This window comes from Centrocercus urophasianus, unplaced genomic scaffold (genome assembly GCF_019232065.1).
Source record: "Centrocercus urophasianus isolate 14NV4802_14NV808 unplaced genomic scaffold, USGS_Curo_1.0 seq_17, whole genome shotgun sequence".
Classification (NCBI taxonomy): domain Eukaryota; kingdom Metazoa; phylum Chordata; class Aves; order Galliformes; family Phasianidae; genus Centrocercus; species Centrocercus urophasianus.
In genome coordinates this window covers 18,507,565-18,617,209 of record NW_024884722.1, presented here as the reverse complement: position 1 = coordinate 18,617,209, position 109,645 = coordinate 18,507,565, and the positions used below count along the sequence as shown (strand labels likewise).

Sequence of the window (109,645 nt, the reverse complement as noted above, 5' to 3'; positions counted from 1 at the left end):
TCTGGCCTGTGCCACAGACAGCCCCTTTGTTGAGAGGGGAGCTGCTGAGCAAGTGATTGGATCCTGGGAACTTCCCAATGGCTGGTGGGCGGTACAGGGTGCTTCAGCTGCTGCTGCTGCAGGGCAGGAGGAAAGGAGAGTGCATTTGCAGAGAGTAGAATGCCTCTTTGCTTGCTGCCGTGATAGCTTTTGCAGTCTCTCTGCAGCGGGTATCTGACCACCTGTTTTTTGGCTGAGGAACTTGAGCTAAAAGCTGCCAGCTATGAGACACTACCTCTGTTGCCAGAATCATGCAGCTTCTTGTTCCACTTTTGAGGAACGTATGTGGCCACTTACTGCAATTACAGCTTAACCTTCCAGCTCTGAACTCTGCCTATCATCAGGTAAATAACAGCTGGAGCAAATATCTTTACCCTCGACTGACAGAGTTGGGAGATAAGTGCAGTCTCAGCCTCAGATACTCTGATTCTTGACCATACAGTACTTGGGTAGCTTTTTCTGCAGGCCAAGAAGGATGGGGTGGTCATCCCCAGAGCATCCCTGCCAACACGGGGCCATGCTCTCAGGAGGGAGGTGATGGTGTCAGGCTATCTGTGAGGGTGGAGATAGGGCCAACCTCATGGCTGGTTTAGGCTGGCCAGGGATGGTTCTTGTTGCACATTTAGGTCTGAAGCACTTTGCTCCTTTAGCCAAAGCGCAGCAGATGAAGCTGTAGCTGTGACAGCCAATGAACACGGCTTGGCCCTTCTCCTCTCTTCCACTGCTTTCCTACACGTACAGCGTTAAGGTTTGGGGGTAGGCTGGTGGGTGCCCTGACCAGTCCAATATCTGATACACCAGCCTCCACGCTGACCTGCCAACGCTTTAAAACTGTAAGCTACCTGCAGGGGACCACAGGGAGCGGAGGGCGCAGCGAGGCAAGGCGGGAGGCGGAGGCCCGCACTACCCCGGGCACGACGCGGAGGGAGGCCCGGCCCACAATGCCCTGCGCGGGCAGCCCCGCCTCCCGGCTTCCCGTCAACCGCCCTTGCTGCTCCTAATAGGTTTGGACACGCCCCTCAGCGGCACGGCTCCCTCGCGATTGGCCAGCGGCCCTGCTAGTTTTACCTTCTCTGCCACCATTGGTTCTCTTTGGCTTGTCACTGGATATCCCGCCTCCGCCAGCATCAACCCGTGATTCTATTGGGCAGCCCAACCATCCGGCCGCTACGCCGCGCGGGGGTTGGCTCCGCCGGCTGTCCGTCGGCGCAGTAACCAGGCAGCGGGTTGGGGTGCGCCCGTTTCCACGTCAGTGCGAGCGGAGCCGAGCCGGTTCCGTTTCCCTACGGCCGCGAGGACCCCGTGCGCGGTCGCCTCGCCCGTCGCCGCCGGGAGGAAGGGGCGGGCGGACGGTGGCAGGGCCGGGCCGAGCCCCCGCTCGCCCGACCGATGTGTGAAGCGGCCGCCGCCGCGGGGAGCAGGCGCCGCCATTTTGGATGCGGGGGTCAGTGCCGGGCGGCGAGCGCCTGTCGCGATAGCGTTTGCGACGCGAGGGCCGGGCCGGGAGGGAGGCCGCGGCGGGGGGCGCTGGCGGAGCCGGGAACCGCCGAGACGGGCGAGCAGGCCTCGCCGCCCGCGTCTGCGGGAGCGGCCCAGGGGGACCCGCGGCCCAGACTCGGGCGCCCCGCTGCAGCGCAGCCCCGCTCCCTGCTCTCGGTCACGCGGCGGAGCCGCGGCCGCACCTCGCGGCGGCCGTGCGGGAGGGAGGGCTGCAACGGCGTGGGGTGCGAGGCCCGAGCTCACCGGCACCGCGCTTCGTCGCTTCGGGCGCAGGAAGCGGCCCAAGGGAGAGCCTCTGCTTCGCGCTTCCAGGTCGGCTCCCCAGGTTTGGCAGCCGGGCGGGAGGTTTCTCCTCCTGGCGCTCGCAGCTAAAGACGCAGGCCTGCAGAAGCCGGCGCCGCCTTTGTCAGTTGTCGCCGCTGCCCTGCCGTTGCTGGCCGTGTTTCAGACCGCGCGTCTAACTGCCCAGACCTGCCTTTGCAGGAATACCTCCAGCTCTCCGACTTTCTCAGCCTGTGATGTTCGTTGCACAGCAGCTGTTGTGAAAAACAAACAAACAAAAACACATCGGGTTTAACTTCCTGGTGAGAGATTCATGTAACTGGACGGGCACTTTGAAGGGAGGAAAAGGCTTTACTGTCACCTGGCTCCTGGTAACTGAGCAAGCTTGCAGCTGGGTGAGAAGCACTTGTGATTTGTTGTTTGGGAAGTGCTGTGTATCCTGTTGTGGTAGCAGAATGTTGTGTCAGGGCACGATGCAGAGGCTAGGTCGGAGGCTGTACTTCTGCATTATGATAAACAGTGCAGATTTTGCTCAGCAGAAGCTTGTTACTAAGTACTACCTTTCTGTATGCATAGTACTGTCACTTCTCGTTACTGCTACATACTGTAGTGATTTCACTAGATTTGAGTCAGTTAGCATAGTTGAAGGCTAAAGTTTGTGACAGGGAGAAGTGATGTGATGGAGATCTGCCAGACTGTGTCATTTTTAATGCTGACTTGCTTGATTTTCAGGAGAGTTGCAGACATTTCTCTGCAGGGGAAGAAGAGTTTCTTAGAAGTGTACCTGTGACTTCTTCTGGCAATAGAAAAAACTGGGGCAGTATGTTTCGGGGCTGAGCAATGGAGCATGTAGTGCACATATGAGATAACATCAGCAGATGTGAATCTTGTCGCTGTTTTTATGTGGAAGTTTAACACCTGATCCCATTTCAGGAGTCTCAGAATATTGGCCATCACTGTCCATAGAGGGTTGCTGAAGTGACACACATGTGAAGGTTAGACTTTGGCGTTCAATGAAATTTCTAGATGTCTGCCTTGTTCCAGTCTTTGAGTTCATAACCATCTTAGAGGGGGACTGTGAGTGATGACAGCTTCCTTGTTTCTCTGAGTGGGCTGGTCAGCTGTGTTGGTTTTGAGCTGCCTGGTGAAGTACTGAGTGGGAGCAAAATCACAGGATGGGTCTGTAGGTTTCAGCAGACGTATGAATCCATTGGGAGAGAGAAATAGGTTTTTGTGTTAATTCAATTCAAGCATTAATTTCAATCTTAAAACTTCTTTTAGTATAGAACATCTATTCTAGGCTCTGTGAGCGGTTATTGCTTGAATCCTGAAAGATGTCAGACAGTTTAAAAAGGATATGCTTCAGGAAGAGCAGAGTCTACAGAAACAATTTCCATTCCTTGAATTAAACTTCTAAGCCTGTGCTGAGTGGTTGATGTGTTCAGAAGTTTGAGCTTACAAAATGCATCTCTCTGAAAATAGTGTTCTGACTTTTTTTTTTTTTTCCTCTGCAACTGTTTTCTTGTTCATTCTCCAGCATGCAGCTGCAAAGATCCTTGCCATGGATGAGGACAGTTGCCTGTGGTTTGCTTTGGAACGTGTTTGTATGTTGTTTGGTTAATGGAGAGCTTAAATACGAAGCAGAAGTTTCTCCCACCTTTACCCAGTGTTTGTGGTGCAGTGTGCTGTATTTTTTGATAACCACAGCTTCAAGTGTGAATTTGGGTTTTCCACCGTGACTGGTGGTTTCAGTTGTGTTGGACCAGTAAGTGTGCATTTGTGTGTGCAGGTTTTGAATCAAGTTACATTTAACGGAATCTGTGGTGAGGGGAAAAAAAAAATAAGAGTGCATTCTGATCAAGTCTTCTCAAATAGTTAGCAATGGAAGAATAGCTTTGGAGGAAAAAGAAAGTATTGCAGGATTGTAGTATGTTAGGAAGGCCATATCAAGCAACATGGCTTGTTTGAGTATGTTGTATACCCTTGTTTGAAAGGATTAGCATGTTTCATTTCACTGTAAGTGTAAAGGAAAAGGTGTGTGCTGGAAACTTGTCTGTCCTCTTCCTGTTTTGCTGACTGGAGGTAGCACCAGGTTTGTGGAAAGCTGAGCGTTATGAACTTCGTACATTTAGGGAGGACTGAGTTTAGCCAGCTTGTTGTTCTTTATCCTTTGGGATTAAAGGTAGAAGAAGAGAAATAAGGGTACTACAGGCAAATTCCCTAGAATGCAGCATAGCATTTAAGCTTTGGCATTGATTTAAATGTGCAGAACTGCTGAGCATCTGTGTGTGTGCAAGGCATATGATAAGTGTTTGGTATATCTTTACATGCTTTTCCAAATCAGGTGAGGGGAGCCTTTGCTTCTAGAAGTCACTGCTGAATGCCTGAGTTGGCACTTCAGGCTTTATGTGCTCAGTGTTATCTTTAACGGTGAAGACACAACTTGGCTTCTGGCAGATTTGTGTGTAGTTTATGTTTCCTCAAAAGTACTTTCATGGACTAGAATATTGATCTCTGAAATATTCTATATAGTTGTATCGAAAAAGATGTCGTCGAGTGAGGAATTCACCAGGGGAGACAAAATCTCCCATTTTGATGGGAGATGATAAGCTGAAGTAGAAAAAAAATATTGCATAAAAGATGCATGAAGGAAGGCAGCTGTCAAGGATGGGAACATCTCAAGCATTGAAGAGCTCACAGGAAAATATCTGTGGTTGTGTTAGATGCAGGTGTGGAAGGAGGTTATAAACCACTGTTTTTCTGGGCACAGGCAAACTGTGGCACACACACTTGCTTTTCTGAATAATCTGGTAGCGCTGATCCGGACTGTTAGGGCAGCTCCTGTGCTATATAGTATTTTTGTCTTTGCCCCTAACTTACAGTGTAGGAGTGCTTACACTTAGGAGTGCTGTTATTTTAAATATTGAAATAAAGACAGACGTGGTGTTGCTGTAGGATTATTCATCCTGTTGGAAAGGTAAAATAATGGAAACAACAAATCTGATGCTCTCCTTTGATAAGGCATCTTTTTTACAGTATTTTTCTTTCTTGTTTACAGAGTCCTCTAGCAAATTATTCTGTTTCGCTCTGAGAAAATTTGTATGTTTGAAGAGTTGTTGATAACTCAAACACGTTAATTAATGGGAATTCATATCCAGTACACGTGCTCTGAAATTGTTGCTGTGGTGCTCCTGAAGCTTGGAGTAATTACAGAAATTCTGTCCTTTCCTGCTTTGCTTTTTCTATGTGGGCAACAATCTTTGTTGTCCTTTGTTTCCCCCACCCCAGTGGAGTCCTTTAAGTGTGCTTGTCGGATCTGGAAGTGCACCTGTCTAATTTGAAGTGTTGTGATTAATGTTTCAGCTGCTTTCCTACGGACATCCTATTGGAATTTCAAACTGGATTCCTCATTTTCTTATCTTCTGAAGAAGTCTCATGATTAGATACAGTTCCACTAAATACTTCTTATATTCTTGTACTTTAGACACGGTCTCATCTGACTCTGGTCTCTTTATCAGTCCTGTTTATTCTTTGTAAACAGTCATGTCTGTTCATTCCTCTTCATTTTTAATTGTTTATGCTTCTCTTTGTCTGGGCTTTAGAATAGAGAGAACAACCCTGGTGTAAACTGCACTTTCTTTTTCTCAGGTCCTTAAAAGCGTTTCTCTTTTGCTTGTATGCTTTTGCTTTTCTGGGTTTCTTTCCACATACACCAGATGTAAGACTTGTTCTGTAAGTCCTCAGTCTGTACGAGTGTGAATGTCTGCCTTCCGCTTTCTCACTTTTTCTCCCCATGTCCTATCCAGTTTTTTTCTCATTTCCTCATAGGGTTTTACCCTTGCTTTTTGTCCTTGTTCTCTTTCTTGAAACCTTTCTAATGAAGCAGGTGTGAAAATCAGTGCATTTTATACATGATGTTATTTTGTCAAAGTCCTGAAGAGTTTCCCTCTAGCTGCCTTATTTATGCCACTGATGCTTATGTAGCAGTACAAGGTTAGTGTTGTGTTCTGTGTAGGTCTGCAGGACTTTGCATAAGTGCAGGAGTGAGTGTGGTGTTGCACTGTCGTGGAAGTGCATCTCAGTACCCTTACACTGCCTTCCTCTGCACCCAAGTGTACCAGGGAAAAATGAGGGGTGGGCCTTGGTGAAGTTATGCTGCTGTTCTAACTAATGATCTGCTCTGATGTTCTTGAAAATGCGTTCTGTGGAAAAGTGCTCTTCTTTTGTCGTCTCATTGACAAAAACTGTGCATGTCTTCATTTAGAAAACCAAGTTGTAGAAGTGTTCTGCATCTCTGGAGGCCTCCTGCTTGGCTAGATCCATCTCGATGTTTTGTCTGAGGAGGGGAATGATTCAGAGAACTGGAGATTGATTTGAATTATCTTTATTTTCAGGATTGTCAAGATGGTGGATAAAAACATTTACATTGTACAAGGTGAAATCAATGCGGTGGTGGGAGCCATCAAGCGTAATGCCCGATGGAGCACTCACACACACCTGGTAAGTTGCCTTGGGTTGTTGCTACCCATTTGTGCTGTGGCAGAAACTGCTTGGTTTAGAGAATTCTTTTTTTGTTTATTTTCTTTTTTTTTTTTAATGGTTGCTTATAGTTTCATGGCTAGTTTTTGGCTTCCGCAGTGAAGACGTGTGCCCATGTTGTACTGCATCTGTGGTGCACTTCAGAATGCCAACTGATTAGCAGATGGCTGTCATCCAGCAAAGTGATTTCAGTTAGTCAGAGGGCAGGGCCACTGTTCCTTCTAACGCATTTCTTCACTAGTGCTCACTGCCACCCAGTAGCAGGTGTGGCTGCAGACGTACATGGCTCGGAGAAACTTACTTTAATAACATAAAGATAAAATAAAGCTAAAGGATGCAGTTATTCATACTTTCTTCAGGTTTATTCATTCTTTTTTCAGGTTATTTTAATGGCACCAAATGTCATTGTATTTCTGTTCCCATTACTATCTGCATAGATTAACATTATAGCAAATCCAGATGAGCCATTTAAATATGGTATGAGATGGATCTGCTCTGAAATTTATTGAACAGTGGAGGACTAATCAGAAATACTTCAAAGGACAATAAACCCACAGTGGATTTCACTGTTTTGAGCCTATTCTTTGACATTTGAGCTGTATAACATAAGGTAGTGCTAGAAGGAAAACAAAAATACTTCCCCCATCTTGATGGAGTAAATAGTCTGACAGTGATAAGCTCAACCCATAATACTCCCCTGAGTATGAAGGTGAGGTCTTTACATACCCGTTATTAAGATGCATCTTCAGAAGTATGTTTGCTTCATTAATGTCTTTCTTTGTATGTATAACCTATAGGATGAAGAAAGGGATCCCTTGCTGCATAGCTTTAGTGTCTTAAAAGAAGTGCTGAATAATATAACAGGTAAGCTTATGCAGAAATCAGCAGGTATGTATACTTGCTTTGGTACATGCAAATAAATTTTTTCTTTCAGTCTGTGTGCAGGTGTACTATTTTGTCTTATTTACTATCCAGATATATCAAATAATGAGAAAAGGGCAAATACCTATATGTTTTTCTAGAGAAATAGTACCACTAACTACTATCTGGACATATGCATATAAATGTGTTTGTGTGTATTGTTTGTGTTTATGTGTATATTTGTGTGTCTAAGTGCATGTTTTTTTCTTCATACTGAAGTTTATAGTAATATAATAATATTATAATAGGAAATATAATAATAATAGGAAATCTGGCATATTACTATGCATAATCCTGTGTTTTGTTTATGCTTTCCAATCTTTGAGCAACAAGAAAATCTGTTTGGCAAGGTGCCTCCAGTTATCTGTTTTTTCTTTGCAATCTTTGATTTGTTGGGTTTCATCATTCATTACCAGTAGCAAGTGAAGAATAGAGAGCACTTTCCACTTGGATCTCTTGAATCTCAAAGTGGATGGCTTACTTTGTGACCAGTTGCACCAAAAAGTCCTGGGACTCTGTACTGATTGCAGTAGTGGAGTATGTGGCTGCGATGTTGGTTCTGACCGGGTTTTCACTTCCAGTTCATTTTTCCATTTCCACCTAGATTTCCTCTGTTAATAGTTTCAGGAGCATTTGTTTAACCTTGTGTATATTTTGAGCTGGGAGGTGAGCTAATGCTGTGCTGCTGGTTCTTTCCAGAGTTTCTTATTTGCAGTATTTGAAAGTAAGCTTTATTTCTGATCCCATTATCAGAATGGGTGTTTAGAACTACATTCAGCCTAAGTTTGAGTGGGCTTTTTTCATTTCTGATTGTAGAGTGTGCCAGTTCCTATGTCAGTGCTAAGCCTGGAATCCCTTAAGAAGAATATTTACTAGAACAGGAGTGCTGGGGACCCGCGCCAGCATTTAAGTCTTTATTCCTTCCTCTTCTGTGGCTGCCTACAAGTGTAGCTTCTTTTTTATTTTTTTTTTCCTCCTCTTTAGCCAACAGAAATGCTTCAGGCAATAGGCAAGACTCAGGTCGTGACATCATAGACAGCTCTTGCACAGTGTGTATTTCTGGATAGTATCTTTGTTGTTCTGGCTGCTCCACCTTTCCACAGGCTAAATGACATACTGGATTTATGTGTCTTTGTAGGCTCAGTCATATTCTGTAGGGTATGCATGCAGTCTCTGAAGTTGTCTTGGGAGGATGTTTTCCTGGCACTAATCTCTTCCTTCTATGAGATGAAATTCTCTTGAAGATGAAACTCTTGAAATTCTTTGCCCCACAAATACGACTTTGCGTTAAGAAGATGAGGTTGCTTGATTAAATGCAATATGAATAAATATCAAGGATTGGCTGTTTAACTGTAGAACCTGGCTGCAATATGTTGTTGACTTGATGGGAGAGAATGCAAGCCAAATATCTGCTTGTGTTAGAGAAAGCGAAGTTTAATGTACTGAGAGACTTAGAGACTCTGAGTTCAGTCATCTCATAAGTGAGGTTTACACTGAGCTAGTAGTTGCTTATATATGATAATGATTGTAGCATGGTGGTTTGATTACGTGGGATTCTCTTAAACAGGTAATTTCAGCTTCACTGACTGCTATTTTCAGACCAGTGGCTTGACATCATTGGTGTGCTTTTTTTTCTTCACTTTTACACATGTGCTGTTTTTCAAGCAATACTTTGATATAGAGCCTCCTACCTCATCTTTCAGGCAGTGAAAAGTCCAAACTTAGTTTTTTCTTTTCTTTTTTTTTTTCCTAGACCTTCCTTTCATGTCTCTTTCATTAGCTCATGAAAACGCATTGCTTTTATATTTAAATTTATTCAAGCTGTAATCTTTGACATTTGAGTTAGCTTTTAGTACAATTTTGCATTTATAGTAATATATATTATGTATTTTCTCAATCCCTCAAGAACCCATTTTAATCTGTTCCGGATGCAAATTTCAGGCTGCCTTGTCCCATCTCCCCTCTTTGCTCTCGCCCCCCCCTTCCCCTCCCCCATGGAGCATGTTTGATCAGGTGTGGCAGGAATATCCACTGTCAAGCTGCGCCCTTTATATTAGTCAATATTATCCTTCCTTCCCTCCCACTCCCTTCATTCTCCTCTGGGCTTTACCAGTTGATTTATAATTTTGGAATTCTCATCGGAGTCTGTAATACAGTTTGTTCATTATTTAACCAAAACCTGTTTAATGAGCAAAGAGAGGCAATGTAAATGTTAGGCATGTTGCAGTGGAGTACCTTTTGTTCTCCTCTGAGCTGGTGGGTATTAACTCTGTCATGACTGTGGTGCTGAAATACCCCGCTCGAGGGTATATGGATGCACTGTATACCTCCTGCAATAAAAAAAAGATTCCCATTTCAAAGTGTTGCTCCACAAGAATAACTAAATTACAAATGTTTTATTTGATCAACTAAAACCGCTTAGTCCTTGCCTGCAACCACCTAGTGGTATCCCATCCCACTGTAATATCTAAATGGGCACTTGAAGGAAACATCTAGAGGTGCTCTTGATCAGCACAAACAATCCCATGGTTATGGTAAGAATAACTTCACTTCTGCCATTCAGTGTACCTAGTGCAAGGCCTTGGATTTATGGGGAATAATGCTGCTTTTTAAAATTCTTACAGAGAAAGTTAATTTCTGTTGCAACTTGGTGTAGATTTGTAAAAGAAAATGAACATGTCTGTTCTGATCCGCTCCCATTTTTTTAATATTATTTTTATATGTACATGCTGTATGTATATCTCAATTATTACTTATAGCAGCTGCATGGAAAACAGAAAAACAGATGTACTCTCATCTTGAATGTTGTATGCATGACTTCAAAATAAATTTAATAGTTGCATGGTTGTACTAGGGTGAGCACTGCATAGCCCTGTCTGTAATGGTATCTTATATTTCCAGAGCTTACTTAAACTATGGATCAGTGTCCTCAGTTCTGACTGTGTGCAAGCAATGAGTGTCAAGCTTTGTTCATGCTTGCAAAATTCGAATAAAACTAGGTTTAAAAATTATTTTAAATGTAATGTAGGCCATAGAATTGATACAAGTTTGGATCTAGGGTTTTTGCCACCGCAACTTTAATTTCACTACTTTTTTAAAGTATATTTAGTAATCTAGAAGATATGTCTGGATCTTGAAGTCTTTTTGTGCTGTCAGTTTTGTTATGGTTTCAGGTCAACAAAAGGAAGCTGCTTCTTGACATCCAGTGGTAATAAAGCATCTTCTCTTTCCTGAGTGTTTCAGTGTTAGAATGTGAGCTCAGCAGAGAGAGGTTTTGTAACCAATGATGCCTAGAAGTACAAATTCATCATAAGCCTCTTTTTTTAATGATCTGTTAAGGATTGAGTTTGCTTAAATCTTGCTGTGGCTGTTGAAATCTTCAGACCATTCCAATATGATGCACAGGTGAAAGCAGGTACATCTGTAGCGGTTTGCCCTGATTGGGAGGATGAGTCAGTAAGCAGGGTTATCATGACTGAATTACTGCTTGCTGGTGTGTAGGATGGCTTTGGAACAGCAGATGACTGAATGCAACAGCCTTGTACAAGTCAGCAGTGGGAGAAGCAGGTGTTTGTGGAAAGTGTGTGCATCAAGAGTCTATTTAAATAAGGTTTAAACTAGGTAAACACACCTGTGAAGAGGTACTTGTGTATATTTTAGGGCCATGAGTGCCAGGCTGGAAGGTTTGAGTCCTTTTATCCTCTGGTGGTTCAGAGTTAGTGCATTTAAACAGAAGCTGTGAAGTAAGCTGTTAGAAGCACTCTGATTTCATGCACATTCATGACATTTTAAATGAATGCTTGTATAGTGGGTTCAGAAGAATCTTTTCATGGCTTATTTCAGACAAGAAGCTGCTGCAAATCTCCATCTTTAGAGGGCTGGCTGGGGCATTAAGAGCTGGCTAAAGGTCAAATGACTGTAACCATAGGAGAACCTTTGCCCAGTGTACTGATTTAATATACTTGTTACTGTTGCCATCAGTTTTCTGGAATGTAGATTTGATTGCAAGCTCATTTTCTCTGTCTGATCACCGGAAATGGTTTTTAGAGAAAATCTGACATTCAGATGGAAAAAATACAGAAATTTTATCCTGATTTGGGATTAATGTCTGAACTTTAAGATCTCATCTTACGAAGTAGTATTCTCAGTGCAGTTAAATAGACTGTGAGACGTGTATTGCAATCTATTTAAGTGAAGAAATTTGGAAAAATTAATGTTTTTTAAAGAAGAATAGGAAATAAATGATATCATCATAGGGCTGTAATGCTTGTAGCTTTGCAGTTGGCAGTTAAGGGCACTACCATATTTTTGCAAAAAGTGACTGGACATACTAGCATATAGCAAATACTGATTGACTGTACCTGGGAAACTTCTCCACTTGTTTGCATTGAAGGATTGCAATGTTATCTGGAGCAAAAATTAAAAAAAAAAAAAAAAAAAAGCTTTAATGACATCTTCATAAGAAAAGATCTAGAAGACTATCCACACTCCTAGATTATTTCTGTTCCTATGACTACTTTTTAAAAAGAAAAATTATCTTCATTAGTTTAGTATCAGCTATTTCTACATGTTAACTTTGTACTTTGGAAGACCAAGCAACTCTGGCTAACGGTTTGCTTTTGTCGCATTGTTCACAATTTTATTAAGAATCACAATATCCTGATTTGGAAGAGGCTCACAGGGATCATTGAGTCCAATGGAAGTGTGCAAGAATGGTTTAAAAAAAAAAAATTGATGAAGTAAGGTTTTTTGCATAATTTCAATTCAGTTGTACTTATTAATGGATGGTAGTGCAATTTTAATCATGTCACATAATCTAACATGGTGTACAGAAGTGGTAATGTAGTTCTTTGGATATTTTCTCTCATCTTCTTTCTATAAAAAATAGGAAGATGATAGTGACACTCTTAATCTGATGCTTTGTTTGCGGGCTGAATCCAGACTACTTGATTCTTGTGTACTGTATTTACAGTAAACAATTGCTTACTAATAGTTTGCAGTTATAATTATATAATAATTGTTTGCATTAAAAATTGTCATTCTAAAAGCAAGTTCCTAATCTTTGTGAAAGCAGGCATCCTTCCAAGTGCAGAGAGAATTTAAACCAATGTAGTATTTTTGCTTTGAAGCTGCAGGTAGTTCCAGGTACCCTCTCTGAGAGAGGTGCATCTTGCTTCTAGTCTCTTTGCAGCATCAGATGCATCAAAGGGCTAAGGTCTTTGACTTTCCCACAGATATTTCTATTGATATTTTTGGCATAGATTTTCCTAGTTACTAGTGTAGTCATAAGCCAGTCTCTTTCTGAGTGATTGCTAATTCTGTTCTTTACCTTCTAAGATGGTTTTCCAAGAGCGATGCTCATGTGCCCTAGGAATGGGAGCTGCACTAGAAGACGTGTGAGATGGAAACTTCTCAAACCCAGAACTAACACCAACATTGTCTTTTCACTTAAGATTTAGTTTATTTTTGGTATAAAGGAAGAAAGAAGAGCAATATGCTTGATGAAAAATAACTAATACATGCACTAGAGTAAGCATAGTAGCCTTTTCCAAAGTTTTTCTGTTGTTTTTGTGGGGCAGCATTTGTGCAGAGTGTGTTTGGAGCCGTACTTTTTGTGTCATTGAGTTGTTCACTGAAGCCTTTATCATCAGTTTGTGAGTGAGGTGGGACTCCTGGGAAGGGGAAGCTTTTAGCAGAGTAGATAATTAAGACTGAATAGGGCAGAAAGGGCTTGATAGTTTGTGTGGCAGCCTTAGTTTGAGAACTTTGTAGCCTTTTATTTTGTGCTTTGGAGTAATCCAAACAAATGGAGCGACTCTGGGAATATCTTTGGGGGGGACAGGGGGAATGGGACATACCCACAACTAAAATGGTATGATGGTGTTCAGATAAGGTATTTCTGCATTTCTCTTCAAGCCAGGACATCTGGGCTGTCCCTTCTTCTGTCCTGTACCACCATCTTGCAATACCAGTTTAGCCTCCTTTTAGTACAGTTCTTTGTGTGTGATTTAATATGAGAGGCTGGACCTTGTCTACTGTCTGTGCCCGGCTAATGAATGGCAGGTACAGGCAGGAGGTGGTGCTGTTGGAAGGAATTGTTTCCTGACCCCTAATCCTTAAGGACCCCAGGATTGAGATGGACAAGCGCTCCTGGCTGTTGCTTGGCAGAGTTCCCGCAGTGTGCTTGTTCTGTAACACCAGCCTTCTGTTACCTCTGAAGAGCTGCCACATGTGCACGGTGTGCAACTGACTCTCTCTTGTTCCACGCTTGTTGAGCAATTATTTTCCCACTTGTTGGGCACTCCATTATTTCCTTCAGTTACTGCTTCTGTGTGAAGTGGAGCCATAAAGGAAATGGCCTAATGTACATACATTAGTGGGCAATAAATTGCAGTTTGATTTGGTAGAAAGGCAATGCCAGATGCTCAGTTGAAGTTAAGGTTCCTCTTAAGTCATTCATGGACATTTTGTTCTGGGTGTTTTTGATGTGCTGTTTTTGTGGATTGTACTGGCTTTGTGGTCACTTGAGACCAGTTAAAAGTGGTTGTGGCCAATTAAGAGACAGTAACGCTACTTGCAGGGTAGTAAAAGCCCTCTGGAAGCAGAAATATATGTGAAATTGTTGAATTCTAGTAGGACTTTATTAAATATATAGCTCTTCTCCTGATCTGGAAGCTTTCCTTCTGTTTTCTTTCCCCTTTCTTCCCTAAACTGCCATCATCTGACCTGTTAAGAGTGGCTTGCAGGTTATTAGCTTCAGAGAACCAAAACTTGCATCAGAAAGTGTGGGTGCATATTTATGTAGTTAGGTAATCTGTGGTTGGACTTCCAAGTCTTGATCATACACACGCAGTGTACATACTAAAACATTCCTCGCCTCAGAAAGTTTGTGGCTTTAGAAGGTGGAAGCAGAGAGAAGTCATTAAGTATACAAAGGTTTTAAGCTCTCAAAGATTTTTCTTAGAGACTACCTCAATTTCTCCTTCAAACAAACCATTGTTGGCTGACCTCTAGTAAGGCATATAGCAAGATGGGAATTTGAAGAGGTTTGAGATTTGAAAGAATAAGACATCAGGCAAAGTGTTCTGTTCTTGGGGATAGTGCAGGGATATGTGATACGGTGCTTTTCTCAGTAACTGTTGTGTAAGACAAAAGACAGCAAAAGGGCCTGAATTGGAGGGATTCAGAGGTAAGTGTGAAAACAAAGTATAAAAGGATAAAATCGGTCATAAAGTACTAAATTAATGGATTAGGGGATGTTAATAGTAAAGCAGTGCAGTTTGAGGCTTACCTGTTTGTTGGTAAACTTGCTGATTTTCTTTCTAAGGTAAACATACCTTGTTTGTCTGCTCTCTGAGTGTTGTGCAGTAGATTCTCACAGAAGAGTTTTTACATTCACGAAAAAGTGTTTTCTCATTTAGACCTCCTAATTCTAAGTTGTAGAAATAACTATTAACATCTCCAGCTGCATCCAGTCCTTCAGTAACTCCTGGAATCTTTTAGATAACATAGATGACTTGCCTTACAGCACCTCTAAATGTTGCAAAGAACAGGAAGTTTGTCATATGTTGTCTGTGAAGTAGTAGCTTAAAGGTAGGGTCTTAGGTATCGTTACGTGATGGATTCTGAGGTGAAGAGATTGCATGTCATGGATGAATTTGAAATGTATTCATTCCAGTGTTCATAGAATCATAGAGTGTCTTGAGTTGGAAAGGACCTCAGAGACCATCTAGCTCCAGCTTTGGGCTGGGTTGCCAACCACTCAGTCAGCTGTTGGTGTTGCCAGCACATGCTTTCTGGGGGAATATAGATTATTAGAATATAAATGCTCATGTGACTTGGAAATGCCATTCTAAGTGTTAGAGCAACCTGCTCTTTCTTTAAACTCCTAATTAGATGTGTGCATTTCTTGGTTAGCTTAAGGGCATGGATGGACAGACTGCATCAGTTGAACTTCCTGAAAAGAATGTGCCTGAGCTTGTTGCATGAAGTTCTTCGTTTCTAACTACTTCTGTATGCAACATGTTGTGGAAAGGGAGAGATGTATAGCTCTATGAAAGCTGATGAACAGTACAACACTGATTAAAAAAAAAAACCAACAACAATCGGAATTGTGCAGAATTGCAAAAGGAGAGCATATTAGATGAGCATTTGGACATAAGCACAGTGGAACTGAAGTTGATAGTGATGTTGGCTTTAGCTATCCTGTTAAAATCTGTATTTTAGTAAGTTTCATTTAGATAAACTACTTCCATGATAGCTTATGCTAGTATGTTTTGTACTGTACTCATAATTACACAACTGTAATGCTCAAGGGATGCGCTCGATTAACGCCAGTTAGCAGAATAGGATAAATTGTTCAGTGTTGGTGGTACTTTGATGTGATCATCTGTCTGTATCCTATTATAAGCACTGCAGAAGTTCTAATTTCCAGTCCTGTCCTTGGCCTACTACCGCACTGTTTCAGTACGGCTAGCAGTAAGTTATAAACAGAGCAGGCTTCTTCTGAATGTGCATGCCTTCTTTTCTTAGTGCAGGAGCTTGATTTCTTGCATGACTGTAAGTAGTTCTTGATGTGTGTGTTGTGGTATTGTTATTTAAATGAGATGAGAGACATCAGAGCAATGGTGCTAACTTTTAATTGGATTTAACTTAATTCGGGGGAAGTTTGTTGTTAAACTCCTGTTGCTTTTCAGTAAATTATCATTTTTCTTGAAGAAATCTGCCAAGTGGCTGTTGTATTAACTTCCATTTATCTCTTTATTAACTGCTTAAGTAATTATGTGGCAAACTGTAAATATAAGAGGCATTGATGATGTAAATCAAGATGTGGTTGTCATCTTGATCATGGTGTACTGAAAGAGAAAGAGACTGTGAGCTCTGAGGATAGAGTTTGGCAGTGGTAGAATATGATTGCTTATGTAAGCATCTTTGCTAACTGCACTTAGGAACTTGGATGTTCTTCAAAGCAAGGTTAGTTTATAGTGGCCTGTAATGGCTCTGTAATAACTAAGATGGCTGTCACAGAAGCTTGGGAGGAGACATCATGAACTGGCTTTCACTTTAGTCTGAGGTTTCCCCATTGCTTAGAAATACTTTGTTTGGATTTTTGTATATATGAGACTGTTGAAACATTCGGATTTTTACAGACTGAAATGTGAATGTATTTAGTCAGCCTTAAGATCTAACAAGCACTATACTTTTTACATCTGTGGTTTTCCTCTCTTAGATGCGTCACGCCTCCGTCTGACACTGATACGTGCAGGTGGGCGCATGAGCTGGGAATATTCACCTTTGTGATGAACACAAAGGTGTAGGAAGTATGTTTGCCCAAATATTTACTGGGCTGTTGTGGTCAACAGGAAAAGGCTTTTTCAGTTGGAACAAGAGTGGTGTGATATTGTGGGGAAATTAGCTTTTGGTTTGGTGAAGAGATACAGCAGTGCAGGTGAAATAATATTAAGCCGGGGGCTGTTTTTCCACAGTTGAATATGTTCCAATTGATTTCATCAATGTGAATGGAAGAAACTTATGCTACTTACCTCAGTCAGCACTGTTAGCATTCAGTTCTGAACAATAGGAGAACTTCTCTGCTTGATGCAGGAGTGCGAATGCTTGCATCATGAAGGCTTCTGCCTCGTTGAGAGCGTAAAAGAAGAAATATCTATTCAGTACAAAAAGAAGGTAATGTTTTCTTTGGGAAAGTATTTAATTAATTTTACTTTCTCAAAGTGTTGGAAACAGGAGAGGAAGAAATAAAAAGATCTGGACGTTTTAGAAAGCAGCAAAGCAGCTCTAACAGAGTAGTTTAATAATTGAAAAAAAGAGCATTGTCTTTAAAGAAAAAGAAATTGCTCGAGAAATGTAGAATGACGTGATGGAGGGAGTCCATCATAGCATCCTGGAATGCTTGCTTTCATGCTTGTTCGGTAATTTTGTTTGTGTTAGAGGCAGCATCAACCTACATTTTGCAAGCTGTTTATTCCCTTTCACTGTTCCTGTCAATCCATTCAGAATCTCAAAGCGAAGTTCATTTTCTATCAGCTGCCTTTAAATTGTAGTTTCATTTTGGGTGGTGGTTCTTAATGCTATTGGGTTTCGCAGTCCATGCTGGTGCTTGTTCACGTGCAGCAGACCCATGTGCTGCAGAGGAAGGTCACACACTGGCTTTCACTCTGCAGGAGCAGCAGGTGATGGTACCAGCTGTTCACATCCCTGTATTAGATGCCTGAATTTGAGCAGCTGTATGAGGCTGCTAATAAACTCTAAAATGTAATGCAGTTCATATTTTGCCCACATTTCACTTGATCCTTCTCGGCACCAGCCAGTATTTCTTAACATCTTTCAATACCACCTCATTTTCTTTCTTGTCATGCTGGTCTCTGCTCCTCTTGTATGAGGTGCCAGTCAGATGTTTGAAAGTTATTCAAGCGTTGCAGATTTGGAAAGCAAAGGGAGCCACAGTACAGTAATGTATAGAATTTAAGGAAGCAGAAATAATGTCTCTAGAAAAAAAAGAAAAAAACATTTAAAATTTGTCATAGTTTAATGCTCTAGCAAATAATTTAGACTGTTCTGAAGGATGTACTTATCTTTAAGCAATAGGAGTGTTAGATACAAACTGAGGTGTTTTTCCATGTGTTTGTTTTAGATGAATGTGTCAAAACTGCTATCTTTCTGAGGAACCTTTATGTGTATCTGGTTAGCTGAAGAGATCCTGTATGAATCTGCTGTTAAAGAAAAGCTGCAATGATTTTTAATTCTACTTTAGGTAATAAAATCGGCCTTGCCACAAGTTTTGATATATCCACTGTGTATTTCAACTTGTGCTTTTTATTTAAAAAGCTTATTTGTGACCTGTTAGGACCCTCTGTTAAGCCAGTTAAATAAACCCCGAAAAGGTTGAAACTGCCTGTCTGTGCTTTCCAGAAAAGGGGAGGAGGGAACCAAAGGAAAGATATTTACTGTTCTAAACCCTTTCAGCTCCTCAGTTCACCTTTCCTCCTGCATCACTGATTTAGCTCCCATGTTCTCAGGAAGAATTGTAGTGCCTAGAGCTGAGAAATACCATGTCCCCACTGGCTGACATCAACGTGATAACTGAGTTCTCCTTCTAGTCCTTAGAGGTGACTTGGTGGGTTGTTTTTGTTTGATTGTTTTCCCTTGCTGTAATCTCAGAAAATGTGCTTTGGAATTAAGGCCATATTGAAGGGGGCAGAAGCTGTGAGGGGCATCTTTTAAAAGCACAGATGCGAAGAAGACTTTGATAGTGCCTTTGTTCAAAAGAATTTCAGGGAACTTAATTACCTTGGCTCATGCTGAATTGCTGTAAGAAGTGTTCTGTGAAACTGGAAACATACGAACTTAGCTGTGCGATTAGAGCTCAGAAGTATGTGGTAGAATATAGGAAGAATGTAATGTTTAAAATAGCAAAGGGGCTTAGCTCAGAAAAAACAAAGCTAGCTTTTAATTAGAATCTCTTTTTATTTCTTCACAACTCACCTTGCTTTAACTTATCAGCATTTTTAAATTGAGCTGTCTGAACTAGAACTGATTTTCCTCGCTTGATCTGTGTTGCTTTCCTCCAACAAAGACAGCACCATTTTTTTTCTCCCTGCATGAGGAGCTGATTCTCCCATAGCAGATTAGAGCTGTAAGCTCCTTGTTTAGTGTCCGGCCTTTTTTCGGACAGCCTTACAATGCTTTCTGGACAACCAGTATTAATTGGTTGAAACAACCAGTTATTTTTAACTGCATGCTTCAGATTTTTTTCTACTATTCAGGTGTCTCTATCAGCCATAAAGAAAGCAGTTGAAGTAAATAGCTGTATCAAATGAAGCACCTCTTGTCCTCGCAACTGCTTCCAAAATAAACTGAGAATAATGCTTTACACATTTTTTTCTCCTTTAACTCAAAAGGCAAGCAACAGAGGAAGCGTGGATTAACATGTAGTGATTTCTAGGAGCTGTGCTCTGCCTGGATTCCTCTGTGCTTGGGCTGACTGACAGCGACATGTGGCTCAAGTGCATCTGGAAATATATCACCAGCAAAATTTGCTTGAGTAAATATAGCAGGAACGGGTTGTCAGGGCAGGAGACAGATTGTTCTGGGAAAGGAAGCGTTGTCTGCCTTTCGTCTGAATAACTATTTCCTATATTTCTGAGACTTATCTTTTTCTTTCAGTGTGGCTAACGTATGAGCAGGGTCTGAGATATTAGCTGTGCTCTGTTGTTGTGTGTCCATTGGGTGGGAATATTTCCAGACATGAAATTATCAATAGCAGTTATAGAGAACTGATGCAGTGGTGTTTAAGTAATGGTGGCACACAAGTTTGTTCTGCTGTAAACTCTTATTGAAAGTAGGGCAGAGGAGAACTCCCTGCATGGACATCAAATATGGAAGAAAAGCTTCACAAATTGTGGTACATGTTAATACAGAAAAATCCCGACTTGCTTAGAAACGTGACTGTTTTTATCCCACATGGTTCCGGGGGGGGAGGAAAAAAAGGCTGTAAGCCCATTCTGAAATTCTTTTCTTTTGTGGGCAGTTGCTATTTAGAAGATGGATAGGAGTAGAAAATGCCAATTACAAGGTTTTCTACAGTAAAAGCTGATTGGCAAAGGGATAAAGCTTCTCAAACTAGTGTGATAATGATGCAGCTCTCAAGGCAAATTGCAATGCTGACAAAAACAAACAAACAAACAAAAAAAACCGAAAAACAACCAACCAACCAAACAAAAAAACAGCCTGAGAGAAACAACAGTATTTAAAAAAAAAAAAAAAAAAAAAACACAACGAAAAGCACCCACAAACACAAACTCCATCTCTACCGTTTGAAGCGTATTTTTTGTAGTGTGTTCTGTTTTTGCTGTCTGCCTGCTGAAGAACCTAGGAAAGCTGGAACCCCTGCCAGGTCTGCACAGTGTCGCTGCCTGTGGGCTGCTGCCCTGCAGCTCTGCTCTGCGGCCCTGAGATGTGGCTGGGGCTGGGTGGGGTCAGCAGCCAACAGGTGCACCACATACCACATGAATGTGGAGGCAGGGAATTTGTGTCCAAGGACACTGGGGGTAAATAACTGGGCTTAGAAAGAGTGTTACATCAATGCTGAAGTTTTCACAGCGCGGATAAGTCTGTTTAAAAACCTTTTTTGACAAAATTCCAAACTCCAATAAGCTTCAGTTTTATCCTTAGAAGAGCTGATACGATGTTGGAATCATTGAAATGATCGATTTGCTGGAGGGTGCAGCTGACTTGGTCTAGAGGCTGTCCAAAAACTATCTGTACTTCAAAGCAGTAGGGTAAAATACGCCATTCTATGCTTCAGAGTTCTGAATAAAACCCGTGTAGCTGAACAAGTAACAGTTCTGTCCATGTATGCTGTTCTCCAAAAATACTTGCGAGCCATCAGCTTTATTTTGTTATTTCTCCTGTAAACCTCAGGTGGAGGAATGGTGGATCTGAGCAGTGCTTAAAAAACAAACAAAAAAACCCCACAAAACAAAACCAAAGCCACCTTAATGCTTACCTTACTATTGTCCTAATGACCTGCTCCTTATCCTTGCTCCTTACCCTACGTGTTCCAGTGTTGAACACTTGAGATTTGGTCTGCCCCTGTGATGTCTCTGTTCCTCTTCAGACTGACCAGGTGCTGACCTTCCAAGCCTTTTCAATATAGTGTTTGCTCGTGTGTTTTTTGCCTGGCTCACTCTGGAATGAAGCTGAGAGGCTTGAACTTCATGCGATTGCAGGTGAAATATTGTGTCAAATGATACCCATGTCATCTGCTCATCTGGTACTGGGAAATAGTTGTTTGCTTTTCTGTGCATCAACTGTCAGTAGTATGTACTATGATTAACTACTTTCTAATCATGTATTTAGCACAACAAAAAACCAAGTCAAACATATATATGCAAAAGATTATCTTTGCTCACGTGTCCATTAGCATTTAATAAAAGAACGTTGTTCCTTACCCTGACATTTATATTTTCTTTTAAAATGACAGAGTTCTGCCGTGGACTAAGGCAAAAAGCTGTGATTGTCCACACCACATTAAATAAATCACATGGTGATATTAAAAAAAGATTTGCAGCTGCTGAGGTTTGAATGAAATCTAAAAGGACCAAAGCAAAAGGGGATGAATTGCTATGAGCTTTGAAATTATAAATTATCATACAATGAAATGGGGAGAAGTGCTGGGAGGTGTACAAGAAGAATGTCAATTTGAAAATGAGCATGAGGGATGTTTCTGTACATAAAGAGGTGTGAAGAGAAAACCAAAGCATTTGAAGTCTGTGGAAAGTAGTCCATTTTGTTTGCCTTGTTAGTCAGCAGCTGACTGAATGTCTTTGAAGCAGGGGAAAAGGTACAAGTGTCCTTTTGCTTACTTTTAGTTCTTACCTATCTCTTGCATGGAACGCTCTGCGATGTGTAGTGAACGAGGTGTGAGTCAGAAATTGTGGATGGAAGAACAACAGTAGTTAATTTGTGGTAGATAAAATTGGAAGAAAAGAGAGACACATATTCAGTAACAAGTGAAAAACGGAAGAGTGCTCAGTCTACAGTTCTGGAGAGACAGGAGGCTGTGGAGCTGCTGCAGTGAGGAAAGTGACTGGAACAGTTAAAATTCTTCTAGAGGAACTTTTTTTCCTGCATGGATTTATTCCACAATAAAAATTGCTTTGCTCTGAATATGTCCACACGATGATTTATTCGGTGTGACTATAGAATTGCTTGTAACTCTAATCTAGCTGTGTTGATGGGTGTTGTCATGTAAATAGGAAGCATTTAATCTCTGTAAGTATAACTTCTACATTCTACAACAGTCTGTTGCAACTGTCTAGATGATACTGAAAGCTTATATAGTACTTGCGCCTTATTTTCTGGCAGTAAATGATCATATGTCAGTTGTTTAATTTGATGGAAAATACAGCAGTTTCATGCTGAATCTTTAGATTTTACAAGAATTCAGACAAGAAGGTGATGAATGGAACAAAGAGGGACGTATACATACATAAAAAGAATCTTATTGGGAACATACTTTCTTCTTAACCTTTTTCTTCCTCCTGAACCCCAAAAAGGTGGTATGGAGATGATCATTGCCTTTGTGAGGTACCTTAGTGTCTGCTGTTTTCTGAGCTGAAATTCCACTTTATAAAAATCACCTGAGATATTAGCTTAGCTTAATCTTTGTGCTTGCAAACTTAGATTGCATATAACTTTATTAGCTGCAAGAGTGGTGTAAAATATTTATGCTGCAGCTGCCTTATTGCTTTTGAGAAAATAATTACTTTTGTTTAGCCATAGAAAAGGCAGTGAAAGTAAGACAAAACTTGTGATAAGGTCAGTGACTTCTGAAGCATAATTTGTGCATGTGTAGCCAAGGTCCTATACTGCAAATCTGTCTGAATTTCTCATGGTGTAGAAGCAGTACCTAGGGCTGAATGCCACACAAGCTGCTCTGAAAAAAGAGTACGCTTTTCTAAATTTTTGTCAGCTTGTTTTCATGTTCTTATCATTACTTTCTGTAATGTATTTTTGTTATCTGTACCCATGTAAGCCCATTAAGACCATAATCCTTCTGTGTCAAATTTTACAACTAATGTGACTCTTCAGTTGGAAACCCCTGTGTTTGTCAGACACAGTTCTTCTCACTTCCCATTCTTTATGTCCCTTTGCACAGTCAGCACTGATTTTTTTGTTGGGCTTAATATAAAGGGGCTTAGAAAGGCAGGTGCTTCTGGATTTGAATTTATGAGACTTCCAGACAGGAAGTGTCATGTGTGCTTTTTTTCTCCTTCTTCTCTGTTCTCTTCTGTAATGCTCTGCAGTCTGTGATAGGTTGAGTTGTAACATTCATTAAACCATTCCTCACATTCCCTGCTTTGAAAGCTTATCAGGGCTGCTTTTGATTTAGTTATCTGGAAAAAAAAAAAAAAAAAAAAAAAAAAGCCGTTTATGAAAGTTGGAATGGAGCTTTGGAGCAATAATATATCAGAGATCAGATTCAGGTCCCAGTTGTATTATTCCTAGGGATTTATTTGCCTGTGTACACACAGGGGCAGAGTGGTGCGTATGGAAGTCTTGCAGGAATGCAAATTGGGCACATTTTGTTGGGACCTGTAGGGGATTTTTCACTGCTTCATAATTTTTCAAAGGTTTGTTATACATGAGGCAGCCACTGCCTCTTCTTTAAACCTTTTAATCCCCTCTCTTTTTCCTGTTCTAAAGGTCAGATTTTTTGACAACTGTGTGCAGGAACAAGATTTGTTAAATCCCTTCATTTTTATTCATACAAATATCGGCGTTTAGTGAGCAAGAGTCACCCCAGGATTCAGAGGCACATAAAGCTCAGTACAAACCTTTTGAACTACATTCAGTTCAGCGATGCATCTCTTGAAAAGACTAAACCTGCCATCTGGATATTAACCCTTGGCTATACTGGGGGGGCAACCCTGCCCAGTGCTGCACATTGGATGCATGTTGCATCTTTCTGCGTCACTGACCAGGCTGCCTGCAATGGTGCAACTGCAGAGCTGCCTTGAGCCTTGGCTGCTCCCTTGCTGTGGGGCTCAGGCTGAAGAGCTGTCATGTCTGGGCATACTGCAGCTGCCCACGTGGCACTAGTCCTTTACGGTGAGACAGCAAAATACGTCATTTTGAGCTCCTCCTGTTTTGATCCTGCCATTGAAGTGGTGGAATCCCCACTGTTAAATCCTTGAGAAGCTAATGTAGATTTTTTTTTTTTTTTTTTTTTTTTTGTATGGTTATATGCAGCTCAGCTTTGAAAAAGCAATGTGATGTGCTGCTATCTTTGGGAGGGGAATAGACACGTGCCTGAGATAGGTAGCCCCTCTCTTCAGGGAGGACTGGCAGTGATTTGCTCCCCTGACAACCAAGAGTTAGTCCCAGGCATCGTTCAGTACTGAGCTAGCTGCGAAGTCCCTGCCCTTTCAGTTTAGATGAAGGGAAAATGTTTAGGAGAAGAAAGTTTTTTTCTTTGCTCAGAGTACCTTCTGTTGACTGAGGCAGTTGAGAGATGAGACCTGGCCAGTCACACTGTGGTCTTTATATAATAGTGTAAACCATTCTGTTGAGCAAAGCACTGTGCTGGCAGGGTAAAGTTTTTGTTGTGTAACTATCTATAACAATAGCGTATGTCTACATAGGAGTAATGTTGTGCCTCCTTATAATCTGCTGTGCTTCATGCTGGAGTGCCTTTGGAGTGGCTATGTTTCTTTTAAATCTGCTATAGGAGCTGATAATTTTGGAGAAAGTTGGAGCTGACAGCTGCAGGGGCTGGGCCAGGCTGGAATGGAGTGCTCCTTTCATCACAGCAGTTTCTCCAGAGATAGTCTTTTTGCTGCTCAAGCTTGCCTACACTGGTAATGTCTGTCAGCTCGCTTGTGCTAGTTGTGAATAAGAAGTCTGTTCCCTAGCCGCTGTCACTGCATTTAGATACATTTCTGATACAGATTGCTAGATGGCTAGAAGTCATTCTCCTTATGTGGTGTATTTTGAGTAGAGTTCTATGTACAAAGCAGTTCTGTGAACTTCTGCCATGCTAGATTCTGCCTCTCTATTCAGCACAGATAGTGCAGTACAGTCAGGACCTGGATTGTACAGTTCCCTTCTATTGCGTCTGGCAGTACAGTGCAGATGTACATTAGCTGAGGAGGTAGAGGCTAAGCTCCTTGCTCTCTGCAGAGCTCCTAGCCTCAGTGTGAGAGGAGCAGGCAGTTGTTAGGAGCCCTAGGGTCTGATGTCTGAGGCTCTGCTTGCTCGCTGCTGTTGAAAGGTCTTGAGTCTTGCTGGCCTTAAGGCCAGAATACAATTAAATTCTTGAATATAGTATTCTTAAGCTGAAAGGTGATGGTCCAACGTTGAAGTCAGCTTCAGTATGCTGTCTGCTAGCGAAGTAAGGTCCTCTTAAAAGCTAGTGAAAAACTACTGTGGCAACCACTTGCATTAATGTGATATTTATCACTTCTGTGCAAGCAGCTTTTTGCTATTAAATTGAAAAAACATGGTGGGCAAAGATGAATCAAGCTTGACAGCAGCAAAAGGAAGCTTGCTTGTCACTGTGTTTAGTAGCCATCCTGCTTTGTTCATACTCCTCATTCTTGGGGTGAGTAAAGTCTGCGTTGGGCTCCGTATTGTCCAGGATGAGGAGGGGTGGGTATGGGGGCTGAAGAAAAGGACATAGTCTGCTTTCTCAAAATAACAAGACAGCTAACACCACCTTGGAAAAAGACCTGCACTGTGGAGGAAGAGCGTGTTCAAACAGCATTGCTAGAATAGCTGAATGGACTGTAATGGAATCTGCTGAAGATTAACCTTGGAGCTTTATAGAGGAGCCAGGCCTTCAAAAGGGTTTGACCCGAGTAGCAAATTTAAACATAAGGTCGCAGTTAATCAGTCAGAATGAGAGGGAAAGGAAGCAAACTGCATGAAGCTAGTCCTTCTTGGTGATTGCACTAAGAGACTTCAGTATCTCAGGCTTTTTTTTTCTTCTTTTCTTTCCAATGATGAATTTAAGTATGTTCCACCTAAACTTGTGGAGCCTCAGAAAACTGATGGGGAAGGGCATTCAGCAAGCACTGAGGTAACAGCTAACTGAAAAGGCATGAATAAAATTGAAACAAAATGAGAGGTAATTGCCTTTTGTATGGATAACCTGGCCTGCGGAGTCCTGATTGTGCTGATAATAAAGGCCAGATGTGACTTGAAATAAGCTGAGAGAAATGGTTGATGAGCTGTCTGGAAACGTAAAGGATTAATTTGTTAATTTGTTACAAAGTAGGATGTGATTTATTTTTATGAGATACATACATTTATCTCTTTCAAGTAACTTTTGTTCGTTGTCTTTCTTGGAAAATGCTTGGAATGACACCAGCAGCCATCACCCTTGGATGTGCGCAGGAGCTGTTTCCTTGGTTTTTGAGTAGGAGGGGAGGCCAATGGCAGCTGCCTGAGCTGACAGCTCCAGCTTCATCCCAGTCACTTTTCTTACCTGTTCAGCAATGACTTATCTATGAAAGGCACTTGAAGGACATCCTGTGATTTTCTCTTCCTTTTTGAAATTTCGATTAATTTGATACGGCTCTTCTATTGTTAATAATACATGTCTGTAAAGAAGAATGTATAGTGCAGTCACTGTGTAAATTGCCACTTAAAGGATGATGTTCCAGAATTCGCAGATTGGTGGATGACCAGATGGAGAAAGAATAGTTGTGAATTTTCTTTGAAGCCACCCACATAACTCTGAAGGTCCCATTTTTAAAGTTGTGTGTTTGTGGGGTTTTTTTGTGTGTGTTTCAATGTTGTTGAGGGTTGGGGTTTTTTTGGGTTGTTTTTTTTTTTCAGTTTAGGTTTTCTAATGTGTGAAAACTTTATTTCTGTACATAAATCAGATGGTTAGATAGTTCCTGCTGCTGCTCGTGTTACCAGAAGCAGGGACAGACAAATGTGTGATTCTGGTGCCTGCATGGGCTGGGAAACAAGTTGTGGCTGCAAGCAGAGAGGTGGTCTTTTGGGATGCAGTGTTGTTATCTGTGCAGCCCAGACTAGAAGGAGCAAGAGTCTGCAAGTTTCCAGAAGTCTTTACAATGAGCAGCTAGTTGGAAGCTGTAAATCTGGCCAGTTAATGGTGCTTTAAACAGAGAGTGACAGGTTTGGCTTATACCTAGTTTGAAGGAGGGTGCAACTGTTGTCCTGCTTTAGCAGCTTTCAGCAATATGTTGGATGCATGGAGGGTCCCAAACAGATGTCATTCATCAGGCTGGGGGCTCAAGAGTGTTGACAGAAGTATTGTGTGAGGTACAAAACTGGCTTTTGAGCTGCAGCCATTGTGTCGCTGCGTTAACTTTGACCACTGGGGTTTGCAAGCAGTTGTTTGTCGGTTGTTCTGCTGTGTGGGTTTTTGGTGGTCATATAGCTCATTGTGGATGTAATCCTGATCCCTGTTGAAACAGTGTAGTGAAACAGGGTCTTTATTCTTCTCCTTCAACACCAAATAATTACAGCATTTCACCCTTATCTGAGCAAATACTAGCTCTGGTTCCTTACTTAAGGACAGATTTTAAACAAGACCTTAGGGTTTATCTAGTTTCTTGTGTGACAAGAAAATCAGCATGTCCTGTGTGAACATGTAAGATCTCAAATACAAAATGGATCTCTTGGAATATATCAATAAGCTTCTTTACACTGAAAATGGAGATGCAGGGGTTTTATCCCAAGCTGAGTGGGTTTTAATGGAAGATGAGTTTTGTTTTGTTTTGTTTTTTTTTTTTTAACTTGGGACTAGACAATCTACGTAGCCCAGGCACAAATGGCAAAAGTAGGTTCTAATAAAGAAGTTGTCCTTTATAAGTGGCCAGAAACTTGAGGTGAGCACTGCTACAACACTGGAGGTAGCCATCTCTTCTCTTATACAGCCAACTTCCATGGAGAAGTTTCAGGTTGCTCTTTGGGACCTTGGGTATGTCCAGCACCAGGGTAGTTAGATGAATTGACCTCGCTCTCCCTACTAGTTCTTGTTTGTTTGTATTTCTACTCCAGAATGCTTCTTCGTGCATCCTTGTCAGAAATGAACACGGTAGAGTTGTTTTGTCCCTGTCCTCATTCGTCATCAGGTCAGCTTAGCGCATGATTTTGTATTGTTATTATGGGATTGCTGTATGTGATGCAAAGAAGTGGCAGAAACATGCATTGCAGAATTGCACTGCTCCTTCAGTGGCAGCCTGCTGGTGAACTGGATTAGGTATAATGTCAAGTCATGTCCTCAGCATTCAGATAAAGGAAAAAATAAGAAATACTTTCTTAATAATTCTAGATTCTTTCTTTTTAAGCACTCAAAACAGTGATAGCTTTGGTCTTCCATGTGCTATTCATTAGTTCCATACCTTAATCATTATTATGTTTGTGCTTGTGAATTTAGGTTTAAAGAAGATTCTAAAAGAAAAAGCAATCATGTAACATTTTCCTGTGATGCTGAAGACAAAGTTACAGTTACAGAAATCTTTAAGATGCTTTTTTTTGGTCCTTCTGCTTATGGTACTTTCTGTGGGATGCAGATTAGGCTTACTGCGTCTCTGCATATTGTTAGTGTTTGAGAAAGAAGTTGGAGCAATACTATGAAATTCTGTTTCACTTAGTGAAAGGTTTCATTCAGGGTTTTGGTAGTCAAGGTTAAAATAAATGCTCATACTGGAGCAAACCCTGCTCTAACAGAAGACACATCGATTTTATTTTTAAAGTCAGCTTTTACACAGATGAACAATAGATGTTCATTTGTAGTGTATCTTAAATTTCATATATGGAAAAATTAGGCAAAAGACACCAGTGTTTGCAATGCATTGGGAGATACAGATCTGCAAAATACAATAATGTTGTGTAACTGGTTCGATCTCATGCTTAGTTCTGAGATTTCTGTGAACAGTAAAAATTTCATAATATTGCAATATAGCAAATTGTTCTGCTCTCAGCTCTGCCTCTAATTAACCTTTTCGAACCCAGGAAACTATAATAGTATAGAAAAGTAGATTAAACTAACCTTTGGGAACTGCCAGTAGCGCAGTCATGTGATATGGTGAATGGAATGTGGCAAATAGCTGATGGGTCGCTGTGAGGGGCATTGCATGTGGGCCCCGTGCCTCCAAAAATTAGACAGCCCTATTAAAACAGTCATGCGTTAAATAACACATCACCAGGTCCCTTTGTGTTTCTTTATTCTCATCAGGTGTCGGAAACCATTAGGATCAAAGTTTTCCTTTTCAGTTAGATAATAGGCATTATGAAGTGGAGGAGAGGCTGAGGGCAGCAGTCCTTGTTCCTGATTAAGGGTGCCTTTCTAATTTCATTTTTTTGCTAGGCAGAGCTTGGTGATTTGCCGATGCACAGCCTGTGGGCATTAGTATGAAGTTTTTGTTCTAGTTTTGGAAATGTCAATAGGTTGCTTCTTAGCACTGAACGTGTATTGGTAGGCAGAATAAGTAAGTGAGACGTAAAGTGTGAGACGAAAGACAATATGGAAAAGTTGAGTATGTACTTTTGTCCCCAGATTAGAATTCTACAGGTGCTGTTTTTTCTGTTCTTGAGTTTTTAAAGATTATTGGTAAATTAGATGTACGTATGCAAGTCATTCAAAGGGTACTACATAATGTGTTTATTTATGCATGGAAATACCCAGTTTTCTGTTATCTTTGCACTGTTGTTGTACTGCATGCAAGTAACCCCCCCAACCCAGGCCCCTTCTGTAAGCAATTGCTTTATTCACGGGTAAAAATTTATCTGTACTTTAAATGTTAATTTGTTTTAAAGGAGGAGGTGAATTTAAAGCATGGCAGCTTTTCTGCATAACACGAAGTACAGATTATCTTTCTTCTGTTTATCATGGTCTGTTTTGAAAGTTAGTATTGAATAATAATGTGTAAACAAATGCCTAATGAATGTCTCATTCTTATTCATTAAGCTGTTTCCTGTTCTCTCCCTTAGATTGGAGACAAGGGAGTAAGTTTTGGGGGTAATCAGATTTGTACGCTCATGCTTGCTTCTCACATCCATTTGTTGGTGAAGAGAACTCATTGCTTTCTTCCTGAGTGCGTGAAGAATTTAACTGGCATTGGGAAGTGGATAATCTTTCCCCTACATTCATGCAGTGTTGCTTCTGAATCCTTACCTCAGATCAGATTGATTAGAACTGGTTATTGCTCACACGATGGCTCCTCTGCAGATTTTCCTCGTTTGGTGAGAGCAGAGTAGTTGGAAAGCAGTGTAGTTGGGTCTGTTCTCAGACTGTTGTTTACAGTACTGGGGTCTGCAAAGCTACAGTTACTGGTTTGCTGTGTCTGCAGACCTATGTCCAACAGTGATTTCAATGAAAAGAATTTCCAGGAATCTGGTGACTAATTAAACTTAATTGATTAAGTTAAACTGATCTACTTGTGTAGTGTATTTATCTTAATAATACCCTTTATATTTCAGTAGTTCTCGGAGACTCCAACTATAGGTAGGCCAGTTGTTTTTAAGTCTTGGGCATGCATAAATGTTTCAGTTAAAAGTGAAAGAGAGAGGAAGTGCTGCTGCTCCTTACCGAATGGGGAGGCGCAGCTGAAACCTCCGGGTTCCTTAAGAATTCTGTTGCACAAACACGTAAGAAGGGTGTCTTGGTTTCTTGCAGGTCTAATTTGATGTTTGACTGCAACGTCTGCTTTCTGTGTGTGGCACGTTGAAATAAATGGAAATGAGAAGGGATTTCTTCACTGGCAGTTTTGTCTTTTCAGTTCTATCATATGCTTTAACTTTGCAAAGAGAGCTAATAGGAGGTGAAAACAAAATTCAGATGGATGTGCTTCTGCACTGTTTTTTCACTGAGGTTATGATTTTTCTTGTTGAGAAGAAAGCTGAAAGGTGATTGTGGGCCGTGGATTTTTTTTGGGGGGGCGGGAGATGTATGTGGGGGATTATTGGCTGGAAAGCCTTTGATAATCTTGCTCTTAGTGGCATTGAGTCTTTATGGTGGTGGGGATTTGCAGGCAGTTATTTTTATCCAAAAATATTTCTGCCGGAAAAAAACAATTATTATTGAATGCTGTGATGGACTGCGCTGATTTTTTTCTCTTGGCTTTTTGGACTGTTGAGCATGGTTTGTTGGTGCAGCTCTGTGAATGCGCCGGGCTAGAGAAGCAAGTGCCAAAGGCATTGAGCTCCAAATCAGACAGATAGAGGAGTCAGGGTTTTTTACTTAGACTTCCTCTGTCTTTGAAGTGGAGATGGGAATGGTGGAAATTTCTTGCTGTTAGCTGGTTTGGGGCATCATCCTTTTTTAGTGGTTAGTTTTGTGCATGTTGATCAAAAAGGAGATGAAGTAGCTGTCAGGGCTGGAAGATGCAGGCTGGACTCGGCAACAGCTGTGGCTTCTGGAGTCATTTCCTGCTGCCAGGCTCATGCTCTGTATTAGAAGATGACAGCAATGGGCAAACTTGACTCATGAGCTAAAAAAAATCTAAGGTCATCCTGGCATAGGCTTTTTGCACTTGTGGTGGGAAGAAAAGTTTTGTGGAGCTTTGACATTATTACTGATAAACTTAGTACTGGCTGGACCTGTTTTATTGAGGCCATGTTGCTTGTTTTGAAGTGATTGGTGTGAGCTAGAAATAGCATGGTGTCATACTTCCTAGCCTGCATTTGCTCAGTGCTGCCGTGGGACTAAGGACTTGCCAAGGAAACAGTGTCTTGACGAGATGTCTGCGTCCTCTTCGCTATAGATGAGCATGCTAGACGTCTTGTATGGAGCTCTGTCTGACAGGGACACAAGACTGGCAGCATCTAGAGTTCTAAGTGTAAATTTGAAGTGACTTTTTTCATTAAATTCATCTGCAGGTCAGGAAAGAGGTAGCCTAAAAAATGTTGCACGTGGAAGGCTCTCAGCTACTGAGTAGCTTCTGTAAGGTGAATTAAAAGATTTTGTTTCTGTAGTATTTTTCAATTGATACATTGCACTTTGTGAAATTGAATTATGTTTGGAGAAAGACCAGTTTTACTCCTGAAATGACTCCTTTCTTTACCACCGTATTTAGACATTGTAGTGGGAATTCAAACTCAGGATGCTTGCTGTGTCTCCTTGGGCTTTTTATTTATTTATTTATTTTCCTCCATGATTATTGAGAGGACTTCTGATCCTTGGATTGGGTTTTAAACAGTTTCAACCTTAAATCGCTTAAACACAGAAAAGGAGGAGGAAAGTGTTTTGTTACAGCTGTTGTTGTTCTTACGGCCTATTCTTATCATGCGTTTGCCAAAATGATAGCAGCTTTGTCAAAAACAGTTAAGCAGCCTTCTGCTAAAGTCAGCATGCATTTTTTAGACATCAGAAACTGATGTATAGCTTGTACTCTAATCCAATTTGGTTGTCAAGAGAAGGCTCTATCTGATTTCTGCGCCTGATCAGTCACTGACTGATATGACAGTCCATGTGTCCAGAGCGCTGAGCAGCAGGTAAGTGCTGACACTTTGATTGGACAGGCCACAGTTTGGGGATTGACAGTAATGTCTGCAATGACGTTGGAAGAGTAGCCAAGAATTTACTTTCAGTGGACAAATGGAATGAGTTACTATGTTTAGCTGACATTAAGCTATAAATTATCTGAAAGGTGGAAAGAGATTCCGCTCTGAGTTCATGTAGAATTTCCATTTACTATTCTGGTTGCACTGGATCTAAATGTTTACATAGATCTTCCGTACCATGTTGTGTATATTTTGGTGGATGTTCTTAGCACTTAATTTGTTATGCCATTCAATGAACCCAGTTAGTAATGAGGCCTGGTCTTTCCAGGTATTGTGTAAAGCTACAAATTCAAGCCCTGAAGAGCTTAAGTTATACCAAAGCTAAGTATTTTCTTAAAACTAGGCTAAACACTTACATTGAAGGTAGTGGAATTTCCTAGGTGAGCTGTAGGAGAAGGACTTCAGTGTGCTGCTCTACAGGATAAGCTGGCTGGCTGTTTTCATTGCAAAAGTTTTGTGGCTAAAGAAAAAAAACCTACAGTAGCCACAGCCTTAGAGGTGCCAGCTGCTTTTGCATATGTGGTGTTTCTGAGGCATGGGCTGGACTGCTAATTTTCTCATTTTTTGTTGCAACTTTATGTCACTTTTTCTGCTGTTTGTTAGACAGGTGTAATTTTGTATGTACACATGATTAATGATGCCCTTTGGTTTGAATAAAGATCCTTGAGGAGGCCTCGTGCAACTGACTAGCAGAGAAAGGAGAAGAGGCTGTTTGTGGTTACAGGTGGCACTTGGGCAACACTGCGTAACAATAATTGTTTATGCAAATGCTGTCCTTTCATGCATGACTGTTGTAAAGGATTCTGAAATTTAGACAATTGCAGATGTGAGGTATGTAGTTTCACTGAATCATCATTTCTTTGCTGACATTTTTCACTTAGTCTCGTGGATATCGGCTCAAGGAGGAGGCGTGGCTTAAAATCTAAGTGGTAAGTTAATATTCCCTTTTGTTTCTGTCCTTAGGGATCACTTGATTTTCGTTTATTTATTTATTTTAAAGTGAATGAAGGCTTACTGTGCACTTCCACTTTTACCCGCTACCTTGCACTGGCAGTAAATAGCCTGCAAAAAAATGTCATTTGCTGGGGTATTGTTTTTCTGTTTATTGGAGGTGACATGAGCAGTGGGGCAGTGGCAAAGAGGCCGTGTTGCCATTGCTAAATATACATCCCTGACAGTCTGATAATAGGTTCCAGGAAGTTCAGTGGAAAATTAAAACAAAGCAACATTTATAGCTGATTGAACTTGAAAAGCAGTTTTCATGTTGAATGGCAAATATGTGGACTTCAGCATTCCAGGAGACTGATGCAGCTCCACTGGATGGGCCTGACCTTCTGTGCAGAATGGACTGTGGACACAGCAGCAGGCAGAATGGTTTCATCTATAGAGGGCTTCATGGGGAGGAAAAATTTGCTATCGTGCACAGAAATAGTTCTCACATATGCCTATATTTGTACAGTGTCCACAGGTCTGAATAGCATCTTTCGTGTGAGGGTTTTTGCAGCCTGTTAGCACTGCAAGAATGTCTGGTACTGGGACTGTCTTTGTCCTTGCCAAAGTGCTAAAAATACCCTGCCACCTACCCCTCTTATGAAGCTGTGAGCACAGTTCGCTTTTATTGTTTTTGTGAAATAAGGTGAAAGTTATGGGTAGTTTTACTCAGCAGTGCTAAGGGGTTTGAGTTCAGATTTGCATGTTTTGCTTCCCTCATTTAAACAAACTGCTTCTCCCCAAGCCATGACACCCTAGAAAGCAAACAGCCTAGGAGGTGTTTAATGTATAAAAGTATTTTATCATTCTTGGTTCTGAAGACCAAAGGCCTCTAGAAATCAAATTTGTTATGTAGAAATCTTGCTTACACTGTTGTGTCAGCATAGTTAGTGGAGTTAGAGCTCTTGCTGCTCAAAAGGCTACAAGCTGGATGGCTCTCTCGTGGAGACGTGTGTTAGAAGTACATTTGACAAAGCCCGGCACATTTAAGAGAACCCAGAATTTTTTAAGTGAGCTAATGCAGTCTTGGGGTTTTTATGTGTGTATTTCAAATAGGGTGAGAGCAAATGTGGAAAGAAAATTAATGACTTGTGACTCCCATACAGTCTCAATAATGTAGGGCATACTAGTTTGTTTCTTTTGGCTGGCTCTGTGTGTGTGTACCACAGTGCATGCTGAAGACAGGTGAATGGCTCCAGCTTCTTGCAGCACTAGAAGTTTGGGATTTGTTTCTTTTGCTGTTGGACTAAATTTGATGATATTTAAGAATATGCACCTAGAACCTTCGAACATGGGTATTTCCTATCCTATTCCTCAGAGGTTGTGTTCTATAACCATTTTGTATCATGAGATTTTTACTCAAAACCTCACAGAAGTTAAATTTCAAACTCAGTAGTTGTCAGTTTTTAAGTTAGCTACTCTGGAGTTAAAAACTGTTAAACATTTGTAAGGATGCGTTGGCTATCTGGTTACCTGAGCTGAGAAATTCATTTGAGAGTCTACCGTTATCTCAGTGTCCCTTTGGGATGTATGTTCCATTCATTCCAAAGTAGCATGGCCCACTAAACAAAATCCTTCCTCAAGCATATGAAATGGTGTCAGCTGCACAGCCTTTGCACACCTTTTAAAAGGTACACTGGGACTTGAGTTCTTTCATTCTTCAGGGCTGGTGGAGAGTATAAAATCTGTGTGCATTGCATCTTAATGGAATATTGGAATCCTGATTTCCCCCCCCCCCGTTGTGCTTTACTTAAAGAAAAAATAAAACAGGTGTAAGACTGAGGTATGTGCTTTCATGCTGCCAGAGATTTCTCATGTGAAAGTCAAAGGCAAATACTAGAAATGTCAGCTCCATCTCTGCTCCATTCTGCCTTGGAACGGTCAGTGGTGCAGCGAATGGATCCCTTCCTACCTGCACATCTGCATGGGATGCAGCCCCACTTGGTTCATAAACTTGGATGCCCCAGTCCCTTATATTGCTTATGCAGTGGTGCAATAGGTTCCAGATATTTTTTGCCATGTACAGCTCGTGGCCTGTTCTTGTCCTACTTGATGTGAGCACTGTGCTCAGCTCTGTGCTGGACCCAGGCGCAGCTTTGGAGGCTGCTGTTGTGCTGGCGGCCCTGCTGAGCTGTTAATAGTTTGTGACAGGCTTGTGCTCCACTTTAACCTGATCTCTGCCTATTTTTTTAGGGTCTAGAGCTTTTCAATGAAGGCAGGGAATATTGCTGACTCAACTCCTCCTTTTGCCTCTTCATTTTTTTTCCCAACTGGTCTCCAGGATGCAGCTGTTTGACTTCTGTTGCTTCCATAGCATTTTGAATTAACTGAGCTATAAAAGGTCTATCCTTTTTCATCACTCGGCTATGTCTAAATCTGCAGTAGACCAAGATTTACTTCTGGAATTTTTGTGCTAATGGTTATGGTTGATATTCTTTTGTGTCAATGAAAGTGAGGCCAAGACCCTTACTTTGTCTGGGAGCTTTGCTGGGGGTATGATGAAATGTAGCACGCTGTCACAGAAACAGCTTTAGCTGTAGAAATCCATTTTTATGTATGAATTTAATACTAGCTCCACAGAATGGGCTTTCTCTCAGTTCTTAAGAACTCTTCTGGCTTGTAATGCTTGTTCTTGCCAGGAGTAAAGCGAGTCAAATCCACTGGTGGCTGACATCCTTTTTAACCTCAGTGCTGTGAGCTGCCCTCTTGGATTCCCCTGCCGCAGTGTGGAACTCAGGCAGCTCGCTTTAGCTGCTAATTCTGCAAACTCATTTAAAAAGCGTAATTCATTATGAGTAATGAGGTGTGTGCTTTTATGTGAAAGAAAACAAATCAGCTGCTGTGCAAGCCTTTCAAATTCCTGAGTGTGCTCGGGGTGTGGGTTACAGGGGACGCAGATAGGGAGTGAAAACAAGTCTACGCTGGGCTCAGCTGCTCCAAGTATTTGTGGTGTTGTGTGTTTATTTATGAGCCTGTCTTTGCTGGGGATTCGCTGCCCCGGATCCTGGTATAGAAGACTCCCAGGCAGAATGAGGAAGCCCTCATTAATCTCCGTGCTCTTGTTTAGAATTTCTTGCGCTGCCTGCTGCGGCTCCTGTTGGAGCAGGGACTGGCCTCTCGCGGCGAATTGAAATGGCTAAGATTAATATTAATCCCTTTAATACTGCAGCTCATGATATAGTCATTAGGTGACTTGGAACTAATCCTGCCCACCTAACTAGTGTGATTTATTAAATACACATGGAGGATTTAGTGTGAATACAGCCTGGTGGAATAGGCATCAAATAAATACCGCTGTGTATCTGTGTTAATGCTGGTAGATTGGGACACAATTGCAGGACAAGCTGGGAAGAAACAGGGAGTGCAAGGGATACTGGTCATACGGTTCAATGGACTTTACCTTTTTTGAATTACTAGTTATGGTTTTTCTAGCTGGACACAGCGTGTGCTAAGAAGTATTCTCAACCTAAATGAGGCTTAAAAATAGAATTAAGGGATTGGGTGAAGCATGGATACATTTATGCACTGCACTTAATGGTGCTCAGGCTCCTTGCAGTTCTGCAAGGAGAAAGTAGGTCCTTTTAGTCATTTGTTCTGATCCTCCCAGTGTGGTGTGCTAGTTATTATCCCTTCTGCAAACATCCAAGCTTTAGAGGAGGAAGACTGTTAATTAGTACTAAGCTAATGAGCATTAATCTGCCATTCCAAATAACTGAGACTCCAGTTCTAATGCTGTGGAAAAATAGCTGTTCTCTCACATGCACATTATGGATGTCTCTGGATGTCTCTTTGGTTTGTTATTTGCTGGCTTAGATTAAGAAATGATTAAAGGAACAGAGCAGAAAACAGTGGTCTGGGCAAATATCTGTGTTTGTAGCCCCAAAGAGATAACTTTCCCACCTCAGCACTGGTGATATTGGTTTTGACATGGTTGGAACAATGCATCAAAAGTAATACACAGCAGCTGTCAGCTGGGGACCTGGGCAGTGATGGGAGGTGGGGTAATGACCTACCTGACCAGCACCTGTTAGAGGTGATGGGCTGCAAGTGCTGCTCTGTGAGCAGTGCGGGTTTCCACACTCATCCTAAAAGCTACCTTAGCATGAACTGAGGAGGCCGTGCAAAGCTGGCAAGTAAAGACTAAGGTTTAAATATAGAGATTTTAAGCCCATGATGCCTACCATTTGCTTACTGTACTTTCAGTCTTTTTAGTTAAAAATGTGAAATATAAAACTTTCCTTCAGACTGAAAGAATCTTGAGAGAAGGTTATTAACCCACGTGTCAGAGAAAGGGTGGAAATACAGACCCAGCAAAGCTGAGCCACTAATGTGTAACAGGGTGGAAAGTGAACTGGGTTGTGGCCAGATTAATCCTTCCTGAGTGTGGTGCAAAGGGGCAAATTTGTTAAGCAGGGCTGTGGGCTGGAAAGGCAAAGCCTTGTGAGGAGTAGTGTACTGAGCTGCATTTCTTGTAAATTCAGAAGCAATTTCTCACTACGATTTTTTTTTCCATGTTTCCACAGGAGAAAAAAAAAAAAAAAAAAAAAAGGAATCCTCTATCTAGAGAGTACCTGGATGAATAGGGATGATCTTTGTGGGAGTCAGACTTGCTGTTTGCCTTCCTGACTTTGTTAGTGTTCATACAAATGGCAAATTGCACTGCAAGTTGATATGCTCACCTGGGCAGAGTACTGGAAGATACCTGTTGGTATCATGCTAGTGTGTAAAGACAAGTGGGGAAAAATTAAACATAATTAAAAATTATTGACCACCTTCTAACTCTGTGCCAGTCTGTTACTAACAGTATCAGCTTTTTTGATATGTTAACTGTAAGTTCTTCCAACAAGATGTTTTCCTTCCTTGTGCTCCTGAGCTTTCTAACTTGTTATTTATTCTCTGCTATTCTGCTTCCACAACTCCTATCTCTTCTTCCTTTTTTTTTTTTCTTTTTCTAATTTCTGGACCTGAGCTTTCTTCATAAATTCGTAATCTTCTGGTTTTGTGGTGTATGAAACCTCAGGTGCTGTTGTTACCTCTTGTCACTTGGGATCATGGTACAAAATTGTGTGGCACTTTGGGTTTGTTGTGAACCATGTAACAGAAACCCAAAAATGCTTAATTGCGATGGCAGCAAATCATTTTTCAGTGTGAGTTAAAATGTCTGGCCTGGTTTGAAGAGGGGATGGGACTCTGCTTGCCTGCTCAGTTGTCTTTATCAGTCAATGTGGGAATGCAGCTGTGGCTTCTCATAAAGGATGCAAGGTCATGCACTAGTTCTTCAGAGACCATATACAATTTCTGATAGAATAAATCTGGTTGTAGACGAGGAAATGCAAAATAAGCTAACCACAAAGATTGTTGAAGTGTATGTTTTGGTCTTATGTATTTGGTCTTTTTTTTCCTGTATTTGCATTGGTCCTGAAAGAGGATTGCGCTATGCACTATTGTAAGATTATTAATTGCTGCCATGCACTATTGTAAGATTGTTAATTGCTGCCAATTTAATGATTTATCCAACTATTTTCATGTTGTTTTGATTTATCTAGATTTGAGATTTTAACGATAGATCCCAGCACTTCTGTTTCTTCCACTGTGAGTTATCATCTCCCCAGCATCACCCAGTGCTGTCTCAGTTCCTCAGTGCCTACCAGTACATTGCCAAAGAGGAGTTTGGAAGAGAGATGCTCCAGTTTATATGGGAGGCTTGTCATATCCTCTGAAGTGTCCTGTGTCCTGGATTGTTGAATTGATCGTTACTCTGAAAACATACTAGGAAGCAAAGGCATCACTAGGACATATTCCATCAAGAAAGTTGATTTTTTTCCTGCAGAACAGCATAAGATGCTTAACTGTGACATGTAAGAAGAATATGCTGGAGTCAAAAAGGTCTGTTTGTTAGGTTACCAGTGGCTGTTCAGTCATTAGTCAAATCATTTCTCAGATTATTGCTTAACTCAGAAGAATTGATTTTAAATAGGCAGTAATCATTATTTATTAGTCTTTGAAACTTCTTAATTTTTTCCTAGTTGCTTGCCATCCAAATATTACACATTTGTATATACTGAGTTTTGTTCGGAGGTTGCAGGAATTATTTAGGATACAGCTCAGCAAAAACTTCTATGTATAGAATGCAGCATTAGCTATGCAGTGGGTAACAGCATAGCTTAGTGACTGATGTTCACCCATTAGTTCAGTTAGAGCTGATGGAACTCTTGGCTGAATTCTGTTTTTAATGCCATCATACGTTAATTTGTGTAGTTCTAAGTAAAGGGAGGATTGGATATTTTTAAAATGCTCCTTTCCAAAACATTCCTGGTGTAAACAAAATACCTATGAATTCATGTTGGCAAACAATGGATAGCATTTTGAACAAACAGATACAGAATTATGGAAGGTCTAAAACAATTTTTTAATTGATTTAATAAATTCTGAAGAGCATGGTCTTTTTCTAAGCAAGGCAGGTGCTTACAGTGTCAAGGAGAACTGGAAAACACAGGAGACTGCTTCCCACAAGATAATAGTTATCAAAAAAGTTAAGGTGGTACAAAAGTTAATTTCAAAGTTAAGATAACTTCCATATTTTCCTTTCTAAGAGTTACCTCTAGTGCCTGAAATCCCAGAAATTAAAAAGAACCACACCTCAAATCAAACATACTTTTAGAGCTTTCCCAGCTGACATAGCTAATAACAAATATTGACGTCTTGAATTATAGGTTGGTTCTTAATCTCATATCTGTCTTGCCAGGCAGCCACACTGCTCTGATCATCATGTGTGCATGTAAGTGCAGGAATAAAGACTGCAGAGTCTGATATGCTGTGGAGTAATTTGCCCCTCCTCTCCTTGCTCACCACAGTATGAGGTACCTAAAAAGAGCAGCTGAGTAAGTTCTCCAGCTCTCTTTCTGTTTCTGATGGCCTCGAGCTGCGTAAGCCACGAGTAAAACCTTCCAGTCTTATACTGGGCAGCCCAGAACCACGCTGGCAGTAAGTGGAAGAGAAGGATCACCTCTCTCAAGCTGCCAGCATCGCTGTGCTGAACGCAGCCCACCGTACTGTGAGCCTTTGTGGTGCCTGGGTTTGCACCTCCCTGGGTTCCAGACTCAGCGCTTTCCCTCACTGAACTCAGTCTGTACCCTGTTGTTTGAGGCATGCCTGGCACTTACCCTGATTTTTGAGCTGAGCCAGCATAACTTAGAACATCCAATAGAGAACAGTGTAATACTGCAGGCAGCCTTTCTCCCTGTTATAGAATGGGATTAGGTCTGTAACTGGTCAGTACTGCAGTCTCTGAAATTTAGAGGTTAATTTGAGTACATATTGCTTGTGTGAGTACTGTGCTAGACAGCTGGGGCAGGAAGTACAAGTCACTGCCAGGATGTGTAAAAGGATATAAATGAGCGCCTGATTGCAGTTTAGCTAAGAAAATAAACTTTAGAAGTACATTTATTTTCACATGATGTGACTTAGGGATGAATCTTTTCTGTTTTGCTTGGAGCCTTGCTTAGCTTTATAGGAAGTGGAGAGTAGAGAAGGATGAAAGATTTTATTATTTTTTTTTATTAGAAGAAATGAGTTGTGTGCCCATTAGTGAAAAGAATTTGGAGTCTGGGTACTTAATTACAGCAGAAAAGTCTGTTATGTAACCTCGGTGAAAGCAAGAGATGTATTTCTTGCTTTGAGGGTTTCTTGCAAACTTTAAAGTGAGGAGATGGATCACTGGAACAGTGACTGACTCTAATCAGACCACTCTGCAAATACCAGCTCCTGTCAAAGAGGTGTGACTAGAAAATGGTCCGTATGTATCTGAACAGAATTGCATTCAGGAATAAGGGCAAAAAGAAACAATGGTGCAGTTCATTAAGCAACACTTCTTTTCCTTATGAAATGTGAGTGCATATGGAGACATCTCAGAGGGGCTAAAGAGACCCACAGTCATTATTTTTTTTAGCAGAAATTTCAGTTGGGCTTAGGGTGAATTCTTCCTACAGACACATTCACTTTGTGTGATTCCCCTTTATGTTCTTGCCTAAAATTGATGTGTTGTAAATCTCAGTTCAGGTGACTCTGTGTTGACTTACGTAGTCTTAGGTGGTGAAATCTGCCTGCACAGAGACCATAGCTTGGCTTTTCAGTATGTTAAAAAAAAATATAGCAGCAAGGAAGGAAAGAACGACTTCCTTCAATTTAATAACTTTTTCCCCTCTTTGGCCTCATCTCTACATGAAATGTGAAGTGCATCTGAAGGATTCTGCTGTTCCCCAGAGCATGTCATTATCAATTTGAAGGAACCTAGCAGGTGAAGCTAATATATAAGGAGCATTTCTTTTTCTCTGACTCTCTGAAATGCGCACAGTTGTGGATGTTTGTTCTCAACAGAACCAGTGTGAAATTTAGTCACAGCCACAGCATGTGTTCCAATTTTCCAGGGAAACTTTCTCCCAGCTGTGGATTAACCCTTTCTCCACTCTGCTTTCTGGCTCTCCAACATTTTGTGAAATTTCAGTAAGCTGTTTCTGTGGCCAAGGAAGCCTTAAGAGCGGGAAGAAGAATTAGGTCTCAATCGATGGTTGTATCGGTATAAGATTAAGTAAGGTTAGGGGTGGATGGGTCGTGTGGAGGAGGTGTTTTGGTTTCTTTAAAACAGTTGCAGACTTGTTATATATCCCCATAAGCCTTTCTGCGAGTGGAAAATATCAACTGAATTTAAACTGTTAACTGCTAAGTTAAAATCCGTACATTACTGAGGTCAATAACCCTAGTCTGTAACTATTACTATTACTCCAGTAATAAGGTGATACCAAAGCACACAATGATGTGCGGTCATATCTTAAACCATTCTTGGAAAGGATGTCACAAAAATGAAAATAGTACATAATCAACATTGCCCATAGCCTTTAGCTTTAGGCAGAGGCTGAGTGAGATCCTTGCTTGTAAGGGAGATGTGGTACTTTGCAGCACAGTGTCTTCAGCTTATTTTTTTCTGTGTCCATATTAAATTAAGTAACAGCATCCTTTGTTGATGGTTTTTTCACTTATTTCTGTATTTGGATTCTTCTTGTACTGCAATTCAGTCCTTCACAGAGCAGGAGAATGCCACCTTCAGACTGCCTGACGCTGGACTGCAGCAGTTTCAGTTGGATACTTAAAAGCTGAAGCAGGTGGTGGAAACTCTATTCTCCTTTTAGTCTGATTCATTGAGTGCCTGCCTTCAGCTGAGGAATGGGGAGGGGAGGAGAGCTGGGCTTCATGTCTGCAATCATGGACTGATTGATATTTTCAGTGCTTCAAACGGTAATGGAATGTCCCCATAAATTGACTCTGAACTTAATGGAAGCTGAAATGGTTGCAGTGTGACTAAGGGAAGTCTTCTAGTCTGAAGTTGTGATCTTGGATAGTTCTAGTTGGATAGTTCTAGAACAAGCTCCTGTTTTGTGTTTAATTAATGCCTGTACTAACCAGTAGAAGATCTGGGAAGGGAACCTTTTAGGTTGGTGGATGTTGCAGCGGCTGCATTTGTAATGCAAAATATCCGAAAGCTTTGTTTGTTTGTTTTTGCTTTCTTTCACAGTGAGCAGAAGTTGGAATTGGAATAATATAGGTAAGAAGAGACCTCTGAAGGACATCTGCTCCAGTCCTCTGCTCAAAGCAGGACCAGTCTGGAAGTCAGACTGTGTTCAGGGTTGCAGCCAGCTGAATTCTGGACATCCCTAGGGATGGAGCTCCCACAGCCTCTCTGGGCAAACTGCTGTGGTGTTCAACCACATGTTTTTAGGAAATATCTTTCATATTTTCTAATTACCATTTCCCTTGTTACAACTTGTGTCCACCACATCTCATACTTAACTGTGTTCTTCCATTGCTTTATTACTACTATAAAGAGCTCTTTTCCTAAACGTATAAGGTAATAAGAGGCTGAATAGATGTTCTGATGTGTCTGGAAACTTTTTCTTGTGCTAGTTATTTGAAAACATGAAGACTTCCATTGTGAGGTTTTTCAAGGGCTAGTGTTGACTCCAGTGTATTTTTATTAAGCTATGGGATTTCTTGACTTGCAGCATATATCAACAACAGTTCCTGTCTAACAGCAAGCGCTGAATCTTGAACAAGGCTATCAGTTGAATTTGAAGGTTTACTGCTAAACCTTGACCTAGAAATGGCAGTAGTCTTGAGTACAGGGCACTTCTCTGGTTTATCACTCATCATCAAGAGATGGAAGCACTCCTGGGAGGAGAGAAATCCACAGCTGATTAAGGGTTGTCTGGGAAATGATTTTGGTAATGCTGAATGAAAGTAAGAAGGCATGAGAAAGGAAAGTACTTTAATAGATTTATCTTTAGATGGTGCTTAGTTAATAGCATTAACTTTGTGGAAACCTGATACATCACAGACTCAAACTTCTTTTAGAGGCCTTTGTATACTAATGTCTCTGTAGTCTAATCTAGGACTTATATGTAGGTGTTTTCAGAGTAGAGTAAATATATCTGTGTGCATTGTTTCCACATGTTACTGGAGAGCAATGAAAGAGTTAAAGTGAAGTATCTTGGAATTTTCTCCCTTAGCCACCCTTAATAGGAATAACTTTTGCTTCTGCTCATCACCGATCCTTTGTCTGATGCTTTTTTTTTTTTTTTTTGTTAAAAACATTCTTTTTAATTCAGTGTGATAAAACATCCGTTATTTGTAAGTTGATTGAGCATAAAGTATTTCATTATAAAACGGTCATCCATCACAGGAGGCTGAGGGCTGCAAAAAACATTAACTGTGCGCTTTTGGCTGGAATGCAGCTTCTCCAGAATAATGCAGCTTCTGTGTAAAGTATGCAGCGTAAAAAAATTGACTGTTCAGGAAAACAGGTGCTTGCCTTGCTCTCCCAGAGCCTTGGGATTTCATCCCAAGTTTTTGGAAGAGCTCTCGAAGTCCTTCTGTTACCTAAAGTCAGTTTCTGTTTAAGCACGGGCCTCAAAGCTGAACAAGATACTGTTCTGTATCAAGTGGTTTCATTCGGATGAGGCCACGAAATTCACTAGCTGTTTAATTGCTGCTGTGGAAAAAAATAAGTTGGTTTCCTCCTCTTTCATCAGCTCCCCTAAAATTTGAAGCTTTATGCTAGAGTTCTTACATACTACCTCATCAAAAACGAGTGTCCCAGCACTGCCACATTGTTACCAGTCCTGACTCCGGTATGTGCCTCTTCATTTCCTTGATGTGTTGTCGCAAACTGAGCTCTGAAGCTACTGGTTCTCTGTATGGTAAATTTATTTCTGTCTTCACTGATGTACGGTGCTCGCCATATTTTCCTAACTTATATTTGAACTTGAAACTAACTTCTTTCATCAAGGGTCTTAGTTAACTTTTAAGCTGGGAAAAAATTGGGGTGATAGGATAGGAAGCCTTTATTGCATCACTCTTAGTGTGAGTTGCTTTGTTGAGATTATTCCCAGGTAACCTGATGGCACAGCGCTTACAAAGGCCAAATATTTTCTCTTTCCCATGAGGAGCTCTAGCAGAAGTTGAGTTGCCCAAAAATGAGAAACTGATATGAGTAGCAGAGGCTGAGAGTAAAGCTGCTGTATCTACCTGTGACCGAGAAGCTTGCCACCAGTCTGATGCTCAGTGCATCTGTGACATGTATGTGCTTATATCCTGTTAGAGCAAATTCTATGGTGTTTTCAGAAATTTAAACAAAATTATTCTGTCTCTGGCTTTTTACCAGGTCTTGGGAACAAACACTCAGGAACTATAATAATTCCATCCCAAAGGTCATGGCATTAGAAATTTTAGGGATAAGAGGTTAAAGCAGGGTAGTGTCCACTGACCATTGGGTATTTCACTTAGGAGAGCCAGGCAGCTTTGTGCCTTAAGGGAGGGAGAAAGGGATTGAAGAGGCCTGTGTAAGTGTATAAGTTGGATGTTGGCTTGAACATGCAGTCATATTTAGCTGTATGAATAAAAGTTTTGTGGTGTGCTATCATTTTTAGGTTGTGTGCTAGACAACATGCAGTCAGTGAAAGCCTTTATTGAGGCCAGGACAGGGTCACTCAGTTGAGCTTCTGAAGCACTCTAATGCTTTCTTCTGGCACTGGCATATAGTATACAAAAATTATTGGTAATAGGCTGAAAGAGACTTATTGGGCAACTTTGTAGAGAGTAGAACCAGTGTGGTTTTTTTTTTTGAAAGATGTAGTGCTAGCATATGCCAAAGTTACCCAGTCTAGCACGGAGTAGTGTGGATAAATTCTTTCCCCCATCCATCCTCAAGAACACAATATTCACTTGTTTTCATCACTGTAGGAATTAAGCTGTGCTTCAAAGACAGCAATCTGGTTTTTTTTACTTTTGTTTGTATGTGTTCACTGCTTGCTTCAGTGCTGTGGTATGAAAAATGAAAAGTCACTTAATGTATTTGTTGTTCTGATGTCTTAAGGCAGTAATGGTATTGACTGCCAACAGGCCAGTCTTCTCTTCCTTTTGCTTCTATTTTCTGTCACTATAGGTTTGAAACTAATATTCCAAAGTCTTGAACCCTGTTCTCATGAGATTCCCATTTTGCATCAGTGGCAGCTTGGGGTATTGATACTTGAATTCTGGGCAATTGTGTTTTGCTATTAGTACTTAGAAATTTTACTTTCTGGTAATAGCAAGATGAAGCATAGTATCTCCTAGATTGGTTCAGATTGGACGGAAGTACTTGTGTAAATCATAACAGAAGGGTATGTTAAACCTTGGAGAGATTTTTTTCGTTAAAAGATTTTCTTCACTCTTGGGCCCTCAGACTTCTTTCATTTCACTCTTTGGATTTTGTCTGTCTCACTGATGCTTTTTAGATTCTCTGGCAACATGAGAAATTTATTGGCTTGCTTGGGATTTGTTGTTCTTCGATTTCCTTTTAATTTTTCCCTTTGGCACTCATTGGCTTCCCTTGAGGAAGGGTTGAGCAGGGCGAGGTAATGTTCAGACAGCTAATTGGTGATAAAAATGTAATTCTTTTTTTTCCATCCTCTTAGAAATAGAGAAGCTTTCCCTTACACAGTACAATGAATTTGCAATGAGAAAGCTGTTCATAGCATGATAGACACACAAGGCTGTGGAGAATTTCTGAGCTTTAAAATACCAGGGAAGAAAGTTTTAATTTCTCTTGGGCTTTTAAATTGCCTACTTAGTTTGGACCTGGTACTGTGCAAGACGTGTATAAAATACCATGGCAAAGCAAGTACGGTGACTGAATGGAGTTCTGTAAAGTATCACAACCTAATTGCTCTTCCTTCGACATGTGCCAATTTCTCTTAGAGAGGAAAAAGAGTGCTTAAACATGACACACATCAAACTTCCGCTGTCAGTAAGATGGACGGATCAGTCCATCCTCAGGACTTGGCTGTGCAATGCAATTCCCCGCAGGTTTCATTTAGCCTAGTCGGCCTTGTTAGTGTGGCCATTCTCTCTTTCTTGTATTAGGAGAGAACCTTGGGAAACCTGCCTCTAATTCACAACAGCAGCAAGATCAATAACTATCAGTGTTTGGTCAAGGGCAGATGAATTTGTCACGGGATGACTGCTTTTTGCTTTGGTTTAGTTTGATTTAGTAATTTCATTTAAAGTCATATGTCTCTACATTTGAGGACTGCCCCTGGGTTTTGAAGCTCAGAGGTTGTGCAGGTTTATCGCGAGAGCTGGTGTGTGTCCTGTGTGTTGATTTTTCTGTAAGAAATCTTCTGGAATAATTTCATCTGGCTCTCAACAGAGATAAAAGGTGAAGCCTACCAGCATTTCAGGGATGTGCTTTCATTAAGCTATAAAGGTTTTTCTTGCAGATTTTGTAAGTTAAATACTTTTTCTTTGCAATTCAGTAATGGGTGCTGCTTATTAGTGTGGTGAATACTGACTGTGTTCTTTGCAGTAAGGAGGAGGAAGTTCTTTGTCTTGAGATCTGTGTAAACAGCTAACAGGTAACTACTATGGAGTAGGCTCAGTAACTTGGATTCTAGAAGCAGTAGTAAAGATGGTTGTTTCCTATACTGGAAGATGGTGTTTCTTATGCAGTGCATTGACCTCTGTCAGAATGCTTGACTTTGTCAGAATCCTTGACTTTTATTTAGCAATAGAATAATGATTTGTTTATTTTTGTGCTTAAAAAGGTGAACAGTGATGGAGTCTTAAACCTTAAATTCGGTTCTTCATGATATATTTGATTCAAAAAATTCAGCTAGGTGCAAGTCCAGAAACATGATTGCTTCCATGTCAGCAGTGTGTAAGGACACCAGATGTTGGCAACAAATTAAGTGAATTATAAATAAATGGATGATGCTGCTTTATTGCATCTTTGCTGATCCTACTGAATTGTGAAATAACGCTTGCATCTCATCCACACACGTACTGTCACGGTTCTTTTAACTGCAGGATAATCTGCTTGTAAAAATAGCTTTTCAAACCTCCTGCCAGGACGGTGAAGTACACAGGTCCATGAGTGAAGCTGGAGCAGTGTGTGTTGGTCATCTCCAGCTGTGGTTCTGTTCTTCCACATGGCTCAGGGATAGAAGACGCCGTGCAGCTGACACTTTCTTCAGTTACCAGCTGAAGAGCTTTGCTATTTACCAGCAGCTATTGCTATGCTGAGCCTATTAGAAGAAATGAGGATCTTTGTGTAGGGATTAGCATATTTTCCAGATTCCAAAAACTGCTGTGAGCACTGTGGTGTTCCTTTACAGACATCTGGCAAGTTACTGGTGCTTCAGTACTGTCTTTTACCAAAAATGTTATACCGAAAACTCTTGCAGTGAGTGTAAGTCTTCTTAAAAACTATAGTTTATTATTTTTTTTTTCTTGGCCTTTCATTCTACTGCTATGGCATATTTTTTCTATTAAAAAAAGTTGCACTTTCAGTTACCTGTGAAATTAACTGAGATGTAGTTTACTGAAGGACCTTTTGCTTATAGGCATATGTGAAGGATGACTTTTCTCATATGGAAGTTGTTCAGAGCTTTGTCTTGAGTAACTTGTACCCTTGGGGAAGGCCCATCAGAAAGGCATAGGAACTCAAGTCAGTTTTTGTTGAATTTGCATGTGGCTTTCCAAACCATGGATCTTGATCTAATCTTTCTCTGCAGTGTGCTCATGTAATCAGGTGTTGGCGTGGTGCCTATCTTCCAGTATGAGGTAAGAGGAAAAGTTTCTAGAAAACAAGCCTGGATTAGCATTGAAATTACTCTAAGAGGTAGGTGGGTGTTACTGTTGACAGTGGCTCTAAGCACCCTTGTGGAAGACCAATATGGAAACAATAGGTTTTTACTGTGTAGGATAAGATAATTGATTTATTACCTTTCATCAGAACAGTTGGGGTTCTTCTTGAGCTATTCAGGTCACAGGGCGAGAGGAAACATTCTGGGATTCATAGCAAGGCCTTCTACTAGTGACCTTCAACCTCTGTGCCAAATTACTATGCAGTTCGTACATTGAATATGTGTCAACTGCAATTCAGGAAAAAAAAATCAACAGTTTGGCCAATTTCAGCTGTCTCCAGAGTGCTAAGAAATGAGAGCAGAATTAAACAAATTCTTCCAATTTCAACTTTTAAAATAAACCTCTGCTTCAGCAACTTCAATTCTGCATGCAGGAATATGTCTGTATGACTGGTATTAAAAATTCCAAGAAAACTGAGTTGTTGTGGTGGGCTCAGAAATCATCTCAAATCTTTTTTGTTTCTAGACTTTATCTGGGTAGAAACCACAAATGTTTGCATGCTGTGATTCCTGTGACTTCCTACTGATGACACTTGTTTTCACTGTGAAGTGAGCTTCTGCTTTTCACAATATCACAGATTTGTATCACCCTCTGGAGCAGAATACTATGGCTGGGTAAAAAGCACTTGAATTAACACTGGCAGCACAGTTGGAGTTTGCTGTGTAATTTTGGCTGAGGATACCAGAGCAAGTACCTGCTATGAAAAATTGTCCAGGAACTTGTAATGGGTGGTCAGAACAGCTGAATTTGGATTATGGCTTCAGTTAAAAGCCCTGATAAATGATGGCTAACACTGCTTTGTTGGTAGAGGTAAGTAATTCCTATAGGAGACAGCTTTTCAGTTGAGTTTATGCCACCCTGACGAGAGGATATCAAGACTGCCAAAAGCGCAGTATGCATTGTCACCCTTCTGAAAAACAAAATCTCAATTCTGGGGGGCTCTTGAGATCTTGGCACTATGGAGTAGTCATTTGTTAAAGTCATGTTTAATGAAAGGGAGATAAACACATGAAGCTGGAGTGTGACAAATGAAAGCATTTGTGCCATTGTAATGAAATTAGGCAAACAGAACAGACTTGGCAGCTCAGGGTTCCCCCTGTCAAACTGCATTTGTAATTCTAGCTTTGCATTCACGTGTGGCTGTGAATGGCACTGTTTCCTCTTGATGTGGTGGTCCTGGGTGACCACTTTAATTCACAGAGAATTAGATTTGAAGAGTGTATTTCACAGGCATACTAAAAAGAACAGTTAATTCTCTGTCATTGGCTTGAATATCTTTTAATTTTGTATCTATTATTTTCTTCTATTATAAATAGAACTTGTGGTAACACTGCTGCGAAGTGTTGCTTTCAGAGATATAAGCTGATACAAGTCCCCGTGGTGGGCTAGTGTGTTGCAAGGTGCAATCCCCACTGTCTTTCAGAGCAGCCTGGAGTGCTTGGGTAGCTGGAGAATGAGGACCAAGCTCCTAGCTCCTCAGCTTCCTCCGAGCCGTCCGCCTGGGCAGGTGCAGAACCCAGTTCTCTCTGTGTATTAAGAGCTTAGATTGAGGCAGCGATGTTTTGGGGGTTTCTGTAGGATGTCAGATGACCTCTTCTGATACATAAAACTGAATAGACTCTGCCATCGCTATTTTCAGAAGTGGGACTATAAATTTCTTAAATCATATTAGCTGCTAGTTCTGGCTGTGCATGTAGTGATCCATTTTGTTTGCAATGAGAAATTCCATAGAAAACTATGTGCTTCATCCTAATTTAAACATTGTGTTTAAATTGTGTAATAGGGCTGGTCTAGACCAAAACAACAAAAGCTCTGATTGGAAGGTTGAAATGTTTTTTCACTTGAAACCCTGTCTGTACCAAGACTGTGAGAATGGGAGCATGTGGTCAGGAACAAATTAATGTGGATTAGTCTTTTTTTTTACCGCTATTTTTTACCGATATTAACTAAGGGCCAGTTTATGAAGGTTAACTGGAATAAGCTATTGGACAAAACTTCCTAGCTGGAAGAAATCAGAGCATGCCTTTCGCTGCAGGTGCAGAATGGCATGTGTAACAAGTCAGTCTGCAGAATCTGTTTTCTGAGTGGTGAAACATGTGCATCCACCATTCATCAGCAGCAGAGCTGATGAAGTTGTAGTTTTGCCAAGGGAACCAGAACCGATTTGTGTATGTTGTTCTGTGGCTGCTGCCTAACTTACTCTGTGTGCAGCAAATTCAAGCCATGAAGATTTTTAGGGAGGAATGAGTTACAGTATTTTGTTTGATAGAGTTGGTAATTTCTAAATGAACTAATGGATAGTCATAGGGCTCAGTCAGAGGAGTTGCTCCTTGCTCTGTGATCCTACATCTGTATCTGAGGGAGAATAAGCTGCTAGTTAGTCCAGCAGTCAGACCTTAGAAATGCTTTTGAAAGTCTGAGAAGCATGGATACTGATTGCTTTCCCATGGTTTTAAAAGGCAAATACAACATTGTCCTTTGTACTTGAAACTGTACTTCCTCCTTTAGCCTGCTTAGAGAGAACACGGTAATTTCTCACCTTGGCTAAAAAGACAAAAAGTTTTGGTGGTTAGTGGGTGAACCAAGAATAAGCTTCATAGTGTGTCAGACCAGAAGGGTCTGCAGAAAGTGCTTTTGATGGTGAGCCATGGCATTCTTGCTGGTGCCTCACTTTTCGGTGGCATAATTCTGTACGCTTCTAGACAGAAGTCCTGAATTGCTGGACTTCTCTTCTGCTAGTGTTATTTTTGTCTTTTTCTCATCTTGAGAAGGAAATAGAATGCCTGCTCGTTGTGCAGCACAGTGCATAAGCAGCGCTTAAGCATCGTTCTTGTCTGAGCGCGTCTGCTTTGGAGGGCTGCGTGGGATAAAATTCAAACAGCCTTTCTGAAGGCTGGGCGTCAAAGGCCAACAGCTGCTGCCTAAGAGAAGTCTAGGTCATGCGGTTTGAGTTGCAGTTGCCTGTCCTGGGGACAAATGATGTTGAAATAACTTGTCATAAACAATTTTTTCTCGTTCACTTACTCTGATTCGGAACGCATAGCCGATCCTGATAAGAGTCATTCATGAGTGAAGAGTTTAACTGCCAGAGAAAGCAGCCTGTGTGAGCATTTTAGATCAGGAATGTGCCAACAGTGTGCTAACAATAAGAAACCTTTTCCAAGAGGGACCTGCTCCTGAGCTTCAGGAGCGAGCAGTGCCAGAGGTCTGCCGATGCTTGTTTGCTGAAGTGCCCGAATGGCTGGGTGGGATTGCTGGGATGGGAGCTAGGTGCTTAAACATGAATTAGTTGTTTAAATATCTTTATAGACATGTGTGCCTAAGCGCAGATAATCCATAGGTTGAGGGAGGGGAAGCTCTGTGATCTTTGAGGAATTCTGTCCTCATATTAAAATTGCCAGCCTGGAGTTGGCTTTCTGATAAGCTGCTTAAGGTATTCCTCCCCTGCTTTTTGATCTCTACACAGTACTTTGGGTTAGCGAGCATTTTGGGGCACTGTCTTGGTGCTGGTCTCTGCTGGCTTCCCTGAAATTTCAGTGAAGGGGCACAGGGATCATATATTAAAAGAATGGGATGGGCTTTCCTTCTGGTCCTTAAAACAGTCTGGGCTCTTCATAAAAGACTAGATTTTGTTTTAATATTGTTTTCTCTAGCTGGGTGTGGATGGACAAGGAAGGCTGTCTGTAGGAGTCTCTAACGAAGCTTGGGTCTCTGTGTATGCTAGTTCATTTTTACCTCTGGTAGTATCTTAGGCTGAGGTCAGGCTTGTAGGTTTTGTTTTGTTTTGCAGTTGAATATAGTTATCTAAGCAGAGTAGCATCCCATGTTTTCTAATTCAAACACTGCGAAATATCTCTTGCTGAAAAGTATATTTGGAGAAGCATCTCTATCAGCACTTCTCAAAGCTCTCAGTGGCTGTGGTTTCCTCACTTGCTCTGCCAGGTTCTGACATTGCAAGAATCAATGCGACGAGAAATCAGACCTGCTTTTTTGAAAAATTTTTATGCAAGTTCAAGTACATAATTCCAAGCATTCAGTATTTGGGAAAGGAATTATAAAAATTACCATTATTTTACTGCCCTTCCTGAAAATCTCTGAATTTATTTGTTTGCGTATGTATTTACTCAGGAGAGCTCTGCACTGCTTTCAAAGTTAGATGGCTAAGAAAGCTGCAGACTTCATGTGATCTAGCAGGTTCTCTTTAGATGCCTGTAAGCTTCTCTTTCATGTAGTCTTAACTTATGAATAGAAGAATTTATTTTAATGAACACGTTCCTTCATTACCAAAGTATTATGAGAAGTGTTACTAAATAAAACTTTTGCAAAGTTTTAACGATGTGATCGGCATTTCACTGACATTTAGAGCTCTGAGTGAGTAGTTCTTTGGTGGGTAAATCTTGCACTACAAATACTCTCTTCGCATGTATTATATTTTTGATATTTTTTTGATGACACAGCAGCAGCTATCCAGTCTGAAACAGTTTTCCAGCATACGCAATCTGTTTCACAGAGCTTAATGTAAAATGCTGTGTTACCATAAAAGCTGATGTCTCTGAGTGTCAGGGAAGCTGGCCAGAGCTGCTGTGTAATCAACAGCATGTGTTAAAGTTATACCCTAATTATGGCAAACCATTTTGTGGTCTTTATGGAAGAGGAGACTTCCTGTTTAACCACAGGGGAATCTGGTCTTCAGCCAGTTCACAAGATTTACCTCCATCTTGTCTTTCGTACGACTCCAACTGAAAGAAAAAAATAGAATCCCTATGGAAAGGATCTGCTTTGGGGAAGGAAGGCTGAGTTCAAGTGTTGGTCCCTACTGTCTTGTTATATTTGATGTTCCAAATGCTTGTAACCACAGACAAGCACTCTGCAAAGCACACTTAAATATTGATGAAAGAATGTGTTATGATGCTCTGCATTTCTGTGAGCTATCGGGAGGGGACACAATTGTAATGCCACACCAGAACATTATCTGATGAGTTGGGGGAGTTGTCCTTAAGCCAGAAAGAGTGAATCATCACATTCCTCTTAACCTCTCAGAAGTTAATAGTGTTGGCCTGAGTTGAACTAGTAGCTGGAAGGTAAGGGGTTGAGGTTCCTTCTTTTAATTGCAGTTTTGTTTCAGTTAATTGCAAAACTATTGCATTTTTAAGTCTGTGGAGAGCACACTTGAAAGCAGAAAAAAAAAAAATAGCAACAGCAAAAACATCAACAAAACTTTTGTTCTTTCTCCTTTGCTTCCTCACAATATTTTTTTCAAAGGTCTTTGTTGAGATGCTTTCTGTTTGCTTTTTACCTTGATACTTAAAGAATAGGAAATGTGATAAAAGAGAACTTAAATCTTCCTGATTCTAAGAAAATTTATACATGCTTTTTTTTTTTCAGATGAAATTATTGGGTTGTGTTGGCAAGTATAAAACCAGTAACTTACTTAAAGATTCAGGAATTGCAGATTCTTTCTCTTGTACCAATTCAAGAATTGTAGGCCTTTTCTTCCCAGTACCAGAGAAGCTCTTATGACGCCTAATTGAAATACCGTATCATTGAAAATGTAAAAGCCAATGTTTCTGATATTGTGAGCCATTAGACTTGATAACTTTTTTATTGGGAATGAAATGCAGATTTCAGCAAGTTGAGCCAAGTGTTTGTACTTGAATAGATCTGTACTGCATAAATTCTGGCCTCAAGATTACCTGCGTCACTTTCAATACTCTCTTCTTTGCCTCTGTAATGGCTGTATTGTGGTTGACTTCACCTCCTTCTGAATGCTTCTTTTTCCTAGGTCCTCCTCAGGACTCATCCTGTATTTGTCCCTTGTGTTGTCATTTTTTCCACTTACTCTAGTTGTTGGTTGTTTGTTTGTCTTTTTTTTTTTTTTTTTTTTTGTCTTCACCAAGAAAGCATCCTGTGTTACAGAAAAGCAATTTTTATTCGGGAAAATTGTTGCAAGAGATCCATCCTGATCTTATATTTTGCATGTGGTTAGTATGGGCTTGTATGTATAGTAGAATGTTACAAAAGTGGCAGAAGGTGGAATAGGTTCTACATAATGCACATGATTGGAGCTACTAGAAAAATGCAACCATATCTGCCAATTAATTAAAATGTAAATTAGGTAGCACTGCCTCTGTGTTTGCAGTGTTCTTATAGTTAGATTTGTTTTAGAAGGCTCCAAAAAACTGTCCAAAGATCATTCAGTTTGTGAAAGAAATGGCTTCCCAAACCATTGCTTTTAGAAATATATGACATTACAAAGACTGACCTTCCAGTCTTCTGAAACAAAGCTTTTGCAAGCTTCGTTCCTCATAGATTAGGCTTGCTGTAGATCTGTAAAAAGAAATCAAAATGAAACCTAAGGAGTTAAGTGTAATGTCTTTTTTTAATTATTATTTTTATTTTAATAGAGCTATCTGAAATTGAACCCAACGTCTTTCTTCGGCCTTTCCTGGAAGTGATCCGTTCTGAAGACACTACAGGTCCTATAACTGGATTGGCCCTCACCTCTGTGAATAAGTTCCTCTCATACGCACTGATAGGTATGTAACATGGCTTCCTGGGGTTTACCAAAATGCCAGCCAGATGCATCTCCTTGCCATGTGCTTTTGGCCAGGATTTGTGTTTGCAGTCTTAATGAGGAAATGGGAGAAAGAGGAAAATTGGTGTTAATACTGGGGAAATATGCAAATATGCATCTGCAGTTTCCCATTATTATTCCTGCTGATCTTTCATGGCACTACAGTAATAAAGACTGGAAACAAAGCCATGGCTTCTGATCTGCCCTGACGCAGACCTGCTTACAGCACACTGCTGAGCTTTGGTATTCACCAAGTGCAATTCAGACTTTTAGACGCAATCTGAGTAAAAGGGTCATGCTTGAGAAAACATCACCAGGGACTGTAATGTTACCATGCATGTAGCAGAGAAGAGTTTTAATTTTGTGGACTAACATTTCTGCTCTAGAGTGAGGATGTTTTTGCCCAGTCCAGGACCCTGTCCAATGGCATACCAGCACTCTTAAGTTGCTGTAAGCGTTGTGGCAAAGAGAGTGTTGCCATTACCTCAGTCAGTCTTGAGTGTATGAGTTAGTGGTTCTTATGTATACTCTTTGTCCCAGTATGAAGTAAAATACAGTCACTTTATTTTTCCATGGTCTTTGGGATGTGTGCATCTTTCTTGATGTTTCTGAAAAGCTAATAACATGCATGTGTAGTCAGTTGCTGTGTCTCAGCTGGCTTGTAGCAACTCATTAACTTGCTTTCTCTTTGCCTTTAGTGTGTCATTCTGCTACGAGCCATGCTTGACTTTTCTCTGTAAATTCTGTTAATACCTTCTGGTCGTACCTGTGTGAATTACAGAATTTGCAATCTATAATGGTTGTTGATGCATAGTCTCAAATCTCTTACCACTTCCTCCTGCCCCTCAAGTCCAGTTCTCTTGCTTCTTTTGTTCCCTTATGTTTTAAGAACATGTTTGAATTTTTTTCCTCTCCTCTTTTAAGTATTTTGTTCTCTGTAATAAGCATGAGGAAAGGTGGATCTTGCAGGAATTTATTAACTACATTTAGTGGCATCAAGGCTTGAGTTAGTTGGCAGTGTTGGGTATAATTAAGTGGCAAGAAATGACCAAAATGATGAGGTATTGATGTCACTTTGTAGAACAATAAAGGAATCTTAGTAAATAAGCCTATGAAATACATCTTTCTGAAGGCCTAAGCAGTAATGTAAATATTTTAGATTGGATGTGATCTGGATGGTGTTGGGACACCAGGTTGATATCACATGTCAACTGACAAATGTCTGCATGCTCAGCTGGTTACACATACTTGACTTGAGGCAGAAACAGGAAAGAGTGGTTAAGAATCTGTATCTTTTGAATACTTGTTATTCAAAAATACTATTATTTGAGTATTTATTAGGTTACTCTGGGAAGAGTGTATCTCTGTAGCAGTGCATGAGCTGTAGTAGACAATAGGAAAGACCTTCTGCCTGGCTTTTGTTGTGGCACTGGGCTTGTGAATGAAGACCTTGGTTCCTGCTTTAGGTGACATTCACAGTGTCCTTGTCCTTTGTGCTGTTCCAGATACCAGTGAGGCTGGGATTAGTGGTGCTGCCTGAACATCTGGCTAGGGTTGTGTTGTTAAATTAATGCTTTTTGGTCTTACGTTTCTCTTTGTAACATAAGACTAAAAGTAGTCTAAAGATTGTCCAAAGCCCAAACACAGCTTAGAGCTGTCCTTAATGTATGCACCTGTTTTGAACTGTACTGAATAAGGAAGAAACAACTCCAGCACAACTACAGTCAGGAAAATTCAGTGTAGCTGATATTTATGATGCTTTCTGATGCTGCATAATTGATTGGTGAAAACAGAACTATTTCCTAGAGTGTCATTAGCTGTGTCTGTTTTATGAGTGGATGGCTTTTGCTCCACATAGTCAGCCTAAAAGCAGTTGGCAGTGAAAAGGCCAAACTCCTTTGATAGGTTATCTTTGTTTAAAGCTTCTTTCTTTTCCCGTTTCCAAAACATTTCATGGCTAATCCGTGTGCTGTTTCACTGTTTTTCTTACTGTGTCACATGTCACCAGATGGTTATCTGTCCGCTTTCCAGGCCAGTATTGCTGAGAAGCATGTTTTAAAAATAGTTAAAAGTAAGAATAATTATGGAGTAGCCTTCTGGATTTTGCATGTCTGTTAGTCTGAAATGCAAAGATCTATTCTGAATTTGTTGGATGCAACAGTTCACTGGTGGTATAGCATGCAGTCAGCAGTTGAGTTAGATTGAATGACTTTATAGTAACTATGCATGTGTTTCGAAAGGAATAGCTAGCATTACTGAGATCATCCTCTACTCTGTAGTAAGTACTGCTGTTTTACATTACTGATGTCTTATGTTCAATAAATGGCATAGAAACTTCTAAATCACAAGAAAACTTTTTGACAATACAGTACAATATTGATTGTATCCCTTGGATTAGTTATTTCCTTACTCAGCAGTTCTGCACTGCAGTTAGTGACCAGCCTTTTTGATGAGCTCAAATATGACCTGTAGGAAGACTAGTGGCTGAATTTCAGAATTTTATTTGTTGTATTTCCTACAGAAAAGGTTTGTACTTGTGTTGTTATTATTAGTGTGTCCACAGTGGCTTTTGGCTCCTTTTCTAAAGTTAACTTTCCCTGACATACCTGAGGATATAGATCTGGGGGCAAGTAGCTGTTGCTTGGATTCCAGCAATAGGACTTGCTGCTTGAGGAGCTTAAAGTTTGTTCTCCCCTTCTCTGCCTTCTCTGTCTCCTTAGTGATTAGTTTCAGTTACATTAAAGGTCTTGCTGAGCACATATCTGGATTTCCCTGATGTTAACCGTCAGAGCCTGAATTTTCTGCTTTTTGTTTTCCCTACTTGTGGAAGTATACCCCATATGAAATCTAAGTCTATATGGGGTCTTTTGCATTGTAGTTTTCAAACGGGTGTCTCACTTCGCATAAACTTCTTGTATTATTGATTCTGAGCAGACATTAATGCATCTTTTCGTTCTGTTTTCTCATCAGGGAACAAAGAAGCATGTTGAGCTTTTCTCTGTCTTGTTTCTGCAAAGTGGAAGTATCTGTGCTTTTAATTGAACTCAGGAGGCTTTATAAATTGACCTGAATTTGTAGAGCTGTTCCAGGGAACCAGGAATGAAGTAGTCAGGCATGATGTGTTTTGGGGGAGAAGTGTGTTTACTGGTATTGTACACAGGGGCTAGAACAGCAAAGTCATAGGTCTGTTAAAAAAAGCATACATACAACTTGCTTGCATTGCCTTTTCACACAGGCTATATATCCATAACATATTAAAAATATATCCCTACACCTAGGGGAACTCACACCCACTGGAAGAGTTTACAGTGAAGTGATTCTGCATGTTCTGCCTATGGAAGCTTTTCTTGATGCAGATCTTTTTTTTTTTTTTTCCTTCTAATGCTTGCTCAACTTCTGGCCACTGTAGTGCTGACGTTGTTTAACAGTGATGATGCTACTGTAAGTGCTGGGATTGAAATGCCACTGATTTCTGCCTCGTTTAATTGATGAAGCAGGTAAAAATGGCCAGTGGTCTTAGAACAACCCCTCTTGTAAGTCACTGAGGCTTGACTAGCTAGCGAATCAGGAGACATTCTGAACTATGCGAAATTTGTGTGCATACGCAGAAGTTTGTCAACAGTAGGCAAGCTCTGTTCTCAGTAGGGGTGTGTAAGAGATAGGAAAGAAGCAGTGTTCTTCCTGTGCAGACTGAATTCTTAGGTATGCAGGTGGGACTTCGTTCTGTATGACTACGAGAAGTTTCTCACCCTGCACCCCTTCAGAACCCATAGAGGTTCCCCCGGTAGAGGCTGCTCTCTTTAGATCACAATAAGAGCAGTTTTCTATAATGCGTAGCGTTTAGCCTGTGACTGTGAATGTAACTGGAGTCAAAGAGGGAGTCTGCAAAGTGTACAAGGTCTCACTTGGTTCCTCTGTCTGCTTCATTCTTGCTGGAATTCAAGAAGCCCCATTGCCAATTAATGAGGTATTAAGTAGTGTTTAGGTTGTCGTCTTTTTTTTCTAACAACTGTTTAAGTAGGAAGGTAACAAGATTCTTGCCCAGTGCCGTGTTGTTTAAGTGAAAATGAAATCAAAGCTGGAGGCGACTTTTCTGAAGCCACTGTTATGTGGCACAAGATACGGTTACTAGCAACAATCTTGTTCTAAACATTCTCTCAACTGCACCATTGTTTGTAGCTACAAAAGACTGAAATAGAGAGAAAGAGCTGTGATGAATGATGGAAGCGGGAGGCCTGCAACTCTGATATCTAAACTGTGATCGTGTCTGTTGTTTTCTCTGGGGAAAACCACTGGTCCATTCCTTCCCCAACTTTTGTTCCTTAGGAGGGATGTAGAACAAGAGACAATTTTTCCTTCTCAATTTAGTGGAACCTGTTTGGTATTTTCTCCTCATGGGGGTAAATTTGAGGTTCCCTGTGTTTAAAATCTGTTTTCTCTTCATTCCCAAGGAAGAACTGAATGTACTGAACAGCAGATTGTGTTGCATTGTAGGGAATGGGAGGTAATTGTAGCAGTTAATGTCTAAAAAATGTGGAGCCAGAAACAAACTAAATTGTAATTCTCTTCTTTGTTAGATTATATGTTTTTGCAATTGTAAAAACATTTGCAAATGTTAGGCTGACTGTTTCTTCAAATCTTAAGTAGGTTCTTGATAAAGTCTTGCTGAAATCTCCCATTAAAAAGTTTTTCTTTTAGTAGGGGGTGAATTTTCTCTTGAATGGGTAACTCACTCTGAGTTATGCAAATTCAGGAGCGAGATGAGAGCAAAGTATCTCTGTGTAGATGTCTCCCCACAGAGGTGGTAGGCTGTAGGCCGCTTTTCCCTGTCTTACATTTTTTTTCTGTTACTCAGATCCCAGCCATGAAGGCACCGCTGAGGGAATGGAGAACATGGCAGATGCTGTCACTCATGCCCGATTTGTGGGTACAGATCATGCCAGTGATGAGGTTGTCTTGATGAAGATCCTACAGGTAAGTGCAGAGAAAAGGTAATTACCATAATGGCTGCTGCCTGTTGTGGGGCATATCCTGTTACACGGAGATGAGGAGGAGGCAGAGGTGTTTTGACTCTATCTGAGCTTAGCAACAGACTTTATTTTTAAACAGATGGGTCATATACCTGCGGTAAAAGCTTTTTCAAATGAAAATGATTAAATGAAACGATGTTAAATCAAGCACGCTGTGGCGTGTGGTGGCGTTAATAATCCTACCTTGTGGATGGCCTGTGTTTGTGAGGGATAAATTAAACATATGGAGCTCAGAAACTTAATTTTGAGAAAAATTATTCGTAAAGGCTGAGTGTTTTGGACTACTTACTTATTGATAGATAGCTAGTTGCTGAATTTAAACTTCAGGTAACATGCAGCATGTTAGGTCTCTAATTTCAGAGTTGGATTGGGAGATCGTTCTTGTCTCCTAATCTGTTTGTGTCTTGAGGACAGCAGTCAGTTGGAAATGACTGCTGAAACCCTTGGGTTTTCTGCTTATAATTCCATGAGTCCTTGAGGAAGCCAGCCTTCCTTCTAGGAAATGCATACAAGAGTCACTGGTACCATCTGACGTACATGCTCGGTACTTTGCAGGTTTTGAGAACCTTGCTGCTCACTCCTGTGGGAGCCCACCTCACCAATGAATCCGTGTGTGAGATCATGCAGTCTTGTTTCCGCATATGCTTTGAAATGAGACTCAGTGGTAAGTTTCTTTGTATTTTCACTGCAATTACTTCAAAGAAATGATCTGTTTCAGTATTGGTTAACTGCTTGTATTATGGAACACGCAGCCCTGGAAAGCTGCTGAGCTTTATATTAGCGTGTCTTTCTACAGCTTCATGGAAAATTTGTTAGGAGTTCACTGTGTAACTTTGGACTCGTTTTTTCTCAGCTTTGTGGCGCCACCTCGTGATTATATTCCCATTTGCAGTAATGCAGTTTTGGAGCTGGTTTTAATAAATTTGCCGTAATCTCTGTAAACAAGGCTCGGAGGGGAGTCTGCTTGAAGAAGCCTCTTGATAATATCACACTGAGTAATGACACCTGTGTTATTTGTTTTTGTCTTCGCAGAGTTATTGAGAAAATCTGCAGAGCACACTCTGGTCGACATGGTGCAGCTGCTCTTCACAAGGTAAACCTGCTTGTGTTTGCCTCAGCATTGCCGAGATGGCCCTCTAAGGACAGAAAGATTCCACACTTCCACTTAAGAACCCTCAGAAAAATCATCCCAAATGGTCATTATTTAGAGGTGGAAGGGGATGAAAGATTTGGCAGTTTTCTCTTGGGCTGACCCTGTCAGACTTCAGGGAGACTGAGGTAGGGAAGGTTGCACAGCTTAAGGTGTCCTTTGAGGAGAGATGGACAGCTAAGTAATGAAGAGCTTTAGAATAGGAAACCAGTTCTTTGAGGACATAGAAATGTGGAAGAAAAAAAAAAAAGAAAATGCTCTAAAAAATACAGTTCTCTTCAGGAGAGAGAATATTCTCCAGGAGAAAGAATGGATATTGTAGTGTTGGATAGTCGCAGGTTGAGTTTCAAGTTTGAAGTTTTGACCTTGTGCATCAAAGAGAATTTTATGCTCTTGAGATCATGTGTCTTTTGGACAAATGTTCTGCCATTTTCAGCAGCTTTCAGGTAATTATTGAGGTTACTTCTTCTAAATTCAAGAAAGTTATTTAACTTAAAAACTATTTATCCAATCTTGTGAAGTAATCAGTCTTTCTCTGGGTATTCCAAAATTGCAACATGCAGATATAGGAATAGTCAGAGTAGGAAAAGATTACAGTCAGACTGTTTCTGAAACGCAGGTCTCATAGCAGTTGTTTTTTTTACGTTGCCACACTCAGTTTCAGTAAGTTCTAAAGTTTTGTTTCCTTTCTGCACTCTGTGCAATGCACAGGACAGATGTGGGGCAGAATCAAGTCAGAATCAAGTGTTATCAAACAGGAGAGTACACACTTTTTCTCCAAATGCTTATGTGAAATTGATATGTTTTCCATTACTTAATGTGTAAAAACTCTGTCCTTTGTGATGAGGCCTATGGATATCAGGAGATAGAAGCAAGACAAAGACAGTGCCTAAAGGGATGATTTGGATACCTGTTTACTTTTTAAGTACTGCCATCTTCTTTTTCACAGAGAAACAGCCAAATAGCATGTGAGGCACCTCTCACTTACAGCTGCTTTTCCCCTCAGAAATTTTTTTGGCAGGAAAAGAAATCAAGAGGACTCTTTTTTTGTGGAGAAAACCTAATTTTACTCTTTTGTTAACTGCAGTGTGACTAGAAGGACCACTGTTTTTTTTTCCTTCTCCTTTCTTAAGCCCCAAAAACTGATGTATTTTGTCTTTTTTTTTTTTTTTTTTTGTCTTTTAGGTTGCCTCAGTTTAAAGAAGAGCCTAAAAGCTACATGGGAACTAACATGAAGAAGGTAAGGCTAACTGTTGTGCTTGCTGTTCAGCTCTTTCTTGTCTGGAGCTTGTGCTCATCTCTGTATTACTTACTTTCATCTATGTATTTCTTCATTCTCTTAAGTCCATAGTTCACTGAAAGAGCATGTTGAACTACATTCATTTAAGTCTGTAGGATTATGTCCCCATAGTCCAGTTGTGGATCCTATTAAGTACACTGCTGCCTCAGTAGTCATTTGGGTTTGTGGGAACAATCATAGCTGCTATGGGCTAGAAAACCCAGTGAGTCTTGGAACTTGATGCCTGTGTCTTCTGATGATTTGCTTCTGCTCTCTCTCCAGCTTCTTACTCATATTTTCTTGTTCACTACAGGAATAATACTGAGCTCTCAAAATGTAATTGCCCAGAAAGTAAAAAGGGATTTTTTGAGGCAGTTTTTTGAGGCTGGTGAAACAGCATGAAAGAAGCATGAAATCGAACTATTGAGGAAAAAGCCTTGGTAGCTTCTAGAAGGGGCAGCATTCTGTAGCGAAAACCTTAGTTCAGGTGGATAATGCCATCTCAGTTAGCAGGCAAATCAAAGTAGAATGCTCTTTTCTTCTTTTTTCCCCCCCTTTCCTTAAGTCAACAGTTTTTTGAAGTTAAATATCAGGGTTTGTTCATCAGCACTATTTCCTTCCATCCAGTATGTTTTTAGCAGCTGGGTTCAGTATAACAAGTACTGTAAATGTGGCCTCACATGCTTATAAGTCTAGCAAGTTCTTATGTGAAGGGAGGTCCAATTAAGGAATTCCATGTATACTTGTATACGTATATATTCTTTCTACTCCATATAAGAAATGTCAATAAATATACAGGATTGTACTGTTAAAAGTAATTGGGCAGAAAAAAAATGCTAGAGAAGAAAAAGCCTCTTTAAACTTTGCTTAATTATACTGTTTGTAGCATTATAACTTTTTTTTTTTCCAAATGACTTGATGAAAGTATCTGTGTTTTGTAAATATACATTTCAGAGCCAGTATAGCTGTGTTTTGAGAGTCTGAATACTTACTTTTAGTAATCCCAAACAAGTTTGGTGCTTTAGTTCCTGTGTAGTAATTTAATGAGAACATGATTGTTTCCTTTGCTGTGGAAGAAAAGTGACTAGATGTGTGCTGGTGGTAGATTAGCCTAAGGGAAACTAACGGGGATCAGTTTAATTTACTGCAGGTACAGAATTTGCCATGGTCTGTGTGCAGAAGAGGTCTAATGTGAATGTTAAATTTGGGAAGGCTTCCGTTATCAAGTGATGGCTGCTCCAAGCTCAGTGATTCTCTGCCTTGTGTCTGATCTGTGCAGTTACCTTGTACTGTGTATTTGCTCTGCATGGTGGGAGTCTTCCCTGCAGCCTAGCACTCTGCCACGTTATTTGTCTCTTTGAGTTTATTTTTCCTTGTTTAAACCATGCATTTGCCTATTTTTCACAGATCTCTTCATGTCTCCTCAACAAACTGGAACTAAGTAGTGGGGAACAGCCCAAAGCCCTGAACCAATTAGAGAGGGTATTACTCTTTAAGAACCTGAAGGTCTCTCCCTCCCTTCTCCCTTCTTACCTTACTCCCTTCTTCTTTCTCTTGTAAACACCATGTGAGAGATTCTCCTGTTATGTGTAGCAACTCTTCCTTCACTCATTTGTCACAGCATGGCTTTTGGGGAGAATGCATGCAGTGGTTGCTTTGCAGTGTTGTGGCTGCAGCTTGGGAGGCAAAGACCCTGGTGAGTGGTATCTAAGGCACGGTTGTGGCATCTTCTGAAGGAAAGGAGTAGGGTGGAATGGACAAGGTTTGGTTTTTCTCTGACGGTGAAAAACTGAAGAAAAGAAATATTTTTAGATAGCAATCTACATTTAAGCTTGAATGTTTTGTCTTAGCTGTTGATCGTTGATGTAACAGAACGCCGACTTAACATGCCTTAGACAGTTCTACTCAAAGTGAATCTCTGAGCTCTTTTACTTGACAAAAAGCCATAGATCCCAACTCTTTGAAGGGTTTTTTGGTTTTGATTTTTTAAGGAACCTGCTGTACTTTTTCCATAATTTTGGTCTTGTTTTTTACTGATGTTATTGCTATTCAAACACAGCATAAGCATTTGCTAATGGGGAGTGAGCAGGGCCAAAGTGAACTATGAAACATTTTAAGCTCTGCCAGTTCCCCTCTGAAATTTCTAAAGAAATACTGTAGGCATGCTGATTGCTTTTGTGCTGGTCACAGAAGCCCTGGGAAACTATCTTAGAAGGGACTTTCTCAGTTTTCTATACTGGTTCATAAACTTAATGTAGCTTTATTTCTTGTCTGCTTTTAATGCTATTTGGACCATAAGGAGCTGGATTGAAGATTTAGAGAGGTCTTTGCTATTTAGTTGTCCTATATCTATAGTCCAAGGTAATTTGGAAAGACAGTGGCTGGAGACTTGTGGATTTATGCAGTTACACAGAAGAAAAGATGAGAAACATTTCCCTTTGTGGTAGGAAGGTACTGTAGCTAAACACTGGATTTTGAGGTGTGAGTCAGGATGAACAGATCTGGGGAGTGGATTTTGTTCATAGTTGCCAAAGATAAACGTGATTAATGGTTGCTGTACGGGCAGGTAGGTGAGATGATGACTGCATTGGTGTTCTCAGGACTTGGATCATGGACTGCGTTCTCTCTGCATGCTTTCATGTCTTGAACGCTACTTGGTGTGCTGACCAGTTCCATGCTGCATCTAGAATGAGCTCATGTTTTAGTATAATCACTTTAGTTACTAATCATTGGCCCCTGCCCTTTTCTCTTGAGGCTTACAGTATGTTATGGAAAAACAAACGAGTGCAGGTAAGGTGGCTTGTAGAAAAATAGAATCTCATGGACCCTTAAAAGAACCTTGTAGTACTACATTTTGACTTCCTTCACCTTGAGATAGAGTATTGCTGTAAAAACCTCATCTACCGGGGAAAACATTAGGAGTCTTGTGTCTTGTATTTTTTTTTTCTTCTAGCATTTTGTGTACATATTTCTTTATGCAAAGATAACTAAGATGAATGTAATGGAATCTGTAGTGAATCCCAAGATGAATGAACAGTAACTTAGAGCTTGTATTCTGCTTTGATTTCTAAGCAATACATTTTAAATACAGATTTAGAGTGGATATATTGTGGGAGTACAAGCTTAATCAGTGTCCTTCACATTAGATTAAAAAAAAAAAAAAGCAACTATCGTATGACTGAGCGTTAGGAAGGAGGAGGGTTTTGGATGATGTTTAAGATCCGGATTTTTTTTAATGATCTATTAAATGCCATTGCCTGTAACCTTTAGTCAAGAAGGAAATCTTAGATTTATAATCTCAGCCTGTTAACATGCATCTAAGCTTTCTAGCAAAATCAGGAAATGCTTTACCTTCAATACCAAAGCAAGCATTAGGAAAGTGTTCCTTTGGTCAAAGGGAAACTGGAGAATATAAATATAAGAAGCAAGATATTGATCGTTTTAATTCAATACAAAATACAGAGTGGAAGATGGCGTTACTTCTGTTTTTTGATACATGTATTGTTTTAGAATCTGCAAACTTAGGGTTTGTTAAAGCAACATGTAGTCAATTCACATCAGCAAAACATTTCTGTTGAAGTGGTGCTTCTGCAATTTTTTTTTACGCTATCCAGTTGTCACTGTAGTTTTGCTGTCTTATCTTTGTGGCATAGCAAAAGAGAGGGGCCAAGGAAAGATACAGGAAGTAGCCCTAAGTAATCCTGATAGTTAATCTTCAGAAAACCTATTTGTGTAGGATGTAGAATACCGAATGGTGCAGATAAAATAGACCTACTTGGTAATCTCGCTTGTCCATAAATACATAAATGTAAATACTTTACTGAATGCTTTAAAATTTAATTGAAAGTTTGGGATGGGGAAAAAAAGCAGCGATTTTACTTCCCTGGCTAAATGGTTTGATGTCCATGTGAGGCTGCTGTGACTTCATCTCCAAAGATGCATAGCTTCATCAAAATGATAGGCAATGGACATATGCCCTTTATAAACCTCAAATGGAAAAATCTTGGAGTTAGTGCAGTGCATATGACACTCAGTATAAATGTGTATTGCATGCACCTTTTCAAAAGGGCTAATGTTGATGTGAGTTGGTATGTGCTCTTGTGCGAAAGGGGAGATTGGCAGAAGTGTTCAGATTGTCAGCACAGACCTTCTGGTAGGATGTTTGAAAAGTTGTTTCTTAGGAGCATGGCTGATGCTAAAAGGTATGGTACAAGCATGCTTAGCCCCGAACAGTATCTTCATGCTGTTTTGCTGGATCAGTTTCTTTTGTGTTTTATTGTTATTTATTAACATGTAACTTTCTACCTGACAGCAGGATCATAAAATCATAGAATGACCTGGGTTGAAAAGGACCTCTAAGTTCATCTAGTTTCAACCCCCCCTGCATGGGCAGCATTGCCAACCGCTAGACCAGAGCCACATCCAGCCTGGCCTTGAATGCCTCTAGGGATGGGGCATCCACAACCTCCTTGGGCAACCTGTTCCAGTGTGCCACCGCCGCCCTCTGTGTGAAAAAAGTCCTCCTAAAATCTAAACTAAATTTCCCATCTTAGTTTAAAACCATCCCCCCCTTGTCCTATCACTATCCACCCTCGTAAACAGGATGTAATAGTTAAAAGCAGTTAAAAGTGGTTAATTAGTTAAAAACAATTCTGTTGTTTTGTAATTATGTGGAACAGGTGTTTTAAGAGTTTAACATCAAATTATTCCCTATTTTCCTTCACACTCGAAGCAGTTTGGTGAAATAGACTATAGAAGTCTTCTGATTCCCTTTTATCAGTACTAAAGAGGGAGGAAATTAAATATGGCAATTTCTAGAATAATTAGTTGATCAAATAAAACTATCTTGTCTAATTAGCAGCCTTTAATGAATAAAGCTATTGATATTTAAGTCTTGGGGAGATTTTAATATTGAAAGTGAAACTAATAGACTTGAAATAGTAGAAACAGGCTAGAATTAATGATAACAACTATTGTATATAGCTCTTTGAGCTTGTGAATAGGAAAGATGAGATAGCAGACAATTTTTACATTGAAGGATTGTGATGTATAAGACTTACATTCACTAATCTACACAATTTTAGTTTTGGCTGTGTAAGTGTTAGAAGTTTAGAGGGATATTCTTGCTACAAAATGTGGAAGAAAGTCAAAGTAGTTCTGAATCTACTGTTAATAAGCTGAAAGAAACTGTAGCATAGCTGAAACTTAGGGATTAGTTGTCAAACAAATAGAATTTGTGGTGCAAAGAAGTTACACAAATGGTATACTACACTGGGACATAACATTTTCACAAGCTTGTTTGAATGAGAATGATTATAGACTACGTACACAGAAAAGTCAAGGTGGAAAAAGGGAAGAGAGGGAAAAACAGTGTCAGAATCTAGAAGGTATATTGGCATTTAAGAGTAGTAGTGGTTGAAAAGAAAGAGATTTCAGAAAAAAGGATTAGACTAAGGGATGCACCTGTCTTCTAGATAATAAAAATTTGATTCTAAGGATATAAGAAATAAGGAATGTTGTAGTCTAAAATAGAATCTGAAATAATTTTTTGGAGAGGAATACCATGTAGGGACTGCTACTGGGACTTACAGAATGGTTCCCACTATATGCAAGGAACCTGTTCATTGTTTAAATTTTCACCACCAAATTGAGGAGATCTAACATCATCAGAAAAGTTGACTTTTAACCCAAACCCAAGAGTAAGAAGCAGGTATTCCTGCACTCAGACAAAACTGTGTTAGAAGAGAGCTATTTCCAAACGTGCTATTGCCACTGTCAGAGAAACTGAATATTGTAGTGTTGTTAGGAAGTTTTGGAACATCTATGCATGCCTGCAGTAACTCTCACAGTCTGCAACAATTGTCACAGTCTACATTGCTCTTACTGTGGTTTGTTTGTGCAATACTTGTGTAAGGACTGGTAGTGGCAACGTGGGTGACAAAAAAGCTGTGAGTTAAGTTGGATTTAGAACTGAAGAGGAGTAATGATGGAAGGAGGTGAAATCAGAGCATGGTTTATTTCTAAACAATTAGAATGGTATTTGTAGTGTATCATGCACCAGGAGTGAATGAAATGTTACATAAACACTTTGTAATAGTAAGAGAGGTTGCTGGAAGAAGGAGAACATGGAATTACTCCAAGATAAAGGGTAAATTGAGACAAAAAAGTGCTAGTAGAGTAGCTACAGTAAATTCTATGTTTCAGACAGAGTGTTGCATAATAGTGGGGAATCGGGCTGGTTTGCATGATTTTGTGCTGATTAATTTGTGTGGTATGTTTGACTGCTGTTGTCTGACTTTGAGAGTTTTGAGACAGCTTTGAGGTTGACTTGTATAGTTCACTATTCTGTCTGATTTTGCTCCACTGATATTTTTAACGGTTTATGGTTTTCAGTTGAAAATGAGAGCTGGAGGAATGAGTGAGTCATCAAAATGGAAAAAGCAGAAGAGATCACCAAGGCCCCCTCGACATGTAACTAAGGTCTCTCCTGCAACAGAACAACCACCAGCCAACACTAGTAATGTCACAGGTAGGTTGAAATCTATTTCCAGAGACCAAACAGCATCTGTTTCAGAGCTATCTCGGAATGTCTTCGTTTAATTTCTCTTAACAAGTTTATCTGCATTATACTTTTTTAAATTTTAGTTTTTGATGTCTGTAGCAATAAATATGTTGTAGCTCTTCAGGTCCAGGAGAAAAAGTTTGAAGGAAATAGAATACGTATTGATGACAGAAAGCACGGCCCCATTGCTAATATGACAGCATTTCTCTGCCTTCAGTGTGCCTCATAGTAGTTTATATGGAAAGGAAAGGAAACATTAAAAGGAGGCTGAGGTTATATGGAACTGTTTGGTATGGAGGAGATGGAGGGTGCCTCAGGTATGTGAAGAAATTGAGAACAAAAACTCTGGAAAGAGGCGAGCTATGGGAGATGAATCTGGGGAGAAAATAGTGCTAAAAAGACTGTATGATGCAGTTGTCTGCAATAGGAGATTGTTGATCTGAGTGGCATATTTTTTCATGTACTACTGAAGGATGTACTCAACGTTGTATCAAAGAGGGTGGGGGTGATGGTAATGGAAGAAGAGCAAAGGTTGACCAGGGAAGAGATAAAGGTGGAACTAGGGAATGTGCAGAGACCTGCGTATCTGGAACAGGTGAGTGAACGTATTTCTCACTACAAGCGTAAAGATTGAAAGTGTGCACCCGTAATCCATGACAGTTAATAAAAGTCATGGGGCTACACGCATTGAGACAGGGAAATACGGGGGACACTTAAAACTGTTACAGGAAGAATAGAGGCTCTATGATATAGCAAAAAGACATGAAGAGTTATGTAGAGGAAAAAAAAAAGAAGGTAGAGCAGTACATGAAATGAGTTTGTGTGCAGGAAATTGTTCAGTATACACATTAATCCTTTGGCGTGTGCTTCAATTCAGCCTGCTGAAGTGATGCAGTCTGTGAGAAGTGCTGTGAGCTTGAGAACATAATGCTGAGGGACTTCTATATCTTATTGTGTAATAAACTAAATAGTAACAGCTGTTTAAACCTCTCTTTTGGATGAGTCCTTCTGGCTGAAAAGTACTCTGTTTCTTGTGCGCTCTACATTTTGACGTCTCAGACATAAACATTAACGGTGAAAGGAAGCAGACAGGAAATTTGAAACAATAGCTGTGTAAAATACGTAGTTCTGACTCTTTTTCCATTGCAGAAACCTATTAAATATATTGTGAATGATTGTAGGACAATGTATTAATTGTGCAAAATGGCAAAATTGATTGTGTTAACATACTGCATTTTGAAAAACAAGCTGCTTATTTAGGATACTTCCAAAAATCAAGTCAGCGATAAACATCCCACTATGCAAAACCATATGCATTTCACGTGTAAATACATAACTCTTCTTCATATCTTTTTTGATTACCATGCTCTTGAATGTATCTTCTCTTTGAAAATATTTGGTTTATTTATTTATTAAGTTCTCTTAAAGGAAGGTTTAGATTCTTGGAGCATTGTCTTGCGTTTAGAAATAGTAAAAATACTCAATACTCTGTTTCAGACCTATCTGGATTCTATTGCAATTATTTAATGTGTTTTAAAGAAATAGATCTTTCCTTCCAGTCAGGGTTAAGAATCATCATCATCGTCATCATCGTCGTCATCATCTCACTTTGAAGGAATGACTAAAACTTGATGCAAGTCTTTAAAGTGCTTGTGCCATTCTATCTGAGTGTGAAGTACACCTTTGGGGCTGTTTTCTACTTTCTTCTCAATGAGAGAAATCCTCTGCACCCTTTGTTTAAATATATGAATTACCTTATTCTCTGAGTCTGTTAGGTTCCAACTACTGTATTTTAATTTGGAGAACTTAAAGAATCTTGCTGCATTAATTTTCTATGTTCTCTACAGTAAACGTAAATATCTGAGATAATTTGTAGTGTGATGCTCTGATGAAAGTAGGCCTTTGCTGCTGTACTCACTGTATGAACTTGAGGCTGAGGTACAAAATTATGCTGATCTTTTTGGTTCTGTTTCTCATCAGCAAGCGGAGTTACTTTCATAGATGCTCCCTCTCCCAGTTCCTCTGGAAGCTCCGAAAATATTTCATCTGCAGTCAGCCCTGCTACAGACAGCGGTTTGGAAATGTCCTCACAGACCACCTCCAAGGAAGACCTGACGGACTTGGACCCAGTCACTTCTTTGGGGCTTCATGCAGGAACACCTTCAAATGAGGCCAAAGTCACTGAAAATCAGAACCAGCCTGAACTCCAGGTATACAGTTGCTGATAAAGAAGAGCTATAACTCCCAGCATCATTAGTTGTGGGTTTAGTATGCACACTATTTCTTTTTTTGGTCACAGCATTTATATTGTATTTTAAGGCTTAGGGTCAGAGTAAAACATCTTCACTATAAGTGATTTGTAAATTCACAAATATATATATAATTTTTAGAACTACAGGTGCTCTGAGTGGTAAAAATGCTAAGAAGGTGTAGATAGAAATTGTATGCTGAGATTATGTAGTATTTAAAACAAACAAAAAAAAAAGAACTAAATCCTAGCCTCAGGAGCAGTAAAACTGATTGTGGGAGTATCTTCAAAGTCAAATTCTAGTCTCATAGCCTAGAATAAAATAGGTAAGAACTAGATGGAAGTGGAAGTGTTGGAAAGAGAGGGTTATGCAATTTATCCTATGTAATATCTTCTGATTTTTTTTTTTTTTTTCTTTCCTTCTTGAATGACTCATATAAATGAAGAATGAAAGTCTGAGGGAAGAGAAGATCCAGTCAGCCTCTGTTGAATCTATCCCTGAGGTTTTAGAGGAGTGCACTTCTGTAGCAGAACATTCTGACTCTGCCTCAGTTCATGACATGGACTATGTAAATCCCCGAGGAGTACGTTTTACTCAGTCTTCCCAAAAAGAAGGTGAGAGATGGCAGTGTTGCTGAAGTCTGTTCTGCTTTCCACTATTCTGTGTCACTTTCTGCTCTGAAGGTGATAAATTCCTGTTCCTCAGCTGGTCCGTGATGATTTCATTTGTAACACTTGTGAGACACCATGAAAAATTAGGAACAATTGTTAACAGTGCTGATGTGTCTCATTTTTCTTTAGGAGCAGCACTGGTCCCTTATGGATTACCGTGTATTAGAGAACTATTTCGCTTTCTTATCTCGCTTACCAACCCTCTTGATCGCCACAACTCTGAGGTGATGATCCACATGGGGTTGCAGCTGCTAACTGTAGCTCTGGAGTCTGCTCCCATTGCAAACTGCCAATCTCTCCTAGGACTTGTGAAGGAAGAGTTGTGCCGACATTTATTTCAAGTGAGTCTGACTTGTGCTAGCGTGGGGTTTGGCACTGGAGAGTTAGATACTGATCTGGATCAAACGGTCTACTGGAGTATTGCTTCTGAGCTTTGATGGATCTCAGTCTAAGAGAAGCTTTTTGCTGTATTGCAGTGGGAGTTCTGAGCTGCACCAGTGAAATGGTGATGTTGAGAAGCCAAAGATGTTGTCATGAGCCATTTTCTTTAGTCTAGGGCTGAGGAAGATGAAGCTGGTTTGAACTAACTGTTAATTAGGGACAATGACATATTGATATAGTTGGTTTTGAGGTAATTATGGATGCAAGTTACTATCTTAGTAGTAGGTAGAACTGTTGCAGTACCTAGCTAGTAACAGCACAAGGGGCATCTTGGAGGCAGTTCTTCTCCCAGGTTATTTCTCCACAAAAATAAAAAAAAAAAAAAAGAAAAAGCAAAACGTTGCAGTAGAAAAATAGTGTTACCACAAGCAGAAGGAAATTAAGTATATTTGTTCTGCCTTAGTAAAAATGAGACCGGGAGGCTGAATAAGGGGTTGTTTTACTTTTCTTCTTTGTTTTAAATATTTGCTGTGGGAGACCACATGTTGATCTCAAGGCTGTCATGAGTACCAGTACTAATAGCACATAATGAGTAGCCTGTATAATTCTTAAGGCTTTTTGTCTTTCTTGTTCAGCTACTGAGTGTTGAACGGCTCAATCTGTATGCAGCCTCCCTCAGGGTGTGTTTTCTCCTCTTCGAGAGTATGAGAGAACATCTGAAATTCCAGCTGGAGGTGAGTTTTTTTGAGTTTCAGTATGTACCTAGTAATAGTTCCTCAGGCTTGTTAAAGCCTAGGCAATCAGATGCAGTCTGAAAACCACTGAGTGGGTAATGGGTAGGCTAAGATATTCCTTGTCTTGTTAGATAATGAAGCATCTTTGAGACTAATATACTGTAGCTGCCTATTTTCATTCCTTTTTTTCTTTTCTTTTCTTTTTTTTTTTTTAACAATGGTAGATTCAGATGCATTAAATAATAGAATTATATGAAACCTTTTTACAGATGCCTTCCAAATGAGCCAACATTGAATGTATAGGGTAATGTCAACTCATGTGGGAAGATAATGTTTACATCTGTTTCTGTAAACCTCAACGGTATTCACTGTGCTGCTTTCCTTTCTTTGAGCTGTCCTCTGTTTCTGGCAGATGTATATCAAGAAGTTGATGGAAATAATTACTGTGGAAAACCCGAAGATGCCCTATGAAATGAAGGAGATGGCCTTGGAAGCCATTGTTCAGCTGTGGAGGATTCCCAGCTTTGTGACTGAGCTCTACATCAACTATGACTGTGACTACTACTGTGCCAACCTCTTCGAGGAGCTCACCAAGCTGCTCTCCAAGGTGCTGCACCGTCTGGCTTGTGTCACACTTGTGACATCAAGGCTTGTCCTTTGGCCTTCCTTGGGCTGCTAGCCTCCTGCACGTGCCGGGGGGACATGGAGGGGAAAGGGTATGCGGAAGAGAAAGTCAGTAAGTGATAACATGGTAAACATATCAGCAGAACCTGTGAGTAGGAATGGTTGAAAGATTCTAAGTGAGCAATTTGAGACAAAGGATGCTATTTAATATTTGGGAGTACAATAGAAAATAAACATGAAATGTATAATAACACAGCAGATAAACCATAAGAAAACGATCAAATATATATTAGGTAAATATCAAACATGGAAATTGTAGAGGGTTTTATTGTATGATCTAGGGTTCACAAAGCTGAGGGGAACGTCCCTTCCTATTATGGAGAGAGAGAGAGGAGAGAGGGGAATGTCCCTTCCTATTATGGAGAGAGAGAGAGATAAATATATAAAAGTTGTCTAATACTTGGGTATTTTCTTTCCCAGAATGCCTTTCCAGTTTCTGGACAGTTGTATACGGTCCACCTGCTGTCTATGGAGGCATTGCTGACAGTGATAGATAGCACAGAGGCACATTGCCAGGCCAAAGTGCTGAATACCGTACATCAACAAGAGAAGGAAGTTGCCAAATCAGGCCCAGAAACAATGAACTGCACCAAAGAATCGAGCAATAGTAAGACACCCTTTCTTGATATTTTGATATTAAGCTTAATATTGTGTTAAACACATGAATCTCATTCTGATAATCTGTGTATTAATCTTCATAAATATATTTTCAGTTTTCCTGTTGCATGTTTTGTAACTACCCTCTGGTCTTCGTAACCTGCTGTCAGAACAGGGCCTCAGTTCAGTGTTTGAGAATGATTTAATACTTTTTTCTATTTCAGATCTTACCTTTTAAAGGATTTAGAAACTTCTTAGAGATGGAATAATCTTAATAATCTTAAGTAAAAAAAAAAAAAAATTAAAAAACTCTCTTTTGTTAAATTAAGAAACTAGAACATGTAGTTAAATTTTGTATTGCTAATTGATCAAAACAGCACATGCTTTTTCATGTTTCTGAGTGGAAAAAAAGAATTACCAAGCTTGACTTTGCTTAATATGTACTTGTGAATGAGACCGGATTATTATTTTTTTTTTTTGCCAGCTTCTTCTGTGACCTAGATGTGTATCTATTTGAGCATTAGTGAACAGAGAAGCTCTTTTCTTTATTTTCCTATGGAAATAAGACAGATATCTGCTATTGTTTTTTGTTGCTTTGGTGCTTACCACAGTAGTTATAGCGATGGAACTACTTTGTCTCTCGTGATTTTGTCTCACATAAAGAAGTGAGGTATCTAGTTCCTGGGTTAGCACCCACACTGCCCAGCACCCATTCCCTGTCTTGCTTTAGTAAATAATACGGTGGAAATAAAATTCAGAGATATTAAAATGTGCGCCTCATTAAGTTTTATATAAAGGTCATGCCAAAACTGGCAGGCACGAGAAAAGGGGAGCGTGCTGTGGGATTAATGTAAACAAAGTATTGAGGACACTGAGGAATCACAGCTACTGGAGAGGGGAAAATCCCTTAAATAAGCACAATTTGAGTGGTCAGTTCCTTATTTCTGTGGTATCTTTTTCATTGGCTTATGTATTTGTGAGAATTTTTGTTTTGTTTTTAACTTCTGTAGATAATGAGAGAGCACACAGTGAGGGGAAATCCACCCCTGTAGTCTCAGAGCCGGGTGGGGCATGTCCTCCCACCAGTGGTTGCCTTATGGCTGATCAGATAAAGCAAGGCTGCCTGGAATTGGAAGGAGGAGGTGAGACAGGTAATAATCTCTGCAGGGCCCTAAATCTGAATGTGTGTGTACTGAGAATGGTCCTGACATTTGCTGGCTGTTTTTACTATGCCATAGACTACTGCAGCTGTTTTGTGTTTATAACTGGAAAGAAATATAGTGGTGACTATTTGTTTTATATTTGTTCTATGTATGCCTACTAATAGTTCAGTTTCTTCTGGGAAGGGGGTTAGATCTGGTAGGCTGCCTTGGAGCAAAAATGGATGGCGTTCATCCCAAAGTTTATAATTTAAGGTAGTCAGGGATTTTCCAGGGAATTAGTAGTGTGAGTAATCACAGTAGCCAAAAAGTTAATTCTTATGAACGTGTAAAACTGTCCAGGAGAAGAAACTACTATGCAGCTGTGCTGCAGAAAATGTGAATAGAGCAATGTAGTAGTTGTATAGTAGGGATGTTACTGCCATTTGTAAGGCAGCATGTTGCAGCAAGGCTCTATGACTGAAAACTGTGATGTGACAAGTGGGCTACTTGTTTCTCTGGGGATATTCTTGACTGTAATCATAATTTGTTCTTCTAGCTGAGAAGAGTATCCCCAAGAAGCCTACCCGATTTTCTTGCATCCTTCCAAGCCCTCAGGAGCTTATGCAGATTAAGAACAAAAAGAAGGTATGTTTGGGGATGTGTTAGGGTGTGTTCTCCTTGTTGCCTGTGTCCTGTAGGCTTTGCAAAACTGGTCATGTCTCAGAACTTTTGAGTTCCAATCTCTGCTGGTGAGAGTTAAGTAGTAACTTACTGAAAATTCCACTGTACTTCAGAGACAGCAATGATTACTGTCTGTTCTTGTTATTAGTTGTGCTGAGTTGCAAAGAGTTTAGAAAAAATTTCTTGTCCCAGAGTATGAGGCAGGTTCACCTGAATTCTGGATAGGGAAGCTCCTGGTCTAATTTTCATTGTATGGGGTTAATCAGCAAATTCGATCAAAAAGGGCACATTGCCTACTTTTGTCAAACTTGTCAGTGGGTGTGTATCGAGAGGCCAGTAGCAGTAGTGCTAGCTAGCTTACTATTCTGTGTGGTCTCATATTTGCTTTATCGTGAAGATGACTGAAAATATTGTCTTGATTGTGGCAATTTTTTTTTTAGCTTTGTTAATCCAGGTTACGGTCTAAACTCTGTACATCTCTGACCAGAGATGATTGTATTCTCTTAAATTTATTTGAACAAATACTGAAGAAATTAAACACAGATCTTTTGCTAATGGTGTAACAATCTACTTTGTGATCCACTCCATGAGCCTCCAGATATGAATGTGTTTTAAGTCATTGGTTTCGCTCCAAGAAGTTTGCTGCAGCACTGAGGATCTTAGTTCTTTACCTACATTGCAGTGCTGTTCTGGGATAATGCTAAATGACTTCCTGAGCACATTAGGGAAGATGCTTGTCAGCAGAGTCTTCAGAGGAACTGCTGAGTTTTGACATTAGCTAATTTCAGTTACTGTTTCAATTGTAACTTCCTGTGTTGCTTTAAGTCTAGCTTTCAAGGCAGCCTTGTTGATGAATTTTGTGTGAAAGTCAGTTGTTAAGGGATTCCTTGTATAGTACTTCCACTCTTCTAAATGAAAATTTCTAATGAGACTCCAGCTTCACCACAGTGGAAAACAAGGCTAGAAGAAATTGAGAGCATTGCCAGCGGCTAGTCCCTGCAGTAGCTGGGAGTTCCCTAAAGAAAATTCCAGGAGCTCCTAGAAGAAGTACAGGACACTACAGCAGAATGCGGAAATACAGTCACAATCTCTCTAAGTTTGCCCAAGGAAAATCCTTTTCTGACCCTAAATCTGATAGTGATTTCATTGTAAGTGTGTAAACAGGGCACACAAAACACTCAACTTAAGAAATGTTGGTGCTGACGTGGCACTGGCTTGTTCTGCTTTCTTTAACTAAAAAAATAAAAATAAAAATAATTTACCACAGCTGGAAGGCTGAGAAAGCTAAATAAAAGCAGAAAACACATTATGCATCAGATGGAATGGTTTATTCTTTTTTTCCAAAGGCAGAAGCTCAGAGCCTGTAGGACTGATGTGATTATAAATGCAGTGCAAACAGCCAGCAGTTTGATCTCCTTTCACATGGTCTTTAAAACAAGTTCTGTTATGTTCTATATCACAATAGAATACCCTTGGGGCTTGCTCTACAGGATTTATTGCTGAACAGAAATGCTCCTAGTGTCGCAGTCCCTTCAGATCTAACATAATGGGGCAGTACATGGTTATTATTATATTACACCCTCACTGGGTTTCCTGTGCTGTCTATGCTGCTTCAGGAGCTACGTGTTTCACTGAAGTTTGAAGATGTTCCCACATGCAGGAAACAGAAACTTGGTGTCTTCTCAGTTATTGAGAACCCAGGGGAGCTAGTAATCATGATGGTCATGAGTTTAGTTCACTAGGTCATCACTAGCAGTCTGATCGTGATAGGCACTAACATGGAACTGACATTTATTCTAGTGCCTTAGTAAAGTTCATACGGTTATTTGTGCTTTTGGTTTTTCTGAACACCAACAGAAAATTCAGTTAACCCTTTGTCAGCCCGGTGTTTTACACTGGCTGTGGTACTGTGCAGTTTATTCCCTTCTGAACTAAAAAAGTACTCATTCTTTCCAGCCTCCAGGTAGCCTTGCCATGCTAGAGCATCAGCATGGTTCTTGAAAGCACATCTCACATGCAGAATGTTGTCTAGTGCTTAGGCTTATGTAGCACTTCTTTCTTGCATTGATTAAAAACTGAGGACTCTTTTTACGTGCCATGCAGTGAGATAGAATGTGAGAGCCTGGATCCAAAGGGGACTGAAAAGGGCATGGTCTAGTGCTTCCACTGTAGCTGGACAGAGCTGATCTTGCCCACATGTTTGCTAAGGTCCTTTCTCTGCACTGTTTATGTACTGGAGTAGATGAGGCATTTGGAGTAGCAGAGCAAATTGCTCAGTGAAACTTCTAAGCTTTTCATATTTAGTCTGTTCAGTATGACTTGATGCTGAGTTGTTGTGATGAATACAGATCTTCTGTCCTTGGTTAGCCTTTCCCACTCACTCTGTATGATAAACTTGATCATGCTAAGGTTAATCTATTTTCTACTTAATGCTTTTGCTTCAAATGCTAAGAACAATCGAAAGTAAGAAATGCATTTCAAGACTGTAATTGTCAGAATGTTGTCTTCAGCTCCTGATAACTGGCACAGAGCAGTTCAACCAAAAGCCAAAGAAAGGGATACAGTTCCTGCAGGATAAGAACCTTCTTGCCATTCCCATCAATAATAATGAGGTGGCCAGATGGCTACGGGAAAATCCTCGCCTGGACAAGAAGATGATTGGGGAGTTTGTGAGTGATCGTAAGAACATAGATTTACTGGAAAGCTTTGTTGGGTAAGTATCTTTATGTATCTCTGTAATCATGAAGGAGTGATAGTTGAGTTCAGTGATAAAACGTAGTACAACAGTAGTTCCTGGAGGCATGGGATCTGTACCGCTTGGTTCTCTGTGTACTAGCATGCCTTAATTCTGTACATCTCTCGCATATGGCTAACACCGAGATACTTATGATAGTATCACATCCAGATTGTTTTCAGTAGAGCCATTCTTTGTGAAGACTACCAAGATAATTAAGAATTTCTGTAATTATCAGCTGTTCTTTGCTACCTTTTGCCTGCTCATGGCATTTTTCTTTGTTCTTCATCCTCCTTTACTATCTATTTTCAGAGAAATCTGCCATTCTGATGTTGAACCAAACAAGACTGTAGTCAGTAAGTCTATCCTGTCTTTACTGTCCCATTTCATTTTCTCACTGCATTTCATTCTTGTTGCAGGACTTTCAGCTTCCAAGGTTTAAGACTAGATGAAGCTTTACGCCTTTATTTAGAGGCCTTCCGATTACCAGGGGAGGCACCTGTAATCCAGAGACTGTTGGAAGCCTTCACAGAGCATTGGAGGGTGTGTACTTGTTGGGCAGAAAGCTCAAACACTGTTTCTTGTGCATCTGCCTGATGGACATGACAAATCAGACTGCCTATATAGAATCACCAAGGTTGGAAAAAGACCTTCAAGATCATGCAGTCCAACCATCCACTTATCACCAATAGTTCTCACTAAACCATGTCCTTCAACAGAAAATCCAAACATTCCTTGAACACCTCCAGGGTTGGTGGCTCCACCACCTCCCCCCTGGGCAACCCATTCCAGTGTCTAATGTATAAGCTTACTGTATGCTGCCCAACATAAAATAAACTGTTATTTTATAAGAGGTAACAGTTGCACATAGTGTTTTTTGGAAACTATAACCATAGCCTGATTTTTATTTTTTTTTCAGTTTGTCCAAGAGGTTATTTAGTGCTGTGATAGAAAAATGGTTATTTTGATCACTATTATATCCCTGTTACTGTAGGACTGACTTGTGCCTGTATTTGCCTTTCAGAAATCAAATGGATCCCCATTTGCTAATAGCGATGCCTGCTTTGCCCTGGCCTATGCAGTTATTATGCTGAACACTGACCAGCACAACCATAATGTCCGCAAGCAGAACGTCCCAATGACCCTGGAGGTGGGTGCTAGCAGTGTAGGCACCTGTCTTCTCTTTTGTTAGCAATGAAATATCTGGCATTCTCAGAGGTTGTTTATTTCCCCTGGTATTCATGACTCATGTATGCAGTAAGCTGGTGGGCAGCACTGAGGTTGAGTATGATTGGAGAGGAGGGCTGGAGGTAAGGGACAGTCTTAAGAAGTATTGTGCTTAGCAAGACATGTTGGCAAGTTAATCAAGAGGCTTCTGTGCCTGAAAAAATGGTAAACTAAGACAGAGTAAGAATGAGAAGATCATCGAACTGCTTTTCAACAGCTCAACAGTCTGGGCTTTGAGAGAGTTCAAGTCCTGTGACTGTCAGTGTGCAATACAGACCTGTCACTGATGTCCAGCTTCAGCTAAGCATGTGTTCTGTTATCTCTGTTCTTTCAGAGTAGAGTGAGTAGAGGCAGGAGCTGCTGTGCATTGCCGTGCTGCTAAGAATAGCATTTTATGTTTGAACTTTGAGGATTGATCTTGAAGAATGCAGGAAAATCTCCTTCTGGTCCCATAGAAAGCAAGTGGAGTTCTGAATGAAGCCAAGCAGTTCAAGCTGAAGATACTAGGAGAGTTACATCAGTGTTTATTCATTTATTTTTTTCCCCAGGAGTTTCGGAAAAACCTGAAAGGTGTGAACGGAGGCAAAGACTTTGAACAGGACATGCTGGAAGACATGTACCATGCCATCAAGTAAGAATCAACCTGACATCTGCTTGTATGCAGCGAGAAAACTTGAGTTATTTGGTCTGTGAGATCTTCAGTGACCACAGAGAGAGGCTCACTGACCATGTTTGCTTCAAACCACCTTCCAGCTCCGTGTGGGACTGGAGTAACAAGCCTGGCACAGTGACTGCAATAGACTTGTATCTTTGGATTCTTGCCATGGTATTTTAATCCACAGCGCTTAACCTAATATTAAAGAATACACATCTTCTTTCAACATGCATAATAATGGCTGAGTAAGAGCAACACATGAGAAATGTTTAAATTAAGAAGCCTCTGTCCTCCAGGCCAGGCGTTTGGATTGCTTCAGAACATTTATGCAGTGCCAGAGACAGCAGCTCATCCCCAGGACAGCACTGTTGCCTTGACATAACTGTCTGGGTCTTAGTTGCTTGTTTCATTTCAAAAGCTTTTCAGCTGCTTGTATGAGTCTACTCTGTACACCCAATCTCTCCTGCCATCCCTGAAGCTCTTGGCATTCTGACCAGTGTTTGAAGAGAATTCCTGGTGGCTGAAGCTTTTTTGGGCACGGACTGGCTCTGAGGGGGGGGGGTTTAGTAATAACTCAGAAATCTACCCTATCAGTAAATCCAGACACTGCAAATTTGAAGCTGAGAGGATCATGTCTCTGAGGAGACAGGATATAACTCTTGACTCTCAGCTGGTTTCAATCTGCAGTTGCAGGCAATGACTTATGCTCAAAGCAGGACAGTGTACTTATGTTGGGCCTCTCTTTTGAGCATTATCAGGAAGATGGGGATGCTGCCTGTACCAGCTATCTAGAAATTCTTTGAGTTGGCTCAGTCTTTCAAATAGAGTTCTGGGTTTGGTTGACCTTTTTTTCCTGAGGGTGTTGTTAATGTTGTTTTAGTAGTATCCTGAGAATATTGTCGTATTTTTCAGTGAGATTGTGACTCTGTTCCAGTCTGTTTCTATCATTCCTTCACCAAATAATTCAGCTTTTTTATTGTGATCAATGCCTAAAGCAATGGCTACTGTTCCACACCAAAGAGATTATCGTACTGCCATAGTTGAAATTGAGGGGTATTATTAGGAAAATCAATTAGACTACAGTCTGTACAGAATAATACATGATCTGTTCAGGATCTTAGCATTTCACTTGTGAGTACAGAATTTCCTGAGACCTTCCAAGTAAAACTCATTCACTTGCTTCTGTTAATACTAACAAAAATGGATTTGTTTGAAAAAAAAAAGTATGCTACTGACTACTAACACATTTTCCTGTATAATCTCAGTAATGATTGCTCTTGTCAAAATAACACAGCTACCCGAAGCTGAGAAGAGCTTATTTCCTATGCATAAACCAAGGTATTTCTTTTATAGGTACTGTTAGCACATGAAAATTGCTTCTTTGGCAACTGAAGTGCATTATTTTTTTTAATTCTATGGATTGACCTCTGTTTTTTGGATTGCCTGGTCTAATATTTTGACGAGACTTGAGGCTGTCCTCAATTACTTGGTCATTTGGAGAGAATTATCTCTTGTGCAATGTTACCCAAGTTTAGGGAGTATGTATTTTAACCTGAGGTTTCAAGTATTACTTGGCATTAATCGTAATTGTTTTACTATTGCATAGCTTTAATCGAGTTAGAGTAGGGAGCTGTGGTACCCTGGGTATGAGTCACCCATTACACATTTGATTTCTTGCTTTATTTTTAATTTGGAATTTGTTGGCTTTCTGATATTTAATTTTGATACAATTTGAATATTCTTATACAAAGTTGCTCATACTACTTTGCTGTGGTTTAACAGTTATTTTTTTTATTTGAGAGCAGTGAGATATGCATAGTGCTCTGAGTGGATAAGAGGTAGGGAATGTGAAGCTACACTAGCATGCTATCAGAAGTCTTCCAACATTTAACTGCAATATATGTTGCATTTTCCACCTGTCGGAGGTAGCTGCTTCTTCCATACTATAATTACACTGTGGTGACCCAGAGTTCCTGAGAGCCTTTATATCCAAGGTACTGGAGGGGGGCAGAGGAAGCAAGCAGGCTTTAGAAAAGAGAATGTTGCAGGAACTGGCAAAATCACTCCAGAGTAGATATCAGTTAACTTTGTGACCATGTAATGAAAGGTACTTGTGTAAATGTTATGTTTGGCTCAGAATGAAAAATTCAACCTTTCTGCCTTCCTCCCTTGTAGAAATGATGAGATAGTGATGCCAGAGGAACAGACGGGCCTGGTGAAGGAAAACTATATCTGGAATGTCCTGCTGCATCGTGGTGCCACTGATGAGGGCATATTTCTCCATGTGCCCCCTGGAAGCTATGACCATGATCTCTTCACCATGACATGGGGCCCAACCATTGCAGCACTTTCTTATGTTTTTGACAAGAGCTTAGAAGAAACAATCATCCAGAAGGCTATCTCTGGTTTCAGGTAGGTCTTACATTTGTGGAACCCAGAAATACTGGTTGGATTGTTATCTCATCTGTCTGCTGAAGAGGTCACAATGAATACCAGCTGTTACTTTTCCTAGCAATTGAAAACCTTTTTTTTAATTTTAATTATTATTGTTTTTAAGTTGTGGCCTACGCTCCCCTGGATTTGTTCTTTTGTTAGTGCTGATTCACCTCATCTTGGCCTTTCTTAGTGCCACTGGCCACTTGGTTTGACTGGTGTGTTGCAGTAAGTTTAAGTGCTTTGGGGTGTGTACTTTTAAATTCCAGCATAGTTACATTTAGAATCCTTGCTGACACAGCTATACTGCTTAAAAGTGAAGGAAAATTACTATTACCTTGCACAGTGATGCTGACGAAGTCCTGGGATATCAAGAAAACCTTTCATGAAATTATGTATATGAGGCCTTTGCTGTGGCTGGATTGATAGAGATTGTTCGTTTCTTTCTGTTTTTTGTTTGCTTGTTTCTTTCTTTTCTTTTTTTTTTTTAACCTTTTTCCTGTCTCTGATCAATAGTTAATGTTGTTATCTTTGAGGTGCTGTATTGGAAAAACCTCTGGTTGTGCTTGAATGCAGACCAAGCCATGCCTTAAATGTAGTCTTAAAGGTCTGTTAATATGCTACTGTAGCCACCATCTCTTGGAAACAGCAGGTTTAGTTGAAGGTTTAATGTCAGCAACTTCTTATGTCAAGACATGAAAGTTGGCATATTGGCACAGCTGCAGGTAGTTTGTCTGTTTGGACTCGATTCTTGGAAGTGATCCCGACATAATCACAGACAAATATCAGCGGTCCAGGACTGAAGGATGATTTTGATTATATGATGGATAATAGACTCTATGCACGAGCATTTGTTACGAGTGGGTAGAGAGGAAGGTCTGAAATGTCAACGAAGAGGCCGTCTGATTTGCTCTCTTGTACAGAGACCTCTCTGCCAAGTTATTACAGTGTTTTCTGTGTTCTTCTTCCCCTAGGAAATGTGCAATGATTTCTGCTCACTATGGCCTCAGTGATGTGTTTGACAATCTCATAATTTCTCTCTGCAAGTTTACAGCCCTCAGCAGCGAGGTAAGTTTGCAAGGAGGGGAAAGAAGTATGTTTTTTAGTATGTTGGAGCTCTCTTTTTTTGTTATGTAGTATAGTTCGTTTATTTTAGTTATACCTGTATCTGTAGATACAGAAATCTGTATCAGCCCCTGCCCCGAGTTTTCTGGTGAAGGCAATGAAAAACTGTGTGTAAAGTAGGAGTTCTGTTGCACAAGTCCAAATAAGTGTATTTCCTACATACTTACAAGTAGCAGTTCATATAAAACTGCTTATTTCACCTATTTCATATGAGGAAACTTAGATCTCCGTGTAAAGATAGCGATCATCCATACTCCCAAGTGAGTCTATGCATTTCAGTTATTAAATATTTGGTTATAGAGCTTATGCAGAGCCAAGAGGGACTGTTTTGTGATCGGTTCTCTGTAAGTGAAGGGGCTGTGCGTCAGTGCAGCATTAAGTGGTTAGAAAAACATGTTTTGAATTGTTCACTGGGATCAGGAAATAACATCAGCAGTTTGTTTCACTTTTAGCAAGAGCTTAAGCACTGTTTCTGATACAGTCCAAGGTACAATGATTGATTTAAGCTTTTTTGCCCAGATCTTTTTGCGTGGAATATCATGTGCCTAGTTTTTTTCCCTAAACTCTTGGTAGGTAGTATATGGCAGAAGGTGCTACGGAGATTACAGCTATTCCTTTCTGAGGTCAAACATATAAAGAAATCTACAACATTGTTCTTAGAACCTGTAGAAGACCCACAGTGAGCAGAATGGAGTTTTGCCAAATTGCACACACATACGGACAAAAAGGAGTGGGGCTGGAACAAGATCTCTAGAGAGTGAAAGTATGGGTGTAAAAGGGCTCAAACAGATGATTTTTGAAATCTTTAGAAGGGACAGTGGAAAGAGAACAATCCTGCAAATTAGTCCAGTTAATGGAGTTTGGCTGCTCCAAAACTACAGAAAAGTAGAGTTGTCTGAACTGGATGTTTTTTATATTGCTCACATCCCGCATTGGTAGCAATGAAGAAGCACCAGCTTGACTGTTAAAAGACAATAAACAGAAAGCAAAACCCTCAACAATCAAGCAGTGCAGTTGCTTTTGATTCCCTTTTCCTGCACATCTCACTACAGTAAAGATGAAATACTCGATCCTCTCCAAGCATACCAGATTTTGAGACTACCAGCAGATTACACAAGGAGAGGAATGTCTGCTGTGAAACAACTGTTTGACACAGATTTACACAGTAGAAGCCCTCAGAGGCACCAGCTATTGCCAGCTGCATCCCATCTAGTTGTGAGACTAGAATCTGGAGCAGTCTTAGGTCTGTGAAAATTAAGCAACTGTGCCTTTCGCTGATGATGTAGGATTGAGGAATTCTGGATTTGAACCGAGCTGTGAGTTTTTATCTGTGGCTAATTCCAGCTACACCAATTACTTTCTGCTTCCCTAAATTCCTGAAGGGCTTGAGGACGACAGTGGCATATGACAACTAAACAAATACTTGAGAGACAGTCTGGTGGAAGGGGGAGAAGGGGTGAATGTCTCCAGGGACTGAGGAGACAAATCAAAGAAGAACTGTTAGAAAGTGGGAGAAGAACATTGAGGTGTCACATGGCTTAGAATCATAGGATGGCCTAGGTTGAAAAGGACCTCAAAGATCACCTACTTTCAACCGCCCTGCTATGTTCAGGGTCACCAGTCACCAGACCAGGCTGCCCAGAGCCACATCCAGCCTGGCCTTGAATGCCTCCAGGAATGGGGCATCCACAACCTCCTTGGGCAACCTGTTCCAGTGCATCACTACCCTCTGTGTGAAAAACTTCCTCCTGATATCTAACCTAAACCTCACCTAACTCAGTTTAAAACTATTCCCCCTTGTCCTATCACTGTGCATCCTCGTAAGCAGCTGTTCCTCTTCCTGTTTATGTGCTCCCTTCAAGTACTGGAAGGCCACAATGAGGTCTCCCTGGAGCCTTTTCTTCTCCAAGCTAAACAAGCCCAGTTCCCTCAATCTTTCTCCAGAGGAGAGGTGCTCCGGCCCTCTGATCATCTTAGTGGCCCTTCTCTGGACCCGCTCCAAGAGCTGCACGTCCTTCCTGTACTTGGAGTCCCAGTCCTCGATGCCGTACTCCAGTACACAGGCCTCACAAGAGCTGAGTAGAGGGGGACAATCACCTTCCTCTCCCTGCTGGCCACCCCTTTTTTAATGCAGCCCAGAACCCAGTTGGCCTTCTGGGCTGCAAGCACACACTGCTGGCTCGTGTCCAGCTTCTCATCTACCTGGACCCCCAGGTCCTTCTCCGCAGGGCTGTTCTCCAGGAGATCTTCCCCCAGTTTGCATCAATACCTGGGATTGCCCTGACCCAAGTGCAGCACCCTGCACTTGGCCTTATTGAACCTCGTTAGGTTTTCATGGGCCCACTTCTGCAGCCTGTCCAGGTCCATCTGCCACTTCCTAAGCTAGATCACCCTGGTGATCAGGTGTCCCCATTGAGCACTGCAATTTCTATACATAGCCACTTTGTTTAAAAGAAGAGGAATAGAAAGGAATATGGAGATTGATTAGCTTGCTGTTAGCTGGTGTTCAGAGTAACTTTACGTGTCCAGAATGTTTTTGGCCGTAGTTTCCGTCTCAAACAGTACTGATTGCAGCAAGAGGGGCAGTGATACCTTGTTTTAAGGCTTTGATTCCGGAGTGAGGTCCCATAGCACAGTAAGTTAGTGTTATTTGTAAGTTTGCACTGAGCACTTTCAAAGTGTTCTGTAGTGGAGAGCTTAGGTCCAAGTGTCTCAGTGATTTAGCTTGCTCTGGAAAGCCACCTTGTCTTTGTTTCTGTGTCAAGCAAATATGAGCTGAGTTAGTTGTCTACAGCACTGTGCAAAGAATTGCTGCCTTTTCTGTAGTCAATTCTGATCAGTCTGCTGTGATTTCTGTTGGGGAAGGAACAAGTCTTGCTGACTGCTGCCCCTTTTCTTTCCTTTAGTCTATTGAGAACCTGCCGACTGTTTTTGGAAGTAATCCCAAGGCCCATATTGCAGCAAAGACTGTGTTTCACTTGGCCCATCGCCATGGGGACATTCTGCGGGAGGGCTGGAAAAACATCATGGAGGCCCTCCTGCAGCTTTTCCGAGCAGAACTGCTGCCCAAGGCCATGGTAGAGGTAATCACAGCCACTCGCGGGTAGCTGAAAACTCGGGGAGTGGGAAGCAGGCTTTTCATTGAATCAGTTCAAAGTGGTGGAGAGCTCCCTTGCAAAGAAGGCCTGGATTTGGTGAAGTGTGTACAGATCTAGAAAGCCGTCAAAAAGTGTCATGTTCAAGAACATGCGGGCTCAGCTTGTTTCACAGCATTTCTTTTTTTTTTCTTATTTTTGTTTTTGTTGTATTTGAGAAATTCCACCATTCATTTCACTTGAAGGAATTTTGAATATTTGCAGAAGAGAGAGTGCATGAGGTATTAGAGTACAGAATTAGTATTGCCAGATGGTGGAGAGGTGTGACTAGGTGTAGAGGGGTGAAGAGCTGGGTTGACTGGCAGTGGGCAGGTGCTTGGGTGTGGTATTTCATCATTAAGTGAAGCATTGTAGGGGCAAAAGCAGACTACAGAGAAGTAGACAACTGAATATATTTGTTCTGGTCTGTCTTCCAGGTTGAAGACTTTGTGGATCCCAATGGTAAAATCTATCTGCAGCGTGAGGAGACACCATCTAACCGGTGAGTGGAGCAGATAGCTCAGGCAGTCTTTTTTATCCTCCTTAGTCCTGGAAAATAGTATACCTTTTCTTTTTCTTCTGTAATGTTTTCTTACTGATGCTGATGTCTTCTAATTTGCAGTGGTGAATCTACAGTGCTGAGTTTTGTTAGTTGGCTCACCCTCAGTGGGACGGAGCAATCTGGCATGAGAGGGCCATCTACTGAGACACAGGAAGCAAAGCGAGCGGCTCTGGAGTGCATAAAGGTAAAATGCATGAAGTGCATAAAGGTAAAAAGGCTGTGAAAGAACCTGCTTTTGTCTGTGTGACAGTATTATGCAGATAAAAGGTAACAGAAGCATAAACATGCATGTTCCTAGGCAATATTCCAGGCTCCCAGAGGACTTGGGAAATGTAATAAAGATGAGCGAGTCTGCATTGCCAGCTATAGAGTCTGCATTGCCAGAGTCTTATAGGATATGATGTACAAACATAGTAACACTTGAAAATAGAGACGGTTTTGCACAAGAAACTGGGATCTGCCCTTGGCATCACTATGCTATAATTAAGCACAAATTTATTAAATCTCAAATGACTGATCTTTTCCAAGACAAAGCAGTCTACGGGCAGATGTTCTTTTTTAAAAGGCAAGGAGCTACCTGATAAAATCTTTCTAGCACTGTTAGAGGATAATTGATGTTAAAGGATTGAATTAGCTTTCAGGAATTTTCCTCCGTGTAACTGTTGAAACCACTCCCAGTACCTACTGCAGCAGCATGTGGTGTTTTGTGGGGAATCTGTTTGTATGCCTTCCCTGCATCCTGGATATATCGTTCTCTTTTCTGTCTTTTCCAGCAATGTGATCCTGAGAAGTTGATCACAGAAAGTAAATTCCTCCAACTTGAATCCCTCCAGGAGCTGATGAAGGTGAAAAAGATACTGGGCAAGGGACAGGATGGGTGATGGGACAAGTCTGCTGAATGATTATGCATATGTGTTGTATACTCACCTAGCTCCTCTATGCTCAGAGGATGTCTTAAGCCTATTTGGGATTCGAAATCAGACGTTAGTTTGTCTGTTATGTTGGTTGCCTGCTCAGAAGTTACACATTTGTTTAGTAGCAGAGAAAGACAGTAAATTGTGAAAAACATTGTAAGAGTCTTTTGGTAACAGAAACTGTTTGAAAATTTCATGTGCCATCTTAGTTCTGGAGGAGGATTTTGCTCTTAGTCCTCTATGTCAGGAACTCTTCCTTTAAATGCAGGTTGTTGGCTTGTGGATAGTCACTTCTAGGTATGTCTGTCTTTTCTGTGCTTCAGATATGCTTAATAAGAAGTTGCTAGCTGCCAGAAAGCCTCCCCATCTGACACACTTCATCAGAGTTTAACATCTTTAAGTTTGAATTACATCTTTCTTAAAAAAAAAAAATATATATATACACACATATATATACACACACATACACACACACACATATATATATAATCTTCCATATACTTAGATTAGCCCCTGACCTCCAATGTATTTTTGATGGACTGTGCACAACTTCCCCAGACACTGGAGTGCTGCTTTGCCCAGACTAAGAGCATTCTGTTGGTCCTCACTGCTACCCCTGTTTTGAGAAGCTGCAAGTCACAAACATTAATTGTCTTTTCTAGGCTCTAATCTCTGTGACTCCCGATGAGGAGACATACGATGAAGAGGATGCTGCCTTCTGCTTGGAGATGCTTCTAAGGATTGTACTAGAAAATAGGTATGACCTTGAAATACATTTATAGTTGCTGTCTATGTCTCTGCAGGACTGCAGCTGCTGACTGGGTCTAGGGAATGAGTTCCTTATGTGCTTCGTTTGCCAGCTGAAGCAGCATGTGGCTATAATTTCAGGGCTTAGCAATTCTGTTCTAGCATATGCAAACATAGGGACTATTCACCCATGAATTATTGCTTTGATATCATGAGATCTGGAGAATATAAACTAAACACTGGTGGGAGAATTCACCCACCTGCTTGATTTGCGAGTAATTAAGTAAATAAGATACTTGACAGTTTTGTTGTTTCTGTGTGTCTGTTCTTATATCTCTCTGCTGGAGTTTTTCTTTGAAGTTATGAAATACCAGATTGTGAGGTTGTATGGAGTATTCAGGGTGGAAGGGGGAAGTAGCTGCATCCTGCATGTCTCATATCCTTTCATCCTACCCTTTCCCTCCTCCTTGTTGTGGCTAGGGACCGTGTGACCTGTGTCTGGCAAACTGTCCGAGACCACCTCTACCACCTCTGTGTCAATGCAATGGAGTTCTGCTTCTTAGTGGAGAGGGCAGTGGTGGGCCTGCTGAGGCTGGCAATTCGGCTCCTTCGTCGGGAAGAAATCAGTGCACAGGTAAGGGGAAGTCTGTTGCTGTTGTGGGGTGGTTTTTTTTGCTATATCTGGCAACATAGGAAAGCAATTATTGTGGTAATGACCCACATTTAGCCTGTGTGTGCTACAGGTAACAACAACCAGCAGTTGTAAGTAGCCCTAAGTAAGGAAGGTGGACTTTGCTGAAGAAGGGAGTGTATATAACAGGATCTGTTATTCTTGCTGTCTCTTTCTGTGGCTAGGTTCTCCTCTCATTACGTATCCTGCTCATGATGAAGCCAAATGTGTTGTCCAGAGTTAGCCATGAGGTTGCCTATGGCCTCCATGAGCTGCTGAAGACCAATGCTGCTAACATTCATTCTGGGGATGACTGGTACACGCTCTTCACCCTCCTGGAGTGTATTGGGTCTGGGGTAAAGCCACCTGCAGCCCTGCAGGTTACAGCAAGGGCAGATAATGACACAGGTAAGATAGGCCGGCTTTTGCTAGGAAATCTGATGCCCGCCTGCCAGATAAGCAGCTGCTTCCCCAAGCTTTTCAATTAGCAGAGGGAACTGCAAGAAAACAAAGCTGACATTAAACTACATTATCAAGATTAAAGACCAGCACCTGCTGTTCACTCCTACCCCATGGTCTGTCCCTGGCTCTACTCTGCCATCTCTTCGTACTCTGAGCAGCAGTCCAGGTGCTCATCCCTGGGGGAGCAGTGGGGAGGAAAACTGATACCAGTTGCAGCAGCTGTAGATCTTTGCACTGCCCCATGGAGTATATTCTGGTGGTTGTGGTCCGGTGCCATGGGTAATATAGCCTTTAATCTCTTATCCAGGTGTGTAATGTAAACCCAGCTGTTTCCTCTTTTAGAGGACTGACTCCTTTGTGTTCTCTTCTTAAGGATTTTGAAAAAGGAAGTAGTTCTTTAAACTATTTCCAATTCAGTTTGTTTTCAGAGTGCACATGCAATTCCTGTAAGACCAACCCACTGTTTGCCACTTCTCTGGACTGTGTTAGCAGACGATCTTTCCAGCAAACTGTTCGTGTTCTGCTTTAGCCAGCTGCTGTGTATTTGAGGCTGACATCTTCAGACTTCTACAGGAAAAAAAAAGAGAAAAAAAAATAAAGAAAGGATTTTCCTAAAAGGCTGTTCTCCTCTCTGCTTTTCTAGAACTTTTTTTGCTAGGTCCTGATGCCTTATGCTAAATAGCTTCTGGCCTTTGCCTTCTGGAGCAAATACAAGATTTTTTTTTCTCCCAGCTCTTTTTTTTTACTGCTCCTGTCTTTACTGCTTGAACAAACTACTTGACTATGGCATCCTGTAGATCAAAACATTATTTCTCTTTACCTCCTGAAAATGTTTGGTACACTGTTCACAGCAAATCTAGATGCTGGTGGATTTCTAGATAATGTTGAATGATGAGGGGAAAAAACCCACAATTTTTGTTCAAGACAACTTTATCACGGTGCCTTAAATTTGGCCTTTGCAATGGTTTCTGAGCTTGGGACATGTGAAATACAAGGTTACCTTGAAATTCGGGGAAGGTAGATCAGATAGATATGGAACATGCATGAAGTAAACTGCTGTGAACGAGAAACACTCCACCCGTATTAATGTGGAGTGGCATGAGGAACCTCAACAGCCACACAAGTCCATATTCTGCATTGTGCTTTAGGAGTTGCCTTGGCTGAACCTAGCACCTCCAACGGTTCTAAAATATGTGGTACATACGATTCTTCCCCTGGGATCAAGTTGTTGAAATTTGCCCTTTTAAATCCATGGTCAGTTGATAAGTGACTTAGCAGAGGATGGAAATTCCCTTCCTTCTGAAAGGGAAAAACAAATGTACATACCAGGAATAAATGCCAAGGTCTATGCTTCCTGCTATCTCCTGTGCATACTTCAGTTACAGTTGTTCTTCCTTTCCCAGGAGGAAAGGCCTGGCTCAGATTCTTCCAGGGTGCACCAGTGCTTCTTAGCTAATGCTGATCTGGATTGCTTCTCCATTATTCATACCTACTCTCCCAAGTTTACTCTCTAAAACCTCTGCCTTTTGTCTTGAAGGTGCTCAGTCAGACAGTGAGGTCTCCTCCTATCATCCAAGTGACATGAGCCTAGACCGTGGCTACACGTCTGATTCAGAGGTGTACACAGACCATGGGAAGCCAGGCAAGATGCATCGCTCGGTGACGGATGTGGATATGATGAACAGTGGCTGGCTAGTGGTGAGTAACCAAGGGGCTTCTGGTGCCAAATACTAATCCTGGTTTTTGGAAGAGGGTGTGGTAGGGACATAAAGAATAAGGCTGTAGAAGAGATAGCTAGGGTGAGCTGACAGTGTAAAGGGAAGATGTGGAGAAGATGCAGATGGAGAGCAGAAAGCTAGGAGGCAAATGTTGAAGAAAGGGGAATTGTTTCAGAAGAAAGGTTCTTTCAGCACGTGCATGCGGTGCAGTTTGTTACACCACTCCCTCCTGCTACCCTCTTGCTGTGCCCTGCAGGTAGGGAAAGATGACATCGACACCTCTAAACCCAGTGCTGGGTTCAACAAGCTGGGGCCGTCTCCTCTTGTCAACCAGTACAGCCTGACCGTGGGGTTGGATTTGGGCCCACATGACACAAAGTCTCTCATGAAGTGTGTAGAGTCCTTGTCCTTCATTGTGCGAGATGCTGCCCACGTGACACCTGAGAACTTTGAGCTTTGTGTTAAAACCATTCGCATTTTTGTGGAGGCAAGCTTGAATGGAGGTAAGGTGGCCTTTGATTTGACAGCTGGGATCAGAGTGCCCAGCAGCATGAAGGGATGTGTGAAATACTGTTGGGGAATGAGTCCCCAGCTCTCAGATAATCTTCTGCTATAAGAAGAGTCCATGTCACTGTGACACAAGAGGCCAGCACCTAATGTGAAGGTAGCAGCATCAGCAAGTGTTGGCTTCCTGTGGATGCAGAAGGCTGTTCCTGAAGGGCGCAGGGTACCTCTTAAAATGAGTAGAACCCTCCACTGGGGATGTCAGAAAGTGGCTGCTGCATGTGTTGAAAGGCTGAAAACATTTTGTGATGGAGTTGTGCATATTGTATGTTGCTGCCTTTACCTTTTTAGGCTCTAAGTCCCAGGAGAAAAGGGGGAAGAGCCACAGACATGATAGTAAATCCAGTCGGTTAAAAAAAAAGCCAAAGGAGAGCTCCACTCGGCGATCACGAGTCTTGAACCAGCACCAGGTCCACACACACAGTGATGAGGACGAGGATGAGAGCATCCCTGCCAGCTACCACACTGTGTCTTTACAGGTTAGTCAGGACGTAAGTATAGCAAGGATTTCCTCCTCTCCTTTCCCACACTCGGGACCTTGCTAGGGAATCACTGGGACTCTTCATGGGATGAGGGGAGGTTGTATCCTGGACTAGTGACCACTGAATGGTGAAGGTAGGGCTGGTCGCAGAGTGTGGTTCTGCAGTGAGAGAGAAAAGCCAGAAGAGTAGGTGTCTGGAAACAAGTCACTGCAGACGATACAGTGAATGTGGATAAAGGAAGTTTGGAGACATGAGTTTCATGTGGGATTAGTGAAGAGTCTGACAGCATGTGAGCTTATGGAGAGAGGAGAACCTGGTCGGCTGGGACACAGGGTTTTCAAGTACAGAGGACTGGGATGCAGGAGTTATTTCTATCTTGGCTCTCAAAGATGTGAAGATGCTGACTTAGCACTAATCTTTTGGGCCACAGTTCAGTAGTAAAGTTGTTAGGATGCTGTCATGTGCCATTGGAGAGTTTTTGCATGTTTCACGTTGCTTTAAAAAACTAAGTTGCAAGGAGACAGAGTTGTCTGTGGGCAATGTAGCTGAGTCATTGTTTTTCTCCCTAAGTTAGGCAGGGCATCGTGCTGTGTATTGGAAATGCTTTGTGCAGGCCAAGGATCCATTCTTTCTCCTGGGAACTTTGGAATGCCACTCCCTCAGTGAGGAAATTTATATGGCTCCTGGCTAAGCCAATAATCTTGTGGAGGATGCCCAGTACTTGAATGCTTAGGGATTGCTCAGATAACTGGGCCTGAAACTATCTCATAGCAGCTGGGATCCTCTTAGCATTGGTTGGGAAGGAGCAGAGACAAGGTTTGATTCAAGAATTGTGTTACTTAATGTGATGCTTGACTTGCAGCTCCTGGATCTCATGCACACCTTGCACACACGAGCAGCTTCCATCTACAGCTCCTGGGCAGAGGAGCAACGCCATCTAGAGACTTCAGGGAGGAAAATCGAAGCAGATTCTCGAACATTGTGGTCGAACTGCTGGTGTCCTTTGTTACAAGGTAAAGTCAACCCCTTGTGATGAGAAGTGAGCAGAAAGACTTTCAGTACAACATCAGCCCTCAGGAAAGTGGAGGAGCCAAGAGCTAACTGCAGATAGCAGGCAGAGGTTGTTTTTTAGGGTCTGCTGTGTAAGTGGGAAAACAAAATGGGCTCAGATCCAGCAAGGTATCCTTAGCATGACTTAGCTACCAGCTTACTACTGGATGTGACAATAGATTCCCAATCTGTGACCTAGAACAGGTATGATACTTGTTATTTTGTTCCTTCCTCTCAGTGTGTTTGGTCTTCATTAGCTATCTCTACCTAGGCTGGGTGAGTTGGAATGTGACACTTTCTCTGTGGGCTCAGCACTGAACCCCTCTTTTGCAGGTATTGCCTGGTTATGCTGTGATGCCCGACGCCAGGTACGGATGCAGGCACTCACCTACTTGCAGCGGGCCCTCCTCGTACACGACCTGCAGGCCTTGGATGCCTTAGAGTGGGAGTCGTGCTTCAATAAGGTAACCTCCTGGTTGGGCTGGGCAGGCAGGTATGACAGCAGTCACGAAGAGCAATGCTCTTTGTAGGAGACATAGTACTGTCTTGTTGAATAGTCTGCTCACCATAATACACAGGCATTTCCCTACTTTGCTCCTGTGAAATATTCCTCTCTGCTTAGGCTTCTGACAGAGCCTCTTGGAAATCAATCCACGTATTCAATTTCTCACTGCTTTCCTCATGCTCTTTGTCTAGAAATTAGTTCCAAAAGCTAGCTTCTTCCTTTAAGGTGGTTAGATGAAAAGGACTGGATGAGACTTTCACAAAGAAATATCAATCCAACAGGTGCTGTTCCCTCTGCTAACGAAGCTCCTTGAGAACATCAGCCCAGCTGATGTTGGTGGAATGGAAGAAACTAGGATGAGAGCCTCAACACTGCTCTCCAAGGTTAGTGTGCTTCCACTGTCTGAAAGCTCAGGAGAGAATGTGCATCAAGAGGACAACATTGTTTGCTTCTCAGCATCTCTGATTTGGAGAGGTATCAGTCTGCTAGTATGACTGTCTTCAGTGCTGGGCCTTTCCACCACCACCTGCTGTTGGGATGAGCCTTCTTTCCAGAGCTGTCTCCGTGATCTTAGATTCAGAAAAGTTGTTAGGAAGGTGTTTACGAGAGTGAAGAGAAGTATATCATTCAACATTAATTAAAGACGGTTTATTCTAGAGGTGAAGTGATGCTCATCAAAGCCTGGGCATGAAAGACTGGAGGAGGTGCTGATTAAAACTTAAATGACCTCAGGCAAGAGAGACAAGATTCACTCTTCTGTATAAGCAGCTTAGAAGAATGGATTCCTCTGGCATCCTCTGGCCTTCTAGCCTGCCACAGGGAGGGGTCATTCCACATTTGTGAGATTGGCTTGCCAAGCCATGAACAGCAGCCTTGATACTGCTTGTTGACAGTGGTTGTGCTCTTTTCTAGGTGTTCCTACAGCATCTCTCCCCACTGCTCTCACTGACCACTTTTGCTGCTTTGTGGCTGACAATCCTTGACTTCATGGACAAATACATGCATGCTGGCTCCAGTGACTTACTGGTAAGGTGCTGAAAGTGCTGCAGAGCTTTGAACAATCATTCATGAATTTTAACCCCTTATGCTTTGTTTGCTGTTTTTTTAAATTTAACTCTCGCAAACCCATTCGTTCCACGGTGTGTCCCTTTAGCCTCTGTTTCCAATGCAGCCCATCAGCTTTTTTTGAGCCTTCGTTCATTGCTGTGTGTCCCATCTCTCTGTGCTGAGGAGTGTTTCTGATTACAGCTGGAGGCCATCCCAGAGTCTCTGAAGAATATGCTGCTTGTAATGGACACGGCTGGGATATTCCACAGTGCAGACTCGCGGACAGGATACTCTGATCTTTGGGAGATCACCTGGGAGCGGATTGACTGCTTCTTACCTAGGCTGCGAGATGAGCTCTTCAAACAAACAGTCATCCAAGGTACAAGGGAATGAGAAGCATTTAAAAAAATGGGTTTGGGGCCTAGCGCTTGCACCTTGCTGTACCCAGCTGCCATAGTGCCTGGATGTTACTGATGATGCATTCAGGAGGATATGAGAACTTGGCATCAGGACGGCAATCTGAGGGTGGGCAAAAGGAGAGAGTAAACTGGTGTAGTGTCTCACTGTTTGTGTTCCTAGATCCTGTCCCCAGCATACCAATGGAGCAGCATCCTCAGAAGTCAATAGCATCTGCCCTGCCCCCTTCTCCTGTGGGGGATGTGAGACCAGCCACCCACCCAGCCCCATCGGAGAAGCCTTCTGAACTGAGTGCTAGTGGTAAGTCCCATTTTTTTCTTTCTGGAAGCATCTTCCCAGAATGTGGAAAGCACAGATCTGCTTTTCCTTGCTTTGACCAGCTGTTCTGTGTTGTGGAACCCATTCTGCTTCCAAATGGTTTGGTTATGGCTGCCTTGCTGAGATTTTTGTGGATAGAGGCAAAGGCAGAATGCTGTGTTTGACACCTGCTCCTCAAGGCCCCTTATGAAGGCATGTAGAAGGGGAAAGTCTGGGGAAAAAGGTCTGAAAAGGTCCCTGAAGCTGATCCTTAGTCTAAATTAAGGCTGAAATTGACTTTGTCCAGGCCTATATAAGAATGTATTTTTCTCTTCTTTCTTCCAGAGTCTGAGAGAGCTTCTGCACCTGCATCTCCCACTGTCAGCAGCTCTTCCTCTCCTTCTTTCACAGCATCAGCGCCAACAAAGACAAGCCCCGTTACAGACATACCTCCTACAACAGCACAACCACCACTTATCCTGCAGCCTCTTGCCTCTCCCCTGCAGGTTGGGGTCCCGCCTATGACTCTTCCAATCATCCTCAACCCAGCTCTAATAGAAGCCACCTCTCCTGTTCCCCTCTTAGCTACTCCACGGCCCACTGACCCCATGACAACCTCTGAAGTCAATTAGCTTGAAGGTATCTGAGAACTGTCTGCTGAGGAGGCTCTGGCAGAGGATGCTGGCCAAATGTTCTCTGATAGCAAGCATGTTTGATTTAGAAGATGATGCTAACCTGCACAGAAGGCAGCTGCAGCAAACCCCCAGAGCATATCACATTTGTTCCTTACTAGCGGCAACTGCCAAGAAATTCCTGACTGCTCCCTTCTTGGTATCCAGTTCCACTGACCAATCTTCTTCCTGCCTTCACGATCTCAGGGACCAGGCAACACCCACACCCAGCAGCCTGGGACCAAGCTGCCAATGTGTCATCTGGTGAAAAGGGAAAACGCATTGATTTAACACTGGAGAGGGACAACAGTATAGGACTGCCTCTCAGATTGTTCAGTTCAATCCCTGGACAATTCCCCAGCTGTTTCCTGGCTTTCCTGCTCCTGCTTCTGGCCGCACTGCTTTATTTGGGCTGTGGGTATGCCTGGGCTCAGCAGGTTGAAAATTTTGCGTAGAGGATTGCTCACAGTGTAGTTTCCAGCTTGCTGTGCAGGGCTTCTTGTATGCTGTAGCCATATGCTTTCCTTCTGCAACGTGGATTGCAATAATTCCCTGACCAGTTAGGGAGCAGGGGAGCCTGGTAGGCACAGTGCTGCCTTCCTCCTCTCCTCCTACGTAAAGACCGTCTGGTGGGCAGAGCAAATTCAGGAGCCTCTAACCTAGTTAATCATATTAGGAGGAAATGCAGAGCCCTGTAATGTCAGAGCAGAGCACCATGGCCATCTCTCCAGCAGCACTTGGGGAGCTACTGCCCTTGGGTTGCACAGCAGTGCTGCATTGTCCACCACTTGCTTCGTTGGCCCAGAGTTGTCCCCTCCTCTTCACTCAGAGAAGATGCTGAGATCAGTGGCACCTGCTGGCAGATGCCCAGCAGGTCTGCTGTGCTGAGGAGCAGCTTTCTTTTGGCAGCTCCTGCGAAGATTGCACCTTTATGCATTTTCTGGTTGTCGGGAGCCCACCTCCTTTTCTACCCAGGGTCTCCTGCAGCTGATAGTCATCATTCCTGTGCTTCTGTCTTGCAGCAAGGATGTCCTGCTCTTCCATCCTCTCATGTCCAGAGCAGAGCTGGCTGGCTGCCTGGCAAGCACTGCATCTCAGTTCTTCCTCCTCTCTGAATTAGTTGGCTAAATTCTCAGTAATACCAATCTCAGAAATCCCACTGGTGACTGGGAGGGACACAGGCGTCAACTCCAACCCAGTGTATGCTGTACTGAGAGAAACCCAAGGTTGGGGTGGGAGTACAGCCAGTGTACATATGGGGTAAATGGCTTACAAATCCAATGGACTTTTTACAGTGTAATAAATACATCCTGTAAATGAGTGCTCTAGTGTTGCAAACCTTTTCTGTTGTAATTTTTTGGCCCAGAGCTTTGAGTGGAGTTGAATTATCAAGGGTGCTACACCTTTCCACCAACCCAGTGGCTCGGCACTCTCTAACAAAGTGAGGGGGAGCATGGATGAACTTGTTCTAACAGCTGGTTGGTTCCTCTGCAGGCTGCAGTGAAGACAAGCCATGCAGAGGCTAAGTAGAAAAGGTTCCAGCATAGTTAAAAAGGAGCTGTAAGATTAGTGCCACACAGCCAGGACTGAAGGAAGAAGGCAAGGGCTGAAGAGCAGGTGCCCTGCAACATCTCGGCATACAGCCCCCTCTGTGACGCGTCTGCCTGCCTTTCTGTCTGTTGCGGAAGAACTCCTCATTTGCACGGACAGGACTCTGGGTCAGCAGGAGATCCTGGAGTCTTCCAGAGCTAGTCCTTGCATGGATGTGGGCAACCACAGTTGCTTCCCTCATGGTGCTTTCTGCTTTGTGTTGTAGCAAGATCCACACAGTGCCTTTAGAGCTGTGCAAGGCATCAGTGCCTTCTGTTCTCGGAGAATTCCAGAAGACTTACAAGCTTGATAACGAGTTTTAAGAAGTTGGAATTTGTTTAAATTTCATGGGCAAAGGTCTAAATATTGCATAATGGAAGTGTGACACGCAAGCTAGGAAAGTCCCGTTCATAAATCCTGGTTCTTTTCCCCATTCCACCATTTCTGAGGTATTTTCATCTAGTTAACCTTCTTCAGCCTCCACTGCTTCTAAAGTTATGGTCCTTCCTGCCCTCAGATATTTTCCTTCATGTATTTGAATTCTTGCACTGCCTGCCCATGGTGCTTCTATAACCTATCTGCCCTGTACTTTCAAGCCTTGACTTCGATTTACAGCTCTGTTTTTCTAAGCTGCCTGCTGAAACCTTTAGATGATTAACTCTTTGTAAACCATTACTCAATTCCAAAGTGCCTTTGTGTGAGCACTGCTGCCCTCTGATCCCTGGACACTTGGCCAGCCCTTGGACTGCTTGATGTGCTGTCACGTCGTGGCAAAGCCCAGCACTTCCTGCTGCCTGACGATAGTTGTTTTGGGGACGCTGTGTTTCAAACTGTTTGCAAACACGCTCTGTATTTGCTACATTTTAATTCAGACAATTGTGGTGCAAAGCAAAAGCTAGCAGAGGGAAACTGCAGGAAATGGGACTGGAATGTAAAGAATGTAGGATAGAAAGACAAAATTATGCTTTAGACAGTCTTTGCTAAACTGCAGATAGCAACGGACAGAAAAATAGATTCATTTCAGTGTTGTTTGGATTTTGTGATAAGGAGGATTTTGTGTGTTACGGAAAGAAACAACCAGAGAAATTGCTTGTTCTAGTGTGAGCTGAAGGAGAAGAGGAACAAGCTGGCAGGTTAGTGTGTGCTTGAGACCATCTAGTGACCGAGCTGCCTTGAACCCTCTGTGACCAAAGCCCTGGGACAGCATGGGGCCAGCAGCTGCTGGGGAGGAGGGGAGGTCCTGGCGCTGGCCCTGGGGTTTGTCCCAGCGTACACTTCTTCAGACTTGGACTTCTTTCTCATTTTTACGGGTCTGACTCACTGTTGTTCCAGAGGATGCTGGACAGACATCACAGCAGTTGGGGTTTGCTTGCCTCTTGCCGTTCCAATGTACATACACCAAGAACTTCTGCAGCTGAAATGGAGCAGGCATAAATGTCAGCGATCAGCATATGTCAATAGGACAGCTTACTGTGAAGCTTTCTAATGAAAAAAAGCCCCATTTAAAAGATAAGCTGTGGCTGCAAAACATAAATTTGGCACTGAAACTTCAAGTGCAGACTCTGAAGCGCTGCAGCTTTTAATCAGATGCACTGTGGAAATAACAATAACGGCCAAGCAGCAAGTGTGCTAGGCAGCTCTGCTGTGCTGGTACGAGGTCAGTGAGGTGCGCCTCGCTCCTGGAGCTGCCGGCTGCTGAGCTCCCTTGGAAAATCTGCTCTTGTTCAAGCCAGATGCTTCCTGAAACTGCAGTCCCCACTGCTCCATACCACCTGTGCGTGCAGAGCAGCCAGCTTGGCTTTGCGCTGCCCATCCCCATTGTCCAGGAACAATCCCAGCCCCGCGGAGCTGCTAGAGGCCACAGCAGCTGCAGCGCTGCCCAGCGTCCCCACAGTGGGTGGCATTGTTCTGCTGCCGCCGCCATGCAGAGGGCTGAGGCGGGCAGCAAGGACGGCAGTGGGGGGGGAGTGCGGCCCAGTAATGGAGTGGCGGAGGATTGCGCCCCACGGTGAAAGCTTGGTGAGATGCTGCGCTCAAAATCATGGAGTGAGCACAGACCTTTGAGGAGCTCCATGTGGACTGCAGTTCAGATTTTTGGGAAGGTCTTCCTGAGCAGCTGGGCCCAGTGTGCAGCGCAGCACCCTGTGTTGCATAACCTCTGCTGGAGCGAGGTGGGGGCACAGGTAGGGCATGGCACAGCCTGCTTCCCGCTGCTCCTCGCCTGCAGCGTGGTGCTGCTGGGCCCTGCCAGGGCCCGCACACCCACTGGCAACAGGAAGGCTGGGGGCCTGCAGCCACACGCCTGGGGCAGCAGGAGGGTGTGCTGGGATGGGGTGCAAGCAGGAAATGTGGCTGCTGCTGCCATGGCACGACTCGGCTGAACAGCCAGGGCCGCTGTGCTTCCTCTTCTGTGTGCAAGTCCACCAGTTAAGAAAAACAGAAACTTTGCTGTGCGGTGGGACTGAGGGGCTGCAGTCAGCCCTCAGGAAGGGTCAGGGCAGGAGACTGTGGTATGTGTTACACAGCTGGCAGGGGGCGAGATCAGCGGCCGGCCTGCCCTGAGCCCTGTTCCCGCATATGCCAATGCACAGGGAAGAGGAGGGAAGTGAGAGACGTCCTCCCGGCCCTGCTGCTCCGCGGTGCACAAGCTCTGCGCGGGGAGCTGCGCCTGCCGTAGGGGGGTGGTATCGGAGGTACGAAGCATCGCTCTGGAGGGGAGGGCTCCGTGCGCACCCGCTCTGTGCCCGCCGCCCCGCTCCGTGCCCCGCCGCTCGCTGGCCGGCGGCGCTGCCGCCACGTGGCGCCCGGGGTCGGGCCGGGCGAGCGCCGCTCCGCGCTGCCCGCCGGCCGGGGCGGGCTCTGCCGCCGAGTGGGACCCTGCGGGGCGGAGCTGGGCAGTCCCGTCCCGGCGCGGAGCGGCGGTGCCGACCTCGCTCCTCCCGGCCCCGGCCCCGAGGCGGGCGCTGCCCATGGGGAGCGCGGCCCGTCGGCGGCCCGGCAGCACGAGACCCCGGCGCTCGGCCCCGGCCCGCGGGGCGTGCCTGGCCCCGCCATGCCCGCCTGGGCCATCCTGCCCGTCATGCTACCCGCCTTCACGATCACCGGCATGTGGATCGTGTGAGTACCCCGCGGCTGCTCCCGCCGCACCCCCGCAACGCCCGTCCGTGACTCCGGTTCGGGAGCTGCGGAGTCCCGCCCGCCCCGGTGCCCGCCCGGAGCCGGGGTGCTCAGGGCGGGAGAGCACGCGGGTTTCGTCGCTCGTACGGGGCACGGGCTGTCACCGCTGCCGGCCCGCCTGCTCCGACTCGGCCCGGGTTGGCGGCCGTCACCCCGGCTGCCCCGATCTCCGGGGCCAGTAGTGCGGTGCCGCTGGCACCGGACGAGGGCTTTCCCCAGGTGAGGGCTGCCCCGCGCAGTGTCCCGCTGCTTGCTCCCCTGTTACGTGGCACCCAGGGCTCCGCGGGGCTCCTCTCACCCGTGCCTTCCCTTAACCCGACCCGTCTGTCCCAGCGGCTGCAGCGGTGTGAGCTGCGCGGGGTTGGCGGTGGGCTGGGCCGACCTGTGCCCGAGGTGGCACACGGTGACGAGCAAGGTGCTAGACACGGGCAGTGCCGGTGGGGCTCCCCCTGCTCATGCCCCCCTCGCGCTGCCGCAAGGCTGTCTGCTGTGGCGAGCCCACCTCGTCCCCCACCTGCCTGCTGCTGCTTCTTCGTGCTGTACCTGCGTTTATCCAACGCCGCGGTGAGGAGCTGAGCGAAGCTGATCTGCACGTGGGGCCCTAACGGCACCGGGCCGCTTCTCCAGACTGCCCCGAGCCCGTGGCAGAGGGAGTGCGGGCGGCGGGGAGGGGACGGGCCACCAGAGCAGCCATGGGAGCAGCCTTGGCTGCGCAGGACCCCAGCAGAAGGCAGGGTCGGGGCGCTGACAGGGCCCGGCCCAGCGGGGACCTCTGGCACATAGCTGGGCTCGGCCGCTTACAGGGGCACGGTTCCTACTCAGGGCAGCCAGGGGAAGGCAGTGTGCAGTGCCCTGCAGGCAGCCCCGGAGCAGTGCCCAGGTTCATAGCCGTGACTCCGCTCTCATTTTCCATAGGTATGCCATGGCACTCTCCAACAACCACATCTGCCCTGTGCACAACTGGTAAGGTCGGGGCGGCAGGGCCCCAGTAACACGAGGGGACCAGAGGTCCCCTCCAGACATCACCTGCTTTACCCCTGGGGGTTGAGTGTGGAACCACACGGGGATGCACCGCTTGCAAGGTTGAGCACCACGCTGCTGAGCCTTGAGGGCAGCCAAGCAGGGCTGCAGCCAGCCCCCACTGCACGGTGGCCCGGCTTTGCTGCCCTGTGTGTGGGGACAAAACACTAAGCATGGAAAAAGTGTAAAACGAGCGGCCGGGGAGTTGCAGAGGGCCGTGTGTCTCCACTTGGAGGCTGAGCCCTGCTTGCTGGAGGTCAACCTGTGGTGCCGGTGGGGCTGCAGAGTGCACCCGGCTGTGCCTGGGCTGGGGATGTGCACTGGAAAGGGACCTGTCAGCTTGCTGTGCCAACCCAAATCTACCCAGAAAACCTGAGTTAATTCTCACTAGAGAGCTTGAAGGAGGGAAAAAAAAATAACTGCTGCCGTTTCCTGTCTGATGGCTTACTCTGTCTTGGGAAGAATGTGTTTGTCTCTGTGGCATAAACAGACGTTAATGATGAATAATGCTTCCGAACTTCAGGCTGCTTGCCTTAAAAAAAAAATGAAAAGCTCCCAAACCAAACAGCACCACAAGGGCAGGCCTTGAGGCTCCACGCCTCACTCGGGCTTGCGGTTGGAAAACAAAGCCACCAGTAAATGAGGAGACAGAAAACACACAGCGGGACCGGCCCAGCCCTTCCCAAACCTCCATCCTGTTTAACCGTGTGCTGGCTGAGCTGCTTTGGCTGCAGGCGGGTGCCGTGGGCTCTGCGGCTGTGTGGTGGGGGCACCGGGGCGACCCTGGTGGGGCTCCTCTCGTGGGACCTTTGGCTCCCCAGCCCATCCATTGCTCTCTGCAGGAACTACAACCAGTCGTGCGGCCTGGACAGCCCCGGCTCCTGCTGCACTCTGGATCACATCCCACTGGTCAGGTGAGGGCAGCAGGGGCCTGGAGAGGGCTGGCCGGGGGCTCGGGATCATCCTTGAGCAGGTCCCAGGAGGACCTTGCAGCCTGGTTACGCTGCTGAGGGCTGCCCTGTCTTGTCCCCGCAGCAAGTGTGGCACCCTGCCTCCTGAGAGCTGCTTCTTCAGCCTCATCTGCAGCCTGGGCTCCTTCATGGGTGAGTGTGTGGCACCAGGCTGGGAGTGGGCTCTGTGTGGTGCCAATCTGTGGGGTGCCCACTGTGGTGGGGAAGGGGGCAGTCGGGCATCGGGGCCTGCTGGCATCAGGGTCTGCATTGGTGCAGACAGGTGCTGTCTCTGTCCCACAGTGATCCTGGTGGGGCTGCTTAGGTACGCCCATGTCCTGGAGCACGTTGGGCCATCGCTTCTCAATACCCTGGGGCTGGCTGCCGGCTGGATCTGTGCTGCTGGGCTCACAATGGTGGGCAACTTCCAGGTAAGGCTGCGGGGTGGAAAAGGGTCAGGCAGGGCTGAGGTGGGACAGGGAGCATGGGGGGGAGGCGAGCAGGCCTGGTTGTGTCCAGCTGCTGCAGGGGGTTGTGGCGGCGGATGACATGGGAGATGGGGTCGTTCCATTCTGTCTGCTTGCTCCTTTGCTCAGCTCTGGGTCGTGTCCTTCTCTGGGCACTGGGGTTGCTCCTTGCTGTGGCTCTGGGCTGTGCTCCTTATCTCAGGAAGCAAATGTCGAGACCACAGTCTGCTGCTGTCTGCTGGGCAGGGTCAGGAGGTGGTGCTGCGAGCACACCTCAGTGCTGTCCCGGTCATCCCCAGCTGATACTACGTATTCCATGCCTGCAGGTGGATCACGCCAAGGTGCTGCACTACATTGGGGCAGGGGTGGCCTTTCCCACCAGCATGCTGTTCGTCTTCCTGCAATCCGTCCTCACATACCGTGCGGCCAAGACCCGCGGGCACTACTGGACCGGCCACCTGCGCAGCATCCTCACAGCCATGGCTTTTGTCACCCTCGTCTTCAGTATCCTTCTCCAGGCCCTGTGATCTGGGCAGAGACAGGCTCCAGACTGATGCCGTGTGGTCTGGGGATATGGCAGCCTGGCAGGGCTCCAGCCGTGTGCTGGGAGGAGCCAGGAACCAGCTGTTTTTATTAACAGGTATTTTGAGCCCTTGGCAGTTCACAGTCTGAATTAGCTATAGCGGTGCCCTGGCAAAGCTTAGGCTGACACAAGAGGAGCACAGAAGCACTTTGTGCAGGTGCCCAGCGTAGGAAAACCACAGCAGCCTGCAGGCAGGGCACAGCCCTTGGTCCACACTGGGGCTTCAGACCACCTGCAGGCAGGGCCCTGTGCGAGGGGAAGTGCTATGTGGCTGTGGCTGTGCAGGGGCTGGGAGTGGGTTGGGGAGCAGCACAAGGCACAGGGGCTGGAGGAGAAGAAGAGCACGGGGACCTTTTGAGGTTTTGGGGTGGTGCGATTGTGCAGAGGGTGCTGTCCTCTGTGGGTATCTAGGATATGGCCGTGGTTTCCTTGACCAGCACAACCTTGGGTGGTGTGTTCTTCATCCAGGAGAGCTTCGTGCTGCAGCATGTGGCTGCCCTGTGCGAGTGGGTGTTCATCATTGATGTCCTAGTCTTCTATGGCACCTTCACTTTTGAATTTGGGGCCATCTCCACAGACACCTTTCTGGTGCTGCTGAAGGCAAGCCGGGCCCCCAAGAGCCACAAAGGGGAGGACAGCCTGCCTGGCGCAGAGGGGCTGCCCATGCTTTGAGCTCCGTGCCACGAGCATCTCCCTATCTAGTGCCTCTGGGTGCAGTGTGTGTGTGTGCGTGCGTGTGCACGTGGTGCTCTGTACCTGCCCTCCCACCTGGGGTTGCAGCCCCAGTTCCCCAGTCCCCAAGAGCTGGGCCTGCCTCTTCTCGGCTGCCAGACACAATCAGGATCCCTCTGCCCAGGCTCTGGCCGTTGGCTTCCCTGGGATGTCTCTATACATTCCACGCTCCTTATCAGCCATCATGGGAGGCCTTGCAGGGCAACAGCTTCTTGGGGTCTGGCCAGGGTGTGCAAGTCTTGTGTGGCCCCTGCTGTTCCCGGGGCTCGTGGGAGGGCGCTGAGTGGGTGTGTGTGGACATAGAGCTACGTATATGTATATATATATGTATATATACACATACTACATAGTTTTCCCTGTCCCTTGAGAGGGGTGGTTGCTGCTGCTGTGCGCGTTGATCAGGTCGTGCTTTCCGACCAGCTCACAATCGGCCTAGAACCCACCGGTATGTGTAGTTCAAAGAGGATTTTTATATATAATATATTAAAAAAAAAACAACAAAACACAGTTACCAAGCGTGCACGAGCCGTAACAAAACAAACTGCAGCCGCGCAGGCCCCCATCGGCCGACTGCCCCCCGCCCCGCCCCGTGTCCCCGTGTCCCTGCGAGCGGGGCGGGCCTGGAAGCCCGGGGAGGCGGGGCCGGGCCGGGCCGGGACTTTCCCGGGGCAGCGACGGCCGCGCGGGGCCGGCGGTGAGCGGCGGTTCGGAGGTGAGCGGCGGGGTCGCGGGTGGGGGGGGTGCCGCCGGTTCTCGCAGGGCTCCGCTGCTCCCGTGCCGTGCCGTACCGCGGGGAGCGGGGTTGAGGCTGGGGGTTCGGAGCTGGCATTCGACCCTGCCCGGGGGAAGGTCGTGTGTTTCCTTGTTGAGCTCGGTGGGTGCAGCTGCGCGGGGAAGGGCCCTGCAGGGCTGCCCTAAAGCTGCCCTGAGGCCGATGCTGTAGTGGTGATGTGGGTGATGCGGGGACCGGGATGGAGACAGGGAACGAGAGGGGCTTCTGGGGGCTGTGCGGGCACACGGCAACAGGAGAGATGTAGCTGATCGGAGCGTGGCCAGGGTTTGCCCAAACGAAGTCAGCTGTGATGGGAGGATTGCCCTCAGTGGATCCGTGCTAGAAGTGGGCAGTGGGCTGGGAGTCTGGTGGCCATCGATGCCCATAGCCGCGACAGAACAGAGCCTGGAGTTGTGCAGAACGCACGAGGTTGGGAATTTAAGGCTGTGATTCACGGCTTTGGCAGGTTCCTGGGGTGCAAAATGGCAGAGGAGCAGCCCAGGGGGGGGGGGCTGCAGCACGATGCCTGTATGCCAGCGTGGGTCGGAGTGCTCCTGCTGCATCCTGTGCTCCTGGAGCAGCTCCCTGGGGCTGCTGCACATCTTGTTGGCAGACAGACTGACGGACATGGAGCTATCCTCCTGCCTGCAGGGAACCAGCTCAGCAGCTGTTACAGGAGGGAAGAGAACAGCACCTGCATTGATCGGTCACGTTCAGGAGGCTGTGGGCACGAGAGCGTGGCTGCACGAGTGGCAGTGGCAGGCTCTAGCACCTGATCTGTTAGAAGGCCTGAAGATACAGGGCAGGAGGGAAGTGGGCTCCCCTGGGGCTGTGCAGGGGGGGATTGGGGCCTCCTTGCTGGTTTAGGGCTGCTACTTGGTGAGGAAGACAGCCCCTGGCCTGAGAGCGGGGCTGAGTCGTGTGGCTTCCAGGAACAAGGAAACAAAGCTGTCCCTGGCCCTGCTTATAAGACAGGTGTTCCAGCTTCCCCTGATACATGGACACAGGGAAGGGAAAGCTCTGGAGCAAGGTGTGGGCTGGCCAGAGGGCAGATGCTACCCTGTGATGTACCCTTGTTATGCTGTGTGCTGCAACAAGGGCAGTGCTGAGGAAGCTGTGAAAACCCCTCAGGAAGGGATAGAGAAGGGGGAGCTGCTGCTTGTGAAGGACACAGTGGGCCCTTCCCAAGGGCTCATTGGGCAGAGTGAGGGGCTGTCCCACTATGCTGTGGTGCAGATATATTCTTCCCTTCCTATGACATCCATGCCAACAGCTCTGGGGGCTGGGGGTGCAGGGACTGGATCCCAAGCAGATGCAGTGCTCCCCACCAGTGCAGGGCCAAGAACGTGCTGTGCTCTTGGGCTCTGGGAACAGCCCGAGGAAGGTCCTCCGGCCCCACACCTAGGCTCAGACACTGCCCTGGCTGCACCTGCAGGCAGGGGCACAGGGCAGCCCCTAGGGGCCCAAGGAGCTGGAGAATCTCCTGGAAGAAGCGCTTTTCAGGTTCCGAAGAACATGAGTCACGCACGAGCTGAACAATCCCCTTCCTTCCCCTGTCTCCCACACACCCAAAATCCCCCAAGCAGGACCTGCAGCGGCCACTGATTCAGAAAATCATGGTATGAGGGCACGGCAGACTCAGATATATATATTTTTTTCCTTCCTTGCTCAGCGAAGAGAAGGGATGTGGAGGAAGCGAGCTCAACCCGCGCTGCCCTGACCTTGCCCTCTACCCGAGCTCCGTGGCGATTCCCTGCGGCAAACCCTGACGCGGCGATGCTGGGGCTGGACGGGCTGCTGCGGCCGGCCGCCTCCGGCACGGTGAGCCGGGGATGCGGGCTCTGGGAGAGCGGGAAGGAGGGACGGGAACGCGGGCGGCAGACGCTGCCCGCGGCCCCTCGAAGGGGAAGACGGAGGGCCGCCCTTACGCGGAACCGGCGCGGCGGCGGGACGGCCGCTCCTTGCCCTGCCCGGGACGCGCCGCGGGGCTGCGCCGTGAGCCGCGGGCGGAGCGTCCCCCCGGGTGCGAGGCCGTGCACCGGAGGTGCCGCCGGGATTTCCAGTCCTCCCGGGGCTGCCCCCGCGGGGCCCCGCCGCTGACTGATTGCGATCCTCCCGCTCCGGGCCCAAAACTCCCCGGGTGTTTCGGGAGGGATGGAAGCGGCTCGCCCCGCGTCCGAAGCCCCGCGCCGCCCCCGCCCCGCGCCTCCCTCCCGCCGCTGGTTGCCGCGGGGCCGTGCCGAGCCGGCGGGGTGGGGCGGGGCGGTGACGCGCGGGGCCGTCATTTCCCGGCTCCGCGGGGTTTCTAGGGACTTTCCGGAGCGGCGTGCCTTCCTGCCGCCGCCGGCCCCGCTCAGCGCCCGTTCTTCCCGCAGGCCGGCGGCCGGCCCCGCAGCGACATGGACGAGCACTTCCAGCCCGTGAGTGCGGCCGGGGGTCCCGCGGGGTGCTGTCTGTCTGCTTGGGTGTATGCGTGTCGTCTGGTTGCCTGTCTGTCTGCTCGTCTGTCTCTCTGCTCGGGTTGGGGTCAGCGGCAGACCCCGGGGACGAGGTGGGCTTTCTGTGCCTGCTGCCCCTCGTCCCTGAGAGGTGGAGAGGTACGTGGGGGTCTGCTCCTGGCCAGGGGGCTCAGCCCTGCA

At 43.1% G+C, this 109,645-nt stretch overlaps 3 protein-coding genes across 8 annotated transcripts in view; all 3 read left to right on the top strand.

Moving 5' to 3' along the window:
* Positions 1-1,395: 1,395 nt before the first annotated feature.
* On the top strand, positions 1,396-99,035 carry GBF1 (golgi brefeldin A resistant guanine nucleotide exchange factor 1). 2 transcript variants are annotated; one of them, XM_042817766.1, is made up of 40 exons: positions 1,396-1,483; positions 6,216-6,321; positions 7,158-7,224; positions 54,972-55,103; positions 59,997-60,115; positions 60,727-60,835; positions 61,204-61,264; positions 62,507-62,561; positions 68,994-69,129; positions 71,143-71,372; positions 71,857-72,025; positions 72,212-72,423; positions 73,099-73,197; positions 73,610-73,804; positions 74,302-74,488; positions 75,489-75,629; positions 76,177-76,265; positions 78,812-79,014; positions 79,455-79,578; positions 80,060-80,185; positions 80,811-80,893; positions 83,093-83,329; positions 84,325-84,418; positions 87,382-87,558; positions 88,047-88,111; positions 88,232-88,355; positions 88,945-89,016; positions 89,748-89,842; positions 90,313-90,466; positions 90,688-90,910; positions 92,502-92,662; positions 92,939-93,185; positions 93,538-93,725; positions 94,591-94,741; positions 95,112-95,242; positions 95,565-95,666; positions 96,196-96,309; positions 96,532-96,709; positions 96,910-97,047; positions 97,390-99,035. In XM_042817766.1, the coding sequence occupies exons 1-40, from the start codon at positions 1,476-1,478 to the stop codon at positions 97,674-97,676; spliced, it is 5,589 nt and encodes a 1,862-aa protein (XP_042673700.1). In that variant the 5' UTR covers positions 1,396-1,475; the 3' UTR covers positions 97,677-99,035. The 2 variants fall into 2 exon arrangements, with proteins under 2 accessions (XP_042673700.1, XP_042673699.1); XM_042817765.1 differs by having other exon boundaries at positions 93,538-93,737.
* Positions 99,036-102,329: 3,294 nt separating this feature from the next.
* Positions 102,330-106,741, top strand: TMEM150A (transmembrane protein 150A). 3 transcript variants are annotated; one of them, XM_042817786.1, is made up of 7 exons: positions 102,330-102,422; positions 103,398-103,445; positions 104,345-104,416; positions 104,538-104,605; positions 104,756-104,883; positions 105,246-105,423; positions 105,951-106,741. In XM_042817786.1, the coding sequence occupies exons 1-7, from the start codon at positions 102,358-102,360 to the stop codon at positions 106,172-106,174; spliced, it is 783 nt and encodes a 260-aa protein (XP_042673720.1). In that variant the 5' UTR covers positions 102,330-102,357; the 3' UTR covers positions 106,175-106,741. The 3 variants fall into 3 exon arrangements, with proteins under 3 accessions (XP_042673720.1, XP_042673719.1, XP_042673721.1); XM_042817785.1 differs by having other exon boundaries at positions 105,945-106,741; XM_042817787.1 differs by lacking the exon at positions 103,398-103,445 and having other exon boundaries at positions 105,945-106,741.
* Positions 106,742-106,887: 146 nt separating this feature from the next.
* The window catches only part of NFKB2 (nuclear factor kappa B subunit 2), an 8,274-nt gene continuing 5,516 nt past the window's right edge, over positions 106,888-109,645 (top strand). For 2 of the 3 annotated variants that reach the window (XM_042817768.1, XM_042817767.1), the window contains exons 1-3: positions 106,888-106,946; positions 108,679-108,827; positions 109,382-109,426. In XM_042817768.1, the coding sequence (XP_042673702.1) occupies positions 108,783-108,827; positions 109,382-109,426 (90 nt within the window). In that variant the 5' untranslated portion in view covers positions 106,888-106,946; positions 108,679-108,782. The remainder of the gene's footprint in view (positions 106,947-108,678; positions 108,828-109,381; positions 109,427-109,645) is intronic. The other variant, XM_042817769.1, reaches the window with a different exon arrangement.

Bases quoted from the DNA above. Each gene is read 5' to 3' on its own strand.
- GBF1 (XM_042817765.1), top strand. The intron at 61,265-62,506 runs GTAAACCTGCTT...TTTGTCTTTTAG, and splicing joins GTGCAGCTGCTCTTCACAAG to GTTGCCTCAGTTTAAAGAAG. The intron at 71,373-71,856 runs GTATACAGTTGC...ATATAAATGAAG, and splicing joins AGAACCAGCCTGAACTCCAG to AATGAAAGTCTGAGGGAAGA.
- TMEM150A (XM_042817785.1), top strand. From the start codon at position 102,358: ATGCCCGCCTGGGCCATCCTGCCCGTCATGCTACCCGCCTTCACGATC. The intron at 102,423-103,397 runs GTGAGTACCCCG...CATTTTCCATAG, and splicing joins ATCACCGGCATGTGGATCGT to GTATGCCATGGCACTCTCCA. The intron at 105,424-105,944 runs GTATCCTTCTCC...TGACCAGCACAA, and splicing joins TTTTGTCACCCTCGTCTTCA to CCTTGGGTGGTGTGTTCTTC.